Raw genomic sequence first — 144179 nt, 5'->3', positions numbered from 1 at the left:
GGCTCGCACTAGTGCAGAGTTATCTCAAAGAAAGGGGCCACGGTGTTTCTGTATCCCTATTATGTTGGTGCGGCTTCGGAACTTTTAAATATCTCGATATATCTCGAGAACTACGCTTCTGATCAAAAAATATCATAGAACATAAATTGTAGGAAACATAATTCTCTACAAAAAAGGTCTCTTAACATTTTGCCATAGCTCGCTTCGTGTCCGAGATATTTGCAGATATATCTCAAGGGAAGGGGCCTGACGGACATATTTCGAGATATTTCTTCTTCTTGTTGTTCTTCTTCTGCACAGCTAAGCTGGAAGTGGCATTTACAGCTCGGAATAGTGCAGAGTTATCTCAAAGAAAGGGGCCACGGTGTTTCTGTATCTCTATTATGTTGGTGCGGCTTCGGAACTTTTAAATATCTTGATATATCTCGAGAACTACGCATCTGATCAAAAAATATCATAGAACATAAAAAGTAGGAAACTTAATTCTCTACAAAAAAGGTCTCTTAACATTTTGCCATAGCTCGCTTCGTTTCCGAGATATTTGCAGATTTATCTCAAGGGAAGGGGCCTGACGGACATATTTCGAGATATTTCTTCTTCTTGTTGTTCTTCTTCTGCACAGCTGAGCTGGAAGTGGCATTTGCAGGTCGCAATAGTGCAGAGTTATCTCAAAGAAAGGGGCCACGGTGTTTCTGTATCTCTATTATGTTGGTGCGGCTTCGGAACTTTTAAATATCTTGATATATCTCGAGAACTACGCATCTGATCAAAAAATATCATACTACATAAAAAGTAGGAAACTTAATTCTCTACAAAAAAGGTCTCTTAACATTTCGCCATAGCTCGCTTCGTTTCCGAGATATTTGCAGATTTATCTCAAGGGAAGGGGCCTGTCGGACATATTTCGAGATATTTCTTCTTCTTGTTGTTCTTCTTCTGCACAGCTAAGCTGGAAGTGGCATTTGCGGCTCGCACTAGTGCAGAGTTATCTCAAAGAAAGGGGCCACGGTGTTTCTGTATCTCTATTATGTTGGTGCGGCTTCGGAACTTTTAAATATCTTGATATATCTCGTGAACTACGCATCTGATCAAAAAATATCATACTACATAAAAAGTAGGAAACTTAATTCTCTACAAAAAAGGTCTCTTAACATTTCGCCATAGCTCGCTTCGTTTCCGAGATATTTGCAGATTTATCTCAAGGGAAGGGGCCTGACGGACATATTTGGAGATATTTCTTCTTCTTGTTGTTCTTCTTCTGCACAGCTAAGCTGGAAGTGGCATTTGCAGCGCGCAATAGTGCAGAGTTATCTCAAAGAAAGGGGCCACGGTGTTTCTGTATCTCTATTATGTTGGTGCGGCTTCGGAACTTTTAAATATCTTGATATATCTCGAGAACTACGCATCTGATCAAAAAATATCATACTACATAAAAAGTAGGAAACTTAATTCTCTACAAGAAAGGTCTCTAAACATTTTGCCATAGCTCGCTTCGTTTCCGAGATATTTGCAGATTTATCTCAAGGGAAGGGGCCTGACGGACATATTTGGAGATATTTCTTCTTCTTGTTGTTCTTCTTCTGCACAGCTAAGCTGGAAGTGGCATTTGCAGCTCGCAATAGTGCAGAGTTATCTCAAAGAAAGGGGCCACGGTGTTTCTGTATCTCTATTATGTTGGTGCGGCTTCGGAACTTTTAAATATCTTGATATATCTCGAGAACTACGCGTCTGATCAAAAAATATCATAGAAGATAAAAAGTAGGAAACTTAATTCTCTACAAAAACAGTCTCTTAACATTTTGCCATAGCTCGCTTCGTTTCCGAGATATTTGCAGATATATCTCAAGGGAAGGGGCCTGACGGACATATTTCGAGATATTTCTTCTTCTTGTTGTTCTTCTTCTGCACAGCTAAGCTGGAAGTGGCATTTGCGGCTCGCACTAGTGCACAGTTATCTCAAAGAAAGGGGCCACGGTGTTTCTGTATCTCTATTATGTTGGTGCGGCTTCGGAACTTTTAAATATCTTGATATATCTCGAGAACTACGCATCTGATCAAAAAATATCATAGAACATAAAAAGTAGGAAACTTAATTCTCTACAAAAAAGGTCTCTTAACATTTTGCCATAGCTCGCTTCGTTTCCGAGATATTTGCAGATTTATCTCAAGGGAAGGGGCCTGACGGACATATTTCGAGATATTTCTTCTTCTTGTTGTTCTTCTTCTGCACAGCTGAGCTGGAAGTGGCATTTGCAGGTCGCAATAGTGCAGAGTTATCTCAAAGAAAGGGGCCACGGTGTTTCTGTATCTCTATTATGTTGGTGCGGCTTCGGAACTTTTAAATATCTTGATATATCTCGAGAACTACGCATCTGATCAAAAAATATCATACTACATAAAAAGTAGGAAACTTAATTCTCTACAAAAAAGGTCTCTTAACATTTCGCCATAGCTCGCTTCGTTTCCGAGATATTTGCAGATTTATCTCAAGGGAAGGGGCCTGTCGGACATATTTCGAGATATTTCTTCTTCTTGTTGTTCTTCTTCTGCACAGCTAAGCTGGAAGTGGCATTTGCGGCTCGCACTAGTGCAGAGTTATCTCAAAGAAAGGGGCCACGGTGTTTCTGTATCTCTATTATGTTGGTGCGGCTTCGGAACTTTTAAATATCTTGATATATCTCGTGAACTACGCATCTGATCAAAAAATATCATACTACATAAAAAGTAGGAAACTTAATTCTCTACAAAAAAGGTCTCTTAACATTTCGCCATAGCTCGCTTCGTTTCCGAGATATTTGCAGATTTATCTCAAGGGAAGGGGCCTGACGGACATATTTGGAGATATTTCTTCTTCTTGTTGTTCTTCTTCTGCACAGCTAAGCTGGAAGTGGCATTTGCAGCGCGCAATAGTGCAGAGTTATCTCAAAGAAAGGGGCCACGGTGTTTCTGTATCTCTATTATGTTGGTGCGGCTTCGGAACTTTTAAATATCTTGATATATCTCGAGAACTACGCATCTGATCAAAAAATATCATACTACATAAAAAGTAGGAAACTTAATTCTCTACAAGAAAGGTCTCTAAACATTTTGCCATAGCTCGCTTCGTTTCCGAGATATTTGCAGATTTATCTCAAGGGAAGGGGCCTGACGGACATATTTGGAGATATTTCTTCTTCTTGTTGTTCTTCTTCTGCACAGCTAAGCTGGAAGTGGCATTTGCAGCTCGCAATAGTGCAGAGTTATCTCAAAGAAAGGGGCCACGGTGTTTCTGTATCTCTATTATGTTGGTGCGGCTTCGGAACTTTTAAATATCTTGATATATCTCGAGAACTACGCGTCTGATCAAAAAATATCATAGAAGATAAAAAGTAGGAAACTTAATTCTCTACAAAAACAGTCTCTTAACATTTTGCCATAGCTCGCTTCGTTTCCGAGATATTTGCAGATATATCTCAAGGGAAGGGGCCTGACGGACATATTTCGAGATATTTCTTCTTCTTGTTGTTCTTCTTCTGCACAGCTAAGCTGGAAGTGGCATTTGCGGCTCGCACTAGTGCACAGTTATCTCAAAGAAAGGGGCCACGGTGTTTCTGTATCTCTATTATGTTGGTGCGTCTTCGGAACTTTTAAATATCTCGATATATCTCGAAAACTACGCTTCTGATCAAAAAATATCATAGAACATAAATTGTAGGAAACATAATTCTCTACAAAAAACGTCTCTTAACATTTTGCCATAGCTCGCTTCGTTTCCGAGATATTTGCAGATTCAGCTCAAAGGAACTGGCCTGACGGACATATTTCGAGATATTTCTTCTTCTTGTTGTTCTTCCTCTGCACAGCTAAGCTGGAAGTGGCATTTGCAGCTCGCAATAGTGCAGAGTTATCTCAAAGAAAGGGGCCACGGTGTTTCTGTATCTCTATTATGTTGGTGCGGCTTCGGAACTTTTAAATATCTCGATATATCTCGAGAACTACGCCTCTGATCGAAAAATATCATAGAACATAAAAAGTAGGAAACTGAATTCTCTACAAAAAAGGTCTCTTAACATTTTGCCATAGCTCGCTTCGTTTCCGAGATATTTGCAGATTTATCTCAAGGGAAGAGGCCTGACGGACATATTTCGAGATATTTCTTCTTCTTGTTGGTCTTCTTCTGCACAGCTAAGCTGGAAGTGGCATTTGCAGCGCGCAATAGTGCAGAGTTATCTCAAAGAAAGGGGCCACGGTGTTTCTGTATCTCTATTATGTTGGTGCGGCTTCGGAACTTTTAAATATCTTGATATATCTCGAGAACTACGCATCTGATCAGAAAATATCATACTACATAAAAAGTAGGAAACTTAATTCTCTACAAGAAACGTCTCTAAACATTTTGCCATAGCTCGCTTCGTTTCCGAGACATTTGCAGATTTATCTCAAGGGAAGGGGCCTGACGGACATATTTCGAGATATTTCTTCTTCTTGTTGTTCTTCTTCTGCACAGCTAAGCTGGAAGTGGCATTTGCAGCTCGCAATAGTGCAGAGTTATCTCAAAGAAAGGGGCCACGGTGTTTCTGTATCTCTATTATGTTGGTGCGGCTTCGGAACTTTTAAATATCTTGATATATCTCGAGAACTACGCATCTGATCAAAAAATATCATAGAACATGAAAAGTAGGAAACTTAATTCTCTACAAAAAAGGTCTCTCAACATTTTGCCATAGCTCTCTTCGTTTCCGAGATATTTGCAGATTTATCTCAAGGGAAGGGGCCTGACGGACATATTTCGAGATATTTCTTCTTCTTGTTGTTCTTCTTCTGCACAGCTAAGCTGGAAGTGGCATTTGCGGCTCGCACTAGTGCAGAGTTATCTCAAAGAAAGGGGCCACGGTGTTTCTGTATCCCTATTATGTTGGTGCGGCTTCGGAACTTTTAAATATCTCGATATATCTCGAGAACTACGCTTCTGATCAAAAAATATCATAGAACATAAATTGTAGGAAACATAATTCTCTACAAAAAAGGTCTCTTAACATTTTGCCATAGCTCGCTTCGTGTCCGAGATATTTGCAGATATATCTCAAGGGAAGGGGCCTGACGGACATATTTCGAGATATTTCTTCTTCTTGTTGTTCTTCTTCTGCACAGCTAAGCTGGAAGTGGCATTTACAGCTCGGAATAGTGCAGAGTTATCTCAGAGAAAGGGGCCACGGTGTTTCTGTATCTCTATTATGTTGGTGCGGCTTCGGAACTTTTAAATATCTTGATATATCTCGAGAACTACGCATCTGATCAAAAAATATCATAGAACGTAAAAAGTAGGAAACTTAATTCTCTACAAAAAAGGTCTCTTAACATTTTGCCATAGCTCGCTTCGTTTCCGAGATATTTGCAGATTTATCTCAAGGGAAGGGGCCTGACGGACATATTTCGAGATATTTCTTCTTCTTGTTGTTCTTCTTCTGCACAGCTGAGCTGGAAGTGGCATTTGCAGGTCGCAATAGTGCAGAGTTATCTCAAAGAAAGGGGCCACGGTGTTTCTGTATCTCTATTATGTTGGTGCGGCTTCGGAACTTTTAAATATCTTGATATATCTCGAGAACTACGCATCTGATCAAAGAATATCATACTACATAAAAAGTAGGAAACTTAATTCTCTACAAAAAAGGTCTCTTAACATTTCGCCATAGCTCGCTTCGTTTCCGAGATATTTGCAGATTTATCTCAAGGGAAGGGGCCTGACGGACATATTTGGAGATATTTCTTCTTCTTGTTGTTCTTCTTCTGCAGAGCTAAGCTGGAAGTGGCATTTGCAGCGCGCAATAGTGCAGAGTTATCTCAAAGAAAGGGGCCACGGTGTTTCTGTATCTCTATTATGTTGGTGCGGCTTCGGAACTTTTAAATATCTTGATATATCTCGAGAACTACGCATCTGATCAAAAAATATCATACTACATAAAAAGTAGGAAACTTAATTCTCTACAAGAAAGGTCTCTAAACATTTTGCCATAGCTCGCTTCGTTTCCGAGATATTTGCAGATTTATCTCAAGGGAAGGGGCCTGACGGACATATTTGGAGATATTTCTTCTTCTTGTTGTTCTTCTTCTGCACAGCTAAGCTGGAAGTGGCATTTGCAGCTCGCAATAGTGCAGAGTTATCTCAAAGAAAGGGGCCACGGTGTTTCTGTATCTCTATTATGTTGGTGCGGCTTCGGAACTTTTAAATATCTTGATATATCTCGAGAACTACGCGTCTGATCAAAAAATATCATAGAAGATAAAAAGTAGGAAACTTAATTCTCTACAAAAACAGTCTCTTAACATTTTGCCATAGCTCGCTTCGTTTCCGAGATATTTGCAGATATATCTCAAGGGAAGGGGCCTGACGGACATATTTCGAGATATTTCTTCTTCTTGTTGTTCTTCTTCTGCACAGCTAAGCTGGAAGTGGCATTTGCGGCTCGCACTAGTGCACAGTTATCTCAAAGAAAGGGGCCACGGTGTTTCTGTATCTCTATTATGTTGGTGCGTCTTCGGAACTTTTAAATATCTCGATATATCTCGAAAACTACGCTTCTGATCAAAAAATATCATAGAACATAAATTGTAGGAAACATAATTCTCTACAAAAAACGTCTCTTAACATTTTGCCATAGCTCGCTTCGTGTCCGAGATATTTGCAGATATATCTCAAGGGAAGGGGCCTGACGGACATATTTCGAGATATTTCTTCTTCTTGTTGTTCTTCTTCTGCACAGCTAAGCTGGAAGTGGCATTTACAGCTCGGAATAGTGCAGAGTTATCTCAAAGAAAGGGGCCACGGTGTTTCTGTATCTCTATTATGTTGGTGCGGCTTCGGAACTTTTAAATATCTTGATATATCTCGAGAACTACGCATCTGATCAAAAAATATCATACTACATAAAAAGTAGGAAACTTAATTCTCTACAAGAAAGGTCTCTAAACATTTTGCCATAGCTCGCTTCGTTTCCGAGATATTTGCAGATTTATCTCAAGGGAAGGGGCCTGACGGACATATTTGGAGATATTTCTTCTTCTTGTTGTTCTTCTTCTGCACAGCTAAGCTGGAAGTGGCATTTGCAGCTAGCAATAGTGCAGAGTTATCTCAAAGAAAGGGGCCACGGTGTTTCTGTATCTCTATTATGTTGGTGCGGCTTCGGAACTTTTAAATATCTTGATATATCTCGAGAACTACGCGTCTGATCAAAAAATATCATAGAAGATAAAAAGTAGGAAACTTAATTCTCTACAAAAACAGTCTCTTAACATTTTGCCATAGCTCGCTTCGTTTCCGAGATATTTGCAGATATATCTCAAGGGAAGGGGCCTGACGGACATATTTCGAGATATTTCTTCTTCTTGTTGCTCTTCTTCTGCACAGCTAAGCTGGAAGTGGCATTTGCGGCTCGCACTAGTGCACAGTTATCTCAAAGAAAGGGGCCACGGTGTTTCTGTATCTCTATTATGTTGGTGCGTCTTCGGAACTTTTAAATATCTCGATATATCTCGAAAACTACGCTTCTGATCAAAAAATATCATAGAACATAAATTGTAGGAAACGTAATTCTCTACAAAAAACGTCTCTTAACATTTTGCCATAGCTCGCTTCGTTTCCGAGATATTTGCAGATTCAGCTCAAAGGAACTGGCCTGACGGACATATTTCGAGATATTTCTTCTTCTTGTTGTTCTTCCTCTGCACAGCTAAGCTGGAAGTGGCATTTGCAGCTCGCAATAGTGCAGAGTTATCTCAAAGAAAGGGGCCACGGTGTTTCTGTATCTCTATTATGTTGGTGCGGCTTCGGAACTTTTAAATATCTCGATATATCTCGAGAACTACGCCTCTGATCGAAAAATATCATAGAACATAAAAAGTAGGAAACTGAATTCTCTACAAAAAAGGTCTCTTAACATTTTGCCATAGCTCGCATCGTTTCCGAGATATTTGCAGATTTATCTCAAGGGAAGAGGCCTGACGGACATATTTCGAGATATTTCTTCTTCTTGTTGGTCTTCTTCTGCACAGCTAAGCTGGAAGTGGCATTTGCAGCGCGCAATAGTGCAGAGTTATCTCAAAGAAAGGGGCCACGGTGTTTCTGTATCTCTATTATGTTGGTGCGGCTTCGGAACTTTTAAATATCTTGATATATCTCGAGAACTACGCATCTGATCAGAAAATATCATACTACATAAAAAGTAGGAAACTTAATTCTCTACAAGAAACGTCTCTAAACATTTTGCCATAGCTCGCTTCGTTTCCGAGATATTTGCAGATTTATCTCAAGGGAAGGGGCCTGACGGACATATTTCGAGATATTTCTTCTTCTTGTTGTTCTTCCTCTGCACAGCTAAGCTGGAAGTGGCATTTGCAGCTCGCAATAGTGCAGAGTTATCTCAAAGAAAGGGGCCACGGTGTTTCTGTATCTCTATTATGTTGGTGCGGCTTCGGAACTTTTAAATATCTCGATATATCTCGAGAACTACGCCTCTGATCGAAAAATATCATAGAACATAAAAAGTAGGAAACTGAATTCTCTACAAAAAAGGTCTCTTAACATTTTGCCATAGCTCGCTTCGTTTCCGAGATATTTGCAGATTTATCTCAAGGGAAGAGGCCTGACGGACATATTTCGAGATATTTCTTCTTCTTGTTGGTCTTCTTCTGCACAGCTAAGCTGGAAGTGGCATTTGCAGCGCGCAATAGTGCAGAGTTATCTCAAAGAAAGGGGCCACGGTGTTTCTGTATCTCTATTATGTTGGTGCGGCTTCGGAACTTTTAAATATCTTGATATATCTCGAGAACTACGCATCTGATCAGAAAATATCATACTACATAAAAAGTAGGAAACTTAATTCTCTACAAGAAACGTCTCTAAACATTTTGCCATAGCTCGCTTCGTTTCCGAGATATTTGCAGATTTATCTCAAGGGAAGGGGCCTGACGGACATATTTCGAGATATTTCTTCTTCTTGTTGTTCTTCTTCTGCACAGCTAAGCTGGAAGTGGCATTTGCGGCTCGCACTAGTGCAGAGTTATCTCAAAGAAAGGGGCCACGGTGTTTCTGTATCCCTATTATGTTGGTGCGGCTTCGGAACTTTTAAATATCTCGATATATCTCGAGAACTACGCTTCTGATCAAAAAATATCATAGAACATAAATTGTAGGAAACATAATTCTCTACAAAAAAGGTCTCTTAACATTTTGCCATAGCTCGCTTCGTGTCCGAGATATTTGCAGATATATCTCAAGGGAAGGGGCCTGACGGACATATTTCGAGATATTTCTTCTTCTTGTTGTTCTTCTTCTGCACAGCTAAGCTGGAAGTGGCATTTACAGCTCGGAATAGTGCAGAGTTATCTCAAAGAAAGGGGCCACGGTGTTTCTGTATCTCTATTATGTTGGTGCGGCTTCGGAACTTTTAAATATCTTGATATATCTCGAGAACTACGCATCTGATCAAAAAATATCATACTACATAAAAAGTAGGAAACTTAATTCTCTACAAGAAAGGTCTCTAAACATTTTGCCATAGCTCGCTTCGTTTCCGAGATATTTGCAGATTTATCTCAAGGGAAGGGGCCTGACGGACATATTTGGAGATATTTCTTCTTCTTGTTGTTCTTCTTCTGCACAGCTAAGCTGGAAGTGGCATTTGCAGCTAGCAATAGTGCAGAGTTATCTCAAAGAAAGGGGCCACGGTGTTTCTGTATCTCTATTATGTTGGTGCGGCTTCGGAACTTTTAAATATCTTGATATATCTCGAGAACTACGCGTCTGATCAAAAAATATCATAGAAGATAAAAAGTAGGAAACTTAATTCTCTGCAAAAACAGTCTCTTAACATTTTGCCATAGCTCGCTTCGTTTCCGAGATATTTGCAGATATATCTCAAGGGAAGGGGCCTGACGGACATATTTCGAGATATTTCTTCTTCTTGTTGTTCTTCTTCTGCACAGCTAAGCTGGAAGTGGCATTTGCGGCTCGCACTAGTGCACAGTTATCTCAAAGAAAGGGGCCACGGTGTTTCTGTATCTCTATTATGTTGGTGCGTCTTCGGAACTTTTAAATATCTCGATATATCTCGAAAACTACGCTTCTGATCAAAAAATATCATAGAACATAAATTGTAGGAAACATAATTCTCTACAAAAAACGTCTCTTAACATTTTGCCATAGCTCGCTTCGTTTCCGAGATATTTGCAGATTCAGCTCAAAGGAACTGGCCTGACGGACATATTTCGAGACATTTCTTCTTCTTGTTGTTCTTCCTCTGCACAGCTAAGCTGGAAGTGGCATTTGCAGCTCGCAATAGTGCAGAGTTATCTCAAAGAAAGGGGCCACGGTGTTTCTGTATCTCTATTATGTTGGTGCGGCTTCGGAACTTTTAAATATCTCGATATATCTCGAGAACTACGCCTCTGATCGAAAAATATCATAGAACATAAAAAGTAGGAAACTGAATTCTCTACAAAAAAGGTCTCTTAACATTTTGCCATAGCTCGCTTCGTTTCCGAGATATTTGCAGATTTATCTCAAGGGAAGAGGCCTGACGGACATATTTCGAGATATTTCTTCTTCTTGTTGGTCTTCTTCTGCACAGCTAAGCTGGAAGTGGCATTTGCAGCGCGCAATAGTGCAGAGTTATCTCAAAGAAAGGGGCCACGGTGTTTCTGTATCTCTATTATGTTGGTGCGGCTTCGGAACTTTTAAATATCTTGATATATCTCGAGAACTACGCATCTGATCAGAAAATATCATACTACATAAAAAGTAGGAAACTTAATTCTCTACAAGAAACGTCTCTAAACATTTTGCCATAGCTCGCTTCGTTTCCGAGATATTTGCAGATTTATCTCAAGGGAAGGGGCCTGACGGACATATTTCGAGATATTTCTTCTTCTTGTTGTTCTTCTTCTGCACAGCTAAGCTGGAAGTGGCATTTGCGGCTCGCACTAGTGCAGAGTTATCTCAAAGAAAGGGGCCACGGTGTTTCTGTATCCCTATTATGTTGGTGCGGCTTCGGAACTTTTAAATATCTCGATATATCTCGAGAACTACGCTTCTGATCAAAAAATATCATAGAACATAAATTGTAGGAAACATAATTCTCTACAAAAAAGGTCTCTTAACATTTTGCCATAGCTCGCTTCGTGTCCGAGATATTTGCAGATATATCTCAAGGGAAGGGGCCTGACGGACATATTTCGAGATATTTCTTCTTCTTGTTGTTCTTCTTCTGCACAGCTGAGCTGGAAGTGGCATTTGCAGGTCGCAATAGTGCAGAGTTATCTCAAAGAAAGGGGCCACGGTGTTTCTGTATCTCTATTATGTTGGTGCGGCTTCGGAACTTTTAAATATCTTGATATATCTCGAGAACTACGCATCTGATCAAAAAATATCATACTACATAAAAAGTAGGAAACTTAATTCTCTACAAAAAAGGTCTCTTAACATTTCGCCATAGCTCGCTTCGTTTCCGAGATATTTGCAGATTTATCTCAAGGGAAGGGGCCTGACGGACATATTTGGAGATATTTCTTCTTCTTGTTGTTCTTCTTCTGCACAGCTAAGCTGGAAGTGGCATTTGCAGCGCGCAATAGTGCAGAGTTATCTCAAAGAAAGGGGCCACGGTGTTTCTGTATCTCTATTATGTTGGTGCGGCTTCGGAACTTTTAAATATCTTGATATATCTCGAGAACTACGCATCTGATCAAAAAATATCATACTACATAAAAAGTAGGAAACTTAATTCTCTACAAGAAAGGTCTCTAAACATTTTGCCATAGCTCGCTTCGTTTCCGAGATATTTGCAGATTTATCTCAAGGGAAGGGGCCTGACGGACATATTTGGAGATATTTCTTCTTCTTGTTGTTCTTCTTCTGCACAGCTAAGCTGGAAGTGGCAGTTGCAGCTCGCAATAGTGCAGAGTTATCTCAAAGAAAGGGGCCACGGTGTTTCTGTATCTCTATTATGTTGGTGCGGCTTCGGAACTTTTAAATATCTTGATATATCTCGAGAACTACGCGTCTGATCAAAAAATATCATAGAAGATAAAAAGTAGGAAACTTAATTCTCTACAAAAACAGTCTCTTAACATTTTGCCATAGCTCGCTTCGTTTCCGAGATATTTGCAGATATATCTCAAGGGAAGGGGCCTGACGGACATATTTCGAGATATTTCTTCTTCTTGTTGTTCTTCTTCTGCACAGCTAAGCTGGAAGTGGCATTTGCGGCTCGCACTAGTGCACAGTTATCTCAACGAAAGGGGCCACGGTGTTTCTGTATCTCTATTATGTTGGTGTGTCTTCGGAACTTTTAAATATCTTGATATATCTCGAGAACTACGCATCTGATCAAAAAATATCATAGAACATGAAAAGTAGCAAACTTAATTCTCTACAAAAGAGGTCTCTTAACATTTTGCCATAGCTCGCTTCGTTTCCGAGATATTTGCAGATTTATCTTAAGGGAAGAGGCCTGACGGACATATTTCGAGATATTTCTTCTTCTTGTTGGTCTTCTTCTGCACAGCTAAGCTGGAAGTGGCATTTGCAGCGCGCAATAGTGCAGAGTTATCTCAAAGAAAGGGGCCACGGTGTTTCTGTATCTCTATTATGTTGGTGCGGCTTCGGAACTTTTAAATATCTCGATATATCTCGAGAACTACGCCTCTGATCGAAAAATATCATAGAACATAAAAAGTAGGAAACTGAATTCTCTACAAAAAAGGTCTCTTAACATTGTGCCATAGCTCGCTTCGTTTCCGAGATATTTGCAGATTTATCTCAAGGGAAGAGGCCTGACGGACATATTTCGAGATATTTCTTCTTCTTGTTGGTCTTCTTCTGCACAGCTAAGCTGGAAGTGGCATTTGCAGCGCGCAATAGTGCAGAGTTATCTCAAAGAAAGGGGCCACGGTGTTTCTGTATCTCTATTATGTTGGTGCGGCTTCGGAACTTTTAAATATCTTGATATATCTCGAGAACTACGCATCTGATCAAAAAATATCATAGAACATAAAAAGTAGGAAACTTAATTCTCTACAAAAAAGGTCTCTTAACATTTTGCCATAGCTCGCTTCGTTTCCGAGATATTTGCAGATTTATCTCAAGGGAAGGGGCCTGACGGACATATTTCGAGATATTTCTTCTTCTTGTTGTTCTTCTTCTGCACAGCTGAGCTGGAAGTGGCATTTGCAGGTCGCAATAGTGCAGAGTTATCTCAATGAAAGGGGCCACGGTGTTTCTGTATCTCTATTATGTTGGTGCGGCTTCGGAACTTTTAAATATCTTGATATATCTCGAGAACTACGCATCTGATCAAAAAATATCATAGAACATAAAAAGTAGGAAACTTAATTCTCTACAAAAAAGGTCTCTTAACATTTTGCCATAGCTCGCTTCGTTTCCGAGATATTTGCAGATTTATCTCAAGGGAAGGGGCCTAACGGACATATTTCGAGATATTTCTTCTTCTTGTTGTTCTTCTTCTGCACAGCTAAACTGGAAGTGGCATTTCCAGCTCGCAATAGTGCAGAGTTATCTCAAAGAGAGGGGCCACGGTGTTTCTGTATCTCTATTATGTTGGTGCGGCTTCGGAACTTTTAAATATCTTGATATATCTCGAGAACTACGCATCTGATCAAAAAATATCATAGAACATGAAAAGTAGGAAACTTAATTCTCTACAAAAAAGGTCTCTTAACATTTTGCCATAGCTCTCTTCGTTTCCGAGATATTTGCAGATTTATCTCAAGGGAAGGGGCCTGACGGACATATTTCGAGATATTTCTTCTTCTTGTTGTTCTTCTTCTGCACAGCTAAGCTGGAAGTGGCATTTGCGGCTCGCACTAGTGCAGAGTTATCTCAAAGAAAGGGGCCACGGTGTTTCTGTATCCCTATTATGTTGGTGCGGCTTCGGAACTTTTAAATATCTCGATATATCTCGAGAACTACGCTTCTGATCAAAAAATATCATAGAACATAAATTGTAGGAAACATAATTCTCTACAAAAAAGGTCTCTTAACATTTTGCCATAGCTCGCTTCGTGTCCGAGATATTTGCAGATATATCTCAAGGGAAGGGGCCTGACGGACATATTTCGAGATATTTCTTCTTCTTGTTGTTCTTCTTCTGCACAGCTAAGCTGGAAGTGGCATTTGCAGCGCGCAATAGTGCAGAGTTATCTCAAAGAAAGGGGCCACGGTGTTTCTGTATCTCTATTATGTTGGTGCGGCTTCGGAACTTTTAAATATCTTGATATATCTCGAGAACTACGCATCTGATCAGAAAATATCATACTACATAAAAAGTAGGAAACTTAATTCTCTACAAGAAAGGTCTCTAAACATTTTGCCATAGCTCGCTTCGTTTCCGAGATATTTGCAGATTTATCTCAAGGGAAGGGGCCTGACGGACATATTTCGAGATATTTCTTCTTCTTGTTGTTCTTCTTCTGCACAGCTGAGCTGGAAGTGGCATTTGCAGGTCGCAATAGTGCAGAGTTATCTCAAAGAAAGGGGCCACGGTGTTTCTGTATCTCTATTATGTTGGTGCGGCTTCGGAACTTTTAAATATCTTGATATATCTCGAGAACTACGCATCTGATCAAAAAATATCATAGAACATAAAAAGTAGGAAACTTAATTCTCTACAAAAAAGGTCTCTTAACATTTTGCCATAGCTCGCTTCGTTTCCGAGATATTTGCAGATTTATCTCAAGGGAAGGGGCCTAACGGACATATTTCGAGATATTTCTTCTTCTTGTTGTTCTTCTTCTGCACAGCTAAACTGGAAGTGGCATTTCCAGCTCGCAATAGTGCAGAGTTATCTCAAAGAGAGGGGCCACGGTGTTTCTATATCTCTATTATGTTGGTGCGGCTTCGGAACTTTTAAATATCTTGATATATCTCGAGAACTACGCATCTGATCAAAAAATATCATAGAACATGAAAAGTAGGAAACTTAATTCTCTACAAAAAAGGTCTCTTAACATTTTGCCATAGCTCTCTTCGTTTCCGAGATATTTGCAGATTTATCTCAAGGGAAGGGGCCTGACGGACATATTTCGAGATATTTCTTCTTCTTGTTGTTCTTCTTCTGCACAGCTAAGCTGGAAGTGGCATTTGCGGCTCGCACTAGTGCAGAGTTATCTCAAAGAAAGGGGCCACGGTGTTTCTGTATCCCTATTATGTTGGTGCGGCTTCGGAACTTTTAAATATCTCGATATATCTCGAGAACTACGCTTCTGATCAAAAAATATCATAGAACATAAATTGTAGGAAACATAATTCTCTACAAAAAAGGTCTCTTAACATTTTGCCATAGCTCGCTTCGTGTCCGAGATATTTGCAGATATATCTCAAGGGAAGGGGCCTGACGGACATATTTCGAGATATTTCTTCTTCTTGTTGTTCTTCTTCTGCACAGCTAAGCTGGAAGTGGCATTTACAGCTCGGAATAGTGCAGAGTTATCTCAAAGAAAGGGGCCACGGTGTTTCTGTATCTCTATTATGTTGGTGCGGCTTCGGAACTTTTAAATATCTCGATATATCTCGAGAACTACGCCTCTGATCGAAAAATATCATAGAACATAAAAAGTAGGAAACTGAATTATCTACAAGAAAGGTATCTAAACATTTTGCCATAGCTCGCTTCGTTTCCGAGATATTTGCAGATTTATCTCAAGGGAAGGGGCCTGACGGACATATTTCGAGATATTTCTTCTTCTTGTTGTTCTTCCTCTGCACAGCTAAGCTGGAAGTGGCATTTGCAGCTCGCAATAGTGCAGAGTTATCTCAAAGAAAGGGGCCACGGTGTTTCTGTATCTCTGTTATGTTGGTGCGGCTTCGGAACTTTTAAATATCTCGATATATCTCGAGAACTACGCATCTGATCAAAAAATATCATAGAACATAAAAAGTAGGAAACTTAATTCTCTACAAAAAAGGTCTCTTAACATTTTGCCATAGCTCGCTTCGTTTCCGAGATATTTGCAGATTTATCTCAAGGGAAGGGTCCTGATGGACATATTTCGAGATATTTCTTCTTCTTGTTGTTCTTCTTCTGCACAGCTAAACTGGAAGTGGCATTTCCAGCTCGCAATCGTGCAGAGTTATCTCAAAGAAAGGGGCCACGGTGTTTCTGTATCTCTATTATGTTGGTGCGGCTTCGGAACTTTTAAATATCTTGATATATCTCGAGAACTACGCCTCTGATCGAAAAATATCATAGAACATAAAAAGTAGGAAACTTAATTCTCTACAAAAAAGGTCTCTTAAGATTTTGCCATAGCTCGCTTCGTTTCCGGGATATTTGCAGATTTATCTCAAGGGAAGGGGCCTGACGGACATATTTCGAGATACTTCTTCTTCTTGTTGTTCTTCTTCTGCACAGCTAAGCTGGAAGTGGCATTTGCAGCGCGCAATAGTGCAGAGTTATCTCAAAGAAAGGGGCCACGGTGTTTCTGTATCTCTATTATGTTGGTGCGGCTTCGGAACTTTTAAATATCTCGATATATCTCGAGAACTACGCCTCTGATCGAAAAATATCATAGAACATAAAAAGTAGGAAACTGAATTATCTACAAAAAAGGTCTCTTAACATTTTGCCATAGCTCGCTTCGTTTCCGAGATATTTGCAGATTTATCTCAAGGGAAGAGGCCTGACGGACATATTTCGAGATATTTCTTCTTCTTGTTGGTCTTCTTCTGCACAGCTAAGCTGGAAGTGGCATTTGCAGCGCGCAATAGTGCAGAGTTATCTCAAAGAAAGGGGCCACGGTGTTTCTGTATCTCTATTATGTTGGTGCGGCTTCGGAACTTTTAAATATCTTGATATATCTCGAGAACTACGCATCTGATCAGAAAATATCATACTACATAAAAAGTAGGAAACTTAATTCTCTACAAGAAAGGTCTCTAAACATTTTGCCATAGCTCGCTTCGTTTCCGAGATGTTTGCAGATTTATCTCAAGGGAAGGGGCCTGACGGACATATTTCGAGATATTTCTTCTTCTTGTTGTTCTTCTTCTGCACAGCTAAGCTGGAAGTGGCATTTGCAGCTCGCAATAGTGCAGAGTTATCTCAAAGAAAGGGGCCACGGTGTTTCTGTATCTCTATTATGTTGGTGCGGCTTCGGAACTTTTAAATATCTTGATATATCTCGAGAACTACGCATCTGATCAAAAAATATCATAGAACATAAAAAGTAGGAAACTTAATTCTCTACAAAAAAGGTCTCTTAACATTTTGCCATAGCTCGCTTCGTTTCCGAGATATTTGCAGATTTATCTCAAGGGAAGGGGCCTGACGGACATATTTCGAGATATTTCTTCTTCTTGTTGTTCTTCTTCTGCACAGCTGAGCTGGAAGTGGCATTTGCAGGTCGCAATAGTGCAGAGTTATCTCAAAGAAAGGGGCCACGGTGTTTCTGTATCTCTATTATGTTGGTGCGGCTTCGGAACTTTTAAATATCTTGATATATCTCGAGAACTACGCATCTGATCAAAAAATATCATACTACATAAAAAGTAGGAAACTTAATTCTCTACAAAAAAGGTCTCTTAACATTTCGCCATAGCTCGCTTCGTTTCCGAGATATTTGCAGATTTATCTCAAGGGAAGGGGCCTGACGGACATATTTGGAGATATTTCTTCTTCTTGTTGTTCTTCTTCTGCACAGCTAAGCTGGAAGTGGCATTTGCAGCGCGCAATAGTGCAGAGTTATCTCAAAGAAAGGGGCCACGGTGTTTCTGTATCTCTATTATGTTGGTGCGGCTTCGGAACTTTTAAATATCTTGATATATCTCGAGAACTACGCATCTGATCAAAAAATATCATACTACATAAAAAGTAGGAAACTTAATTCTCTACAAGAAAGGTCTCTAAACATTTTGCCATAGCTCGCTTCGTTTCCGAGATATTTGCAGATTTATCTCAAGGGAAGGGGCCTGACGGACATATTTGGAGATATTTCTTCTTCTTGTTGTTCTTCTTCTGCACAGCTAAGCTGGAAGTGGCATTTGCAGCTCGCAATAGTGCAGAGTTATCTCAAAGAAAGGGGCCACGGTGTTTCTGTATCTCTATTATGTTGGTGCGGCTTCGGAACTTTTAAATATCTTGATATATCTCGAGAACTACGCGTCTGATCAAAAAATATCATAGAAGATAAAAAGTAGGAAACTTAATTCTCTACAAAAACAGTCTCTTAACATTTTGCCATAGCTCGCTTCGTTTCCGAGATATTTGCAGATTTATCTCAAGGGAAGGGGCCTGACGGACATATTTCGAGATATTTCTTCTTCTTGTTGTTCTTCTTCTGCACAGCTAAGCTGGAAGTGGCATTTGCAGCGCGCAATAGTGCAGAGTTATCTCAAAGAAAGGGGCCACGGTGTTTCTGTATCTCTATTATGTTGGTGCGGCTTCGGAACTTTTAAATATCTTGATATATCTCGAGAACTACGCATCTGATCAAAAAATATCATAGAAGATAAAAAGTAGGAAACTTAATTCTCTACAAGAAAGGTCTCTTAACATTTTGCCATAGCTCGCTTCGTTTCCGAGATATTTGCAGATATAACTCAAGGGAAGGGGCCTGACGGACATATTTCGAGATATTTCTTCTTCTTGTTGTTCTTCTTCTGCACAGCTAAGCTGGAAGTGGCATTTCCAGCGCGCAATAGTGCAGAGTTATCTCAAAGAAACGGGCCACGGTGTTTCTGTATCTCTATTATGTTGGTGCGGCTTCGGAACTTTTAAATATCTTGATATATCTCGAGAACTACGCATCTGATCAAAAAATATCATACTACATAAAAAGTAGGAAACTTAATTCTCTACAGGAAAGGTCTCTAAACATTTTGCCATAGCTCGCTTCGTTTCCGAGATATTTGCAGATATAACTCAAGGGAAGGGGCCTGACGGACATATTTCGAGATATTTCTTCTTCTTGTTGTTCTTCTTCTGCACAGCTAAGCTGGAAGTGGCATTTCCAGCGCGCAATAGTGCAGAGTTATCTCAAAGAAACGGGCCACGGTGTTTCTGTATCTCTATTATGTTGGTGCGGCTTCGGAACTTTTAAATATCTTGATATATCTCGAGAACTACGCATCTGATCAAAAAATATCATACTACATAAAAAGTAGGAAACTTAATTCTCTACAGGAAAGGTCTCTAAACATTTTGCCATAGCTCGCTTCGTTTCCGAGATATTTGCAGATTTATCTCAAGGGAAGGGGCCTGACGGACATATTTCGAGATATTTCTTCTTCTTGTTGTTCTTCTTCTGCACAGCTGAGCTGGAAGTGGCATTTGCAGGTCGCAATAGTGCAGAGTTATATCAAAGAAAGGGGCCATGGTGTTTCTGTATCTCTATTATGTTGGTGGGGCTTCGGAACTTTTAAATATCTCGATATATCTCGAAAACTACGCTTCTGATCAAAAAATATCATAGAACGTAAATTGTAGGAAACATTATTCTCTACAAAAAAGGTCTCTTAACATTTTGCCATAGCTCGCTTCGTTTCCGAGATATTTGCAGATTTATCTCAAGGGAAGGGGCCTGACGGACATATTTCGAGATATTTCTTCTTCTTGTTGTTCTTCTTCTGCACAGATAAGCTGGAAGTGGCATTTGCAGCGCGCAATAGTGCAGAGTTATCTCAAAGAAAGGGGCCACGGTGTTTCTGTATCTCTATTATGTTGGTGCGGCTTCGGAACTTTTAAATATCTGGATATATCTCGAGAACTACGCATCTGATCAAAAATATCATACAAGATAAAAAGTAGGAAACTTAATTCTCTACAAGAAAGGTCTGTAAACATTTTGCCATAGCTCGCTTCGTTTCCGAGATATTTGCAGATTTATCTCAAGGGAAGGGGCCTGACGGACATATTTCGAGATATTTCTTCTTCTTGTTGTTCTTCTTCTGCACAGCTAAGCTGGAAGTGGCATTTGCAGCTCGCAATAGTGCAGAGTTATCTCAAAGAGAGGGGCCACGGTGTTTCTGTATCTCTATTATGTTGGTGCGGCTTCGGAACTTTTAAATATCTTGATATATCTCGAGAACTACGCATCTGATCAAAAAATATCATAGAAGATAAAAAGTAGGAAACTTAATTCTCTACAAAAAAGGTCTCTTAACATTTCGCCATAGCTCGCTTCGTTTCCGAGATATTTGCAGATTTATCTCAAGGGAAGGGGCCTGACGGACATATTTCGAGATATTTCTTCTTCTTGTTGTTCTTCTTCTGCACAGCTAAGCTGGAAGTGGCATTTGCAGCGCGCAATAGTGCAGAGTTATCTCAAAGAAAGGGGCCACGGTGTTTCTGTATCTCTATTATGTTGGTGCGGCTTCGGAACTTTTAAATATCTTGATATATCTCGAGAACTACGCATCTGATCAAAAAATATCATACTACATAAAAAGTAGGAAACTTAATTCTCTACAAGAAAGGTCTCTAAAGATTTTGCCATAGCTCGCTTCGTTTCCGAGATATTTGCAGATTTATCTCAAGGGAAGGGGCCTGACGGACATATTTCGAGATATTTCTTCTTCTTGTTGTTCTTCTTCTGCACAGCTAAGCTGGAAGTGGAATTTGCAGCTCGCAATAGTGCAGAGTTATCTCAAAGAGAGGGGCCACGGTGTTTCTGTATCTCTATTATGTTGGTGCGGCTTCGGAACTTTTAAATATCTTGATATATCTCGAGAACTACGCATCTGATCAAAAAATATCATAGAAGATAAAAAGTAGGAAACTTAATTCTCTACAAAAAAGGTCTCTTAACATTTCGCCATAGCTCGCTTCGTTTCCGAGATATTTGCAGATTTATCTCAAGGGAAGGGGCCTGTCGGACATATTTCGAGATATTTCTTCTTCTTGTTGTTCTTCTTCTGCACAGCTAAGCTGGAAGTGGCATTTGCGGCTCGCACTAGTGCAGAGTTATCTCAAAGAAAGGGGCCACGGTGTTTCTGTATCTCTATTATGTTGGTGCGGCTTCGGAACTTTTAAATATCTCGATATATCTCGAAAACTACGCTTCTGATCAAAAAATTTCATAGAACATAAATTGTAGCAAACAGAATTCTCTACAAAAAAGGTCTCTTAACATTTTGCCATAGCTCGCTTCGTTTCCGAGATATTTGCAGATATATCTCAAGGGAAGGGGCCTGCCGGACATATTTCGAGATATTTCTTCTTCTTGTTGTTCTTCTTCTGCACAGCTAAACTGGAAGTGACATTTCCAGCTCGCAATCGTGCAGAGTTATCTCAAAGAAAGGGGCCACGGTGTTTCTGTATCTCTATTATGTTGGTGCGGCTTCGGAACTTTTAAATATCTTGATATATCTCGAGAACTACGCCTCTGATCGAAAAATATCATAGAACATAAGAAGTAGGAAACTTAATTCTCTACAAAAAAGGTCTCTTTACATTTTCCCATAGCTCGCTTCGTTTCCGAGATATTTGCAGATTTATCTCAAGCGAAGGGGCCTGACGGACATATTTCGAGATATTTCTTCTTCTTGTTGTTCTTCTTCTGCACAGCTAAGCTGGAAGTGGCATTTGCAGCGCGCAATAGTGCAGAGTTATCTCAAAGAAAGGGGCCACGGTGTTTCTGTATCTCTATTATATTGGTGCGGCTTCGGAACTTTTAAATATCTTGATATATCTCGAGAACTACGCATCTGATCAAAAAATATCATACTACATAAAAAGTAGGAAACTTAATTCTCTACAAGAAAGGTCTCTAAACATTTTGCCATAGCTCGCTTCGTTTCCGAGATATTTGCAGATTTATCTCAAGGGAAGGGGCCTGACGGACATATTTCGAGATATTTCTTCTTCTTGTTGTTCTTCTTCTGCACAGCTGAGCTGGAAGTGGCATTTGCAGGTCGCAATAGTGCAGAGTTATCTCAAAGAAAGGGGCCACGGTGTTTCTGTATCTCTATTATGTTGGTGCGGCTTCGGAACTTTTAAATATCTCGATATATCTCGAAAACTACGCTTCTGATCAAAAAATATCATAGAACGTAAATTGTAGGAAACATTATTCTCTACAAAAAAGGTCTCTTAACATTTTGCCATAGCTCGCTTCGTTTCCGAGATATTTGCAGATTTATCTCAAGGGAAGGGGCCTGACGGACATATTTCGAGATATTTCTTCTTCTTGTTGTTCTTCTTCTGCACAGCTAAGCTGGAAGTGGCATTTGTAGCGCGCAATAGTGCAGAGTTATCTCAAAGAAAGGGGCCACGGTGTTTCTGTATCTCTATTATGTTGGTGCGGCTTCGGAACTTTTAAATATCTTGATATATCTCGAGAACTACGCATCTGATCAAAAAATATCGTACTACATAAAAAGTAGGAAACTTAATTCTCTACAAGAAAGGTCTGTAAAGATTTTGCCATAGCTCGCTTCGTTTCCGAGATATTTGCAGATATATCTCAAGGGAAGGGGCCTGACGGACATATTTCGAGATATTTCTTCTTCTTGTTGTTCTTCTTCTGCACAGCTAAGCTGGAAGTGGAATTTGCAGCTCGCAATAGTGCAGAGTTATCTCAAAGAGAGGGGCCACGGTGTTTCTGTATCTCTATTATGTTGGTGCGGCTTCGGAACTTTTAAATATCTTGATATATCTCGAGAACTACGCATCTGATCAAAAAATATCATAGAAGATAAAAAGTAGGAAACTTAATTCTCTACAAAAAAGGTCTCTTAACATTTCACCATAGCTCGCTTCGTTTCCGAGATATTTGCAGATTTATCTCAAGGGAAGGGGCCTGTCGGACATATTTCGAGATATTTCTTCTTCTTGTTGTTCTTCCTCTGCACAGCTAAGCTGGAAGTGGCATTTGCAGCTCGCAATAGTGCAGAGTTATCTCAAAGAAAGGGGCCACGGTGTTTCTGTATCTCTGTTATGTTGGTGCGGCTTCGGAACTTTTAAATATCTCGATATATCTCGAGAACTACGCATCTGATCAAAAAATATCATAGAACATAAAAAGTAGGAAACTTAATTCTCTACAAAAAAGGTCTCTTAACATTTTGCCATAGCTCGCTTCGTTTCCGAGATATTTGCAGATTTATCTCAAGGGAAGGGTCCTGATGGACATATTTCGAGATATTTCTTCTTCTTGTTGTTCTTCTTCTGCACAGCTAAACTGGAAGTGGCATTTCCAGCTCGCAATCGTGCAGAGTTATCTCAAAGAAAGGGGCCACGGTGTTTCTGTATCTCTATTATGTTGGTGCGGCTTCGGAACTTTTAAATATCTTGATATATCTCGAGAACTACGCCTCTGATCGAAAAATATCATAGAACATAAAAAGTAGGAAACTTAATTCTCTACAAAAAAGGTCTCTTAAGATTTTGCCATAGCTCGCTTCGTTTCCGGGATATTTGCAGATTTATCTCAAGGGAAGGGGCCTGACGGACATATTTCGAGATACTTCTTCTTCTTGTTGTTCTTCTTCTGCACAGCTAAGCTGGAAGTGGCATTTGCAGCGCGCAATAGTGCAGAGTTATCTCAAAGAAAGGGGCCACGGTGTTTCTGTATCTCTATTATGTTGGTGCGGCTTCGGAACTTTTAAATATCTCGATATATCTCGAGAACTACGCCTCTGATCGAAAAATATCATAGAACATAAAAAGTAGGAAACTGAATTATCTACAAAAAAGGTCTCTTAACATTTTGCCATAGCTCGCTTCGTTTCCGAGATATTTGCAGATTTATCTCAAGGGAAGAGGCCTGACGGACATATTTCGAGATATTTCTTCTTCTTGTTGGTCTTCTTCTGCACAGCTAAGCTGGAAGTGGCATTTGCAGCGCGCAATAGTGCAGAGTTATCTCAAAGAAAGGGGCCACGGTGTTTCTGTATCTCTATTATGTTGGTGCGGCTTCGGAACTTTTAAATATCTTGATATATCTCGAGAACTACGCATCTGATCAGAAAATATCATACTACATAAAAAGTAGGAAACTTAATTCTCTACAAGAAAGGTCTCTAAACATTTTGCCATAGCTCGCTTCGTTTCCGAGATGTTTGCAGATTTATCTCAAGGGAAGGGGCCTGACGGACATATTTCGAGATATTTCTTCTTCTTGTTGTTCTTCTTCTGCACAGCTAAGCTGGAAGTGGCATTTGCAGCTCGCAATAGTGCAGAGTTACCTCAAAGAAAGGGGCCACGGTGTTTCTGTATCTCTATTATGTTGGTGCGGCTTCGGAACTTTTAAATATCTTGATATATCTCGAGAACTACGCATCTGATCAAAAAATATCATAGAACATAAAAAGTAGGAAACTTAATTCTCTACAAAAAAGGTCTCTTAACATTTTGCCATAGCTCGCTTCGTTTCCGAGATATTTGCAGATTTATCTCAAGGGAAGGGGCCTGACGGACATATTTCGAGATATTTCTTCTTCTTGTTGTTCTTCTTCTGCACAGCTGAGCTGGAAGTGGCATTTGCAGGTCGCAATAGTGCAGAGTTATCTCAAAGAAAGGGGCCACGGTGTTTCTGTATCTCTATTATGTTGGTGCGGCTTCGGAACTTTTAAATATCTTGATATATCTCGAGAACTACGCATCTGATCAAAAAATATCATACTACATAAAAAGTAGGAAACTTAATTCTCTACAAAAAAGGTCTCTTAACATTTCGCCATAGCTCGCTTCGTTTCCGAGATATTTGCAGATTTATCTCAAGGGAAGGGGCCTGACGGACATATTTGGAGATATTTCTTCTTCTTGTTGTTCTTCTTCTGCACAGCTAAGCTGGAAGTGGCATTTGCAGCGCGCAATAGTGCAGAGTTATCTCAAAGAAAGGGGCCACGGTGTTTCTGTATCTCTATTATGTTGGTGCGGCTTCGGAACTTTTAAATATCTTGATATATCTCGAGAACTACGCATCTGATCAAAAAATATCATACTACATAAAAAGTAGGAAACTTAATTCTCTACAAGAAAGGTCTCTAAACATTTTGCCATAGCTCGCTTCGTTTCCGAGATATTTGCAGATTTATCTCAAGGGAAGGGGCCTGACGGACATATTTGGAGATATTTCTTCTTCTTGTTGTTCTTCTTCTGCACAGCTAAGCTGGAAGTGGCATTTGCAGCTCGCAATAGTGCAGAGTTATCTCAAAGAAAGGGGCCACGGTGTTTCTGTATCTCTATTATGTTGGTGCGGCTTCGGAACTTTTAAATATCTTGATATATCTCGAGAACTACGCGTCTGATCAAAAAATATCATAGAAGATAAAAAGTAGGAAACTTAATTCTCTACAAAAACAGTCTCTTAACATTTTGCCATAGCTCGCTTCGTTTCCGAGATATTTGCAGATTTATCTCAAGGGAAGGGGCCTGACGGACATATTTCGAGATATTTCTTCTTCTTGTTGTTCTTCTTCTGCACAGCTAAGCTGGAAGTGGCATTTGCAGCGCGCAATAGTGCAGAGTTATCTCAAAGAAAGGGGCCACGGTGTTTCTGTATCTCTATTATGTTGGTGCGGCTTCGGAACTTTTAAATATCTTGATATATCTCGAGAACTACGCATCTGATCAAAAAATATCATAGAAGATAAAAAGTAGGAAACTTAATTCTCTACAAGAAAGGTCTCTTAACATTTTGCCATAGCTCGCTTCGTTTCCGAGATATTTGCAGATATAACTCAAGGGAAGGGGCCTGACGGACATATTTCGAGATATTTCTTCTTCTTGTTGTTCTTCTTCTGCACAGCTAAGCTGGAAGTGGCATTTCCAGCGCGCAATAGTGCAGAGTTATCTCAAAGAAACGGGCCACGGTGTTTCTGTATCTCTATTATGTTGGTGCGGCTTCGGAACTTTTAAATATCTTGATATATCTCGAGAACTACGCATCTGATCAAAAAATATCATACTACATAAAAAGTAGGAAACTTAATTCTCTACAGGAAAGGTCTCTAAACATTTTGCCATAGCTCGCTTCGTTTCCGAGATATTTGCAGATATAACTCAAGGGAAGGGGCCTGACGGACATATTTCGAGATATTTCTTCTTCTTGTTGTTCTTCTTCTGCACAGCTAAGCTGGAAGTGGCATTTCCAGCGCGCAATAGTGCAGAGTTATCTCAAAGAAACGGGCCACGGTGTTTCTGTATCTCTATTATGTTGGTGCGGCTTCGGAACTTTTAAATATCTTGATATATCTCGAGAACTACGCATCTGATCAAAAAATATCATACTACATAAAAAGTAGGAAACTTAATTCTCTACAGGAAAGGTCTCTAAACATTTTGCCATAGCTCGCTTCGTTTCCGAGATATTTGCAGATTTATCTCAAGGGAAGGGGCCTGACGGACATATTTCGAGATATTTCTTCTTCTTGTTGTTCTTCTTCTGCACAGCTGAGCTGGAAGTGGCATTTGCAGGTCGCAATAGTGCAGAGTTATATCAAAGAAAGGGGCCATGGTGTTTCTGTATCTCTATTATGTTGGTGGGGCTTCGGAACTTTTAAATATCTCGATATATCTCGAAAACTACGCTTCTGATCAAAAAATATCATAGAACGTAAATTGTAGGAAACATTATTCTCTACAAAAAAGGTCTCTTAACATTTTGCCATAGCTCGCTTCGTTTCCGAGATATTTGCAGATTTATCTCAAGGGAAGGGGCCTGACGGACATATTTCGAGATATTTCTTCTTCTTGTTGTTCTTCTTCTGCACAGATAAGCTGGAAGTGGCATTTGCAGCGCGCAATAGTGCAGAGTTATCTCAAAGAAAGGGGCCACGGTGTTTCTGTATCTCTATTATGTTGGTGCGGCTTCGGAACTTTTAAATATCTGGATATATCTCGAGAACTACGCATCTGATCAAAAATATCATAGAAGATAAAAAGTAGGAAACTTAATTCTCTACAAGAAAGGTCTGTAAACATTTTGCCATAGCTCGCTTCGTTTCCGAGATATTTGCAGATTTATCTCAAGGGAAGGGGCCTGACGGACATATTTCGAGATATTTCTTCTTCTTGTTGTTCTTCTTCTGCACAGCTAAGCTGGAAGTGGCATTTGCAGCTCGCAATAGTGCAGAGTTATCTCAAAGAGAGGGGCCACGGTGTTTCTGTATCTCTATTATGTTGGTGCGGCTTCGGAACTTTTAAATATCTTGATATATCTCGAGAACTACGCATCTGATCAAAAAATATCATAGAAGATAAAAAGTAGGAAACTTAATTCTCTACAAAAAAGGTCTCTTAACATTTCGCCATAGCTCGCTTCGTTTCCGAGATATTTGCAGATTTATCTCAAGGGAAGGGGCCTGACGGACATATTTCGAGATATTTCTTCTTCTTGTTGTTCTTCTTCTGCACAGCTAAGCTGGAAGTGGCATTTGCAGCGCGCAATAGTGCAGAGTTATCTCAAAGAAAGGGGCCACGGTGTTTCTGTATCTCTATTATGTTGGTGCGGCTTCGGAACTTTTAAATATCTTGATATATCTCGAGAACTACGCATCTGATCAAAAAATATCATACTACATAAAAAGTAGGAAACTTAATTCTCTACAAGAAAGGTCTCTAAAGATTTTGCCATAGCTCGCTTCGTTTCCGAGATATTTGCAGATTTATCTCAAGGGAAGGGGCCTGACGGACATATTTCGAGATATTTCTTCTTCTTGTTGTTCTTCTTCTGCACAGCTAAGCTGGAAGTGGAATTTGCAGCTCGCAATAGTGCAGAGTTATCTCAAAGAGAGGGGCCACGGTGTTTCTGTATCTCTATTATGTTGGTGCGGCTTCGGAACTTTTAAATATCTTGATATATCTCGAGAACTACGCATCTGATCAAAAAATATCATAGAAGATAAAAAGTAGGAAACTTAATTCTCTACAAAAAAGGTCTCTTAACATTTCGCCATAGCTCGCTTCGTTTCCGAGATATTTGCAGATTTATCTCAAGGGAAGGGGCCTGTCGGACATATTTCGAGATATTTCTTCTTCTTGTTGTTCTTCTTCTGCACAGCTAAGCTGGAAGTGGCATTTGCGGCTCGCACTAGTGCAGAGTTATCTCAAAGAAAGGGGCCACGGTGTTTCTGTATCTCTATTATGTTGGTGCGGCTTCGGAACTTTTAAATATCTCGATATATCTCGAAAACTACGCTTCTGATCAAAAAATTTCATAGAACATAAATTGTAGCAAACAGAATTCTCTACAAAAAAGGTCTCTTAACATTTTGCCATAGCTCGCTTCGTTTCCGAGATATTTGCAGATATATCTCAAGGGAAGGGGCCTGCCGGACATATTTCGAGATATTTCTTCTTCTTGTTGTTCTTCTTCTGCACAGCTAAACTGGAAGTGACATTTCCAGCTCGCAATCGTGCAGAGTTATCTCAAAGAAAGGGGCCACGGTGTTTCTGTATCTCTATTATGTTGGTGCGGCTTCGGAACTTTTAAATATCTTGATATATCTCGAGAACTACGCCTCTGATCGAAAAATATCATAGAACATAAGAAGTAGGAAACTTAATTCTCTACAAAAAAGGTCTCTTTACATTTTCCCATAGCTCGCTTCGTTTCCGAGATATTTGCAGATTTATCTCAAGCGAAGGGGCCTGACGGACATATTTCGAGATATTTCTTCTTCTTGTTGTTCTTCTTCTGCACAGCTAAGCTGGAAGTGGCATTTGCAGCGCGCAATAGTGCAGAGTTATCTCAAAGAAAGGGGCCACGGTGTTTCTGTATCTCTATTATATTGGTGCGGCTTCGGAACTTTTAAATATCTTGATATATCTCGAGAACTACGCATCTGATCAAAAAATATCATACTACATAAAAAGTAGGAAACTTAATTCTCTACAAGAAAGGTCTCTAAACATTTTGCCATAGCTCGCTTCGTTTCCGAGATATTTGCAGATTTATCTCAAGGGAAGGGGCCTGACGGACATATTTCGAGATATTTCTTCTTCTTGTTGTTCTTCTTCTGCACAGCTGAGCTGGAAGTGGCATTTGCAGGTCGCAATAGTGCAGAGTTATCTCAAAGAAAGGGGCCACGGTGTTTCTGTATCTCTATTATGTTGGTGCGGCTTCGGAACTTTTAAATATCTCGATATATCTCGAAAACTACGCTTCTGATCAAAAAATATCATAGAACGTAAATTGTAGGAAACATTATTCTCTACAAAAAAGGTCTCTTAACATTTTGCCATAGCTCGCTTCGTTTCCGAGATATTTGCAGATTTATCTCAAGGGAAGGGGCCTGACGGACATATTTCGAGATATTTCTTCTTCTTGTTGTTCTTCTTCTGCACAGCTAAGCTGGAAGTGGCATTTGTAGCGCGCAATAGTGCAGAGTTATCTCAAAGAAAGGGGCCACGGTGCTTCTGTATCTCTATTATGTTGGTGCGGCTTCGGAACTTTTAAATATCTTGATATATCTCGAGAACTACGCATCTGATCAAAAAATATCGTACTACATAAAAAGTAGGAAACTTAATTCTCTACAAGAAAGGTCTGTAAAGATTTTGCCATAGCTCGCTTCGTTTCCGAGATATTTGCAGATATATCTCAAGGGAAGGGGCCTGACGGACATATTTCGAGATATTTCTTCTTCTTGTTGTTCTTCTTCTGCACAGCTAAGCTGGAAGTGGAATTTGCAGCTCGCAATAGTGCAGAGTTATCTCAAAGAGAGGGGCCACGGTGTTTCTGTATCTCTATTATGTTGGTGCGGCTTCGGAACTTTTAAATATCTTGATATATCTCGAGAACTACGCATCTGATCAAAAAATATCATAGAAGATAAAAAGTAGGAAACTTAATTCTCTACAAAAAAGGTCTCTTAACATTTCACCATAGCTCGCTTCGTTTCCGAGATATTTGCAGATTTATCTCAAGGGAAGGGGCCTGTCGGACATATTTCGAGATATTTCTTCTTCTTGTTGTACTTCTTCTGCACAGCTAAGCTGGAAGTGGCATTTGCGGCTCGCACTAGTGCAGAGTTATCTCAAAGAAAGGGGCCACGGTGTTTCTGTATCTCTATTATGTTGGTGCGGCTTCGGAGCTTTTAAATATCTCGATATATCTCGAAAACTACGCTTCTGATCAAAAAATATCATAGAACATAAATTGTAGGAAACATAATTCTCTACAAAAAAGGTCTCTTAACATTTTGCCATAGCTCGCTTCGTTTCCGAGAGATTTGCAGATATATCTCAAGGGAAGGGGCCTGACGGACATATTTCGAGATATTTCTTCTTCTTGTTGTCCTTCTTCTGCACAGCTAAGCTGGAAGTGGCATTTGCGGCTCGCACTAGTGCAGAGTTATCTCAAAGAAAGGGGCCACGGTGTTTCTGTATCTCTATTATATTGGTGCGGCTTCGGAACTTTTAAATATCTTGATATATCTCGAGAACTACGCATCTGATCAAAAAATATCATACTACATAAAAAGTAGGAAACTTAATTCTCTACAAGAAAGGTCTCTAAACATTTTGCCATAGCTCGCTTCGTTTCCGAGATATTTGCAGATTTATCTCAAGGGAAGGGGCCTGACGGACATATTTCGAGATATTTCTTCTTCTTGTTGTTCTTCTTCTGCACAGCTAAGCTGGAAGTGGCATTTGCAGCTCGCAATAGTGCAGAGTTATCTCAAAGAAAGGGGCCACGGTGTTTCTGTATCTCTATTATGTTGGTGCGGCTTCGGAACTTTTAAATATCTTGATATATCTCGAGAACTACGCCTCTGATCGAAAAATATCATAGAACATAAAAAGTAGGAAACTTAATTCTCTACAAAAAAGGTCTCTTAAGATTTTGCCATAGCTCGCTTCGTTTCCGGGATATTTGCAGATTTATCTCAAGGGAAGGGGCCTGACGGACATATTTCGAGATATTTCTTCTTCTTGTTGTTCTTCTTCTGCACAGCTAAGCTGGAAGTGGCATTTGCAGCGCGCAATACTGCAGAGTTATCTCAAAGAAAGGGGCCACGGTGTTTCTGTATCTCTATTATGTTGGTGCGGCTTCGGAACTTTTAAATATCTTGATATATCTCGAGAACTACGCATCTGATCAAAAAATATCATACTACATAAAAAGTAGGAAACTTAATTCTCTACAAGAAAGGTCTCTAAACATTTTGCCATAGCTCGCTTCGTTTCCGAGATATTTGCAGATTTATCTCAAGGGAAGAGGCCTGACGGACATATTTCGAGATATTTCTTCTTCTTGTTGGTCTTCTTCTGCACAGCTAAGCTGGAAGTGGCATTTGCAGCGCGCAATAGTGCAGAGTTATCTCAAAGAAAGGGGCCACGGTGTTTCTGTATCTCTATTATGTTGGTGCGGCTTCGGAACTTTTAAATATCTTGATATATCTCGAGAACTACGCATCTGATCAGAAAATATCATACTAGATAAAAAGTAGGAAACTTAATTCTCTACAAGAAAGGTCTCTAAACATTTTGCCATAGCTCGCTTCGTTTCCGAGATATTTGCAGATTTATCTCAAGGGAAGGGGCCTGACGGACATATTTCGAGATATTTCTTCTTCTTGTTGTTCTTCTTCTGCACAGCTAAGCTGGAAGTGGCATTTGCAGCTCGCAATAGTGCAGAGTTATCTCAAAGAAAGGGGCCACGGTGTTTCTGTATCTATTATGTTGGTGCGGCTTCGGAACTTTTAAATATCTTGATATATCTCGAGAACTACGCCTCTGATCGAAAAATATCATAGAACATAAAAAGTAGGAAACTTAATTCTCTACAAAAAAGGTCTCTTAAGATTTTGCCATAGCTCGCTTCGTTTCCGGGATATTTGCAGATTTATCTCAAGGGAAGGGGCCTGACGGACATATTTCGAGATACTTCTTCTTCTTGTTGTTCTTCTTCTGCACAGCTAAGCTGGAAGTGGCATTTGCAGCGCGCAATAGTGCAGAGTTATCTCAAAGAAAGGGGCCACGGTGTTTCTGTATCTCTATTATGTTGGTGCGGCTTCGGAACTTTTAAATATCTTGATATATCTCGAGAACTACGCATCTGATCAGAAAATATCATACTAGATAAAAAGTAGGAAACTTAATTCTCTACAAGAAAGGTCTCTAAACATTTTGCCATAGCTCGCTTCGTTTCCGAGATATTTGCAGATTTATCTCAAGGGAAGGGGCCTGACGGACATATTTCGAGATATTTCTTCTTCTTGTTGTTCTTCTTCTGCACAGCTAAGCTGGAAGTGGCATTTGCAGCTCGCAATAGTGCAGAGTTATCTCAAAGAAAGGGGCCAGGGTGTTTCTGTATCTCTATTATGTTGGTGCGGCTTCGGAACTTTTAAATATCTTGATATATCTCGAGAACTACGCATCTGATCAAAAAATATCATAGAACATAAAAAGTAGGAAACTTAATTCTCTACAAAAAAGGTCTCTTAACATTTTGCCATAGCTCGCTTCGTTTCCGAGATATTTGCAGATTTATCTCAAGGGAAGGGGCCTGACGGACATATTTCGAGATATTTCTTCTTCTTGTTGTTCTTCTTCTGCACAGCTGAGCTGGAAGTGGCATTTGCAGGTCGCAATAGTGCAGAGTTATCTCAAAGAAAGGGGCCACGGTGTTTCTGTATCTCTATTATGTTGGTGCGGCTTCGGAACTTTTAAATATCTTGATATATCTCGAGAACTACGCATCTGATCAAAAAATATCATACTACATAAAAAGTAGGAAACTTAATTCTCTACAAAAAAGGTCTCTTAACATTTCGCCATAGCTCGCTTCGTTTCCGAGATATTTGGAGATTTATCTCAAGGGAAGGGGCCTGACGGACATATTTGGAGATATTTCTTCTTCTTGTTGTTCTTCTTCTGCACAGCTAAGCTGGAAGTGGCATTTGCAGCGCGCAATAGTGCAGAGTTATCTCAAAGAAAGGGGCCACGGTGTTTCTGTATCTCTATTATGTTGGTGCGGCTTCGGAACTTTTAAATATCTTGATATATCTCGAGAACTACGCATCTGATCAAAAAATATCATACTACATAAAAAGTAGGAAACTTAATTCTCTACAAGAAAGGTCTCTAAACATTTTGCCATAGCTCGCTTCGTTTCCGAGATATTTGCAGATTTATCTCAAGGGAAGGGGCCTGACGGACATATTTGGAGATATTTCTTCATCTTGTTGTTCTTCTTCTGCACAGCTAAGCTGGAAGTGGCATTTGCAGCTCGCAATAGTGCAGAGTTATCTCAAAGAAAGGGGCCACGGTGTTTCTGTATCTCTATTATGTTGGTGCGGCTTCGGAACTTTTAAATATCTTGATATATCTCGAGAACTACGCGTCTGATCAAAAAATATCATAGAAGATAAAAAGTAGGAAACTTAATTCTCTACAAAAACAGTCTCTTAACATTTTGCCATAGCTCGCTTCGTTTCCGAGATATTTGCAGATATATCTCAAGGGAAGGGGCCTGACGGACATATTTCGAGATATTTCTTCTTCTTGTTGTTCTTCTTCTGCACAGCTAAGCTGGAAGTGGCATTTGCGGCTCGCACTAGTGCACAGTTATGTCAAAGAAAGGGGCCACGGTGTTTCTGTATCTCTATTATGTTGGTGCGTCTTCGGAACTTTTAAATATCTCGATATATCTCGAAAACTACGCTTCTGATCAAAAAATATCATAGAACATAAATTATAGGAAACATAATTCTCTACAAAAAACGTCTCTTAACATTTTGCCATAGCTCGCTTCGTTTCCGAGATATTTGCAGATTCAGCTCAAAGGAACTGGCCTGACGGACATATTTCGAGATATTTCTTCTTCTTGTTGTTCTTCCTCTGCACAGCTAAGCTGGAAGTGGCATTTGCAGCTCGCAATAGTGCAGAGTTATCTCAAAGAAAGGGGCCACGGTGTTTCTGTATCTCTATTATGTTGGTGCGGCTTCGGAACTTTTAAATATCTCGATATATCTCGAGAACTACGCCTCTGATGGAAAAATATCATAGAACATAAAAAGTAGGAAACTGAATTCTCTACAAAAAAGGTCTCTTAACATTTTGCCATAGCTCGCTTCGTTTCCGAGATATTTGCAGATTTATCTCAAGGGAAGAGGCCTGACGGACATATTTCGAGATATTTCTTCTTCTTGTTGGTCTTCTTCTGCACAGCTAAGCTGGAAGTGGCATTTGCAGCGCGCAATAGTGCAGAGTTATCTCAAAGAAAGGGGCCACGGTGTTTCTGTATCTCTATTATGTTGGTGCGGCTTCGGAACTTTTAAATATCTTGATATATCTCGAGAACTACGCATCTGATCAGAAAATATCATACTACATAAAAAGTAGGAAACTTAATTCTCTACAAGAAAGGTCTCTAAACATTTTGCCATAGCTCGCTTCGTTTCCGAGATATTTGCAGATTCATCTCAAGGGAAGGGGCCTGACGGACATATTTCGAGATATTTCTTCTTCTTGTTGTTCTTCTTCTGCACAGCTAAGCTGGAAGTGGCATTTGCAGCTCGCAATAGTGCAGAGTTATCTCAAAGAAAGGGGCCACGGTGTTTCTGTATCTCTATTATGTTGGTGCGGCTTCGGAACTTTTATGTATCTTGATATATCTCGAGAACTACGCATCTGATCAAAAAATATCATACTACATAAAAAGTAGGAAACTTAATTCTCTACAAGAAAGGTCTCTAAACATTTTGCCATAGCTCGCTTCGTTTCCGAGATATTTGCAGATTTATCTCAAGGGAAGGGGCCTGACGGACATATTTCGAGATATTTCTTCTTCTTGTTGTTCTTCTTCTGCACAGCTGAGCTGGAAGTGGCATTTGCAGGTCGCAATAGTGCAGAGTTATCTCAAAGAAAGGGGCCACGGTGTTTCTGTATCTCTATTATGTTGGTGCGGCTTCGGAACTTTTAAATATCTCGATATATCTCGAAAACTACGCTTCTGATCAAAAAATATCATAGAACGTAAATTGTAGGAAACATTATTCTCTACAAAAAAGGTCTCTTAACATTTTGCCATAGCTCGCTTCGTTTCCGAGATATTTGCAGATTTATCTCAAGGGAAGGGGCCTGACGGACATATTTCGAGATATTTCTTCTTCTTGTTGTTCTTCTTCTGCACAGCTAAGCTGGAAGTGGCATTTGCAGCGCGCAATAGTGCAGAGTTATCTCAAAGAAAGGGGCCACGGTGTTTCTGTATCTCTATTATGTTGGTGCGGCTTCGGAACTTTTAAATATCTTGATATATCTCGAGAACTACGCATCTGATCAAAAAATATCATACTACATAAAAAGTAGGAAACTTAATTCTCTACAAGAAAGGTCTCTAAAGATTTTGCCATAGCTCGCTTCGTTTCCGAGATATTTGCAGATTTATCTCAAGGGAAGGGGCCTGACGGACATATTTCGAGATATTTCTTCTTCTTGTTGTTCTTCTTCTGCACAGCTAAGCTGGAAGTGGCATTTGCAGCTCGCAATAGTGCAGAGTTATCTCAAAGAGAGGGGCCACGGTGTTTCTGTATCTCTATTATGTTGGTGCGGCTTCGGAACTTTTAAATATCTTGATATATCTCGAGAACTACGCATCTGATCAAAAAATATCATAGAAGATAAAAAGTAGGAAACTTAATTCTCTACAAGAAAGGTCTCTAAAGATTTTGCCATAGCTCGCTTCGTTTCCGAGATATTTGCAGATTTATCTCAAGGGAAGGGGCCTGACGGACATATTTCGAGATATTTCTTCTTCTTGTTGTTCTTCTTCTGCACAGCTAAGCTGGAAGTGGAATTTGCAGCTCGCAATAGTGCAGAGTTATCTCAAAGAGAGGGGCCACGGTGTTTCTGTATCTCTATTATGTTGGTGCGGCTTCGAAACTTTTAAATATCTTGATATATCTCGAGAACTACGCATCTGATCAAAAAATATCATAGAAGATAAAAAGTAGGAAACTTAATTCTCTACAAAAAAGGTCTCTTAACATTTCGCCATAGCTCGCTTCGTTTCCGAGATATTTGCAGATTTATCTCAAGGGAAGGGGCCTGTCGGACATATTTCGAGATATTTCTTCTTCTTGTTGTTCTTCTTCTGCACAGCTAAGCTGGAAGTGGCATTTGCGGCTCGCACTAGTGCAGAGTTATCTCAAAGAAAGGGACCACGGTGTTTCTGTATCTCTATTATGTAGGTGCGGCTTCGGAACTTTTAAATATCTCGATATATCTCGAAAACTACGCTTCTGATCAAAAAATATCATAGAACATAAATTGTAGGAAACATAATTCTCTACAAAAAAGGTCTCTTAACATTTTGCCATAGCTCGCTTCGTTTCCGAGAGATTTGCAGATATATCTCAAGGGAAGGGGCCTGACGGACATATTTCGAGATATTTCTTCTTCTTGTTGTCCTTCTTCTGCACAGCTAAGCTGGAAGTGGAATTTGCAGCTCGCAATAGTGCAGAGTTATCTCAAAGAGAGGGGCCACGGTGTTTCTGTATCTCTATTATGTTGGTGCGGCTTCGGAACTTTTAAATATCTTGATATATCTCGAGAACTACGCATCTGATCAAAAAATATCATAGAAGATAAAAAGTAGGAAACTTAATTCTCTACAAAAAAGGTCTCTTAACATTTCGCCATAGCTCGCTTCGTTTCCGAGATATTTGCAGATTTATCTCAAGGGAAGGGGCCTGTCGGACATATTTCGAGATATTTCTTCTTCTTGTTGTTCTTCTTCTGCACAGCTAAGCTGGAAGTGGCATTTGCGGCTCGCACTAGTGCAGAGTTATCTCAAAGAAAGGGGCCACGGTGTTTCTGTATCTCTATTATGTTGGTGCGGCTTCGGAACTTTTAAATATCTCGATATATCTCGAAAACTACGCTTCTGATCAAAAAATATCATAGATCATAAATTGTAGGAAACATAATTCTCTACAAAAAAGGTCTCTTAACATTTTGCCATAGCTCGCTTCGTTTCCGAGATATTTGCAGATATATCTCAAGGGAAGGGGCCTGACGGACATATTTCGAGATATTTCTTCTTCTTGTTGTTCTTCTTCTGCACAGCTAAGCTGGAAGTGGCATTTGCGGCTCGCACTAGTGCAGAGTTATCTCAAAGAAAGGGACCACGGTGTTTCTGTATCTCTATTATGTAGGTGCGGCTTCGGAACTTTTAAATATCTCGATATATCTCGAAAACTACGCTTCTGATCAAAAAATATCATAGAACATAAATTGTAGGAAACATAATTCTCTACAAAAAAGGTCTCTTAACATTTTGCCATAGCTCGCTTCGTTTCCGAGAGATTTGCAGATATATCTCAAGGGAAGGGGCCTGACGGACATATTTCGAGATATTTCTTCTTCTTGTTGTTCTTCCTCTGCACAGCTAAGCTGGAAGTGGCATTTGCAGCTCGCAATAGTGCAGAGTTATCTCAAAGAAAGGGGCCACGGTGTTTCTGTATCTCTATTATGTTGGTGCGGCTTCGGAACTTTTAAATATCTTGATATATCTCGAGAACTACGCATCTGATCAAAAAATATCATAGAACATAAAAAGTAGGAAACTTAATTCTCTACAAAAAAGGTCTCTTAACATTTTGCCATAGCTCGCTTCGTTTCCGAGATATTTGCAGATTTATCTCAAGGGAAGGGGCCTGACGGACATATTTCGAGATATTTCTTCTTCTTGTTGTTCTTCCTCTGCACAGCTAAGCTGGAAGTGGCATTTGCGGCTCGCACTAGTGCAGAGTTATCTCAAAGAAAGGGGCCACGGTGTTTCTGTATCTCTATTATGTTGGTGCGGCTTCGGAACTTTTAAATATCTCGATATATCTCGAAAACTACGCTTCTGATCAAAAAATATCATAGAACATAAATTGTAGGAAACATAATTCTCTACAAAAAAGGTCTCTTAACATTTTGCCATAGCTCGCTTCGTTTCCGAGATATTTGCAGATATATCTCAAGGGAAGGGGCCTGACGGACATATTTCGAGATATTTCTTCTTCTTGTTGTTCTTCTTCTGCACAGCTAAGCTGGAAGTGGCATTTGCGGCTCGCACTAGTGCAGAGTTATCTCAAAGAAAGGGGCCACGGTGTTTCTGTATCCCTATTATGTTGGTGCGGCTTCGGAACTTTTAAATATCTCGATATATCTCGAAAACTACGCTTCTGATCAAAAAATATCATAGAACATAAATTGTAGGAAACATAATTCTCTACAAAAAAGGTCTCTTAACATTTTGCCATAGCTCGCTTCGTTTCCGAGATATTTGCAGATTTATCTCAAGGGAAGGGGCCTGACGGAAATATTTCGAGATATTTCTTCTTCTTGTTGTTCTTCTTCTGCACAGCTAAGCTGGAAGTGGCATTTGCGGCTCGCACTAGTGCAGAGTTATCTCAAAGAAAGGGGCCACGGTGTTTCTGTATCTCTATTATGTTGGTGCGGCTTCGGAACTTTTAAATATCTCGATATATCTCGAAAACTACGCTTCTGATCAAAAAATATCATAGAACATAAATTGTAGGAAACATAATTCTCTACAAAAAAGGTCTCTTAACATTTTGCCATAGCTCGCTTCGTTTCCGAGATATTTGCAGATATATCTCAAGGGAAGGGGCCTGACGGACATATTTCGAGATATTTCTTCTTCTTGTTGTTCTTCTTCTGCACAGCTAAGCTGGAAGTGGCATTTGCGGCTCGCACTAGTGCAGAGTTATCTCAAAGAAAGGGGCCACGGTGTTTCTGTATCCCTATTATGTTGGTGCGGCTTCGGAACTTTTAAATATCTCGATATATCTCGAAAACTACGCTTCTGATCAAAAAATATCATAGAACATAAATTGTAGGAAACATAATTCTCTATAAAAAACGTCTCTTAACATTTTGCCATAGCTCGCTTCGTTTCCGAGATATTTGCAGATTCAGCTCAAAGGAACTGGCCTGACGGACATATTTCGAGATATTTCTTCTTCTTGTTGTTCTTCCTCTGCACAGCTAAGCTGGAAGTGGCATTTGCAGCTCGCAATAGTGCAGAGTTATCTCAAAGAAAGGGGCCACGGTGTTTCTGTATCTCTATTATGTTGGTGCGGCTTCGGAACTTTTAAATATCTTGATATATCTCGAAAACTACGCTTCTGATCAAAAAATATCATAGAACATAAATTGTAGGAAACATAATTCTCTACAAAAAAGGTCTCTTAACATTTTGCCATAGCTCGCTTCGTTTCCGAGATATTTGCAGATATATCTCAAGGGAAGGGGCCTGACGGACATATTTCGAGATATTTCTTCTTCTTGTTGTTCTTCTTCTGCACAGCTAAGCTGGAAGTGGCATTTGCGGCTCGCACTAGTGCAGAGTTATCTCAAAGAAAGGGGCCACGGTGTTTCTGTATCTCTATTATGTTGGTGCGGCTTCGGAACTTTTAAATATCTCGATATATCTCGAAAACTACGCTTCTGATCAAAAAATATCATAGAACCTAAATTGTAGGAAACATAATTCTCTACAAAAAAGGTCTCTTAACATTTTGCCATAGCTCGCTTCGTTTCCGAGATATTTGCAGATATATCTCAAGGGAAGGGGCCTGACGGACATATTTCGAGATATTTCTTCTTCTTGTTGTTCTTCTTCTGCACAGCTAAGCCGGAAGTGGCATTTGCGGCTCGCACTAGTGCAGAGTTATCTCAAAGAAAGGGGCCACGGTGTTTCTGTATCTCTATTATGTTGGTGCGGCTTCGGAACTTTTAAATATCTCGATACATCTCGAAAACTACGCTTCTGATCAAAAAATATCATAGAACCTAAATTGTAGGAAACATAATTCTCTACAAAAAAGGTCTCTTAACATTTTGCCATAGCTCGCTTCGTTTCCGAGATATTTGCAGATATATCTCAAGGGAAGGGGCCTGACGGACATATTTCGAGATATTTCTTCTTCTTGTTGTTCTTCTTCTGCACAGCTAAGCTGGTAGTGGCATTTGCGGCTCGCACTAGTGCAGAGTTATCTCAAAGAAAGGGGCCACGGTGTTTCTGTATCTCTATTATGTTGGTGCGGCTTCGGAACTTTTAAATATCTCGATACATCTCGAAAACTACGCTTCTGATCAAAAAATATCATAGAACCTAAATTGTAGGAAACATAATTCTCTACAAAAAAGGTCTCTTAACATTTTGCCATAGCTCGCTTCGTTTCCGAGATATTTGCAGATTTATCTCAAGGGAAGGGGCCTGACGGACATATTTCGAGATATTTCTTCTTCTTGTTGTTCTTCTTCTGCACAGCTAAGCCGGAAGTGGCATTTACAGCTTGCAATAGTGCAGAGTTATCTCAAAGAAAGGGGCCACGGTGTTTCTGTATCCCTATTATGTTGGTGCGGCTTCGGAACTTTTAAATATCTCGATATATCTCGAGAACTACGCATCTGATCAAAAAATATCATAGAACATAAAAAGTAGGAAACTTAATTCTCTACAAAAAAGGTCTCTTAACATTTTGCCATAGCTCGCTTCGTTTCCGAGATATTTGCAGATTTATCTCAAGGGAAGGGGCCTGACGGACATATTTCGAGATATTTCTTCTTCTTGTTGTTCTTCTTCTGCACAGCTAAGCTGGAAGTGGCATTTGCGGCTCGCACTAGTGCAGAGTTATCTCAAAGAAAGGGGCCACGGTGTTTCTGTATCTCTATTATGTTGGTGCGGCTTCGGAACTTTTAAATATCTCGATACATCTCGAAAACTACGCTTCTGATCAAAAAATATCATAGAACCTAAATTGTAGGAAACATAATTCTCTACAAAAAAGGTCTCTTAACATTTTGCCATAGCTCGCTTCGTTTCCGAGATATTTGCAGATATATCTCAAGGGAAGGGGCCTGACGGACATATTTCGAGATATTTCTTCTTCTTGTTGTTCTTCCTCTGCACAGCTAAGCTGGAAGTGGCATTTGCATCTCGCAATAGTGCAGAGTTATCTCAAAGAAAGGGGCAACGGTGTTTCTGTATCTCTATTATGTTGGTGCGGGTTCGGAACTTTTAAATATCTTGATATATCTCGAGAACTACGCATCTGATCAAAAAATATCATAGAACATAAAAAGTAGGAAACTTAATTCTCTACAAAAAAGGTCTCTTAACATTTTGCCATAGCTCGCTTCGTTTCCGAGATATTTGCAGATTTATCTCAAGGGAAGGGGCCTGACGAACATATTTCGAGATATTTCTTCTTCTTGTTGTTCTTCTTCTGCACAGCTAAGCTGGAAGTGGCATTTGCGGCTCGCACTAGTGCAGAGTTATCTCAAAGAAAGGGGCCACTGTGTTTCTGTATCTCTATTATGTTGGTGCGGCTTCGGAACTTTTAAATATCTCGATACATCTCGAAAACTACGCTTCTGATCAAAAAATATCATAGAACCTAAATTGTAGGAAACATAATTCTCTACAAGAAAGGTCTCTTAACATTTTGCCATAGCTCGCTTCGTTTCCGAGATATTTGCAGATATATCTCAAGGGAAGGGGCCTGACGGACATATTTCGAGATATTTCTTCTTCTTGTTATTCTTCTTCTGCACAGCTAAGCTGGAAGTGGCATTTGCAGCTCGCAATAGTGCAGAGTTATCTCAAAGAAAGGGGCTACGGTGTTTCTGTATCTCTATTATGTTGGTGCGGGTTCGGAACTTTTAAATATCTTGATATATCTCGAGAACTACGCATCTGATCAAAAAATATCATAGAACATAAAAAGTAGGAAACTTAATTCTCTACAAAAAAGGTCTCTTAACATTTTGCCATAGCTCGCTTCGTTTCCGAGATATTTGCAGATTTATCTCAAGGGAAGGGGCCTGACGAACATATTTCGAGATATTTCTTCTTCTTGTTGTTCTTCTTCTGCACAGCTAAGCTGGAAGTGGCATTTACAGCTCGCAATAGTGCAGAGTTATCTCAAAGAAAGGGGCCACGGTGTTTCTGTATCTCTATTATGTTGGTGCGGCTTCGGAACTTTTAAATATCTTGATATATCTCGAGAACTACGCATCTGATCAAAAAATATCATAGAACATGAAAAGTAGGAAACTTAATTCTCTACAAAAAATGTCTCTTAACATTTTGCCATAGCTCGCTTCGTTTCCGAGATATTTGCAGATTTATCTGAAGGGAAGGAGCCTAACGGACATATTTCGAGATATTTCTTCTTCTTGTTGTTCTTCTTCTGCACAGCTAAACTGGAAGTGGCATTTCCAGCTCGCAATAGTGCAGAGTTATCTCAAAGAAAGGGGCCACGGTGTTTCTGTATCTCTATTATGTTGGTGCGGCTTCGGAACTTTTAAATATCTTGATATATCTCGAGAACTACGCATCTGATCAAAAAATATCATAGAACATAAAAAGTAGGAAACTTAATTCTCTACAAAAAAGGTCTCTTAACATTTTGCCATAGCTCGCTTCGTTTCCGAGATATTTGCAGATTTATCTCAAGGGAAGGGGCCTGACGGACATATTTCGAGATATTTCTTCTTCTTGTTGTTCTTCCTCTGCCCAGCTGAGCTGGAAGTGGCATTTGCAGGTCGCAATAGTGCAGAGTTATCTCAAAGAAAGGGGCCACGGTGTTTCTGTATCTCTATTATGTTGGTGCGGCTTCGGAACTTTTAAATATCTCGATATATCTCGAAAACTACGCTTCTGATCAAAAAATATCATAGAACATAAATTGTAGGAAACATAATTCTCTACAAAAAAGGTCTCTTAACATTTTGCCATAGCTCGCTTCGTTTCCGAGATATTTGCAGATATATCTCAAGGGAAGGGGCCTGACGGACATATTTCGAGATATTTCTTCTTCTTGTTGTTCTTCTTCTGCACAGCTAAGCTGGAAGTGGCATTTGCGGCTCGCACTAGTGCAGAGTTATCTCAAAGAAAGGGGCCACGGTGTTTCTGTATCTCTATTATGTTGGTGCGGCTTCGGAACTTTTAAATATCTCGATATATCTCGAAAACTACGCTTCTGATCAAAAAATATCATAGAACCTAAATTGTAGGAAACATAATTCTCTACAAAAAAGGTCTCTTAACATTTTGCCATAGCTCGCTTCGTTTCCGAGATATTTGCAGATATATCTCAAGGGAAGGGGCCTGACGGACATATTTCGAGATATTTCTTCTTCTTGTTGTTCTTCTTCTGCACAGCTAAGCTGGAAGTGGCATTTGCGGCTCGCACTAGTGCAGAGTTATCTCAAAGAAAGGGGCCACGGTGTTTCTGTATCTCTATTATGTTGGTGCGGCTTCGGAACTTTTAAATATCTCGATACATCTCGAAAACTACGCTTCTGATCAAAAAATATCATAGAACCTATATTGTAGGAAACATAATTCTCTACAAAAAAGGTCTCTTAACATTTTGCCATAGCTCGCTTCGTTTCCGAGATATTTGCAGATATATCTCAAGGGAAGGGGCCTGACGGACATATTTCGAGATATTTCTTCTTCTTGTTGTTCTTCTTCTGCACAGCTAAGCTGGTAGTGGCATTTGCGGCTCGCACTAGTGCAGAGTTATCTCAAAGAAAGGGGCCACGGTGTTTCTGTATCTCTATTATGTTGGTGCGGCTTCGGAACTTTTAAATATCTCGATACATCTCGAAAACTACGCTTCTGATCAAAAAATATCATAGAACCTAAATTGTAGGAAACATAATTCTCTACAAAAAAGGTCTCTTAACATTTTGCCATAGCTCGCTTCGTTTCCGAGATATTTGCAGATTTATCTCAAGGGAAGGGGCCTGACGGACATATTTCGAGATATTTCTTCTTCTTGTTGTTCTTCTTCTGCACAGCTAAGCCGGAAGTGGCATTTACAGCTTGCAATAGTGCAGAGTTATCTCAAAGAAAGGGGCCACGGTGTTTCTGTATCCCTATTATGTTGGTGCGGCTTCGGAACTTTTAAATATCTCGATATATCTCGAGAACTACGCATCTGATCAAAAAATATCATAGAACATAAAAAGTAGGAAACTTAATTCTCTACAAAAAAGGTCTCTCAACATTTTGCCATAGCTCGCTTCGTTTCCGAGATATTTGCAGATTTATCTCAAGGGAAGGGGCCTGACGGACATATTTCGAGATATTTCTTCTTCTTGTTGTTCTTCTTCTGCACAGCTAAGCTGGAAGTGGCATTTGCGGCTCGCACTAGTGCAGAGTTATCTCAAAGAAAGGGGCCACGGTGTTTCTGTATCTCTATTATGTTGGTGCGGCTTCGGAACTTTTAAATATCTCGATACATCTCGAAAACTACGCTTCTGATCAAAAAATATCATAGAACCTAAATTGTAGGAAACATAATTCTCTACAAAAAAGGTCTCTTAACATTTTGCCATAGCTCGCTTCGTTTCCGAGATATTTGCAGATATATCTCAAGGGAAGGGGCCTGACGGACATATTTCGAGATATTTCTTCTTCTTGTTGTTCTTCCTCTGCACAGGTAAGCTGGAAGTGGCATTTGCATCTCGCAATAGTGCAGAGTTATCTCAAAGAAAGGGGCAACGGTGTTTCTGTATCTCTATTATGTTGGTGCGGGTTCGGAACTTTTAAATATCTTGATATATCTCGAGAACTACGCATCTGATCAAAAAATATCATAGAACATAAAAAGTAGGAAACTTAATTCTCTACAAAAAAGGTCTCTTAACATTTTGCCATAGCTCGCTTCGTTTCCGAGATATTTGCAGATTTATCTCAAGGGAAGGGGCCTGACGAACATATTTCGAGATATTTCTTCTTCTTGTTGTTCTTCTTCTGCACAGCTAAGCTGGAAGTGGCATTTGCGGCTCGCACTAGTGCAGAGTTATCTCAAAGAAAGGGGCCACTGTGTTTCTGTATCTCTATTATGTTGGTGCGGCTTCGGAACTTTTAAATATCTCGATACATCTCGAAAACTACGCTTCTGATCAAAAAATATCATAGAACCTAAATTGTAGGAAACATAATTCTCTACAAGAAAGGTCTCTTAACATTTTGCCATAGCTCGCTTCGTTTCCGAGATATTTGCAGATATATCTCAAGGGAAGGGGCCTGACGGACATATTTCGAGATATTTCTTCTTCTTGTTATTCTTCTTCTGCACAGCTAAGCTGGAAGTGGCATTTGCAGCTCGCAATAGTGCAGAGTTATCTCAAAGAAAGGGGCTACGGTGTTTCTGTATCTCTATTATGTTGGTGCGGGTTCGGAACTTTTAAATATCTTGATATATCTCGAGAACTACGCATCTGATCAAAAAATATCATAGAACATAAAAAGTAGGAAACTTAATTCTCTACAAAAAAGGTCTCTTAACATTTTGCCATAGCTCGCTTCGTTTCCGAGATATTTGCAGATTTATCTCAAGGGAAGGGGCCTGACGAACATATTTCGAGATATTTCTTCTTCTTGTTGTTCTTCTTCTGCACAGCTAAGCTGGAAGTGGCATTTGCGGCTCGCACTAGTGCAGAGTTATCTCAAAGAAAGGGGCCACGGTGTTTCTGTATCTCTATTATGTTGGTGCGGCTTCGGAACTTTTAAATATCTTGATATATCTCGAGAACTACGCATCTGATCAAAAAATATCATAGAACATGAAAAGTAGGAAACTTAATTCTCTACAAAAAATGTCTCTTAACATTTTGCCATAGCTCGCTTCGTTTCCGAGATATTTGCAGATTTATCTGAAGGGAAGGAGCCTAACGGACATATTTCGAGATATTTCTTCTTCTTGTTGTTCTTCTTCTGCACAGCTAAACTGGAAGTGGCATTTCCAGCTCGCAATAGTGCAGAGTTATCTCAAAGAAAGGGGCCACGGTGTTTCTGTATCTCTATTATGTTGGTGCGGCTTCGGAACTTTTAAATATCTTGATATATCTCGAGAACTACGCATCTGATCAAAAAATATCATAGAACATAAAAAGTAGGAAACTTAATTCTCTACAAAAAAGGTCTCTTAACATTTTGCCATAGCTCGCTTCGTTTCCGAGATATTTGCAGATTTATCTCAAGGGAAGGGGCCTGACGGACATATTTCGAGATATTTCTTCTTCTTGTTGTTCTTCCTCTGCCCAGCTGAGCTGGAAGTGGCATTTGCAGGTCGCAATAGTGCAGAGTTATCTCAAAGAAAGGGGCCACGGTGTTTCTGTATCTCTATTATGTTGGTGCGGCTTCGGAACTTTTAAATATCTCGATATATCTCGAAAACTACGCTTCTGATCAAAAAATATCATAGAACATAAATTGTAGGAAACATAATTCTCTACAAAAAAGGTCTCTTAACATTTTGCCATAGCTCGCTTCGTTTCCGAGATATTTGCAGATATATCTCAAGGGAAGGGGCCTGACGGACATATTTCGAGATATTTCTTCTTCTTGTTGTTCTTCTTCTGCACAGCTAAACTGGAAGTGGCATTTCCAGCTCGCAATAGTGCAGAGTTATCTCAAAGAAAGGGGCCACGGTGTTTCTGTATCTCTATTATGTTGGTGCGGCTTCGGAACTTTTAAATATCTCGATATATCTCGAAAACTACGCTTCTGATCAAAAAATATCATAGAACATAAATTGTAGGAAACATAATTCTCTACAAAAAAGGTCTCTTAAGATTTTGCCATAGCTCGCTTCGTTTCCGAGATATTTGCAGATTTATCTCAAGGGAAGGGGCCTGACGGACATATTTCGAGATATTTCTTCTTCTTGTTGTTCTTCTTCTGCACAGCTAAGCTGGAAGTGGCATTTGCGGCTCGCACTAGTGCAGAGTTATCTCAAAGAAAGGGGCCACGGTGTTTCTGTATCTCTATTATGTTGGTGCGGCTTCGGAACTTTTAAATATCTCGATATATCTCGAAAACTACGCTTCTGATCAAAAAATATCATAGAACATAAATTGTAGGAAACATAATTCTCTACAAAAAACGTATCTTAACATTTTGCCATAGCTCGCTTCGTTTCCGAGATATTTGCAGATTCAGCTCAAAGGAACGGGCCTGACGGACATATTTCGAGATACTTCTTCTTCTTGTTGTTCTTCCTCTGCACAGCTAAGCTGGAAGTGGCATTTGCAGCTCGCAATAGTGCAGAGTTATCTCAAAGAAAGGGGCCACGGTGTTTCTGTATCTCTATTATGTTGGTGCGGCTTCGGAACTTTTAAATATCTTGATATATCTCGAGAACTACGCATCTGATCAAAAAATATCATAGAACATAAAAAGTAGGAAACTTAATTCTCTACAAAAAAGGTCTCTTAACATTTTGCCATAGCTCGCTTCGTTTCCGAGATATTTGCAGATTTATCTCAAGGGAAGGGGCCTGACGGACATATTTCGAGATATTTCTTCTTCTTGTTGTTCTTCTTCTGCACAGCTGAGCTGGAAGTGGCATTTGCAGGTCGCAATAGTGCAGAGTTATCTCAATGAAAGGGGCCACGGTGTTTCTGTATCTCTATTATGTTGGTGCGGCTTCGGAACTTTTAAATATCTCGATATATCTCGAAAACTACGCTTCGGATCAAAAAATATCATAGAACGTAAATTGTAGGAAACATTATTCTCTACAAAAAAGGTCTCTTAACATTTTGCCATAGCTCGCTTCGTTTCCGAGATATTTGCAGATTTATCTCAAGGGAAGGGGCCTGACGGACATATTTCGAGATATTTCTTCTTCTTGTTGTTCTTCTTCAGCACAGCTAAGCTGGAAGTGGCATTTACAGCTCGCAATAGTGCAGAGTTATCTCAAAGAAAGGGGCCACGGTGTTTCTGTATCTCTATTATGTTGGTGCGGCTTCGGGACTTTTAAATATCTCGATATATCTCGAAAACTACGCTTCTGATCAAAAAATATCATAGAACATAAATTGTAGGAAACATAATTCTCTACAAAAAAGGTCTCTTAACATTTTGCCATAGCTCGCTTCGTTTCCGAGATATTTGCAGATATATCTCAAGGGAAGGGGCCTGACGGACATATTTCGAGATATTTCTTCTTCTTGTTGTTCTTCTTCTGCACAGCTAAGCTGGAAGTGGCATTTACAGCTCGCAATAGTGCAGAGTTATCTCAAAGAAAGGGGCCACGGTGTTTCTGTATCTCTATTATGTTGGTGCGGCTTCGGAACTTTTAAATATCTTGATATATCTCGAGAACTACGCATCTGATCAAAAAATATCATAGAACATGAAAAGTAGGAAACTTAATTCTCTACAAAAAAGGTCTCTTAACATTTTGCCATAGCTCGCTTCGTTTCCGAGATATTTGCAGATTTATCTCAAGGGAAGGGGCCTGACGGACATATTTCGAGATATTTCTTCTTCTTGTTGTTCTTCTTCTGCACAGCTGAGCTGGAAGTGGCATTTGCAGGTCGCAATAGTGCAGAGTTATCTCAAAGAAAGGGGCCACGGTGTTTCTGTATCTCTATTATGTTGGTGCGGCTTCGGAACTTTTAAATATCTCGATATATCTCGAAAACTACGCTTCTGATCAAAAAATATCATAGAACATAAATTGTAGGAAACATAATTCTCTACAAAAAAGGTCTCTTAACATTTTGCCATAGCTCGCTTCGTTTCCGAGATATTTGCAGATATATCTCAAGGGAAGGGGCCTGACGGACATATTTCGAGATATTTCTTCTTCTTGTTGTTCTTCTTCTGCACAGCTAAACTGGAAGTGGCATTTCCAGCTCGCAATAGTGCAGAGTTATCTCAAAGAAAGGGGCCACGGTGTTTCTGTATCTCTATTATGTTGGTGCGGCTTCGGAACTTTTAAATATCTCGATATATCTCGAAAACTACGCTTCTGATTAAAAAATATCATAGAACATAAAAAGTAGGAAACTTAATTCTCTACAAAAAAGGTATCTTAACATTTTGCCATAGCTCGCTTCGTTTCCGAGATATTTGCAGATTTATCTCAAGGGAAGGGGCCTGACGGACATATTTCGAGATATTTCTTCTTCTTGTTGTTCTTCTTCTGCACAGCTAAGCTGGAAGTGGCATTTACAGCTCGCAATAGTGCAGAGTTATCTCAAAGAAAGGGGCCACGGTGTTTCTGTATCTCTATTATGTTGGTGCGGCTTCGGAACTTTTAAATATCTCGATATATCTCGAAAACTACGCTTCTGATCAAAAAATATCATAGAACATAAAAAGTAGGAAACTTAATTCTCTACAAAAAAGGTATCTTAACATTTTGCCATAGCTCGCTTCGTTTCCGAGATATTTGCAGATTTATCTCAAGGGAAGGGGCCTGACGGACATATTTCGAGATATTTCTTCTTCTTGTTGTTCTTCTTCTGCACAGCTAAGCTGGAAGTGGCATTTACAGCTCGCAATAGTGCAGAGTTATCTCAAAGAAAGGGGCCACGGTGTTTCTGTATCTCTATTATGTTGGTGCGGCTTCGGAACTTTTAAATATCTTGATATATCTCGAGAACTACGCATCTGATCAAAAAATATCATAGAACATAAAAAGTAGGAAACTTAATTCTCTACAAAAAAGGTCTCTCAACATTTTGCCATAGCTCGCTTCGTTTCCGAGATATTTGCAGATTTATCTCAAGGGAAGTGGCCTGACGGACATATTTCGAGATATTTCTTCTTCTTGTTGTTCTTGTTCTGCACAGCTAAGCTGGAAGTGGCATTTGCAGCTCGCAATAGTGCAGAGTTATCCCAAAGAAAGGGGCCACGGTGTTTCTGTATCTCTATTATGTTGGTGCGGCTTCGGAACTTTTAAATATCTTGATATATCTCGAGAACTACGCATCTGATCAAAAAATATCATAGAAGATAAAAAGTAGGAAACTTAATTCTCTACAAAAAAGGTCTCTTAACATTTTGCCATAGCTCGCTTCGTTTCCGAGATATTTGCAGATTTATCTCAAGGGAAGGGGCCTAACGGACATATTTCGAGATATTTCTTCTTCTTGTTGTTCTTCTTCTGCACAGCTAAACTGGAAGTGGCATTTCCAGCTCGCAATAGTGCAGAGTTATCTCAAAGAAAGGGGCCACGGTGTTTCTGTATCTCTATTATGTTGGTGCGGCTTCGGAACTTTTAAATATCTTGATATATCTCGAGAACTACGCATCTGATCAAAAAATATCATAGAACATAAAAAGTAGGAAACTTAATTCTCTACAAAAAAGGTCTCTCAACATTTTGCCATAGCTCGCTTCGTTTCCGAGATATTTGCAGATTTATCTCAAGGGAAGTGGCCTGACGGACATATTTCGAGATATTTCTTCTTCTTGTTGTTCTTGTTCTGCACAGCTAAGCTGGAAGTGGCATTTGCAGCTCGCAATAGTGCAGAGTTATCCCAAAGAAAGGGGCCACGGTGTTTCTGTATCTCTATTATGTTGGTGCGGCTTCGGAACTTTTAAATATCTTGATATATCTCGAGAACTACGCATCTGATCAAAAAATATCATAGAAGATAAAAAGTAGGAAACTTAATTCTCTACAAAAAAGGTCTCTTAACATTTTGCCATAGCTCGCTTCGTTTCCGAGATATTTGCAGATTTATCTCAAGGGAAGGGGCCTAACGGACATATTTCGAGATATTTCTTCTTCTTGTTGTTCTTCTTCTGCACAGCTAAACTGGAAGTGGCATTTCCAGCTCGCAATAGTGCAGAGTTATCTCAAAGAAAGGGGCCACGGTGTTTCTGTATCTCTATTATGTTGGTGCGGCTTCGGAACTTTTAAATATCTTGATATATCTCGAGAACTACGCATCTGATCAAAAAATATCATAGAACATAAAAAGTAGGAAACTTAATTCTCTACAAAAAAGGTCTCTTAACATTTTGCCATAGCTCGCTTCGTTTCCGAGATATTTGCAGATTCATCTCAAGGGAAGGGGTCTGACGGACATATTTCGAGATATTTCTTCTTCTTGTTGTTCTTCTTCTGCACAGCTAAGCTCGAAGCGGCATTTGCAGCTCGCAATAGTGCAGAGTTATCTCAAAGAAAGAGGCCTCGGTGTTTCTGTACCTCTATTATGTGGGTGCAGCTTCGGAACTTTTAAATATCTTGATATATCTCGAGAACTACGCATCTGATCAAAAAATATCATCGAACATAAAAAGTAGGAAACTTAATTCTCTACAAAAAAGGTCTCTTAACATTTTGCCATAGCTCGCTTCGTTTCCGAGATATTTGCAGATTTATCTCAAGGGAAGTGGCCTGACGGACATATTTCGAGATATTTCTTCTTCTTGTTGTTCTTCTTCTGCACAGCTAAGCTGGAAGTGGCATTTCCAGCTCGCAATAGTGCAGAGTTATCTCAATGAAAGGGGCCACGGTGTTTCTGTATCTCTATTATGTTGGTGCGGCTTCGGAACTTTTAAATATCTTGATATATCTCGAGAACTACGCATCTGATCAAAAAATATCATAGAACATAAAAAGTAGGAAACTTAATTCTCTACAAAAAAGGTCTCTCAACATTTTGCCATAGCTCGCTTCGTTTCCGAGATATTTGCATATTTATCTCAAGGGAAGGGGCCTGACGGACATATTTCGAGATATTTCTTCTTCTTGTTGTTCTTCTTCTGCACAGCTAAGCTGGAAGTGGCATTTGCGGCTCTCACTAGTGCAGAGTTATCTCAAAGAAAGGGGCCACGGTGTTTCTGTATCTCTATTATGTTGGTGCGGCTTCGGAACTTTTAAATATCTCGATATATCTCGAAAACTACGCTTCTGATCAAAAAATATCATTGAACATAAATTGTAGGAAACATAATTCTCTACAAAAAAGGTCTCTTAACATTTTGCCATAGCTCGCTTCGTTTCCGAGATACTTGCAGATATATCTCAAGGGAAGGGGCCTGACGGACATATTTCGAGATATTTCTTCTTCTTGTTGTTCTTCTTCTGCACAGCTAAGCTGGAAGTGGCATTTACAGCTCGCAATAGTGCAGAGTTATCTCAAAGAAAGGGGCCACGGTGTTTCTGTATCTCTATTATGTTGGTGCGGCTTCGGAACTTTTAAATATCTTGATATATCTCGAGAACTACGCATCTGATCAAAAAATATCATAGAACATAAAAAGTAGGAAACTTAATTCTCTACAAAAAAGGTCTCTTAACATTTTGCCATAGCTCGCTTCGTTTCCGAGATATTTGCAGATTTATCTCAAGGGAAGGGGCCTGACGGACATATTTCGAGATATTTCTTCTTCTTGTTGTTCTTCTTCTGCACAGCTGAGCTGGAAGTGGCATTTGCAGGTCGCAATAGTGCAGAGTTATCTCAAAGAAAGGGGCCACGGTGTTTCTGTATCTCTATTATGTTGGTGCGGCTTCGGAACTTTTAAATATCTCGATATATCTCGAAAACTACGCTTCTGATCAAAAAATATCATAGAAGGTAAATTGTAGGAAACATTATTCTCTACAAAAAAGGTCTCTTAACATTTTGCCATAGCTCGCTTCGTTTCCGAGATATTTGCAGATTCATCTCAAGGGAAGGGGTCTGACGGACATATTTCGAGATATTTCTTCTTCTTGTTGTTCTTCTTCTGCACAGCTAAGCTCGAAGCGGCATTTGCAGCTCGCAATAGTGCAGAGTTATCTCAAAGAAAGAGGCCACGGTGTTTCTGTACCTCTATTATGTTGGTGCAGCTTCGGAACTTTTAAATATCTCGATATATCTCGAAAACTACGCTTCTGATCAAAAAATATCATTGAACATAAATTGTAGGAAACATAATTCTCTACAAAAAAGGTCTCTTAACATTTTGCCATAGCTCGTTTCGTTTTCGAGATATCTGCAGATATATCTCAAGGGAAGGGGCCTGACGGACATATTTCGAGATATTTCTTCTTCTTGTTGTTCTTCTTCTGCACAGCTAAGCCGGAAGTGGCATTTACAGCTTGCAATAGTGCAGAGTTATCTCAAAGAAAGGGGCCACGGTGTTTCTGTATCTCTATTATGTTGGTGTGGCTTCGGAACTTTTAAATATCTTGATATATCTCGAGAACTACGCATCTGATCAAAAAATATCATAGAACATAAATTGTAGGAAACATAATTCTCTACAAAAAAGGTCTCTTAACATTTTGCCATAGCTCGCTTCGTTTCCGAGATATTTGCAGATTTATCTCAAGGGAAGGGGCCTGACGGACATATTTCGAGATATTTCTTCTTCTTGTTGTTCTTCTTCTGCACAGCTAAGCTGGAAGTGGCATTTGCAGCTCGCCGTAGTGCAGAGTTATCTCAAAGAAAGGGGCCACGGTGTTTCTGTATCTCTATTATGTTGGTGCGGCTTCGGAACTTTTAAATATCTCGATATATCTCGAAAACTACGCTTCTGATCAAAAAATATCATAGAACATAAAAAGTAGGAAACTTAATTCTCTACAAAAAAGGTCTCTTAACATTTTGCCATAGCTCGTTACGTTTTCGAGATATCTGCAGATTTATCTCAAGGGAAGGGGCCTGACGGACATATTTCGAGATATTTCTTCTTCTTGTTGTTCTTCTTCTGCACAGCTAAGCCGGAAGTGGCATTTACAGCTCGCAATAGTGCAGAGTTATCTCAAAGAAAGGGGCCACGGTGTTTCTGTATCTCTATTATGTTGGTGTGGCTTCGGAACTTTTAAATATCTTGATATATCTCGAGAACTACGCATCTGATCAAAAAATATCATAGAACATAAATTGTAGGAAACATAATTCTCTACAAAAAAGGTCTCTTAACATTTTGCCATAGCTCGCTTCGTTTCCGAGATATTTGCAGATTTATCTCAAGGGAAGGGGCCTGACGGACATATTTCGAGATATTTCTTCTTCTTGTTGTTCTTCTTCTGCACAGCTAAGCTGGAAGTGGCATTTGCGGCTCGCACTAGTGCAGAGTTATCTCAAAGAAAGGGGCCACGGTGTTTCTGTATCCCTATTATGTTGGTGCGGCTTCGGAACTTTTAAATATCTCGATATATCTCGAAAACTACGCTTCTGATCAAAAAATATCATAGAACATAAATTGTAGGAAACATAATTCTCTACAAAAAACGTCTCTTAACATTTTGCCATAGATCGGTTCGTTTCCGAGATATTTGCAGATTCAGCTCAAAGGAACTGGCCTGACGGACATATTTCGAGATATTTCTTCTTCTTGTTGTTCTTCCTCTGCACAGCTAAGCTGGAAGTGGCATTTGCAGCTCGCAATAGTGCAGAGTTATCTCAAAGAAAGGGGCCACGGTGTTTCTGTATCTCTATTATGTTGGTGCGGCTTCGGAACTTTTAAATATCTTGATATATCTCGAGAACTACGCACCTGATCAAAAAATATCATAGAACATAAAAAGTAGGAAACTTAATTCTCTACAAAAAACGTCTCTTAACATTTTGCCATAGATCGCTTCGTTTCCGAGATATTTGCAGATTCAGCTCAAAGGAACTGGCCTGACGGACATATTTCGAGATATTTCTTCTTCTTGTTGTTCTTCCTCTGCACAGCTAAGCTGGAAGTGGCATTTGCAGCTCGCAATAGTGCAGAGTTATCTCAAAGAAAGGGGCCACGGTGTTTCTGTATCTCTATTATGTTGGTGCGGCTTCGGAACTTTTAAATATCTTGATATATCTCGAGAACTACGCATCTGATCAAAAAATATCATAGAACATAAAAAGTAGGAAACTTAATTCTCTACAAAAAAGGTCTCTTAACATTTTGCCATAGCTCGCTTCGTTTCCGAGACATTTGCAGATTTATCTCAAGGGAAGGGGCCTGACGGACATATTTCGAGATATTTCTTCTTCTTGTTGTTCTTCCTCTGCACAGCTAAGCTGGAAGTGGCATTTGCGGCTCTCACTAGTGCAGAGTTATCTCAAAGAAAGGGGCCACGGTGTTTCTGTATCTCTATTATGTTGGTGCGGCTTCGGAACTTTTAAATATCTTGATATATCTCGAGAACTACGCATCTGATCAAAAAATATCATAGAACATAAAAAGTAGGAAACTTAATTCTCTACAAAAAACGTCTCTTAACATTTTGCCATAGATCGCTTCGTTTCCGAGATATTTGCAGATTCAGCTCAAAGGAACTGGCCTGACGGACATATTTCGAGATATTTCTTCTTCTTGTTGTTCTTCCTCTGCACAGCTAAGCTGGAAGTGGCATTTGCAGCTCGCAATAGTGCAGAGTTATCTCAAAGAAAGGGGCCACGGTGTTTCTGTATCTCTATTATGTTGGTGCGGCTTCGGAACTTTTAAATATCTTGATATATCTCGAGAACTACGCATCTGATCAAAAAATATCATAGAACATAAAAAGTAGGAAACTTAATTCTCTACAAAAAAGGTCTCTTAACATTTTGCCATAGCTCGCTTCGTTTCCGAGACATTTGCAGATTTATCTCAAGGGAAGGGGCCTGACGGACATATTTCGAGATATTTCTTCTTCTTGTTGTTCTTCCTCTGCACAGCTAAGCTGGAAGTGGCATTTGCGGCTCTCACTAGTGCAGAGTTATCTCAAAGAAAGGGGCCACGGTGTTTCTGTATCTCTATTATGTTGGTGCGGCTTCGGAACTTTTAAATATCTTGATATATCTCGAGAACTACGCATCTGATCAAAAAATATCATAGAACATAAAAAGTAGGAAACTTAATTCTCTACAAAAAAGGTCTCTTAACATTTTGCCATAGCTCGCTTCGTTTCCGAGATATTTGCAGATTTATCTCAAGGGAAGGGGCCTGACGGACATATTTCGAGATATTTCTTCTTCTTGTTGTTCTTCTTCTGCACAGCTGAGCTGGAAGTGGCATTTGCAGGTCGCAATAGTGCAGAGTTATCTCAAAGAAAGGGGCCACGGTGTTTCTGTATCTCTATTATGTCGGTGCGGCTTCGGAACTTTTAAATATCTCGATATATCTCGAAAACTACGCTTCTGATCAAAAAATATCATAGAACGTAAATTGTAGGAAACATTATTCTCTACAAAAAAGGTCTCTTAACATTTTGCCATAGCTCGCTTCGTTTCCGAGATATTTGCAGATTCATCTCAAGGGAAGGGGTCTGACGGACATATTTCGAGATATTTCTTCTTCTTGTTGTTCTTCTTCTGCACAGCTAAGCTCGAAGCGGCATTTGCAGCTCGCAATAGTGCAGAGTTATCTCAAAGAAAGAGGCCACGGTGTTTCTGTACCTCTATTATGTTGGTGCAGCTTCGGAACTTTTAAATATCTTGATATATCTCGAGAACTACGCATCTGATCAAAAAATATCATCGAACATAAAAAGTAGGAAACTTAATTCTCTACAAAAAAGGTCTCTTAACATTTTGCCATAGCTCGCTTCGTTTCCGAGATATTTGCAGATTTATCTCAAGGGAAGTGGCCTGACGGACATATTTCGAGATATTTCTTCTTCTTGTTGTTCTTCTTCTGCACAGCTAAGCTGGAAGTGGCATTTCCAGCTCGCAATAGTGCAGAGTTATCTCAATGAAAGGGGCCACGGTGTTTCTGTATCTCTATTATGTTGGTGCGGCTTCGGAACTTTTAAATATCTTGATATATCTCGAGAACTACGCATCTGATCAAAAAATATCATAGAACATAAAAAGTAGGAAACTTAATTCTCTACAAAAAAGGTCTCTCAACATTTTGCCATAGCTCGCTTCGTTTCCGAGATATTTGCATATTTATCTCAAGGGAAGGGGCCTGACGGACATATTTCGAGATATTTCTTCTTCTTGTTGTTCTTCTTCTGCACAGCTAAGCTGGAAGTGGCATTTGCGGCTCTCACTAGTGCAGAGTTATCTCAAAGAAAGGGGCCACGGTGTTTCTGTATCTCTATTATGTTGGTGCGGCTTCGGAACTTTTAAATATCTCGATATATCTCGAAAACTACGCTTCTGATCAAAAAATATCATTGAACATAAATTGTAGGAAACATAATTCTCTACAAAAAAGGTCTCTTAACATTTTGCCATAGCTCGCTTCGTTTCCGAGATACTTGCAGATATATCTCAAGGGAAGGGGCCTGACGGACATATTTCGAGATATTTCTTCTTCTTGTTGTTCTTCTTCTGCACAGCTAAGCTGGAAGTGGCATTTACAGCTCGCAATAGTGCAGAGTTATCTCAAAGAAAGGGGCCACGGTGTTTCTGTATCTCTATTATGTTGGTGCGGCTTCGGAACTTTTAAATATCTTGATATATCTCGAGAACTACGCATCTGATCAAAAAATATCATAGAACATAAAAAGTAGGAAACTTAATTCTCTACAAAAAAGGTCTCTTAACATTTTGCCATAGCTCGCTTTGTTTCCGAGATATTTGCAGATTTATCTCAAGGGAAGGGGCCTGACGGACATATTTCGAGATATTTCTTCTTCTTGTTGTTCTTCTTCTGCACAGCTAAGCTGGAAGTGGCATTTGCAGCTCGCACTAGTGCAGAGTTATCTCAAAGAAAGGGGCCACGGTGTTTCTGTATCTCTATTATGTTGGTGTGGCTTCGGAACTTTTAAATATCTTGATATATCTCGAGAACTACGCATCTGATCAAAAAATATCATACAACATAAATTGTAGGAAACATAATTCTCTACAAAAAAGGTCTCTTAACATTTTGCCATAGCTCGCTTCGTTTCCGAGATATTTGCAGATTTATCTCAAGGGAAGGGGCCTGACGGACATATTTCGAGATATTTCTTCTTCTTGTTGTTCTTCCTCTGCACAGCTAAGCTGGAAGTGGCATTTGCAGCTCGCAATAGTGCAGAGTTATCTCAAAGAAAGGGGCCACGGTGTTTCTGTATCTCTATTATGTTGGTGCGGCTTCGGAACTTTTAAATATCTTGATATATCTCGAGAACTACGCATCTGATCAAAAAATATCATAGAACATAAAAAGTAGGAAACTTAATTCTCTACAAAAAAGGTCTCTTAACATTTTGCCATAGCTCGCTTCGTTTCCGAGACATTTGCAGATTTATCTCAAGGGAAGGGGCCTGACGGACATATTTCGAGATATTTCTTCTTCTTGTTGTTCTTCCTCTGCACAGCTAAGCTGGAAGTGGCATTTGCGGCTCTCACTAGTGCAGAGTTATCTCAAAGAAAGGGGCCACGGTGTTTCTGTATCTCTATTATGTTGGTGCGGCTTCGGAACTTTTAAATATCTTGATATATCTCGAGAACTACGCATCTGATCAAAAAATATCATAGAACATAAAAAGTAGGAAACTTAATTCTCTACAAAAAAGGTCTCTTAACATTTTGCCATAGCTCGCTTCGTTTCCGAGATATTTGCAGATTTATCTCAAGGGAAGGGGCCTGACGGACATATTTCGAGATATTTCTTCTTCTTGTTGTTCTTCTTCTGCACAGCTGAGCTGGAAGTGGCATTTGCAGGTCGCAATAGTGCAGAGTTATCTCAAAGAAAGGGGCCACGGTGTTTCTGTATCTCTATTATGGCGGTGGGGTTTCGGAACTTTTAAATATCTCGATATATCTCGAAAACTACGCTTCTGATCAAAAAATATCATAGAACATAAAAAGTAGCAAACTTAATTCTCTACAAAAAAGGTCTCTCAACATTTTGCCATAGCTCGCTTCGTTTCCGAGATATTTGCATATTTATCTCAAGGGAAGGGGCCTGACGGACATATTTCGAGATATTTCTTCTTCTTGTTGTTCTTCTTCTGCACAGCTAAGCTGGAAGTGGCATTTGCGGCTCTCACTAGTGCAGAGTTATCTCAAAGAAAGGGGCCACGGTGTTTCTGTATCTCTATTATGTTGGTGCGGCTTCGGAACTTTTAAATATCTTGATATATCTCGAGAACTACGCATCTGATCAAAAAATATCATAGAACATAAAAAGTAGGAAACTTAATTCTCTACAAAAAAGGTCTCTTAACATTTTGCCATAGCTCGCTTTGTTTCCGAGATATTTGCAGATTTATCTCAAGGGAAGGGGCCTGACGGACATATTTCGAGATATTTCTTCTTCTTGTTGTTCTTCTTCTGCACAGCTAAGCTGGAAGTGGCATTTGCAGCTCGCACTAGTGCAGAGTTATCTCAAAGAAAGGGGCCACGGTGTTTCTGTATCTCTATTATGTTGGTGTGGCTTCGGAACTTTTAAATATCTTGATATATCTCGAGAACTACGCATCTGATCAAAAAATATCATAGAACATAAATTGTAGGAAACATAATTCTCTACAAAAAAGGTCTCTTAACATTTTGCCATAGCTCGCTTCGTTTCCGAGATATTTGCAGATTTATCTCAAGGGAAGGGGCCTGACGGACATATTTCGAGATATTTCTTCTTCTTGTTGTTCTTCCTCTGCACAGCTAAGCTGGAAGTGGCATTTGCAGCTCGCAATAGTGCAGAGTTATCTCAAAGAAAGGGGCCACGGTGTTTCTGTATCTCTATTATGTTGGTGCGGCTTCGGAACTTTTAAATATCTTGATATATCTCGAGAACTACGCATCTGATCAAAAAATATCATAGAACATAAAAAGTAGGAAACTTAATTCTCTACAAAAAAGGTCTCTTAACATTTTGCCATAGCTCGCTTCGTTTCCGAGACATTTGCAGATTTATCTCAAGGGAAGGGGCCTGACGGACATATTTCGAGATATTTCTTCTTCTTGTTGTTCTTCCTCTGCACAGCTAAGCTGGAAGTGGCATTTGCGGCTCTCACTAGTGCAGAGTTATCTCAAAGAAAGGGGCCACGGTGTTTCTGTATCTCTATTATGTTGGTGCGGCTTCGGAACTTTTAAATATCTTGATATATCTCGAGAACTACGCATCTGATCAAAAAATATCATAGAACATAAAAAGTAGGAAACTTAATTCTCTACAAAAAAGGTCTCTTAACATTTTGCCATAGCTCGCTTCGTTTCCGAGATATTTGCAGATTTATCTCAAGGGAAGGGGCCTGACGGACATATTTCGAGATATTTCTTCTTCTTGTTGTTCTTCTTCTGCACAGCTGAGCTGGAAGTGGCATTTGCAGGTCGCAATAGTGCAGAGTTATCTCAAAGAAAGGGGCCACGGTGTTTCTGTATCTCTATTATGTTGGTGCGGCTTCGGAACTTTTAAATATCTTGATATATCTCGAGAACTACGCATCTGATCAAAAAATATCATAGAACATAAAAAGTAGGAAACTTAATTCTCTACAAAAAAGGTCTCTTAACATTTTGCCATAGCTCGCTTCGTTTCCGAGACATTTGCAGATTTATCTCAAGGGAACGGGCCTGACGGACATATTTCGAGATATTTCTTCTTCTTGTTGTTCTTCCTCTGCACAGCTAAGCTGGAAGTGGCATTTGCGGCTCTCACTAGTGCAGAGTTATCTCAAAGAAAGGGGCCACGGTGTTTCTGTATCTCTATTATGTTGGTGCGGCTTCGGAACTTTTAAATATCTTGATATATCTCGAGAACTACGCATCTGATCAAAAAATATCATAGAACATAAAAAGTAGGAAACTTAATTCTCTACAAAAAAGGTCTCTTAACATTTTGCCATAGCTCGCTTCGTTTCCGAGATATTTGCAGATTTATCTCAAGGGAAGGGGCCTGACGGACATATTTCGAGATATTTCTTCTTCTTGTTGTTCTTCTTCTGCACAGCTGAGCTGGAAGTGGCATTTGCAGGTCGCAATAGTGCAGAGTTATCTCAAAGAAAGGGGCCACGGTGTTTCTGTATCTCTATTATGTCGGTGCGGCTTCGGAACTTTTAAATATCTCGATATATCTCGAAAACTACGCTTCTGATCAAAAAATATCATAGAACGTAAATTGTAGGAAACATTATTCTCTACAAAAAAGGTCTCTTAACATTTTGCCATAGCTCGCTTCGTTTCCGAGATATTTGCAGATTCATCTCAAGGGAAGGGGTCTGACGGACATATTTCGAGATATTTCTTCTTCTTGTTGTTCTTCTTCTGCACAGCTAAGCTCGAAGCGGCATTTGCAGCTCGCAATAGTGCAGAGTTATCTCAAAGAAAGAGGCCACGGTGTTTCTGTACCTCTATTATGTTGGTGCAGCTTCGGAACTTTTAAATATCTTGATATATCTCGAGAACTACGCATCTGATCAAAAAATATCATCGAACATAAAAAGTAGGAAACTTAATTCTCTACAAAAAAGGTCTCTTAACATTTTGCCATAGCTCGCTTCGTTTCCGAGATATTTGCAGATTTATCTCAAGGGAAGTGGCCTGACGGACATATTTCGAGATATTTCTTCTTCTTGTTGTTCTTCTTCTGCACAGCTAAGCTGGAAGTGGCATTTCCAGCTCGCAATAGTGCAGAGTTATCTCAATGAAAGGGGCCACGGTGTTTCTGTATCTCTATTATGTTGGTGCAGCTTCGGAACTTTTAAATATCTTGATATATCTCGAGAACTACGCATCTGATCAAAAAATATCATAGAACATAAAAAGTAGGAAACTTAATTCTCTACAAAAAAGGTCTCTCAACATTTTGCCATAGCTCGCTTCGTTTCCGAGATATTTGCATATTTATCTCAAGGGAAGGGGCCTGACGGACATATTTCGAGATATTTCTTCTTCTTGTTGTTCTTCTTCTGCACAGCTAAGCTGGAAGTGGCATTTGCGGCTCTCACTAGTGCAGAGTTATCTCAAAGAAAGGGGCCACGGTGTTTCTGTATCTCTATTATGTTGGTGCGGCTTCGGAACTTTTAAATATCTCGATATATCTCGAAAACTACGCTTCTGATCAAAAAATATCATTGAACATAAATTGTAGGAAACATAATTCTCTACAAAAAAGGTCTCTTAACATTTTGCCATAGCTCGCTTCGTTTCCGAGATACTTGCAGATATATCTCAAGGGAAGGGGCCTGACGGACATATTTCGAGATATTTCTTCTTCTTGTTGTTCTTCTTCTGCACAGCTAAGCTGGAAGTGGCATTTACAGCTCGCAATAGTGCAGAGTTATCTCAAAGAAAGGGGCCACGGTGTTTCTGTATCTCTATTATGTTGGTGCGGCTTCGGAACTTTTAAATATCTTGATATATCTCGAGAACTACGCATCTGATAAAAAAATATCATAGAACATAAAAAGTAGGAAACTTAATTCTCTACAAAAAAGGTCTCTTAACATTTTGCCATAGCTCGCTTTGTTTCCGAGATATTTGCAGATTTATCTCAAGGGAAGGGGCCTGACGGACATATTTCGAGATATTTCTTCTTCTTGTTGTTCTTCTTCTGCACAGCTAAGCTGGAAGTGGCATTTGCAGCTCGCACTAGTGCAGAGTTATCTCAAAGAAAGGGGCCACGGTGTTTCTGTATCTCTATTATGTTGGTGTGGCTTCGGAACTTTTAAATATCTCGATATATCTCGAAAACTACGCTTCTGATCAAAAAATATCATAGAACATAAAAAGTAGGAAACTTAATTCTCTACAAAAAAGGTCTCTTAACATTTTGCCATAGCTCGTTTCGTTTTCGAGATATCTGCAGATTTATCTCAAGGGAAGGGGCCTGACGGACATATTTCGAGATATTTCTTCTTCTTGTTGTTCTTCTTCTGCACAGCTAAGCCGGAAGTGGCATTTACAGCTCGCAATAGTGCAGAGTTATCTCAAAGAAAGGGGCCACGGTGTTTCTGTATCTCTATTATGTTGGTGTGGCTTCGGAACTTTTAAATATCTTGATATATCTCGAGAACTACGCATCTGATCAAAAAATATCATAGAACATAAATTGTAGGAAACATAATTCTCTACAAAAAAGGTCTCTTAACATTTTGCCATAGCTCGCTTCGTTTCCGAGATATTTGCAGATTTATCTCAAGGGAAGGGGCCTGACGGACATATTTCGAGATATTTCTTCTTCTTGTTGTTCTTCTTCTGCACAGCTAAGCTGGAAGTGGCATTTGCGGCTCGCACTAGTGCAGAGTTATCTCAAAGAAAGGGGCCACGGTGTTTCTGTATCCCTATTATGTTGGTGCGGCTTCGGAACTTTTAAATATCTCGATATATCTCGAAAACTACGCTTCTGATCAAAAAATATCATAGAACATAAATTGTAGGAAACATAATTCTCTACAAAAAAGGTCTCTTAACATTTTGCCATAGCTCGCTTCGTTTCCGAGATATTTGCAGATTCATCTCAAGGGAAGGGGTCTGACGGACATATTTCGAGATATTTCTTCTTCTTGTTGTTCTTCTTCTGCACAGCTAAGCTCGAAGCGGCATTTGCAGCTCGCAATAGTGCAGAGTTATCTCAAAGAAAGAGGCCACGGTGTTTCTGTACCTCTATTATGTTGGTGCAGCTTCGGAACTTTTAAATATCTTGATATATCTCGAGAACTACGCATCTGATCAAAAAATATCATCGAACATAAAAAGTAGGAAACTTAATTCTCTACAAAAAAGGTCTCTTAACATTTTGCCATAGCTCGCTTCGTTTCCGAGATATTTGCAGATTTATCTCAAGGGAAGTGGCCTGACGGACATATTTCGAGATATTTCTTCTTCTTGTTGTTCTTCTTCTGCACAGCTAAGCTGGAAGTGGCATTTCCAGCTCGCAATAGTGCAGAGTTATCTCAATGAAAGGGGCCACGGTGTTTCTGTATCTCTATTATGTTGGTGCGGCTTCGGAACTTTTAAATATCTTGATATATCTCGAGAACTACGCATCTGATCAAAAAATATCATAGAACATAAAAAGTAGGAAACTTAATTCTCTACAAAAAAGGTCTCTCAACATTTTGCCATAGCTCGCTTCGTTTCCGAGATATTTGCATATTTATCTCAAGGGAAGGGGCCTGACGGACATATTTCGAGATATTTCTTCTTCTTGTTGTTCTTCTTCTGCACAGCTAAGCTGGAAGTGGCATTTGCGGCTCTCACTAGTGCAGAGTTATCTCAAAGAAAGGGGCCACGGTGTTTCTGTATCTCTATTATGTTGGTGCGGCTTCGGAACTTTTAAATATCTCGATATATCTCGAAAACTACGCTTCTGATCAAAAAATATCATTGAACATAAATTGTAGGAAACATAATTCTCTACAAAAAAGGTCTCTTAACATTTTGCCATAGCTCGCTTCGTTTCCGAGATACTTGCAGATATATCTCAAGGGAAGGGGCCTGACGGACATATTTCGTGATATTTCTTCTTCTTGTTGTTCTTCTTCTGCACAGCTAAGCTGGAAGTGGCATTTACAGCTCGCAATAGTGCAGAGTTATCTCAAAGAAAGGGGCCACGGTGTTTCTGTATCTCTATTATGTTGGTGCGGCTTCGGAACTTTTAAATATCTTGATATATCTCGAGAACTACGCATCTGATCAAAAAATATCATAGAACATAAAAAGTAGGAAACTTAATTCTCTACAAAAAAGGTCTCTTAACATTTTGCCATAGCTCGCTTCGTTTCCGAGATATTTGCAGATTTATCTCAAGGGAAGGGGCCTGACGGACATATTTCGAGATATTTCTTCTTCTTGTTGTTCTTCTTCTGCACAGCTGAGCTGGAAGTGGCATTTGCAGGTCGCAATAGTGCAGAGTTATCTCAAAGAAAGGGGCCACGGTGTTTCTGTATCTCTATTATGTTGGTGCGGCTTCGGAACTTTTAAATATCTCGATATATCTCGAAAACTACGCTTCTGATCAAAAAATATCATAGAAGGTAAATTGTAGGAAACATTATTCTCTACAAAAAAGGTCTCTTAAGATTTTGCCATAGCTCGCTTCGTTTCCGAGATATTTGCAGATTCATCTCAAGGGAAGGGGTCTGACGGACATATTTCGAGATATTTCTTCTTCTTGTTGTTCTTCTTCTGCACAGCTAAGCTCGAAGCGGCATTTGCAGCTCGCAATAGTGCAGAGTTATCTCAAAGAAAGAGGCCACGGTGTTTCTGTACCTCTATTATGTTGGTGCAGCTTCGGAACTTTTAAATATCTTGATATATCTCGAGAACTACGCATCTGATCAAAAAATATCATCGAACATAAAAAGTAGGAAACTTAATTCTCTACAAAAAAGGTCTCTTAACATTTTGCCATAGCTCGCTTCGTTTCCGAGATATTTGCAGATTTATCTCAAGGGAAGTGGCCTGACGGACATATTTCGAGATATTTCTTCTTCTTGTTGTTCTTCTTCTGCACAGCTAAGCTGGAAGTGGCATTTCCAGCTCGCAATAGTGCAGAGTTATCTCAATGAAAGGGGCCACGGTGTTTCTGTATCTCTATTATGTTGGTGCGGCTTCGGAACTTTTAAATATCTTGATATATCTCGAGAACTACGCATCTGATCAAAAAATATCATAGAACATAAAAAGTAGGAAACTTAATTCTCTACAAAAAAGGTCTCTCAACATTTTGCCATAGCTCGCTTCGTTTCCGAGATACTTGCAGATATATCTCAAGGGAAGGGGCCTGACGGACATATTTCGAGATATTTCTTCTTCTTGTTGTTCTTCTTCTGCACAGCTAAGCTGGAAGTGGCATTTACAGCTCGCAATAGTGCAGAGTTATCTCAAAGAAAGGGGCCACGGTGTTTCTGTATCTCTATTATGTTGGTGCGGCTTCGGAACTTTTAAATATCTTGATATATCTCGAGAACTACGCATCTGATCAAAAAATATCATAGACCATAAAAAGTAGGAAACTTAATTCTCTACAAAAAAGGTCTCTTAACATTTTGCCATAGCTCGCTTTGTTTCCGAGATATTTGCAGATTTATCTCAAGGGAAGGGGCCTGACGGACATATTTCGAGATATTTCTTCTTCTTGTTGTTCTTCTTCTGCACAGCTAAGCTGGAAGTGGCATTTGCAGCTCGCACTAGTGCAGAGTTATCTCAAAGAAAGGGGCCACGGTGTTTCTGTATCTCTATTATGTTGGTGCGGCTTCGGAACTTTTAAATATCTCGATATATCTCGAAAACTACGCTTCTGATCAAAAAATATCATAGAACGTAAAAAGTAGGAAACTTAATTCTCTACAAAAAAGGTCTCTTAACATTTTGCCATAGCTCGTTTCGTTTTCGAGATATCTGCAGATTTATCTCAAGGGAAGGGGCCTGACGGACATATTTCGAGATATTTCTTCTTCTTGTTGTTCTTCTTCTGCACAGCTAAGCCGGAAGTGGCATTTACAGCTCGCAATAGTGCAGAGTTATCTCAAAGAAAGGGGCCACGGTGTTTCTGTATCTCTATTATGTTGGTGTGGCTTCGGAACTTTTAAATATCTTGATATATCTCGAGAACTACGCATCTGATCAAAAAATATCATAGAACATAAATTGTAGGAAACATAATTCTCTACAAAAAAGGTCTCTTAACATTTTGCCATAGCTCGCTTCGTTTCCGAGATATTTGCAGATTTATCTCAAGGGAAGGGGCCTGACGGACATATTTCGAGATGTTTCTTCTTCTTGTTGTTCTTCTTCTGCACAGCTAAGCTGGAAGTGGCATTTGCGGCTCGCACTAGTGCAGAGTTATCTCAAAGAAAGGGGCCACGGTGTTTCTGTATCCCTATTATGTTGGTGCGGCTTCGGAACTTTTAAATATCTCGATATATCTCGAAAACTACGCTTCTGATCAAAAAATATCATAGAAGGTAAATTGTAGGAAACATTATTCTCTACAAAAAAGGTCTCTTAACATTTTGCCATAGCTCGCTTCGTTTCCGAGATATTTGCAGATTCATCTCAAGGGAAGGGGTCTGACGGACATATTTCGAGATATTTCTTCTTCTTGTTGTTCTTCTTCTGCACAGCTAAGCTCGAAGCGGCATTTGCAGCTCGCAATAGTGCAGAGTTATCTCAAAGAAAGGGGCCACGGTGTTTCTGTATCTCTATTATGTTGGTGCGGCTTCGGAACTTTTAAATATCTTGATATATCTCGAGAACTACGCATCTGATCAAAAAATATCATAGAACATAAAAAGTAGGAAACTTAATTCTCTACAAAAAAGGTCTCTTAACATTTTGCCATAGCTCGCTTCGTTTCCGAGACATTTGCAGATTTATCTCAAGGGAAGGGGCCTGACGGACATATTTCGAGATATTTCTTCTTCTTGTTGTTCTTCTTCTGCACAGCTAAGCTGGAAGTGGCATTTGCGGCTCTCACTAGTGCAGAGTTATCTCAAAGAAAGGGGCCACGGTGTTTCTGTATCTCTATTATGTTGGTGCGGCTTCGGAACTTTTAAATATCTCGATATATCTCGAAAACTACGCTTCTGATCAAAAAATATCATTGAACATAAATTGTAGGAAACATAATTCTCTACAAAAAAGGTCTCTTAACATTTTGCCATAGCTCGCTTCGTTTCCGAGATATTTGCAGATATATCTCAAGGGAAGGGGCCTGACGGACATATTTCGAGATATTTCTTCTTCTTGTTGTTCTTCTTCTGCACAGCTAAGCTGGAAGTGGCATTTACAGCTCGCAATAGTGCAGACTTATCTCAAAGAAAGGGGCCACGGTGTTTCTGTATCTCTATTATGTTGGCGCGGCTTCGGAACTTTTAAATATCTTGATATATCTCGAGAACTACGCATCTGATCAAAAAATATCATAGAACATAAAAAGTAGGAAACTTAATTCTCTACAAAAAAGGTCTCTTAACATTTTGCCATAGCTCGCTTCGTTTCCGAGATATTTGCAGATTTATCTCAAGGGAAGGGGCCTGACGGACATATTTCGAGATATTTCTTCTTCTTGTTGTTCTTCTTCTGCACAGCTAAGCTGGAAGTGGCATTTGCGGCTCTCACTAGTGCAGAGTTATCTCAAAGAAAGGGGCCACGGTGTTTCTGTATCTCTATTATGTTGGTGCGGCTTCGGAACTTTTAAATATCTCGATATATCTCGAAAACTACGCTTCTGATCAAAAAATATCATTGAACATAAATTGTAGGAAACATAATTCTCTACAAAAAAGGTCTCTTAACATTTTGCCATAGCTCGCTTCGTTTCCGAGATATTTGCAGATATATCTCAAGGGAAGGGGCCTGACGGACATATTTCGAGATATTTCTTCTTCTTGTTGTTCTTCTTCTGCACAGCTAAGCTGGAAGTGGCATTTACAGCTCGCAATAGTGCAGAGTTATCTCAAAGAAAGGGGCCACGGTGTTTCTGTATCTCTATTATGTTGGTGCGGCTTCGGAACTTTTAAATATCTTGATATATCTCGAGAACTACGCATCTGATCAAAAAATATCATAGAACATAAAAAGTAGGAAACTTAATTCTCTACAAAAAAGGTCTCTTAACATTTTGCCATAGCTCGCTTCGTTTCCGAGATATTTGCAGATTTATCTCAAGGGAAGGGGCCTGACGGACATATTTCGAGATATTTCTTCTTCTTGTTGTTCTTCTTCTGCAGAGCTAAGCTGGAAGTGGCATTTGCAGCTCGCACTAGTGCAGAGTTATCTCAAAGAAAGGGGCCACGGTGTTTCTGTATCTTTATTATGTTGGTGCGGCTTCGGAACTTTTAAATATCTTGATATATCTCGAGAACTACGCATCTGATCAAAAAATATCATAGAACATAAAAAGTGGGAAACTTAATTCTCTACAAAAAAGGTCTCTTAACATTTTGCCATAGCTCGCTTCGTTTCCGAGACATTTGCAGATTTATCTCAAGGGAAGGGGCCTGACGGACATATTTCGAGATATTTCTTCTTCTTGTTGTTCTTCTTCTGCACAGCTAAGCTGGAAGTTGCATTTGCGGCTCGCACTAGTGCACAGTTATCTCAAAGAAAGGGGCCACGGTGTTTCTGTATCTCTATTATGTTGGTGCGTCTTCGGAACTTTTAAATATCTCGATATATCTCGAAAACTACGCTTCTGATCAAAAAATATCATAGAACATAAATTGTAGGAAACATAATTCTCTACAAAAAACGTCTCTTAACATTTTGCCATAGCTCGCTTCGTTTCCGAGATATTTGCAGATTCAGCTCAAAGGAACTGGCCTGACGGACATATTTCGAGATATTTCTTCTTCTTGTTGTTCTTCCTCTGCACAGCTAAGCTGGAAGTGGCATTTGCAGCTCGCAATAGTGCAGAGTTATCTCAAAGAAAGGGGCCACGGTGTTTCTGTATCTCTATTATGTTGGTGCGGCTTCGGAACTTTTAAATATCTTGATATATCTCGAGAACTACGCATCTGATCAAAAAATATCATAGAACATAAAAAGTAGGAAACTTAATTCTCTACAAAAAAGGTCTCTTAACATTTTGCCATAGCTCGCTTCGTTTCCGAGACATTTGCAGATTTATCTCAAGGGAAGGGGCCTGACGGACATATTTCGAGATATTTCTTCTTCTTGTTGTTCTTCTTCTGCACAGCTAAGCTGGAAGTGGCATTTGCGGCTCTCACTAGTGCAGAGTTATCTCAAAGAAAGGGGCCACGGTGTTTCTGTATCTCTATTATGTTGGTGCGGCTTCGGAACTTTTAAATATCTCGATATATCTCGAAAACTGCGCTTCTGATCAAAAAATATCATTGAACATAAATTGTAGGAAACATAATTCTCTACAAAAAAGGTCTCTTAACATTTTGCCATAGCTCGCTTCGTTTCCGAGATATTTGCAGATATATCTCAAGGGAAGGGGCCTGACGGACATATTTCGAGATATTTCTTCTTCTTGTTGTTCTTCTTCTGCACAGCTAAGCTGGAAGTGGCATTTGCAGCTCGCACTAGTGCAGAGTTATCTCAAAGAAAGGGGCCACGGTGTTTCTGTATCTCTATTATGTTGGTGCGGCTTCGGAACTTTTAAATATCTCGATATATCTCGAAAACTACGCTTCTGATCAAAAAATATCATAGAACATAAAAAGTAGGAAACTTAATTCTCTACAAAAAGGGTCTCTTAACATTTTGCCATAGCTCGTTTCGTTTTCGAGATATCTGCAGATTTATCTCAAGGGAAGGGGCCTGACGGACATATTTCGAGATATTTCTTCTTCTTGTTGTTCTTCTTCTGCACAGCTAAGCCGGAAGTGGCATTTACAGCTCGCAATAGTGCAGAGTTATCTCAAAGAAAAGGGCCACGGTGTTTCTGTATCTCTATTATGTTGGTGTGGCTTCGGAACTTTTAAATATCTTCATATATCTCGAGAACTACGCATCTGATCAAAAAATATCATAGAACATAAATTGTAGGAAACATAATTCTCTACAAAAAAGGTCTCTTAACATTTTGCCATAGCTCGCTTCGTTTCCGAGATATTTGCAGATTTATCTCAAGGGAAGGGGCCTGACGGACATATTTCGAGATATTTCTTCTTCTTGTTGTTCTTCTTCTGCACAGCTAAGCTGGAAGTGGCATTTCCAGCTCGCAATAGTGCAGAGTTATCTCAATGAAAGGGGCCACGGTGTTTCTGTATCTCTATTATGTTGGTGTGGCTTCGGAACTTTTAAATATCTTGATATATCTCGAGAACTACGCATCTGATCAAAAAATATCATAGAACATAAATTGTAGGAAACATAATTCTCTACAAAAACGGTCTCTTAACATTTTGCCATAGCTCGCTTCGTTTCCGAGATATTTGCAGATTTATCTCAAGGGAAGGGGCCTGACGGACATATTTCGAGATATTTCTTCTTCTTGTTGTTCTTCTTCTGCACAGCTAAGCTGGAAGTGGCATTTGCGGCTCGCACTAGTGCAGAGTTATCTCAAAGAAAGGGGCCACGGTGTTTCTGTATCCCTATTATGTTGGTGCGGCTTCGGAACTTTTAAATATCTCGATATATCTCGAAAACTACGCTTCTGATCAAAAAATATCATAGAACATAAATTGTAGGAAACATAATTCTCTACAAAAAACGTCTCTTAACATTTTGCCATAGATCGCTTCGTTTCCGAGATATTTGCAGATTCAGCTCAAAGGAACTGGCCTGACGGACATATTTCGAGATATTTCTTCTTCTTGTTGTTCTTCCTCTGCACAGCTAAGCTGGAAGTGGCATTTGCAGCTCGCAATAGTGCAGAGTTATCTCAAAGAAAGGGGCCACGGTGTTTCTGTATCTCTATTATGTTGGTGCGGCTTCGGAACTTTTAAATATCTTGATATATCTCGAGAACTACGCATCTGATCAAAAAATATCATAGAACATAAAAAGTAGGAAACTTAATTCTCTACAAAAAAGGTCTCTTAACATTTTGCCATAGCTCGCTTCGTTTCCGAGACATTTGCAGATTTATCTCAAGGGAAGGGGCCTGACGGACATATTTCGAGATATTTCTTCTTCTTGTTGTTCTTCTTCTGCACAGCTAAGCTGGAAGTGGCATTTGCGGCTCTCACTAGTGCAGAGTTATCTCAAAGAAAGGGGCCACGGTGTTTCTGTATCTCTATTATGTTGGTGCGGCTTCGGAACTTTTAAATATCTCGATATATCTCGAAAACTACGCTTCTGATCAAAAAATATCATTGAACATAAATTGTAGGAAACATAATTCTCTACAAAAAAGGTCTCTTAACATTTTGCCATAGCTCGCTTCGTTTCCGAGATATTTGCAGATATATCTCAAGGGAAGGGGCCTGACGGACATATTTCGAGATATTTCTTCTTCTTGTTGTTCTTCTTCTGCACAGCTAAGCTGGAAGTGGCATTTGCAGCTCGCACTAGTGCAGAGTTATCTCAAAGAAAGGGGCCACGGTGTTTCTGTATCTCTATTATGTTGGTGCGGCTTCGGAACTTTTAAATATCTCGATATATCTCGAAAACTACGCTTCTGATCAAAAAATATCATAGAACATAAAAAGTAGGAAACTTAATTCTCTACAAAAAGGGTCTCTTAACATTTTGCCATAGCTCGTTTCGTTTTCGAGATATCTGCAGATTTATCTCAAGGGAAGGGGCCTGACGGACATATTTCGAGATATTTCTTCTTCTTGTTGTTCTTCTTCTGCACAGCTAAGCCGGAAGTGGCATTTACAGCTCGCAATAGTGCAGAGTTATCTCAAAGAAAAGGGCCACGGTGTTTCTGTATCTCTATTATGTTGGTGTGGCTTCGGAACTTTTAAATATCTTCATATATCTCGAGAACTACGCATCTGATCAAAAAATATCATAGAACATAAATTGTAGGAAACATAATTCTCTACAAAAAAGGTCTCTTAACATTTTGCCATAGCTCGCTTCGTTTCCGAGATATTTGCAGATTTATCTCAAGGGAAGGGGCCTGACGGACATATTTCGAGATATTTCTTCTTCTTGTTGTTCTTCTTCTGCACAGCTAAGCTGGAAGTGGCATTTCCAGCTCGCAATAGTGCAGAGTTATCTCAATGAAAGGGGCCACGGTGTTTCTGTATCTCTATTATGTTGGTGTGGCTTCGGAACTTTTAAATATCTTGATATATCTCGAGAACTACGCATCTGATCAAAAAATATCATAGAACATAAATTGTAGGAAACATAATTCTCTACAAAAAAGGTCTCTTAACATTTTGCCATAGCTCGCTTCGTTTCCGAGATATTTGCAGATTTATCTCAAGGGAAGGGGCCTGACGGACATATTTCGAGATATTTCTTCTTCTTGTTGTTCTTCTTCTGCACAGCTAAGCTGGAAGTGGCATTTGCGGCTCGCACTAGTGCAGAGTTATCTCAAAGAAAGGGGCCACGGTGTTTCTGTATCCCTATTATGTTGGTGCGGCTTCGGAACTTTTAAATATCTCGATATATCTCGAAAACTACGCTTCTGATCAAAAAATATCATAGAACATAAATTGTAGGAAACATAATTCTCTACAAAAAACGTCTCTTAACATTTTGCCATAGATCGCTTCGTTTCCGAGATATTTGCAGATTCAGCTCAAAGGAACTGGCCTGACGGACATATTTCGAGATATTTCTTCTTCTTGTTGTTCTTCCTCTGCACAGCTAAGCTGGAAGTGGCATTTGCAGCTCGCAATAGTGCAGAGTTATCTCAAAGAAAGGGGCCACGGTGTTTCTGTATCTCTATTATGTTGGTGCGGCTTCGGAACTTTTAAATATCTTGATATATCTCGAGAACTACGCATCTGATCAAAAAATATCATAGAACATAAAAAGTAGGAAACTTAATTCTCTACAAAAAAGGTCTCTTAACATTTTGCCATAGCTCGCTTCGTTTCCGAGACATTTGCAGATTTATCTCAAGGGAAGGGGCCTGACGGACATACTTCGAGATATTTCTTCTTCTTGTTGTTCTTCTTCTGCACAGCTAAGCTGGAAGTGGCATTTGCGGCTCTCACTAGTGCAGAGTTATCTCAAAGAAAGGGGCCACGGTGTTTCTGTATCTCTATTATGTTGGTGCGGCTTCGGAACTTTTAAATATCTCGATATATCTCGAAAACTACGCTTCTGATCAAAAAATATCATTGAACATAAATTGTAGGAAACATAATTCTCTACAAAAAAGGTCTCCTAACATTTTGCCATAGCTCGCTTCGTTTCCGAGATATTTGCAGATATATCTCAAGGGAAGGGGCCTGACGGACATATTTCGAGATATTTCTTCTTCTTGTTGTTCTTCTTCTGCACAGCTAAGCTGGAAGTGGCATTTACAGCTCGCAATAGTGCAGACTTATCTCAAAGAAAGGGGCCACGGTGTTTCTGTATCTCTATTATGTTGGCGCGGCTTCGGAACTTTTAAATATCTTGATATATCTCGAGAACTACGCATCTGATCAAAAAATATCATAGAACATAAAAAGTAGGAAACTTAATTCTCTACAAAAAAGGTCTCTTAACATTTTGCCATAGCTCGCTTCGTTTCCGAGATATTTGCAGATTTATCTCAAGGGAAGGGGCCTGACGGACATATTTCGAGATATTTCTTCTTCTTGTTGTTCTTCTTCTGCACAGCTAAGCTGGAAGTGGCATTTGCGGCTCTCACTAGTGCAGAGTTATCTCAAAGAAAGGGGCCACGGTGTTTCTGTATCTCTATTATGTTGGTGCGGCTTCGGAACTTTTAAATATCTCGATATATCTCGAAAACTACGCTTCTGATCAAAAAATATCATTGAACATAAATTGTAGGAAACATAATTCTCTACAAAAAAGGTCTCTTAACATTTTGCCATAGCTCGCTTCGTTTCCGAGATATTTGCAGATATATCTCAAGGGAAGGGGCCTGACGGACATATTTCGAGATATTTCTTCTTCTTGTTGTTCTTCTTCTGCACAGCTAAGCTGGAAGTGGCATTTACAGCTCGCAATAGTGCAGAGTTATCTCAAAGAAAGGGGCCACGGTGTTTCTGTATCTCTATTATGTTGGTGCGGCTTCGGAACTTTTAAATATCTTGATATATCTCGAGAACTACGCATCTGATCAAAAAATATCATAGAACATAAAAAGTAGGAAACTTAATTCTCTACAAAAAAGGTCTCTTAACATTTTGCCATAGCTCGCTTCGTTTCCGAGATATTTGCAGATTTATCTCAAGGGAAGGGGCCTGACGGACATATTTCGAGATATTTCTTCTTCTTGTTGTTCTTCTTCTGCAGAGCTAAGCTGGAAGTGGCATTTGCAGCTCGCACTAGTGCAGAGTTATCTCAAAGAAAGGGGCCACGGTGTTTCTGTATCTTTATTATGTTGGTGCGGCTTCGGAACTTTTAAATATCTCGATATATCTCGAAAACTACGCTTCTGATCAAAAAATATCATAGAACATAAAAAGTAGGAAACTTAATTCTCTACAAAAAAGGTCTCTTAACATTTTGCCATAGCTCGTTTCGTTTTCGAGATATCTGCAGATTTATCTCAAGGGAAGGGGCCTGACGGACATATTTCGAGATATTTCTTCCTCTTGTTGTTCTTCTTCTGCACAGCTAAGCTGGAAGTGGCATTTACAGCTCGCAATAGTGCAGAGTTATCTCAAAGAAAGGGGCCACGGTGTTTCTGTATCTCTATTATGTTGGTGTGGCTTCGGAACTTTTAAATATCTTGATATATCTCGAGAACTACGCATCTGATCAAAAAATATCATAGAACATAAATTGTAGGAAACATAATTCTCTACAAAAAAGGTCTCTTAACATTTTGCCATAGCTCGCTTCGTTTCCGAGATATTTGCAGATTTATCTCAAGGGAAGGGGCCTGACGGACATATTTCGAGATATTTCTTCTTCTTGTTGTTCTTCTTCTGCACAGCTAAGCTGGAAGTGGCATTTGCGGCTCGCACTAGTGCAGAGTTATCTCAAAGAAAGGGGCCACGGTGTTTCTGTATCCCTATTATGTTGGTGCGGCTTCGGAACTTTTAAATATCTCGATATATCTCGAAAACTACGCTTCTGATCAAAAAATATCATAGAACATAAATTGTAGGAAACATAATTCTCTACAAAAAACGTCTCTTAACATTTTGCCATAGATCGCTTCGTTTCCGAGATATTTGCAGATTCAGCTCAAAGGAACTGGCCTGACGGACATATTTCGAGATATTTCTTCTTCTTGTTGTTCTTCCTCTGCACAGCTAAGTTGGAAGTGGCATTTGCAGCTCGCAATAGTGCAGAGTTATCTCAAAGAAAGGGGCCACGGTGTTTCTGTATCTCTATTATGTTGGTGCGGCTTCGGAACTTTTAAATATCTTGATATATCTCGAGAACTACGCATCTGATCAAAAAATATCATAGAACATAAAAAGTAGGAAACTTAATTCTCTACAAAAAAGGTCTCTTAACATTTTGCCATAGCTCGCTTCGTTTCCGAGACATTTGCAGATTTATCTCAAGGGAAGGGGCCTGACGGACATATTTCGAGATATTTCTTCTTCTTGTTGTTCTTCTTCTGCACAGCTAAGCTGGAAGTTGCATTTGCGGCTCGCACTAGTGCACAGTTATCTCAAAGAAAGGGGCCACGGTGTTTCTGTATCTCTATTATGTTGGTGCGTCTTCGGAACTTTTAAATATCTCGATATATCTCGAAAACTACGCTTCTGATCAAAAAATATCATAGAACATAAATTGTAGGAAACACAATTCTCTACAAAAAACGTCTCTTAACATTTTGCCATAGCTCGCTTCGTTTCCGAGATATTTGCAGATTCAGCTCAAAGGAACTGGCCTGACGGACATATTTCGAGATATTTCTTCTTCTTGTTGTTCTTCCTCTGCACAGCTAAGCTGGAAGTGGCATTTGCAGCTCGCAATAGTGCAGAGTTATCTCAAAGAAAGGGGCCACGGTGTTTCTGTATCTCTATTATGTTGGTGCGGCTTCGGAACTTTTAAATATCTTGATATATCTCGAGAACTACGCATCTGATCAAAAAATATCATAGAACATAAAAAGTAGGAAACTTAATTGTCTACAAAAAAGGTCTCTTAACATTTTGCCATAGCTCGCTTCGTTTCCGAGACATTTGCAGATTTATCTCAAGGGAAGGGGCCTGACGGACATATTTCGAGATATTTCTTCTTCTTGTTGTTCTTCTTCTGCACAGCTAAGCTGGAAGTGGCATTTGCGGCTCTCACTAGTGCAGAGTTATCTCAAAGAAAGGGGCCACGGTGTTTCTGTATCTCTATTAAAGTTGGTGCGGCTTCGGAACTTTTAAATATCTCGATATATCTCGAAAACTACGCTTCTGATCAAAAAATATCATTGAACATAAATTGTAGGAAACATAATTCTCTACAAAAAAGGTCTCTTAACATTTTGCCATAGCTCGCTTCGTTTCCGAGATATTTGCAGATATATCTCAAGGGAAGGGGCCTGACGGACATATTTCGAGATATTTCTTCTTCTTGTTGTTCTTCTTCTGCACAGCTAAGCTGGAAGTGGCATTTGCAGCTCGCACTAGTGCAGAGTTATCTCAAAGAAAGGGGCCACGGTGTTTCTGTATCTCTATTATGTTGGTGCGGCTTCGGAACTTTTAAATATCTCGATATATCTCGAAAACTACGCTTCTGATCAAAAAATATCATAGAACATAAAAAGTAGGAAACTTAATTCTCTACAAAAAGGGTCTCTTAACATTTTGCCATAGCTCGTTTCGTTTTCGAGATATCTGCAGATTTATCTCAAGGGAAGGGGCCTGACGGACATATTTCGAGATATTTCTTCTTCTTGTTGTTCTTCTTCTGCACAGCTAAGCCGGAAGTGGCATTTACAGCTCGCAATAGTGCAGAGTTATCTCAAAGAAAAGGGCCACGGTGTTTCTGTATCTCTATTATGTTGGTGTGGCTTCGGAACTTTTAAATATCTTCATATATCTCGAGAACTACGCATCTGATCAAAAAATATCATAGAACATAAATTGTAGGAAACATAATTCTCTACAAAAAAGGTCTCTTAACATTTTGCCATAGCTCGCTTCGTTTCCGAGATATTTGCAGATTTATCTCAAGGGAAGGGGCCTGACGGACATATTTCGAGATATTTCTTCTTCTTGTTGTTCTTCTTCTGCACAGCTAAGCTGGAAGTGGCATTTCCAGCTCGCAATAGTGCAGAGTTATCTCAATGAAAGGGGCCACGGTGTTTCTGTATCTCTATTATGTTGGTGTGGCTTCGGAACTTTTAAATATCTTGATATATCTCGAGAACTACGCATCTGATCAAAAAATATCATAGAACATAAATTGTAGGAAACATAATTCTCTACAAAAAAGGTCTCTTAACATTTTGCCATAGCTCGCTTCGTTTCCGAGATATTTGCAGATTTATCTCAAGGGAAGGGGCCTGACGGACATATTTCGAGATATTTCTTCTTCTTGTTGTTCTTCTTCTGCACAGCTAAGCTGGAAGTGGCATTTGCGGCTCGCACTAGTGCAGAGTTATCTCAAAGAAAGGGGCCACGGTGTTTCTGTATCCCTATTATGTTGGTGCGGCTTCGGAACTTTTAAATATCTCGATATATCTCGAAAACTACGCTTCTGATCAAAAAATATCATAGAACATAAAAAGTAGGAAACTTAATTCTCTACAAAAAGGGTCTCTTAACATTTTGCCATAGCTCGTTTCGTTTTCGAGATATCTGCAGATTTATCTCAAGGGAAGGGGCCTGACGGACATATTTCGAGATATTTCTTCTTCTTGTTGTTCTTCTTCTGCACAGCTAAGCCGGAAGTGGCATTTACAGCTCGCAATAGTGCAGAGTTATCTCAAAGAAAAGGGCCACGGTGTTTCTGTATCTCTATTATGTTGGTGTGGCTTCGGAACTTTTAAATATCTTCATATATCTCGAGAACTACGCATCTGATCAAAAAATATCATAGAACATAAATTGTAGGAAACATAATTCTCTACAAAAAAGGTCTCTTAACATTTTGCCATAGCTCGCTTCGTTTCCGAGATATTTGCAGATTTATCTCAAGGGAAGGGGCCTGACGGACATATTTCGAGATATTTCTTCTTCTTGTTGTTCTTCTTCTGCACAGCTAAGCTGGAAGTGGCATTTCCAGCTCGCAATAGTGCAGAGTTATCTCAATGAAAGGGGCCACGGTGTTTCTGTATCTCTATTATGTTGGTGTGGCTTCGGAACTTTTAAATATCTTGATATATCTCGAGAACTACGCATCTGATCAAAAAATATCATAGAACATAAATTGTAGGAAACATAATTCTCTACAAAAAAGGTCTCTTAACATTTTGCCATAGCTCGCTTCGTTTCCGAGATATTTGCAGATTTATCTCAAGGGAAGGGGCCTGACGGACATATTTCGAGATATTTCTTCTTCTTGTTGTTCTTCTTCTGCACAGCTAAGCTGGAAGTGGCATTTGCGGCTCGCACTAGTGCAGAGTTATCTCAAAGAAAGGGGCCACGGTGTTTCTGTATCCCTATTATGTTGGTGCGGCTTCGGAACTTTTAAATATCTCGATATATCTCGAAAACTACGCTTCTGATCAAAAAATATCATAGAACATAAATTGTAGGAAACATAATTCTCTACAAAAAACGTCTCTTAACATTTTGCCATAGATCGCTTCGTTTCCGAGATATTTGCAGATTCAGCTCAAAGGAACTGGCCTGACGGACATATTTCGAGATATTTCTTCTTCTTGTTGTTCTTCCTCTGCACAGCTAAGCTGGAAGTGGCATTTGCAGCTCGCAATAGTGCAGAGTTATCTCAAAGAAAGGGGCCACGGTGTTTCTGTATCTCTATTATGTTGGTGCGGCTTCGGAACTTTTAAATATCTTGATATATCTCGAGAACTACGCATCTGATCAAAAAATATCATAGAACATAAAAAGTAGGAAACTTAATTCTCTACAAAAAAGGTCTCTTAACATTTTGCCATAGCTCGCTTCGTTTCCGAGACATTTGCAGATTTATCTCAAGGGAAGGGGCCTGACGGACATACTTCGAGATATTTCTTCTTCTTGTTGTTCTTCTTCTGCACAGCTAAGCTGGAAGTGGCATTTGCGGCTCTCACTAGTGCAGAGTTATCTCAAAGAAAGGGGCCACGGTGTTTCTGTATCTCTATTATGTTGGTGCGGCTTCGGAACTTTTAAATATCTCGATATATCTCGAAAACTACGCTTCTGATCAAAAAATATCATTGAACATAAATTGTAGGAAACATAATTCTCTACAAAAAAGGTCTCCTAACATTTTGCCATAGCTCGCTTCGTTTCCGAGATATTTGCAGATATATCTCAAGGGAAGGGGCCTGACGGACATATTTCGAGATATTTCTTCTTCTTGTTGTTCTTCTTCTGCACAGCTAAGCTGGAAGTGGCATTTACAGCTCGCAATAGTGCAGACTTATCTCAAAGAAAGGGGCCACGGTGTTTCTGTATCTCTATTATGTTGGCGCGGCTTCGGAACTTTTAAATATCTTGATATATCTCGAGAACTACGCATCTGATCAAAAAATATCATAGAACATAAAAAGTAGGAAACTTAATTCTCTACAAAAAAGGTCTCTTAACATTTTGCCATAGCTCGCTTCGTTTCCGAGATATTTGCAGATTTATCTCAAGGGAAGGGGCCTGACGGACATATTTCGAGATATTTCTTCTTCTTGTTGTTCTTCTTCTGCACAGCTAAGCTGGAAGTGGCATTTGCGGCTCTCACTAGTGCAGAGTTATCTCAAAGAAAGGGGCCACGGTGTTTCTGTATCTCTATTATGTTGGTGCGGCTTCGGAACTTTTAAATATCTCGATATATCTCGAAAACTACGCTTCTGATCAAAAAATATCATTGAACATAAATTGTAGGAAACATAATTCTCTACAAAAAAGGTCTCTTAACATTTTGCCATAGCTCGCTTCGTTTCCGAGATATTTGCAGATATATCTCAAGGGAAGGGGCCTGACGGACATATTTCGAGATATTTCTTCTTCTTGTTGTTCTTCTTCTGCACAGCTAAGCTGGAAGTGGCATTTACAGCTCGCAATAGTGCAGAGTTATCTCAAAGAAAGGGGCCACGGTGTTTCTGTATCTCTATTATGTTGGTGCGGCTTCGGAACTTTTAAATATCTTGATATATCTCGAGAACTACGCATCTGATCAAAAAATATCATAGAACATAAAAAGTAGGAAACTTAATTCTCTACAAAAAAGGTCTCTTAACATTTTGCCATAGCTCGCTTCGTTTCCGAGATATTTGCAGATTTATCTCAAGGGAAGGGGCCTGACGGACATATTTCGAGATATTTCTTCTTCTTGTTGTTCTTCTTCTGCAGAGCTAAGCTGGAAGTGGCATTTGCAGCTCGCACTAGTGCAGAGTTATCTCAAAGAAAGGGGCCACGGTGTTTCTGTATCTTTATTATGTTGGTGTGGCTTCGGAACTTTTAAATATCTCGATATATCTCGAAAACTACGCTTCTGATCAAAAAATATCATAGAACATAAAAAGTAGGAAACTTAATTCTCTACAAAAAAGGTCTCTTAACATTTTGCCATAGCTCGTTTCGTTTTCGAGATATCTGCAGATTTATCTCAAGGGAAGGGGCCTGACGGACATATTTCGAGATATTTCTTCTTCTTGTTGTTCTTCTTCTGCACAGCTAAGCTGGAAGTGGCATTTGCGGCTCGCACTAGTGCAGAGTTATCTCAAAGAAAGGGGCCACGGTGTTTCTGTATCCCTATTATGTTGGTGCGGCTTCGGAACTTTTAAATATCTCGATATATCTCGAAAACTACGCTTCTGATCAAAAAATATCATAGAACATAAATTGTAGGAAACATAATTCTCTACAAAAAACGTCTCTTAACATTTTGCCATAGATCGCTTCGTTTCCGAGATATTTGCAGATTCAGCTCAAAGGAACTGGCCTGACGGACATATTTCGAGATATTTCTTCTTCTTGTTGTTCTTCCTCTGCACAGCCAAGTTGGAAGTGGCATTTGCAGCTCGCAATAGTGCAGAGTTATCTCAAAGAAAGGGGCCACGGTGTTTCTGTATCTCTATTATGTTGGTGCGGCTTCGGAACTTTTAAATATCTTGATATATCTCGAGAACTACGCATCTGATCAAAAAATATCATAGAACATAAAAAGTAGGAAACTTAATTCTCTACAAAAAAGGTCTCTTAACATTTTGCCATAGCTCGCTTCGTTTCCGAGACATTTGCAGATTTATCTCAAGGGAAGGGGCCTGACGGACATATTTCGAGATATTTCTTCTTCTTGTTGTTCTTCTTCTGCACAGCTAAGCTGGAAGTTGCATTTGCGGCTCGCACTAGTGCACAGTTATCTCAAAGAAAGGGGCCACGGTGTTTCTGTATCTCTATTATGTTGGTGCGTCTTCGGAACTTTTAAATATCTCGATATATCTCGAAAACTACGCTTCTGATCAAAAAATATCATAGAACATAAATTGTAGGAAACATAATTCTCTACAAAAAACGTCTCTTAACATTTTGCCATAGCTCGCTTCGTTTCCGAGATATTTGCAGATTCAGCTCAAAGGAACTGGCCTGACGGACATATTTCGAGATATTTCTTCTTCTTGTTGTTCTTCCTCTGCACAGCTAAGCTGGAAGTGGCATTTGCAGCTCGCAATAGTGCAGAGTTATCTCAAAGAAAGGGGCCACGGTGTTTCTGTATCTCTATTATGTTGGTGCGGCTTCGGAACTTTTAAATATCTTGATATATCTCGAGAACTACGCATCTGATCAAAAAATATCATAGAACATAAAAAGTAGGAAACTTAATTGTCTACAAAAAAGGTCTCTTAACATTTTGCCATAGCTCGCTTCGTTTCCGAGACATTTGCAGATTTATCTCAAGGGAAGGGGCCTGACGGACATATTTCGAGATATTTCTTCTTCTTGTTGTTCTTCTTCTGCACAGCTAAGCTGGAAGTGGCATTTGCGGCTCTCACTAGTGCAGAGTTATCTCAAAGAAAGGGGCCACGGTGTTTCTGTATCTCTATTATGTTGGTGCGGCTTCGGAACTTTTAAATATCTCGATATATCTCGAAAACTACGCTTCTGATCAAAAAATATCATTGAACATAAATTGTAGGAAACATAATTCTCTACAAAAAAGGTCTCTTAACATTTTGCCATAGCTCGCTTCGTTTCCGAGATATTTGCAGATATATCTCAAGGGAAGGGGCCTGACGGACATATTTCGAGATATTTCTTCTTCTTGTTGTTCTTCTTCTGCACAGCTAAGCTGGAAGTGGCATTTGCAGCTCGCACTAGTGCAGAGTTATCTCAAAGAAAGGGGCCACGGTGTTTCTGTATCTCTATTATGTTGGTGCGGCTTCGGAACTTTTAAATATCTCGATATATCTCGAAAACTACGCTTCTGATCAAAAAATATCATAGAACATAAAAAGTAGGAAACTTAATTCTCTACAAAAAGGGTCTCTTAACATTTTGCCATAGCTCGTTTCGTTTTCGAGATATCTGCAGATTTATCTCAAGGGAAGGGGCCTGACGGACATATTTCGAGATATTTCTTCTTCTTGTTGTTCTTCTTCTGCACAGCTAAGCCGGAAGTGGCATTTACAGCTCGCAATAGTGCAGAGTTATCTCAAAGAAAAGGGCCACGGTGTTTCTGTATCTCTATTATGTTGGTGTGGCTTCGGAACTTTTAAATATCTTGATATATCTCGAGAACTACGCATCTGATCAAAAAATATCATAGAACATAAAAAGTAGGAAACTTAATTCTCTACAAAAAAGGTCTCTTAACATTTTGCCATAGCTCGCTTCGTTTCCGAGATATTTGCAGATTTATCTCAAGGGAAGGGGCCTGACGGACATATTTCGAGATATTTCTTCTTCTTGTTGTTCTTCTTCTGCACAGCTAAGCTGGAAGTGGCATTTGCGGCTCTCACTAGTGCAGAGTTATCTCAAAGAAAGGGGCCACGGTGTTTCTGTATCTCTATTATGTTGGTGCGGCTTCGGAACTTTTAAATATCTCGATATATCTCGAAAACTACGCTTCTGATCAAAAAATATCATTGAACATAAATTGTAGGAAACATAATTCTCTACAAAAAAGGTCTCTTAACATTTTGCCATAGCTCGCTTCGTTTCCGAGATATTTGCAGATATATCTCAAGGGAAGGGGCCTGACGGACATATTTCGAGATATTTCTTCTTCTTGTTGTTCTTCTTCTGCACAGCTAAGCTGGAAGTGGCATTTACAGCTCGCAATAGTGCAGAGTTATCTCAAAGAAAGGGGCCACGGTGTTTCTGTATCTCTATTATGTTGGTGCGGCTTCGGAACTTTTAAATATCTTGATATATCTCGAGAACTACGCATCTGATCAAAAAATATCATAGAACATAAAAAGTAGGAAACTTAATTCTCTACAAAAAAGGTCTCTTAACATTTTGCCATAGCTCGCTTCGTTTCCGAGATATTTGCAGATTTATCTCAAGGGAAGGGGCCTGACGGACATATTTCGAGATATTTCTTCTTCTTGTTGTTCTTCTTCTGCAGAGCTAAGCTGGAAGTGGCATTTGCAGCTCGCACTAGTGCAGAGTTATCTCAAAGAAAGGGGCCACGGTGTTTCTGTATCTCTATTATGTTGGTGCGGCTTCGGAACTTTTAAATATCTCGATATATCTCGAAAACTACGCTTCTGATCAAAAAATATCATAGAACATAAAAAGTAGGAAACTTAATTCTCTACAAAAAAGGTCTCTTAACATTTTGCCATAGCTCGTTTCGTTTTCGAGATATCTGCAGATTTATCTCAAGGGAAGGGGCCTGACGGACATATTTCGAGATATTTCTTCTTCTTGTTGTTCTTCTTCTGCACAGCTAAGCTGGAAGTGGCATTTACAGCTCGCAATAGTGCAGAGTTATCTCAAAGAAAGGGGCCACGGTGTTTCTGTATCTCTATTATGTTGGTGTGGCTTCGGAACTTTTAAATATCTTGATATATCTCGAGAACTACGCATCTGATCAAAAAATATCATAGAACATAAATTGTAGGAAACATAATTCTCTACAAAAAAGGTCTCTTAACATTTTGCCATAGCTCGCTTCGTTTCCGAGATATTTGCAGATTTATCTCAAGGGAAGGGGCCTGACGGACATATTTCGAGATATTTCTTCTTCTTGTTGTTCTTCTTCTGCACAGCTAAGCTGGAAGTGGCATTTGCGGCTCGCACTAGTGCAGAGTTATCTCAAAGAAAGGGGCCACGGTGTTTCTGTATCCCTATTATGTTGGTGCGGCTTCGGAACTTTTAAATATCTCGATATATCTCGAAAACGACGCTTCTGATCAAAAAATATCATAGAACATAAATTGTAGGAAACATAATTCTCTACAAAAAACGTCTCTTAACATTTTGCCATAGATCGCTTCGTTTCCGAGATATTTGCAGATTCAGCTCAAAGGAACTGGCCTGACGGACATATTTCGAGATATTTCTTCTTCTTGTTGTTCTTCCTCTGCACAGCTAAGCTGGAAGTGGCATTTGCAGCTCGCAATAGTGCAGAGTTATCTCAAAGAAAGGGGCCACGGTGTTTCTGTATCTCTATTATGTTGGTGCGGCTTCGGAACTTTTAAATATCTTGATATATCTCGAGAACTACGCATCTGATCAAAAAATATCATAGAACATAAAAAGTAGGAAACTTAATTCTCTACAAAAAAGGTCTCTTAACATTTTGCCATAGCTCGCTTCGTTTCCGAGACATTTGCAGATTTATCTCAAGGGAAGGGGCCTGACGGACATATTTCGAGATATTTCTTCTTCTTGTTGTTCTTCTTCTGCACAGCTAAGCTGGAAGTTGCATTTGCGGCTCGCACTAGTGCACAGTTATCTCAAAGACAGGGGCCACGGTGTTTCTGTATCTCTATTATGTTGGTGCGTCTTCGGAACTTTTAAATATCTCGATATATCTCGAAAACTACGCTTCTGATCAAAAAATATCATAGAATATAAATTGTAGGAAACATAATTCTCTACAAAAAACGTCTCTTAACATTTTGCCATAGCTCGCTTCGTTTCCGAGATATTTGCAGATTCAGCTCAAGGAACTGGCCTGACGGACATATTTCGAGATATTTCTTCTTCTTGTTGTTCTTCCTCTGCACAGCTAAGCTGGAAGTGGCATTTGCAGCTCGCAATAGTGCAGAGTTATCTCAAAGAAAGGGGCCACGGTGTTTCTGTATCTCTATTATGTTGGTGCGGCTTCGGAACTTTTAAATATCTTGATATATCTCGAGAACTACGCATCTGATCAAAAAATATCATAGAACATAAAAAGTAGGAAACTTAATTCTCTACAAAAAAGGTCTCTTAACATTTTGCCATAGCTCGCTTCGTTTCCGAGATATTTGCAGATTTATCTCAAGGGAAGGGGCCTGACGGACATATTTCGAGATATTTCTTCTTCTTGTTGTTCTTCTTCTGCACAGCTAAGCTGGAAGTGGCATTTACAGCTCGCAATAGTGCAGAGTTATCTCAAAGAAAGGGGCCACGGTGTTTCTGTATCTCTATTATGTTGGTGCGGCTTCGGAACTTTTAAATATCTTGATATATCTCGAGAACTACGCATCTGATCAAAAAATATCATAGAACATAAAAAGTAGGAAACTTAATTCTCTACAAAAAAGGTCTCTTAACATTTTGCCATAGCTCGCTTCGTTTCCGAGATATTTGCAGATTTATCTCAAGGGAAGGGGCCTGACGGACATATTTCGAGATATTTCTTCTTCTTGTTGTTCTTCTTCTGCAGAGCTAAGCTGGAAGTGGCATTTGCAGCTCGCACTAGTGCAGAGTTATCTCAAAGAAAGGGGCCACGGTGTTTCTGTATCTCTATTATGTTGGTGCGGCTTCGGAACTTTTAAATATCTCGATATATCTCGAAAACTACGCTTCTGATCAAAAAATATCATAGAACATAAAAAGTAGGAAACTTAATTCTCTACAAAAAAGGTCTCTTAACATTTTGCCATAGCTCGTTTCGTTTTCGAGATATCTGCAGATTTATCTCAAGGGAAGGGGCCTGATGGACATATTTCGAGATATTTCTTCTTCTTGTTGTTCTTCTTCTGCACAGCTAAGCTGGAAGTGGCATTTACAGCTCGCAATAGTGCAGAGTTATCTCAAAGAAAGGGGCCACGGTGTTTCTGTATCTCTATTATGTTGGTGTGGCTTCGGAACTTTTAAATATCTTGATATATCTCGAGAACTACGCATCTGATCAAAAAATATCATAGAACATAAAAAGTAGGAAACTTAATTCTCTACAAAAAAGGTCTCTTAACATTTTGCCATAGCTCGCTTCGTTTCCGAGATATTTGCAGATTTATCTCAAGGGAAGGGGCCTGACGGACATATTTCGAGATATTTCTTCTTCTTGTTGTTCTTCTTCTGCAGAGCTAAGCTGGAAGTGGCATTTGCAGCTCGCACTAGTGCAGAGTTATCTCAAAGAAAGGGGCCACGGTGTTTCTGTATCTTTATTATGTTGGTGCGGCTTCGGAACTTTTAAATATCTCGATATATCTCGAAAACTACGCTTCTGATCAAAAAATATCATAGAACATAAAAAGTAGGAAACTTAATTCTCTACAAAAAAGGTCTCTTAACATTTTGCCATAGCTCGTTTCGTTTTCGAGATATCTGCAGATTTATCTCAAGGGAAGGGGCCTGACGGACATATTTCGAGATATTTCTTCTTCTTGTTGTTCTTCTTCTGCACAGCTAAGCTGGAAGTGGCATTTACAGCTCGCAATAGTGCAGAGTTATCTCAAAGAAAGGGGCCACGGTGTTTCTGTATCTCTATTATGTTGGTGTGGCTTCGGAACTTTTAAATATCTTGATATATCTCGAGAACTACGCATCTGATCAAAAAATATCATAGAACATAAATTGTAGGAAACATAATTCTCTACAAAAAAGGTCTCTTAACATTTTGCCATAGCTCGCTTCGTTTCCGAGATATTTGCAGATTTATCTCAAGGGAAGGGGCCTGACGGACATATTTCGAGATATTTCTTCTTCTTGTTGTTCTTCTTCTGCACAGCTAAGCTGGAAGTGGCATTTGCGGCTCGCACTAGTGCAGAGTTATCTCAAAGAAAGGGGCCACGGTGTTTCTGTATCCCTATTATGTTGGTGCGGCTTCGGAACTTTTAAATATCTCGATATATCTCGAAAACTACGCTTCTGATCAAAAAATATCATAGAACATAAATTGTAGGAAACATAATTCTCTACAAAAAACGTCTCTTAACATTTTGCCATAGATCGCTTCGTTTCCGAGATATTTGCAGATTCAGCTCAAAGGAACTGGCCTGACGGACATATTTCGAGATATTTCTTCTTCTTGTTGTTCTTCCTCTGCACAGCCAAGTTGGAAGTGGCATTTGCAGCTCGCAATAGTGCAGAGTTATCTCAAAGAAAGGGGCCACGGTGTTTCTGTATCTCTATTATGTTGGTGCGGCTTCGGAACTTTTAAATATCTTGATATATCTCGAGAACTACGCATCTGATCAAAAAATATCATAGAACATAAAAAGTAGGAAACTTAATTCTCTACAAAAAAGGTCTCTTAACATTTTGCCATAGCTCGCTTCGTTTCCGAGACATTTGCAGATTTATCTCAAGGGAAGGGGCCTGACGGACATATTTCGAGATATTTCTTCTTCTTGTTGTTCTTCTTCTGCACAGCTAAGCTGGAAGTTGCATTTGCGGCTCGCACTAGTGCACAGTTATCTCAAAGAAAGGGGCCACGGTGTTTCTGTATCTCTATTATGTTGGTGCGTCTTCGGAACTTTTAAATATCTCGATATATCTCGAAAACTACGCTTCTGATCAAAAAATATCATAGAACATAAATTGTAGGAAACATAATTCTCTACAAAAAACGTCTCTTAACATTTTGCCATAGCTCGCTTCGTTTCCGAGATATTTGCAGATTCAGCTCAAAGGAACTGGCCTGACGGACATATTTCGAGATATTTCTTCTTCTTGTTGTTCTTCCTCTGCACAGCTAAGCTGGAAGTGGCATTTGCAGCTCGCAATAGTGCAGAGTTATCTCAAAGAAAGGGGCCACGGTGTTTCTGTATCTCTATTATGTTGGTGCGGCTTCGGAACTTTTAAATATCTTGATATATCTCGAGAACTACGCATCTGATCAAAAAATATCATAGAACATAAAAAGTAGGAAACTTAATTGTCTACAAAAAAGGTCTCTTAACATTTTGCCATAGCTCGCTTCGTTTCCGAGACATTTGCAGATATATCTCAAGGGAAGGGGCCTGACGGACATATTTCGAGATATTTCTTCTTCTTGTTGTTCTTCTTCTGCACAGCTAAGCTGGAAGTGGCATTTGCGGCTCTCACTAGTGCAGAGTTATCTCAAAGAAAGGGGCCACGGTGTTTCTGTATCTCTATTATGTTGGTGCGGCTTCGGAACTTTTAAATATCTCGATATATCTCGAAAACTACGCTTCTGATCAAAAAATATCATTGAACATAAATTGTAGGAAACATAATTCTCTACAAAAAAGGTCTCTTAACATTTTGCCATAGCTCGCTTCGTTTCCGAGATATTTGCAGATATATCTCAAGGGAAGGGGCCTGACGGACATATTTCGAGATATTTCTTCTTCTTGTTGTTCTTCTTCTGCACAGCTAAGCTGGAAGTGGCATTTGCAGCTCGCACTAGTGCAGAGTTATCTCAAAGAAAGGGGCCACGGTGTTTCTGTATCTCTATTATGTTGGTGCGGCTTCGGAACTTTTAAATATCTCGATATATCTCGAAAACTACGCTTCTGATCAAAAAATATCATAGAACATAAAAAGTAGGAAACTTAATTCTCTACAAAAAGGGTCTCTTAACATTTTGCCATAGCTCGTTTCGTTTTCGAGATATCTGCAGATTTATCTCAAGGGAAGGGGCCTGACGGACATATTTCGAGATATTTCTTCTTCTTGTTGTTCTTCTTCTGCACAGCTAAGCCGGAAGTGGCATTTACAGCTCGCAATAGTGCAGAGTTATCTCAAAGAAAAGGGCCACGGTGTTTCTGTATCTCTATTATGTTGGTGTGGCTTCGGAACTTTTAAATATCTTGATATATCTCGAGAACTACGCATCTGATCAAAAAATATCATAGAACATAAAAAGTAGGAAACTTAATTCTCTACAAAAAAGGTCTCTTAACATTTTGCCATAGCTCGCTTCGTTTCCGAGATATTTGCAGATTTATCTCAAGGGAAGGGGCCTGACGGACATATTTCGAGATATTTCTTCTTCTTGTTGTTCTTCTTCTGCACAGCTAAGCTGGAAGTGGCATTTGCGGCTCTCACTAGTGCAGAGTTATCTCAAAGAAAGGGGCCACGGTGTTTCTGTATCTCTATTATGTTGGTGCGGCTTCGGAACTTTTAAATATCTCGATATATCTCGAAAACTACGCTTCTGATCAAAAAATATCATTGAACATAAATTGTAGGAAACATAATTCTCTACAAAAAAGGTCTCTTAACATTTTGCCATAGCTCGCTTCGTTTCCGAGATATTTGCAGATATATCTCAAGGGAAGGGGCCTGACGGACATATTTCGAGATATTTCTTCTTCTTGTTGTTCTTCTTCTGCACAGCTAAGCTGGAAGTGGCATTTACAGCTCGCAATAGTGCAGAGTTATCTCAAAGAAAGGGGCCACGGTGTTTCTGTATCTCTATTATGTTGGTGCGGCTTCGGAACTTTTAAATATCTTGATATATCTCGAGAACTACGCATCTGATCAAAAAATATCATAGAACATAAAAAGTAGGAAACTTAATTCTCTACAAAAAAGGTCTCTTAACATTTTGCCATAGCTCGCTTCGTTTCCGAGATATTTGCAGATTTATCTCAAGGGAAGGGGCCTGACGGACATATTTCGAGATATTTCTTCTTCTTGTTGTTCTTCTTCTGCAGAGCTAAGCTGGAAGTGGCATTTGCAGCTCGCACTAGTGCAGAGTTATCTCAAAGAAAGGGGCCACGGTGTTTCTGTATCTCTATTATGTTGGTGCGGCTTCGGAACTTTTAAATATCTCGATATATCTCGAAAACTACGCTTCTGATCAAAAAATATCATAGAACATAAAAAGTAGGAAACTTAATTCTCTACAAAAAAGGTCTCTTAACATTTTGCCATAGCTCGTTTCGTTTTCGAGATATCTGCAGATTTATCTCAAGGGAAGGGGCCTGACGGACATATTTCGAGATATTTCTTCTTCTTGTTGTTCTTCTTCTGCACAGCTAAGCTGGAAGTGGCATTTACAGCTCGCAATAGTGCAGAGTTATCTCAAAGAAAGGGGCCACGGTGTTTCTGTATCTCTATTATGTTGGTGTGGCTTCGGAACTTTTAAATATCTTGATATATCTCGAGAACTACGCATCTGATCAAAAAATATCATAGAACATAAATTGTAGGAAACATAATTCTCTACAAAAAAGGTCTCTTAACATTTTGCCATAGCTCGCTTCGTTTCCGAGATATTTGCAGATTTATCTCAAGGGAAGGGGCCTGACGGACATATTTCGAGATATTTCTTCTTCTTGTTGTTCTTCTTCTGCACAGCTAAGCTGGAAGTGGCATTTGCGGCTCGCACTAGTGCAGAGTTATCTCAAAGAAAGGGGCCACGGTGTTTCTGTATCCCTATTATGTTGGTGCGGCTTCGGAACTTTTAAATATCTCGATATATCTCGAAAACTACGCTTCTGATCAAAAAATATCATAGAACATAAATTGTAGGAAACATAATTCTCTACAAAAAACGTCTCTTAACATTTTGCCATAGATCGCTTCGTTTCCGAGATATTTGCAGATTCAGCTCAAAGGAACTGGCCTGACGGACATATTTCGAGATATTTCTTCTTCTTGTTGTTCTTCCTCTGCACAGCTAAGCTGGAAGTGGCATTTGCAGCTCGCAATAGTGCAGAGTTATCTCAAAGAAAGGGGCCACGGTGTTTCTGTATCTCTATTATGTTGGTGCGGCTTCGGAACTTTTAAATATCTTGATATATCTCGAGAACTACGCATCTGATCAAAAAATATCATAGAACATAAAAAGTAGGAAACTTAATTCTCTACAAAAAAGGTCTCTTAACATTTTGCCATAGCTCGCTTCGTTTCCGAGACATTTGCAGATTTATCTCAAGGGAAGGGGCCTGACGGACATATTTCGAGATATTTCTTCTTCTTGTTGTTCTTCTTCTGCACAGCTAAGCTGGAAGTTGCATTTGCGGCTCGCACTAGTGCACAGTTATCTCAAAGACAGGGGCCACGGTGTTTCTGTATCTCTATTATGTTGGTGCGTCTTCGGAACTTTTAAATATCTCGATATATCTCGAAAACTACGCTTCTGATCAAAAAATATCATAGAATATAAATTGTAGGAAACATAATTCTCTACAAAAAACGTCTCTTAACATTTTGCCATAGCTCGCTTCGTTTCCGAGATATTTGCAGATTCAGCTCAAGGAACTGGCCTGACGGACATATTTCGAGATATTTCTTCTTCTTGTTGTTCTTCCTCTGCACAGCTAAGCTGGAAGTGGCATTTGCAGCTCGCAATAGTGCAGAGTTATCTCAAAGAAAGGGGCCACGGTGTTTCTGTATCTCTATTATGTTGGTGCGGCTTCGGAACTTTTAAATATCTTGATATATCTCGAGAACTACGCATCTGATCAAAAAATATCATAGAACATAAAAAGTAGGAAACTTAATTCTCTACAAAAAAGGTCTCTTAACATTTTGCCATAGCTCGCTTCGTTTCCGAGATATTTGCAGATTTATCTCAAGGGAAGGGGCCTGACGGACATATTTCGAGATATTTCTTCTTCTTGTTGTTCTTCTTCTGCACAGCTAAGCTGGAAGTGGCATTTACAGCTCGCAATAGTGCAGAGTTATCTCAAAGAAAGGGGCCACGGTGTTTCTGTATCTCTATTATGTTGGTGCGGCTTCGGAACTTTTAAATATCTTGATATATCTCGAGAACTACGCATCTGATCAAAAAATATCATAGAACATAAAAAGTAGGAAACTTAATTCTCTACAAAAAAGGTCTCTTAACATTTTGCCATAGCTCGCTTCGTTTCCGAGATATTTGCAGATTTATCTCAAGGGAAGGGGCCTGACGGACATATTTCGAGATATTTCTTCTTCTTGTTGTTCTTCTTCTGCAGAGCTAAGCTGGAAGTGGCATTTGCAGCTCGCACTAGTGCAGAGTTATCTCAAAGAAAGGGGCCACGGTGTTTCTGTATCTCTATTATGTTGGTGCGGCTTCGGAACTTTTAAATATCTCGATATATCTCGAAAACTACGCTTCTGATCAAAAAATATCATAGAACATAAAAAGTAGGAAACTTAATTCTCTACAAAAAAGGTCTCTTAACATTTTGCCATAGCTCGTTTCGTTTTCGAGATATCTGCAGATTTATCTCAAGGGAAGGGGCCTGATGGACATATTTCGAGATATTTCTTCTTCTTGTTGTTCTTCTTCTGCACAGCTAAGCTGGAAGTGGCATTTACAGCTCGCAATAGTGCAGAGTTATCTCAAAGAAAGGGGCCACGGTGTTTCTGTATCTCTATTATGTTGGTGTGGCTTCGGAACTTTTAAATATCTTGATATATCTCGAGAACTACGCATCTGATCAAAAAATATCATAGAACATAAATTGTAGGAAACATAATTCTCTACAAAAAAGGTCTCTTAACATTTTGCCATAGCTCGCTTCGTTTCCGAGATATTTGCAGATTTATCTCAAGGGAAGGGGCCTGACGGACATATTTCGAGATATTTCTTCTTCTTGTTGTTCTTCTTCTGCACAGCTAAGCTGGAAGTGGCATTTGCGGCTCGCACTAGTGCAGAGTTATCTCAAAGAAAGGGGCCACGGTGTTTCTGTATCCCTATTATGTTGGTGCGGCTTCGGAACTTTTAAATATCTCGATATATCTCGAAAACTACGCTTCTGATCAAAAAATATCATAGAACATAAATTGTAGGAAACATAATTCTCTACAAAAAACGTCTCTTAACATTTTGCCATAGATCGCTTCGTTTCCGAGATATTTGCAGATTCAGCTCAAAGGAACTGGCCTGACGGACATATTTCGAGATATTTCTTCTTCTTGTTGTTCTTCCTCTGCACAGCTAAGCTGGAAGTGGCATTTGCAGCTCGCAATAGTGCAGAGTTATCTCAAAGAAAGGGGCCACGGTGTTTCTGTATCTCTATTATGTTGGTGCGGCTTCGGAACTTTTAAATATCTTGATATATCTCGAGAACTACGCATCTGATCAAAAAATATCATAGAACATAAAAAGTAGGAAACTTAATTCTCTACAAAAAAGGTCTCTTAACATTTTGCCATAGCTCGCTTCGTTTCCGAGACATTTGCAGATTTATCTCAAGGGAAGGGGCCTGACGGACATATTTCGAGATATTTCTTCTTCTTGTTGTTCTTCTTCTGCACAGCTAAGCTGGAAGTTGCATTTGCGGCTCGCACTAGTGCACAGTTATCTCAAAGACAGGGGCCACGGTGTTTCTGTATCTCTATTATGTTGGTGCGTCTTCGGAACTTTTAAATATCTCGATATATCTCGAAAACTACGCTTCTGATCAAAAAATATCATAGAATATAAATTGTAGGAAACATAATTCTCTACAAAAAACGTCTCTTAACATTTTGCCATAGCTCGCTTCGTTTCCGAGATATTTGCAGATTCAGCTCAAGGAACTGGCCTGACGGACATATTTCGAGATATTTCTTCTTCTTGTTGTTCTTCCTCTGCACAGCTAAGCTGGAAGTGGCATTTGCAGCTCGCAATAGTGCAGAGTTATCTCAAAGAAAGGGGCCACGGTGTTTCTGTATCTCTATTATGTTGGTGCGGCTTCGGAACTTTTAAATATCTTGATATATCTCGAGAACTACGCATCTGATCAAAAAATATCATAGAACATAAAAAGTAGGAAACTTAATTCTCTACAAAAAAGGTCTCTTAACATTTTGCCATAGCTCGCTTCGTTTCCGAGATATTTGCAGATTTATCTCAAGGGAAGGGGCCTGACGGACATATTTCGAGATATTTCTTCTTCTTGTTGTTCTTCTTCTGCACAGCTAAGCTGGAAGTGGCATTTGCAGCTCGCACTAGTGCAGAGTTATCTCAAAGAAAGGGGCCACGGTGTTTCTGTATCTCTATTATGTTGGTGCGGCTTCGGAACTTTTAAATATCTCGATATATCTCGAAAACTACGCTTCTGATCAAAAAATATCATAGAACATAAAAAGTAGGAAACTTAATTCTCTACAAAAAAGGTCTCTTAACATTTTGCCATAGCTCGTTTCGTTTTCGAGATATCTGCAGATTTATCTCAAGGGAAGGGGCCTGACGGACATATTTCGAGATATTTCTTCTTCTTGTTGTTCTTCTTCTGCACAGCTAAGCTGGAAGTGGCATTTACAGCTCGCAATAGTGCAGAGTTATCTCAAAGAAAGGGGCCACGGTGTTTCTGTATCTCTATTATGTTGGTGTGGCTTCGGAACTTTTAAATATCTTGATATATCTCGAGAACTACGCATCTGATCAAAAAATATCATAGAACATAAATTGTAGGAAACATAATTCTCTACAAAAAAGGTCTCTTAACATTTTGCCATAGCTCGCTTCGTTTCCGAGATATTTGCAGATTTATCTCAAGGGAAGGGGCCTGACGGACATATTTCGAGATATTTCTTCTTCTTGTTGTTCTTCTTCTGCACAGCTAAGCTGGAAGTGGCATTTGCGGCTCGCACTAGTGCAGAGTTATCTCAAAGAAAGGGGCCACGGTGTTTCTGTATCCCTATTATGTTGGTGCGGCTTCGGAACTTTTAAATATCTCGATATATCTCGAAAACTACGCTTCTGATCAAAAAATATCATAGAACATAAATTGTAGGAAACATAATTCTCTACAAAAAACGTCTCTTAACATTTTGCCATAGATCGCTTCGTTTCCGAGATATTTGCAGATTCAGCTCAAAGGAACTGGCCTGACGGACATATTTCGAGATATTTCTTCTTCTTGTTGTTCTTCCTCTGCACAGCTAAGCTGGAAGTGGCATTTGCAGCTCGCAATAGTGCAGAGTTATCTCAAAGAAAGGGGCCACGGTGTTTCTGTATCTCTATTATGTTGGTGCGGCTTCGGAACTTTTAAATATCTTGATATATCTCGAGAACTACGCATCTGATCAAAAAATATCATAGAACATAAAAAGTAGGAAACTTAATTCTCTACAAAAAAGGTCTCTTAACATTTTGCCATAGCTCGCTTCGTTTCCGAGACATTTGCAGATTTATCTCAAGGGAAGGGGCCTGACGGACATATTTCGAGATATTTCTTCTTCTTGTTGTTCTTCTTCTGCACAGCTAAGCTGGAAGTTGCATTTGCGGCTCGCACTAGTGCACAGTTATCTCAAAGAAAGGGGCCACGGTGTTTCTGTATCTCTATTATGTTGGTGCGTCTTCGGAACTTTTAAATATCTCGATATATCTCGAAAACTACGCTTCTGATCAAAAAATATGATAGAACGTAAATTGTAGGAAACATAATTCTCTACAAAAAACGTCTCTTAACATTTTGCCATAGCTCGCTTCGTTTCCGAGATATTTGCAGATTCAGCTCAAAGGAACTGGCCTGACGGACATATTTCGAGATATTTCTTCTTCTTGTTGTTCTTCCTCTGCACAGCTAAGCTGGAAGTGGCATTTGCAGCTCGCAATAGTGCAGAGTTATCTCAAAGAAAGGGGCCACGGTGTTTCTGTATCTCTATTATGTTGGTGCGGCTTCGGAACTTTTAAATATCTTGATATATCTCGAGAACTACGCATCTGATCAAAAAATATCATAGAACATAAAAAGTAGGAAACTTAATTCTCTACAAAAAAGGTCTCTTAACATTTTGCCATAGCTCGCTTCGTTTCCGAGACATTTGCAGATTTATCTCAAGGGAAGGGGCCTGACGGACATATTTCGAGATATTTCTTCTTCTTGTTGTTCTTCTTCTGCACAGCTAAGCTGGAAGTGGCATTTGCGGCTCTCACTAGTGCAGAGTTATCTCAAAGAAAGGGGCCACGGTGTTTCTGTATCTCTATTATGTTGGTGCGGCTTCGGAACTTTTAAATATCTCGATATATCTCGAAAACTACGCTTCTGATCAAAAAATATCATTGAACATAAATTGTAGGAAACATAATTCTCTACAAAAAAGGTCTCTTAACATTTTACCATAGCTCGCTTCGTTTCCGAGATATTTGCAGATATATCTCAAGGGAAGGGGCCTGACGGACATATTTCGAGATATTTCTTCTTCTTGTTGTTCTTCTTCTGCACAGCTAAGCTGGAAGTGGCATTTACAGCTCGCAATAGTGCAGAGTTATCTCAAAGAAAGGGGCCACGGTGTTTCTGTATCTCTATTATGTTGGTGCGGCTTCGGAACTTTTAAATATCTTGATATATCTCGAGAACTACGCATCTGATCAAAAAATATCATACAACATAAAAAGTAGGAAACTTAATTCTCTACAAAAAAGGTCTCTTAACATTTTGCCATAGCTCGCTTCGTTTCCGAGATATTTGCAGATTTATCTCAAGGGAAGGGGCCTGACGGACATATTTCGAGATATTTCTTCTTCTTGTTGTTCTTGTTCTGCACAGCTAAGCTGGAAGTGGCATTTGCAGCTCGCACTAGTGCAGAGTTATCTCAACGAAAGGGGCCACGGTGTTTCTGTATCTCTATTATGTTGGTGCGGCTTCGGAACTTTTAAATATCTCGATATATCTCGAAAACTACGCTTCTGATCAAAAAATATCATAGAACGTAAATTGTAGGAAACATAATTCTCTACAAAAAACGTCTCTTAACATTTTGCCATAGCTCGCTTCGTTTCCGAGATATTTGCAGATTCAGCTCAAAGGAACTGGCCTGACGGACATATTTCGAGATATTTCTTCTTCTTGTTGTTCTTCCTCTGCACAGCTAAGCTGGAAGTGGCATTTGCAGCTCGCAATAGTGCAGAGTTATCTCAAAGAAAGGGGCCACGGTGTTTCTGTATCTCTATTATGTTGGTGCGGCTTCGGAACTTTTAAATATCTTGATATATCTCGAGAACTACGCATCTGATCAAAAAATATCATAGAACATAAAAAGTAGGAAACTTAATTCTCTACAAAAAAGGTCTCTTAACATTTTGCCATAGCTCGCTTCGTTTCCGAGACATTTGCAGATTTATCTCAAGGGAAGGGGCCTGACGGACATATTTCGAGATATTTCTTCTTCTTGTTGTTCTTCTTCTGCACAGCTAAGCTGGAAGTGGCATTTGCGGCTCTCACTAGTGCAGAGTTATCTCAAAGAAAGGGGCCACGGTGTTTCTGTATCTCTATTATGTTGGTGCGGCTTCGGAACTTTTAAATATCTCGATATATCTCGAAAACTACGCTTCTGATCAAAAAATATCATTGAACATAAATTGTAGGAAACATAATTCTCTACAAAAAAGGTCTCTTAACATTTTACCATAGCTCGCTTCGTTTCCGAGATATTTGCAGATATATCTCAAGGGAAGGGGCCTGACGGACATATTTCGAGATATTTCTTCTTCTTGTTGTTCTTCTTCTGCACAGCTAAGCTGGAAGTGGCATTTACAGCTCGCAATAGTGCAGAGTTATCTCAAAGAAAGGGGCCACGGTGTTTCTGTATCTCTATTATGTTGGTGCGGCTTCGGAACTTTTAAATATCTTGATATATCTCGAGAACTACGCATCTGATCAAAAAATATCATACAACATAAAAAGTAGGAAACTTAATTCTCTACAAAAAAGGTCTCTTAACATTTTGCCATAGCTCGCTTCGTTTCCGAGATATTTGCAGATTTATCTCAAGGGAAGGGGCCTGACGGACATATTTCGAGATATTTCTTCTTCTTGTTGTTCTTGTTCTGCACAGCTAAGCTGGAAGTGGCATTTGCAGCCCGCACTAGTGCAGAGTTATCTCAACGAAAGGGGCCACGGTGTTTCTGTATCTCTATTATGTTGGTGCGGCTTCGGAACTTTTAAATATCTCGATATATCTCGAAAACTACGCTTCTGATCAAAAAATATCATAGAACATAAAAAGTAGGAAATTTAATTCTCTACAAAAAAGGTCTCTTAACATTTTGCCATAGCTCGTTTCGTTTTCGAGATATCTGCAGATTTATCTCAAGGGAAGGGGCCTGACGGACATATTTCGAGATATTTCTTCTTCTTGTTGTTCTTCTTCTGCACAGCTAAGCTCGAAGTGGCATTTGCAGCTCGCAATAGTGCAGAGTTATCTCAAAGAAAGGGGCCACGGTGTTTCTGTATCTCTATTATGTTGGTGCGTCTTCGGAACTTTTAAATATCTCGATATATCTCGAAAACTACGCTTCTGATCAAAAAATATCATAGAACATAAATTGTAGGAAACATAATTCTCTACAAAAAACGTCTCTTAACATTTTGCCATAGCTCGCTTCGTTTCCGAGATATTTGCAGATTCAGCTCAAAGGAACTGGCCTGACGGACATATTTCGAGATATTTCTTCTTCTTGTTGTTCTTCCTCTGCACAGCTAAGCTGGAAGTGGCATTTGCAGCTCGCAATAGTGCAGAGTTATCTCAAAGAAAGAGGCCACGGTGTTTCTGTACCTCTATTATGTTGGTGCGGCTTCGGAACTTTTAAATATCTTGATATATCTCGAGAACTACGCATCTGATCAAAAAATATCATAGAAGATAAAAAGTAGGAAACTTAATTCTCTACAAAAAAGGTCTCTTAACATTTTGCCATAGCTCGCTTCGTTTCCGAGATATTTGCAGATTTATCTCAAGGGAAGGGGCCTAACGGACATATTTCGAGATATTTCTTCTTCTTGCTGTTCTTCTTCTGCACAGCTAAACTGGAAGTGGCATTTCCAGCTCGCAATAGTGCAGAGTTATCTCAAAGAAAGGGGCCACGGTGTTTCTGTATCTCTATTATGTTGGTGCGGCTTCGGAACTTTTAAATATCTTGATATATCTCGAGAACTACGCATCTGATCAAAAAATATCATAGAACATAAAAAGTAGGAAACTTGATTCTCTACAAAAAAGGTCTCTTAACATTTTGCCATAGCTCGCTTCGTTTCCGAGATATTTGCAGATTTATCTCAAGGGAAGGGGCCTGACGGACATATTTCGAGATATTTCTTCGTCTTGTTGTTCTTCTTCTGCACAGCTGAGCTGGAAGTGGCATTTGCAGGTCGCAATAGTGCAGAGTTATCTCAAAGAAAGGGGCCACGGTGTTTCTGTATCTCTATTATGTTGGTGCGGCTTCGGAACTTTTAAATATCTCGATATATCTCGAAAACTACGCTTCTGATCAAAAAATATCATAGAACGTAAATTGTAGGAAACATTATTCTCTACAAAAAAGGTCTCTTAACATTTTGCCATAGCTCGCTTCGTTTCCGAGATATTTGCAGATTCATCTCAAGGGAAGCGGTCTGACGGACATATTTCGAGATATTTCTTCTTCTTGTTGTTCTTCTTCTGCACAGCTAAGCTCGAAGCGGCATTTGCAGCTCGCAATAGTGCAGAGTTATCTCAAAGAAAGAGGCCACGGTGTTTCTGTACCTCTATTATGTTGGTGCAGCTTCGGAACTTTTAAATATCTTGATATATCTCGAGAACTACGCATCTGATCAAAAAATATCATCGAACATAAAAAGTAGGAAACTTAATTCTCTACAAAAAAGGTCTCTTAACATTTTGCCATAGCTCGCTTCGTTTCCGAGATATTTGCAGATTTATCTCAAGGGAAGTGGCCTGACGGACATATTTCGAGATATTTCTTCTTCTTGTTGTTCTTCTTCTGCACAGCTAAGCTGGAAGTGGCATTTCCAGCTCGCAATAGTGCAGAGTTATCTCAATGAAAGGGGCCACGGTGTTTCTGTATCTCTATTATATTGGTGCGGCTTCGGAACTTTTAAATATCTTGATATATCTCGAGAACTACGCATCTGATCAAAAAATATCATAGAACATAAAAAGTAGGAAACTTAATTCTCTACAAAAAAGGTCTCTTCACATTTTGCCATAGCTCGCTTCGTTTCCGAGATATTTGCATATTTATCTCAAGGGAAGGGGCCTGACGGACATATTTCGAGATATTTCTTCTTCTTGTTGTTCTTCTTCTGCACAGCTAAGCTGGAAGTGGCATTTGCGGCTCTCACTAGTGCAGAGTTATCTCAAAGAAAGGGGCCACGGTGTTTCTGTATCTCTATTATGTTGGTGCGGCTTCGGAACTTTTAAATATCTCGATATATCTCGAAAACTACGCTTCTGATCAAAAAATATCATAGAACATAAATTGTAGGAAACAGAATTCTCTACAAAAAACGTCTCTTAACATTTTGCCATAGATCGCTTCGTTTCCGAGATATTTGCAGATTCAGCTCAAAGGAACTGGCCTGACGGACATATTTCGAGATATTTCTTCTTCTTGTTGTTCTTCTTCTGCACAGCTAAGCTCGAAGCGGCATTTGCAGCTTGCAATAGTGCAGAGTTATCTCAAAGAAAGAGGCCACGGTGTTTCTGTACCTCTATTATGTTGGTGCAGCTTCGGAACTTTTAAATATCTTGATATATCTCGAGAACTACGCATCTGATCAAAAAATATCATAGAACATAAATTGTAGGAAACATAATTCTCTACAAAAAAGGTCTCTTAACATTTTGCCATAGCTCGCTTGGTTTCCGAGATATTTGCAGATTTATCTCAAGGGAAGGGGCCTGACGGACATATTTCGAGATATTTCTTCTTCTTGTTGTTCTTCTTCTGCACAGCTAAGCTGGAAGTGGCATTTGCGGCTCTCACTAGTGCAGAGTTATCTCAAAGAAAGGGGCCACGGTGTTTCTGTATCTCTATTATGTTGGTGCGGCTTCGGAACTTTTAAATATCTCGATATATCTCGAAAACTACGCTTCTGATCAAAAAATATCATAGAACATAAATTGTAGGAAACATAATTCTCTACAAAAAACGTCTCTTAACATTTTGCCATAGATCGCTTCGTTTCCGAGATATTTGCAGATTTATCTGAAGGGAAGGGGCCTAACGGACATATTTCGAGATATTTCTTCTTCTTGTTGTTCTTCTTCTGCACAGCTAAACTGGAAGTGGCATTTCCAGCTCGCAATAGTGCAGAGTTATCTCAAAGAAAGGGGCCACGGTGTTTCTGTATCTCTATTATGTTGGTGCGGCTTCGGAACTTTTAAATATCTCGATATATCTCGAAAACTACGCTTCTGATCAAAAAATATCATAGAACATAAATTGTAGGAAACATAATTCTCTACAAAAAAGGTCTCTTAACATTTTGCCATAGCTCGCTTCGTTTCCGAGATATTTGCAGATTTATCTCAAGGGAAGGGGCCTGACGGACATATTTCGAGATATTTCTTCTTCTTCTTGTTCTTCTTCTGCACAGCTAAGCTGGAAGTGGCATTTGCGGCTCGCACTAGTGCAGAGTTATCTCAAAGAAAGGGGCCACGGTGTTTCTGTATCCCTATTATGTTGGTGCGGCTTCGGAACTTTTAAATATCTCGATATATCTCGAAAACTACGCTTCTGATCAAAAAATATCATAGAACATAAATTGTAGGAAACATAATTCTCTACAAAAAACGTCTCTTAACATTTTGCCATAGATCGCTTCGTTTCCGAGATATTTGCAGATTCAGCTCAAAGGAACTGGCCTGACGGACATATTTCGAGATATTTCTTCTTCTTGTTGTTCTTCCTCTGCACAGCTAAGCTGGAAGTGGCATTTGCAGCTCGCAATAGTGCAGAGTTATCTCAAAGAAAGGGGCCACGGTGTTTCTGTATCTCTATTATGTTGGTGCGGCTTCGGAACTTTTAAATATCTTGATATATCTCGAGAACTACGCATCTGATCAAAAAATATCATAGAACATAAAAAGTAGGACACTTAATTCTCTACAAAAAAGGTCTCTTAACATTTTGCCATAGCTCGCTTCGTTTCCGAGATATTTGCAGATTTATCTCAAGGGAAGGGGCCTGACGGACATATTTCGAGATATTTCTTCTTCTTGTTGTTCTTCTTCTGCACAGCTGAGCTGGAAGTGGCATTTGCAGGTCGCAATAGTGCAGAGTTATCTCAAAGAAAGGGGCCACGGTGTTTCTGTATCTCTATTATGTTGGTGCGGCTTCGGAACTTTTAAATATCTCGATATATCTCGAAAACTACGCTTCTGATCAAAAAATATCATAGAACGTAAATTGTAGGAAACATTATTCTCTACAAAAAAGGTCTCTTAACATCTTGCCATAGCTCGCTTCGTTTCCGAGATATTTGCAGATTCATCTCAAGGGAAGGGGTCTGACGGACATATTTCGAGATATTTCTTCTTCTTGTTGTTCTTCTTCTGCACAGCTAAGCTCGAAGCGGCATTTGCAGCTCGCAATAGTGCAGAGTTATCTCAAAGAAAGAGGCCACGGTGTTTCTGTACCTCTATTATGTTGGTGCAGCTTCGGAACTTTTAAATATCTTGATATATCTCGAGAACTACGCATCTGATCAAAAAATATCATCGAACATAAAAAGTAGGAAACTTAATTCTCTACAAAAAAGGTCTCTCAACATTTTGCCATAGCTCGCTTCGTTTCTGAGATATTTGCAGATTTATCTCAAGGGAAGTGGCCTGACGGACATATTTCGAGATATTTCTTCTTCTTGTTGTTCTTGTTCTGCACAGCTAAGCTGGAAGTGGCATTTGCAGCTCGCAATAGTGCAGAGTTATCCCAAAGAAAGGGGCCACGGTGTATCTGTATCTCTATTATGTTGGTGCGGCTTCGGAACTTTTAAATATCTTGATATATCTCGAGAACTACGCATCTGATCAAAAAATATCATAGAAGATAAAAAGTAGGAAACTTAATTCTCTACAAAAAAGGTCTCTTAACATTTTGCCATAGCTCGCTTCGTTTCCGAGATATTTGCAGATTTATCTCAAGGGAAGGGGCCTAACGGACATATTTCGAGATATTTCTTCTTCTTGTTGTTCTTCTTCTGCACAGCTAAACTGGAAGTGGCATTTGCAGGTCGCAATAGTGCAGAGTTATCTCAAAGAAAGGGGCCACGGTGTTTCTGTATCTCTATTATGTTGGTGCGGCTTCGGAACTTTTAAATATCTCGATATATCTCGAAAACTACGCTTCTGATCAAAAAATATCATAGAACGTAAATTGTAGGAAACATTATTCTCTACAAAAAAGGTCTCTTAACATTTTGCCATAGCTCGCTTCGTTTCCGAGATATTTGCAGATTCATCTCAAGGGAAGCGGTCTGACGGACATATTTCGAGATATTTCTTCTTCTTGTTGTTCTTCTTCTGCACAGCTAAGCTCGAAGCGGCATTTGCAGCTCGCAATAGTGCAGAGTTATCTCAAAGAAAGGGGCCACGGTGTTTCTGTATCTCTATTATGTTGGTGCGGCTTCGGAACTTTTAAATATCTCGATATATCTCGAAAACTACGCTTCTGATCAAAAAATATCATAGAACATAAATTGTAGGAAACATAATTCTCTACAAAAAACGTCTCTTAACATTTTGCCATAGATCGCTTCGTTTCCGAGATATTTGCAGATTCAGCTCAAAGGAACTGGCCTGACGGACATATTTCGAGATATTTCTTCTTCTTGTTGTTCTTCTTCTGCACAGCTAAGCTCCAAGCGGCATTTGCAGCTCGCAATAGTGCAGAGTTATCTCAAAGAAAGAGGCCACGGTGTTTCTGTACCTCTATTATGTTGGTGCAGCTTCGGAACTTTTAAATATCTTGATATATCTCGAGAACTATGCATCTGATCAAAAAATATCATAGAACATAAATTGTAGGAAACATAATTCTCTACAAAAAAGGTCTCTTAACATTTTGCCATAGCTCGCTTCGTTTCCGAGATATTTGCAGATTTATCTCAAGGGAAGGGGCCTGACGGACATATTTCGAGATATTTCTTCTTCTTGTTGTTCTTCTTCTGCACAGCTAAGCTGGAAGTGGCATTTACAGCTCGCAATAGTGCAGAGTTATCTCAAAGAAAGGGGCCACGGTGTTTCTGTATCTCTATTATGTTGGTGCGGCTTCGGAACTTTTAAATATCTTGATATATCTCGAGAACTACGCATCTGATCAAAAAATATCATAGAACATAAAAAGTAGGAAACTTAATTCTCTACAAAAAAGGTCTCTTAACATTTTGCCATAGCTCGCTTCGTTTCCGAGATATTTGCAGATTTATCTCAAGGGAAGGGGCCTGACGGACATATTTCGAGATATTTCTTCTTCTTGTTGTTCTTCTTCTGCACAGCTAAGCTGGAAGTGGCATTTGCAGCTCGCACTAGTGCAGAGTTATCTCAAAGAAAGGGGCCACGGTGTTTCTGTATCTCTATTATGTTGGTGCGGCTTCGGAACTTTTAAATATCTTGATATATCTCGAGAACTACGCATCTGATCAAAAAATATCATACTACATAAAAAGTAGGAAACTTAATTCTCTACAAGAAAGGTCTCTAAACATTTTGCCATAGCTCGCTTCGTTTCCGAGATATTTGCAGATTTATCTCAAGGGAAGGGGCCTGACGGACATATTTCGAGATATTTCTTCTTCTTGTTGTTCTTCTTCTGCACAGTTAAGCTGGAAGTGGCATTTGCAGCTCGCAATAGTGCAGAGTTATCTCAAAGACAGGGGCCACGGTGTTTCTGTATCTCTATTATGTTGGTGCGGCTTCGGAACTTTTAAATATCTTGATATATCTCGAGAACTACGCATCTGATAAAAAAATATCATAGAAGATAAAAAGTAGGAAACTTAATTCTCTACAAAAAAGGTCTCTTAACATTTCGCCATAGCTCGCTTCGTTTCCGAGATATTTGCAGATTTATCTCAAGGGAAGGGGCCTGACGGACATATTTCGAGATATTTCTTCTTCTTGTTGTTCTTCTTCTGCACAGCTAAGCTGGAAGTGGCATTTGCGGCTCTCACTAGTGCAGAGTTATCTCAAAGAAAGGGGCCACGGTGTTTCTGTATCTCTATTATGTTGGTGCGGCTTCGGAACTTTTAAATATCTTGATATATCTCGAGAACTACGCATCTGATCAAAAAATATCATAGAACATAAAAAGTAGGAAACTTAATTCTCTACAAAAAAGGTCTCTTAACATTTTGCCATAGCTCGCTTCGTTTCCGAGATATTTGCAGATTTATCTCAAGGGAAGGGGCCTGACGGACATATTTCGAGATATTTCTTCTTCTTGTTGTTCTTCTTCTGCACAGCTAAGCTGGAAGTGGCATTTGCAGCTCGCACTAGTGCAGAGTTATCTCAAAGAAAGGGGCCACGGTGTTTCTGTATCTCTATTATGTTGGTGCGGCTTCGGAACTTTTAAATATCTTGATATATCTCGAGAACTACGCATCTGATCAAAAAATATCATACTACATAAAAAGTAGGAAACTTAATTCTCTACAAGAAAGGTCTCTAAACATTTTGCCATAGCTCGCTTCGTTTCCGAGATATTTGCAGATTTATCTCAAGGGAAGGGGCCTGACGGACATATTTCGAGATATTTCTTCTTCTTGTTGTTCTTCTTCTGCACAGTTAAGCTGGAAGTGGCATTTGCAGCTCGCAATAGTGCAGAGTTATCTCAAAGACAGGGGCCACGGTGTTTCTGTATCTCTATTATGTTGGTGCGGCTTCGGAACTTTTAAATATCTTGATATATCTCGAGAACTACGCATCTGATCAAAAAATACCATAGAACATGAAAAGTAGGAAACTTAATTCTCTACAAAAAAGGTCTCTTAACATTTTGCCATAGCTCTCTTTGTTTCCGAGATATTTGCAGATTTATCTCAAGGGAAGGGGCCTGACGGACATATTTCGAGATATTTCTTCTTCTTGTTGTTCTTCTTCTGCACAGCTAAGCTGGAAGTGGCATTTACAGCTCGCAATAGTGCAGAGTTATCTCAAAGAAAGGGGCCACGGTGTTTCTGTATCTCTATTATGTTGGTGCGGCTTCGGAACTTTTAAATATCTTGATATATCTCGAGAACTACGCATCTGATCAAAAAATATCATAGAACATAAAAAGTAGGAAACTTAATTCTCTACAAAAAAGGTCTCTTAACATTTTGCCATAGCTCGCTTCGTTTCCGAGATATTTGCAGATTTATCTCAAGGGAAGGGGCCTGACGGACATATTTCGAGATATTTCTTCTTCTTGTTGTTCTTCTTCTGCACAGCTAAGCTGGAAGTGGCATTTGCAGCTCGCACTAGTGCAGAGTTATCTCAAAGAAAGGGGCCACGGTGTTTCTGTATCTCTATTATGTTGGTGCGGCTTCGGAACTTTTAAATATCTTGATATATCTCGAGAACTACGCATCTGATCAAAAAATACCATAGAACATGAAAAGTAGGAAACTTAATTCTCTACAAAAAAGGTCTCTTAACATTTTGCCATAGCTCTCTTTGTTTCCGAGATATTTGCAGATTTATCTCAAGGGAAGGGGCCTGACGGACATATTTCGAGATATTTCTTCTTCTTGTTGTTCTTCTTCTGCACAGCTAAGCTGGAAGTGGCATTTGCAGCTCGCAATAGTGCAGAGTTATCTCAAAGAAAGGGGCCACGGTGTTTCTGTATCTCTATTATGTTGGTGCGGCTTCGGAACTTTTAAATATCTTGATATATCTCGAGAACTACGCGTCTGATCAAAAAATATCATAGAACATGAAAAGTAGGAAACATAATTCTCTACAAAAACGGTCTCTTAACATTTTGCCATAGCTCGCTTCGTTTCCGAGATATTTGCAGATTTATCTCAAGGGAAGGGGCCTGACGGACATATTTCGAGATATTTCTTCTTCTTGTTGTCCTTCTTCTGCACAGCTAAGCTGGAAGTGGCATTTGCGGCTCGCACTAGTGCAGAGTTATCTCAAAGAAAGGGGCCACGGTGTTTCTGTATCCCTATTATGTTGGTGCGGCTTCGGAACTTTTAAATATCTCGATATATCTCGAAAACTACGCTTCTGATCAAAAAATATCATAGAACATAAATTGTAGGAAACATAATTCTCTACAAAAAACGTCTCTTAACATTTTGCCATAGATCGCTTCGTTTCCGAGATATTTGCAGATTCAGCTCAAAGGAACTGGCCTGACGGACATATTTCGAGATATTTCTTCTTCTTGTTGTTCTTCTTCTGCACAGCTAAGCTCGAAGCGGCATTTGCAGCTCGCAATAGTGCAGAGTTATCTCAAAGAAAGAGGCCACGGTGTTTCTGTACCTCTATTATGTTGGTGCAGCTTCGGAACTTTTAAATATCTTGATATATCTCGAGAACTACGCATCTGATCAAAAAATATCATCGAACATAAAAAGTAGGAAACTTAATTCTCTACAAAAAAGGTCTCTCAACATTTTGCCATAGCTCGCTTCGTTTCCGAGATATTTGCAGATTTATCTCAAGGGAAGTGGCCTGACGGACATATTTCGAGATATTTCTTCATCTTGTTGTTCTTCTTCTGCACAGCTAAGCTGGAAGTGACATTTCCAGCTCGCAATAGTGCAGAGTTATCTCAATGAAAGGGGCCACGGTGTTTCTGTATCTCTATTATGTTGGTGCGGCTTCGGAACTTTGAAATATCTTGATATATCTCGAGAACTACGCATCTGATCAAAAAATATCATAGAACATAAAAAGTAGGAAACTTAATTCTCTACAAAAAAGGTCTCTTCACATTTTGCCATAGCTCGCTTCGTTTCCGAGATATTTGCAGATTTATCTCAAGGGAAGGGGCCTGACGGACATATTTCGAGATATTTCTTCTTCTTGTTGTTCTTCTTCTGCACAGCTAAGCTGGAAGTGGCATTTGCGGCTCTCACTAGTGCAGAGTTATCTCAAAGAAAGGGGCCACGGTGTTTCTGTATCTCTATTATGTTGGTGCGGCTTCGGAACTTTTAAATATCTCGATATATCTCGAAAACTACGCTTCTGATCAAAAAATATCATTGAACATAAATTGTAGGAAACATAATTCTCTACAAAAAAGGTCTCTTAACATTTTGCCATAGCTCGCTTCGTTTCCGAGATATTTGCAGATATATCTCAAGGGAAGGGGCCTGACGGACATATTTCGAGATATTTCTTCTTCTTGTTGTTCTTCTTCTGCACAGCTAAGCTGGAAGTGGCATTTACAGCTCGCAATAGTGCAGAGTTATCTCAAAGAAAGGGGCCACGGTGTTTCTGTATCTCTATTATGTTGGTGCGGCTTCGGAACTTTTAAATATCTTGATATATCTCGAGAACTACGCATCTGATCAAAAAATATCATAGAACATAAAAAGTAGGAAACTTAATTCTCTACAAAAAAGGTCTCTTAACATTTTGCCATAGCTCGCTTCGTTTCCGAGATATTTGCAGATTTATCTCAAGGGAAGGGGCCTGACGGACATATTTCGAGATATTTCTTCTTCTTGTTGTTCTTCTTCTGCACAGCTAAGCTGGAAGTGGCATTTGCAGCTCGCACTAGTGCAGAGTTATCTCAAAGAAAGGGGCCACGGTGTTTCTGTATCTCTATTATGTTGGTGCGGCTTCGGAACTTTTAAATATCTTGATATATCTCGAGAACTACGCATCTGATCAAAAAATATCATACTACATAAAAAGTAGGAAACTTAATTCTCTACAAGAAAGGTCTCTAAACATTTTGCCATAGCTCGCTTCGTTTCCGAGATATTTGCAGATTTATCTCAAGGGAAGGGGCCTGACGGACATATTTCGAGATATTTCTTCTTCTTGTTGTTCTTCTTCTGCACAGTTAAGCTGGAAGTGGCATTTGCAGCTCGCAATAGTGCAGAGTTATCTCAAAGACAGGGGCCACGGTGTTTCTGTATCTCTATTATGTTGGTGCGGCTTCGGAACTTTTAAATATCTTGATATATCTCGAGAACTACGCATCTGATAAAAAAATATCATAGAAGATAAAAAGTAGGAAACTTAATTCTCTACAAAAAAGGTCTCTTAACATTTCGCCATAGCTCGCTTCGTTTCCGAGATATTTGCAGATTTATCTCAAGGGAAGGGGCCTGACGGACATATTTCGAGATATTTCTTCTTCTTGTTGTTCTTCTTCTGCACAGCTAAGCTGGAAGTGGCATTTGCGGCTCTCACTAGTGCAGAGTTATCTCAAAGAAAGGGGCCACGGTGTTTCTGTATCTCTATTATGTTGGTGCGGCTTCGGAACTTTTAAATATCTTGATATATCTCGAGAACTACGCATCTGATCAAAAAATATCATAGAACATAAAAAGTAGGAAACTTAATTCTCTACAAAAAAGGTCTCTTAACATTTTGCCATAGCTCGCTTCGTTTCCGAGATATTTGCAGATTTATCTCAAGGGAAGGGGCCTGACGGACATATTTCGAGATATTTCTTCTTCTTGTTGTTCTTCTTCTGCACAGCTAAGCTGGAAGTGGCATTTGCAGCTCGCACTAGTGCAGAGTTATCTCAAAGAAAGGGGCCACGGTGTTTCTGTATCTCTATTATGTTGGTGCGGCTTCGGAACTTTTAAATATCTTGATATATCTCGAGAACTACGCATCTGATCAAAAAATATCATACTACATAAAAAGTAGGAAACTTAATTCTCTACAAGAAAGGTCTCTAAACATTTTGCCATAGCTCGCTTCGTTTCCGAGATATTTGCAGATTCAGCTCAAAGGAACTGGCCTGACGGACATATTTCGAGATATTTCTTCTTCTTGTTGTTCTTCTTCTGCACAGCTAAGCTCCAAGCGGCATTTGCAGCTCGCAATAGTGCAGAGTTATCTCAAAGAAAGAGGCCACGGTGTTTCTGTACCTCTATTATGTTGGTGCAGCTTCGGAACTTTTAAATATCTTGATATATCTCGAGAACTATGCATCTGATCAAAAAATATCATAGAACATAAATTGTAGGAAACATAATTCTCTACAAAAAAGGTCTCTTAACATTTTGCCATAGCTCGCTTCGTTTCCGAGATATTTGCAGATTTATCTCAAGGGAAGGGGCCTGACGGACATATTTCGAGATATTTCTTCTTCTTGTTGTTCTTCTTCTGCACAGCTAAGCTGGAAGTGGCATTTGCGGCTCTCACTAGTGCAGAGTTATCTCAAAGAAAGGGGCCACGGTGTTTCTGTATCTCTATTATGTTGGTGCGGCTTCGGAACTTTTAAATATCTCGATATATCTCGAAAACTACGCTTCTGATCAAAAAATATCATTGAACATAAATTGTAGGAAACATAATTCTCTACAAAAAAGGTCTCTTAACATTTTGCCATAGCTCGCTTCGTTTCCGAGATATTTGCAGATATATCTCAAGGGAAGGGGCCTGACGGACATATTTCGAGATATTTCTTCTTCTTGTTGTTCTTCTTCTGCACAGCTAAGCTGGAAGTGGCATTTACAGCTCGCAATAGTGCAGAGTTATCTCAAAGAAAGGGGCCACGGTGTTTCTGTATCTCTATTATGTTGGTGCGGCTTCGGAACTTTTAAATATCTTGATATATCTCGAGAACTACGCATCTGATCAAAAAATATCATAGAACATAAAAAGTAGGAAACTTAATTCTCTACAAAAAAGGTCTCTTAACATTTTGCCATAGCTCGCTTCGTTTCCGAGATATTTGCAGATTTATCTCAAGGGAAGGGGCCTGACGGACATATTTCGAGATATTTCTTCTTCTTGTTGTTCTTCTTCTGCACAGCTAAGCTGGAAGTGGCATTTGCAGCTCGCACTAGTGCAGAGTTATCTCAAAGAAAGGGGCCACGGTGTTTCTGTATCTCTATTATGTTGGTGCGGCTTCGGAACTTTTAAATATCTTGATATATCTCGAGAACTACGCATCTGATCAAAAAATATCATACTACATAAAAAGTAGGAAACTTAATTCTCTACAAGAAAGGTCTCTAAACATTTTGCCATAGCTCGCTTCGTTTCCGAGATATTTGCAGATTTATCTCAAGGGAAGGGGCCTGACGGACATATTTCGAGATATTTCTTCTTCTTGTTGTTCTTCTTCTGCACAGTTAAGCTGGAAGTGGCATTTGCAGCTCGCAATAGTGCAGAGTTATCTCAAAGACAGGGGCCACGGTGTTTCTGTATCTCTATTATGTTGGTGCGGCTTCGGAACTTTTAAATATCTTGATATATCTCGAGAACTACGCATCTGATAAAAAAATATCATAGAAGATAAAAAGTAGGAAACTTAATTCTCTACAAAAAAGGTCTCTTAACATTTCGCCATAGCTCGCTTCGTTTCCGAGATATTTGCAGATTTATCTCAAGGGAAGGGGCCTGACGGACATATTTCGAGATATTTCTTCTTCTTGTTGTTCTTCTTCTGCACAGCTAAGCTGGAAGTGGCATTTGCGGCTCTCACTAGTGCAGAGTTATCTCAAAGAAAGGGGCCACGGTGTTTCTGTATCTCTATTATGTTGGTGCGGCTTCGGAACTTTTAAATACCTTGATATATCTCGAGAACTACGCATCTGATCAAAAAATATCATAGAACATAAAAAGTAGGAAACTTAATTCTCTACAAAAAAGGTCTCTTAACATTTTGCCATAGCTCGCTTCGTTTCCGAGATATTTGCAGATTTATCTCAAGGGAAGGGGCCTGACGGACATATTTCGAGATATTTCTTCTTCTTGTTGTTCTTCTTCTGCACAGCTAAGCTGGAAGTGGCATTTGCAGCTCGCACTAGTGCAGAGTTATCTCAAAGAAAGGGGCCACGGTGTTTCTGTATCTCTATTATGTTGGTGCGGCTTCGGAACTTTTAAATATCTTGATATATCTCGAGAACTACGCATCTGATCAAAAAATATCATACTACATAAAAAGTAGGAAACTTAATTCTCTACAAGAAAGGTCTCTAAACATTTTGCCATAGCTCGCTTCGTTTCCGAGATATTTGCAGATTTATCTCAAGGGAAGGGGCCTGACGGACATATTTCGAGATATTTCTTCTTCTTGTTGTTCTTCTTCTGCACAGTTAAGCTGGAAGTGGCATTTGCAGCTCGCAATAGTGCAGAGTTATCTCAAAGACAGGGGCCACGGTGTTTCTGTATCTCTATTATGTTGGTGCGGCTTCGGAACTTTTAAATATCTTGATATATCTCGAGAACTACGCATCTGATAAAAAAATATCATAGAAGATAAAAAGTAGGAAACTTAATTCTCTACAAAAAAGGTCTCTTAACATTTCGCCATAGCTCGCTTCGTTTCCGAGATATTTGCAGATATATCTCAAGGGAAGGGGCCTGACGGACATATTTCGAGATATTTCTTCTTCTTGTTGTTCGTCTTCTGCACAGCTAAGCTGGAAGTGGCATTTGCGGCTCGCACTAGTGCACAGTTATCTCAAAGAAAGGGGCCACGGTGTTTCTGTATCTCTATTATGTTGGTGCGTCTTCGGAACTATTAAATATCTCGATATATCTCGAAAACTACGCTTCTGATCAAAAAATATCATAGAACATAAATTGTAGGAAACATAATTCTCTACAAAAAACGTCTCTTAACATTTTGCCATAGCTCGCTTCGTTTCCGAGATATTTGCAGATTCAGCTCAAAGGAACTGGCCTGACGGACATATTTCGAGATATTTCTTCTTCTTGTTGTTCTTCTTCTGCACAGCTAAGCTGGAAGTGGCATTTACAGCTCGCAATAGTGCAGAGTTATCTCAAAGAAAGGGGCCACGGTGTTTCTGTATCTCTATTATGTTGGTGCGGCTTCGGAACTTTTAAATATCTTGATATATCTCGAGAACTACGCATCTGATCAAAAAATACCATAGAACATGAAAAGTAGGAAACTTAATTCTCTACAAAAAAGGTCTCTTAACATTTTGCCATAGCTCTCTTTGTTTCCGAGATATTTGCAGATTTATCTCAAGGGAAGGGGCCTGACGGACATATTTCGAGATATTTCTTCTTCTTGTTGTTCTTCTTCTGCACAGCTAAGCTGGAAGTGGCATTTACAGCTCGCAATAGTGCAGAGTTATCTCAAAGAAAGGGGCCACGGTGTTTCTGTATCTCTATTATGTTGGTGCGGCTTCGGAACTTTTAAATATCTTGATATATCTCGAGAACTACGCATCTGATCAAAAAATATCATAGAACATAAAAAGTAGGAAACTTAATTCTCTACAAAAAAGGTCTCTTAACATTTTGCCATAGCTCGCTTCGTTTCCGAGATATTTGCAGATTTATCTCAAGGGAAGGGGCCTGACGGACATATTTCGAGATATTTCTTCTTCTTGTTGTTCTTCTTCTGCACAGCTAAGCTGGAAGTGGCATTTGCAGCTCGCACTAGTGCAGAGTTATCTCAAAGAAAGGGGCCACGGTGTTTCTGTATCTCTATTATGTTGGTGCGGCTTCGGAACTTTTAAATATCTTGATATATCTCGAGAACTACGCATCTGATCAAAAAATACCATAGAACATGAAAAGTAGGAAACTTAATTCTCTACAAAAAAGGTCTCTTAACATTTTGCCATAGCTCTCTTTGTTTCCGAGATATTTGCAGATTTATCTCAAGGGAAGGGGCCTGACGGACATATTTCGAGATATTTCTTCTTCTTGTTGTTCTTCTTCTGCACAGCTAAGCTGGAAGTGGCATTTGCAGCTCGCAATAGTGCAGAGTTATCTCAAAGAAAGGGGCCACGGTGTTTCTGTATCTCTATTATGTTGGTGCGGCTTCGGAACTTTTAAATATCTTGATATATCTCGAGAACTACGCGTCTGATCAAAAAATATCATAGAACATGAAAAGTAGGAAACATAATTCTCTACAAAAACGGTCTCTTAACATTTTGCCATAGCTCGCTTCGTTTCCGAGATATTTGCAGATTTATCTCAAGGGAAGGGGCCTGACGGACATATTTCGAGATATTTCTTCTTCTTGTTGTCCTTCTTCTGCACAGCTAAGCTGGAAGTGGCATTTGCGGCTCGCACTAGTGCAGAGTTATCTCAAAGAAAGGGGCCACGGTGTTTCTGTATCCCTATTATGTTGGTGCGGCTTCGGAACTTTTAAATATCTCGATATATCTCGAAAACTACGCTTCTGATCAAAAAATATCATAGAACATAAATTGTAGGAAACATAATTCTCTACAAAAAACGTCTCTTAACATTTTGCCATAGATCGCTTCGTTTCCGAGATATTTGCAGATTCAGCTCAAAGGAACTGGCCTGACGGACATATTTCGAGATATTTCTTCTTCTTGTTGTTCTTCTTCTGCACAGCTAAGCTCGAAGCGGCATTTGCAGCTCGCAATAGTGCAGAGTTATCTCAAAGAAAGAGGCCACGGTGTTTCTGTACCTCTATTATGTTGGTGCAGCTTCGGAACTTTTAAATATCTTGATATATCTCGAGAACTACGCATCTGATCAAAAAATATCATCGAACATAAAAAGTAGGAAACTTAATTCTCTACAAAAAAGGTCTCTTAACATTTTGCCATAGCTCGCTTCGTTTCCGAGATATTTGCAGATATATCTCAAGGGAAGGGGCCTGACGGACATATTTCGAGATATTTCTTCTTCTTGTTGTTCTTCTTCTGCACAGCTAAGCTGGAAGTGGCATTTACAGCTCGCAATAGTGCAGAGTTATCTCAAAGAAAGGGGCCACGGTGTTTCTGTATCTCTATTATGTTGGTGCGGCTTCGGAACTTTTAAATATCTTGATATATCTCGAGAACTACGCATCTGATCAAAAAATATCATAGAACATAAAAAGTAGGAAACTTAATTCTCTACAAAAAAGGTCTCTTAACATTTTGCCATAGCTCGCTTCGTTTCCGAGATATTTGCAGATTTATCTCAAGGGAAGGGGCCTGACGGACATATTTCGAGATATTTCTTCTTCTTGTTGTTCTTCTTCTGCACAGTTAAGCTGGAAGTGGCATTTGCAGCTCGCAATAGTGCAGAGTTATCTCAAAGACAGGGGCCACGGTGTTTCTGTATCTCTATTATGTTGGTGCGGCTTCGGAACTTTTAAATATCTTGATATATCTCGAGAACTACGCATCTGATAAAAAAATATCATAGAAGATAAAAAGTAGGAAACTTAATTCTCTACAAAAAAGGTCTCTTAACATTTCGCCATAGCTCGCTTCGTTTCCGAGATATTTGCAGATTTATCTCAAGGGAAGGGGCCTGACGGACATATTTCGAGATATTTCTTCTTCTTGTTGTTCTTCTTCTGCACAGCTAAGCTGGAAGTGGCATTTGCGGCTCTCACTAGTGCAGAGTTATCTCAAAGAAAGGGGCCACGGTGTTTCTGTATCTCTATTATGTTGGTGCGGCTTCGGAACTTTTAAATATCTTGATATATCTCGAGAACTACGCATCTGATCAAAAAATATCATAGAACATAAAAAGTAGGAAACTTAATTCTCTACAAAAAAGGTCTCTTAACATTTTGCCATAGCTCGCTTCGTTTCCGAGATATTTGCAGATTTATCTCAAGGGAAGGGGCCTGACGGACATATTTCGAGATATTTCTTCTTCTTGTTGTTCTTCTTCTGCACAGCTAAGCTGGAAGTGGCATTTGCAGCTCGCACTAGTGCAGAGTTATCTCAAAGAAAGGGGCCACGGTGTTTCTGTATCTCTATTATGTTGGTGCGGCTTCGGAACTTTTAAATATCTTGATATATCTCGAGAACTACGCATCTGATCAAAAAATATCATACTACATAAAAAGTAGGAAACTTAATTCTCTACAAGAAAGGTCTCTAAACATTTTGCCATAGCTCGCTTCGTTTCCGAGATATTTGCAGATTTATCTCAAGGGAAGGGGCCTGACGGACATATTTCGAGATATTTCTTCTTCTTGTTGTTCTTCTTCTGCACAGTTAAGCTGGAAGTGGCATTTGCAGCTCGCAATAGTGCAGAGTTATCTCAAAGACAGGGGCCACGGTGTTTCTGTATCTCTATTATGTTGGTGCGGCTTCGGAACTTTTAAATATCTTGATATATCTCGAGAACTACGCATCTGATAAAAAAATATCATAGAAGATAAAAAGTAGGAAACTTAATTCTCTACAAAAAAGGTCTCTTAACATTTCGCCATAGCTCGCTTCGTTTCCGAGATATTTGCAGATATATCTCAAGGGAAGGGGCCTGACGGACATATTTCGAGATATTTCTTCTTCTTGTTGTTCGTCTTCTGCACAGCTAAGCTGGAAGTGGCATTTGCGGCTCGCACTAGTGCACTGTTATCTCAAAGAAAGGGGCCACGGTGTTTCTGTATCTCTATTATGTTGGTGCGTCTTCGGAACTATTAAATATCTCGATATATCTCGAAAACTACGCTTCTGATCAAAAAATATCATAGAACATAAATTGTAGGAAACATAATTCTCTACAAAAAACGTCTCTTAACATTTTGCCATAGCTCGCTTCGTTTCCGAGATATTTGCAGATTCAGCTCAAAGGAACTGGCCTGACGGACATATTTCGAGATATTTCTTCTTCTTGTTGTTCTTCTTCTGCACAGCTAAGCTGGAAGTGGCATTTACAGCTCGCAATAGTGCAGAGTTATCTCAAAGAAAGGGGCCACGGTGTTTCTGTATCTCTATTATGTTGGTGCGGCTTCGGAACTTTTAAATATCTTGATATATCTCGAGAACTACGCATCTGATCAAAAAATACCATAGAACATGAAAAGTAGGAAACTTAATTCTCTACAAAAAAGGTCTCTTAACATTTTGCCATAGCTCTCTTTGTTTCCGAGATATTTGCAGATTTATCTCAAGGGAAGGGGCCTGACGGACATATTTCGAGATATTTCTTCTTCTTGTTGTTCTTCTTCTGCACAGCTAAGCTGGAAGTGGCATTTACAGCTCGCAATAGTGCAGAGTTATCTCAAAGAAAGGGGCCACGGTGTTTCTGTATCTCTATTATGTTGGTGCGGCTTCGGAACTTTTAAATATCTTGATATATCTCGAGAACTACGCATCTGATCAAAAAATATCATAGAACATAAAAAGTAGGAAACTTAATTCTCTACAAAAAAGGTCTCTTAACATTTTGCCATAGCTCGCTTCGTTTCCGAGATATTTGCAGATTTATCTCAAGGGAAGGGGCCTGACGGACATATTTCGAGATATTTCTTCTTCTTGTTGTTCTTCTTCTGCACAGCTAAGCTGGAAGTGGCATTTGCAGCTCGCACTAGTGCAGAGTTATCTCAAAGAAAGGGGCCACGGTGTTTCTGTATCTCTATTATGTTGGTGCGGCTTCGGAACTTTTAAATATCTTGATATATCTCGAGAACTACGCATCTGATCAAAAAATACCATAGAACATGAAAAGTAGGAAACTTAATTCTCTACAAAAAAGGTCTCTTAACATTTTGCCATAGCTCTCTTTGTTTCCGAGATATTTGCAGATTTATCTCAAGGGAAGGGGCCTGACGGACATATTTCGAGATATTTCTTCTTCTTGTTGTTCTTCTTCTGCACAGCTAAGCTCGAAGCGGCATTTGCAGCTCGCAATAGTGCAGAGTTATCTCAAAGAAAGAGGCCACGGTGTTTCTGTACCTCTATTATGTTGGTGCAGCTTCGGAACTTTTAAATATCTTGATATATCTCGAGAACTACGCATCTGATCAAAAAATATCATCGAACATAAAAAGTAGGAAACTTAATTCTCTACAAAAAAGGTCTCTCAACATTTTGCCATAGCTCGCTTCGTTTCCGAGATATTTGCAGATTTATCTCAAGGGAAGTGGCCTGACGGACATATTTCGAGATATTTCTTCATCTTGTTGTTCTTCTTCTGCACAGCTAAGCTGGAAGTGACATTTCCAGCTCGCAATAGTGCAGAGTTATCTCAATGAAAGGGGCCACGGTGTTTCTGTATCTCTATTATGTTGGTGCGGCTTCGGAACTTTTAAATATCTTGATATATCTCGAGAACTACGCATCTGATCAAAAAATATCATAGAACATAAAAAGTAGGAAACTTAATTCTCTACAAAAAAGGTCTCTTCACATTTTGCCATAGCTCGCTTCGTTTCCGAGATATTTGCATATTTATCTCAAGGGAAGGGGCCTGACGGACATATTTCGAGATATTTCTTCTTCTTGTTGTTCTTCTTCTGCACAGCTAAGCTGGAAGTGGCATTTGCGGCTCTCACTAGTGCAGAGTTATCTCAAAGAAAGGGGCCACGGTGTTTCTGTATCTCTATTATGTTGGTGCGGCTTCGGAACTTTTAAATATCTCGATATATCTCGAAAACTACGCTTCTGATCAAAAAATATCATTGAACATAAATTGTAGGAAACATAATTCTCTACAAAAAAGGTCTCTTAACATTTTGCCATAGCTCGCTTCGTTTCCGAGATATTTGCAGATATATCTCAAGGGAAGGGGCCTGACGGACATATTTCGAGATATTTCTTCTTCTTGTTGTTCTTCTTCTGCACAGCTAAGCTGGAAGTGGCATTTACAGCTCGCAATAGTGCAGAGTTATCTCAAAGAAAGGGGCCACGGTGTTTCTGTATCTCTATTATGTTGGTGCGTCTTCGGAACTTTTAAATATCTCGATATATCTCGAAAACTACGCTTCTGATCAAAAAATATCATAGAACATAAATTGTAGGAAACATAATTCTCTACAAAAAACGTCTCTTAACATTTTGCCATAGCTCGCTTCGTTTCCGAGATATTTGCAGATTCAGCTCAAAGGAACTGGCCTGACGGACATATTTCGAGATATTTCTTCTTCTTGTTGTTCTTCCTCTGCACAGCTAAGCTGGAAGTGGCATTTGCAGCTCGCAATAGTGCAGAGTTATCTCAAAGAAAGGGGCCACGGTGTTTGTGTATCTCTATTATGTTCGTGCGGCTTCGGAACTTTTAAATATCTTGATATATCTCGAGAACTACGCATCTGATCAAAAAATATCATAGAACATAAAAAGTAGGAAACTTAATTCTCTACAAAAAAGGTCTCTTAAGATTTTGCCATAGCTTGCTTCGTTTCCGAGATATTTGCATGTTTATCTCAAGGGAAGGGGCCTGACGGACATATTTCGACATATTTCTTCTTCTTGTTGTTCTTCTTCTGCACAGCTAAGCTGGAAGTGGCATTTGCGGCTCGCACTAGTGCAGAGTTATCTCAAAGAAAGGGGCTACGGTGTTTCTGTAACTCTATTATGTTGGTGCGGCTTCGGAACTTTTAAATATCTTGATATATCTCGAGAACTACGCATCTGATCAAAAAATATCATAGAACATAAAAAGTAGGAAACTTAATTCTCTACAAAAAAGGTCTCTTAACATTTTGCCATAGCTCGCTTCGTTTCCGAGATATTTGCAGATTCATCTCAAGGGCAGGGGTCTGACGGACATATTTCGAGATATTTCTTCTTCTTGTTGTTCTTCTTCTGCACAGCTAAGCTCGAAGTGGCATTTGCAGCTCGCAATAGTGCAGAGTTATCTCAAAGAAAGAGGCCACGGTGTTTCTGTACCTCTATTATGTTGGTGCGGCTTCGGAACTTTTAAATATCTTGATATATCTCGAGAACTACGCATCTGATCAAAAAATATCATAGAACATAAAAAGTAGGAAACTTAATTCTCTACAAAAAAGGTCTCTTAACATTTTGCCATAGCTCGCTTCGTTTCCGAGATATTTGCAGATTCATCTCAAGGGAAGGGGTCTGACGGACATATTTCGAGATATTTCTTCTTCTTGTTGTTCTTCTTCTGCACAGCTAAGCTCGAAGTGGCATTTGCAGCTCGCAATAGTGCAGAGTTATCTCAAAGAAAGAGGCCACGGTGTTTCTGTACCTCTATTATGTTGGTGCAGCTTCGGAACTTTTAAATATCTTGATATATCTCGAGAACTACGCATCTGATCAAAAAATATTATCGAACATAAAAAGTAGGAAACTTAATTCTCTACAAAAAAGGTCTCTTAACGTTTTGCAATAGCTCGCTTCGTTTCCGAGATATTTGCAGATATATCTCAAGGGAAGGGGCCTGACGGACATATTTCGAGATATTTCTTCTTCTTGTTGTTCGTCTTCTGCACAGCTAAGCTGGAAGTGGCATTTGCGGCTCGCACTAGTGCACAGTTATCTCAAAGAAAGGGGCCACGGTGTTTCTGTATCTCTATTATGTTGGTGCGTCTTCGGAACTATTAAATATCTCGATATATCTCGAAAACTACGCTTCTGATCAAAAAATATCATAGAACATAAATTGTAGGAAACATAATTCTCTACAAAATACGTCTCTTAACATTTTGCCATAGCTCGCTTCGTTTCCGAGATATTTGCAGATTCAGCTCAAAGGAACTGGCCTGACGGACATATTTCGAGATATTTCTTCTTCTTGTTGTTCTTCTTCTGCACAGCTAAGCTGGAAGTGGCATTTACAGCTCGCAATAGTGCAGAGTTATCTCAAAGAAAGGGGCCACGGTGTTTCTGTATCTCTATTATGTTGGTGCGGCTTCGGAACTTTTAAATATCTTGATATATCTCGAGAACTACGCATCTGATCAAAAAATACCATAGAACATGAAAAGTAGGAAACTTAATTCTCTACAAAAAAGGTCTCTTAACATTTTGCCATAGCTCTCTTTGTTTCCGAGATATTTGCAGATTTATCTCAAGGGAAGGGGCCTGACGGACATATTTCGAGATATTTCTTCTTCTTGTTGTTCTTCTTCTGCACAGCTAAGCTGGAAGTGGCATTTGCAGCTCGCAATAGTGCAGAGTTATCTCAAAGAAAGGGGCCACGGTGTTTCTGTATCTCTATTATGTTGGTGCGGCTTCGGAACTTTTAAATATCTTGATATATCTCGAGAACTACGCGTCTGATCAAAAAATATCATAGAACATGAAAAGTAGGAAACATAATTCTCTACAAAAACGGCCGCTTAACATTTTGCCATAGCTCGCTTCGTTTCCGAGATATTTGCAGATATATCTCAAGGGAAGGGGCCTGACGGACATATTTCGAGATATTTCTTCTTCTTGTTGTTCTTCTTCTGCACAGCTAAGCTGGAAGTGGCATTTGCGGCTCGCACTGGTGCACAGTTATCTCAAAGAAAGGGGCCACGGTGTTTCTGTATCTCTATTATGTTGGTGCGTCTTCGGAACTTTTAAATATCTCGATATATCTCGAAAACTACGCTTCTGATCAAAAAATATCATAGAACATAAATTGTAGGAAACATAATTCTCTACAAAAAACGTCTCTTAACATTTTGCCATAGCTCGCTTCGTTTCCGAGATATTTGCAGATTCAGCTCAAAGGAACTGGCCTGACGGACATATTTCGAGATATTTCTTCTTCTTGTTGTTCTTCCTCTGCACAGCTAAGCTGGAAGTGGCATTTGCAGCTCGCAATAGTGCAGAGTTATCTCAAAGAAAGAGGCCACGGTGTTTCTGTACCTCTATTATGTTGGTGCGGCTTCGGAACTTTTAAATATCTTGATATATCTCGAGAACTACGCATCTGATCAAAAAATATCATAGAACATAAAAAGTAGGAAACTTAATTCTCTACAAAAAAGGTCTCTTAAGATTTTGCCATAGCTTGCTTCGTTTCCGAGATATTTGCATATTTATCTCAAGGGAAGGGGCCTGACGGACATATTTCGACATATTTCTTCTTCTTGTTGTTCTTCTTCTGCACAGCTAAGCTGGAAGTGGCATTTGCGGCTCGCACTAGTGCAGAGTTATCTCAAAGAAAGGGGCTACGGTGTTTCTGTAACTCTATTATGTTGGTGCGGCTTCGGAACTTTTAAATATCTTGATATATCTCGAGAACTACGCATCTGATCAAAAAATATCATAGAACATAAAAAGTAGGAAACTTAATTCTCTACAAAAAAGGTCTCTTAACATTTTGCCATAGCTCGCTTCGTTTCCGAGATATTTGCAGATTCATCTCAAGGGCAGGGGTCTGACGGACATATTTCGAGATATTTCTTCTTCTTGTTGTTCTTCTTCTGCACAGCTAAGCTCGAAGTGGCATTTGCAGCTCGCAATAGTGCAGAGTTATCTCAAAGAAAGAGGCCACGGTGTTTCTGTACCTCTATTATGTTGGTGCGGCTTCGGAACTTTTAAATATCTTGATATATCTCGAGAACTACGCATCTGATCAAAAAATATCATAGAACATAAAAAGTAGGAAACTTAATTCTCTACAAAAAAGGTCTCTTAACATTTTGCCATAGCTCGCTTCGTTTCCGAGATATTTGCAGATTCATCTCAAGGGAAGGGGTCTGACGGACATATTTCGAGATATTTCTTCTTCTTGTTGTTCTTCTTCTGCACAGCTAAGCTCGAAGTGGCATTTGCAGCTCGCAATAGTGCAGAGTTATCTCAAAGAAAGAGGCCACGGTGTTTCTGTACCTCTATTATGTTGGTGCAGCTTCGGAACTTTTAAATATCTTGATATATCTCGAGAACTACGCATCTGATCAAAAAATATTATCGAACATAAAAAGTAGGAAACTTAATTCTCTACAAAAAAGGTCTCTTAACGTTTTGCAATAGCTCGCTTCGTTTCCGAGATATTTGCAGATATATCTCAAGGGAAGGGGCCTGACGGACATATTTCGAGATATTTCTTCTTCTTGTTGTTCGTCTTCTGCACAGCTAAGCTGGAAGTGGCATTTGCGGCTCGCACTAGTGCACAGTTATCTCAAAGAAAGGGGCCACGGTGTTTCTGTATCTCTATTATGTTTGTGCGTCTTCGGAACTATTAAATATCTCGATATATCTCGAAAACTACGCTTCTGATCAAAAAATATCATAGAACATAAATTGTAGGAAACATAATTCTCTACAAAATACGTCTCTTAACATTTTGCCATAGCTCGCTTCGTTTCCGAGATATTTGCAGATTCAGCTCAAAGGAACTGGCCTGACGGACATATTTCGAGATATTTCTTCTTCTTGTTGTTCTTCTTCTGCACAGCTAAGCTGGAAGTGGCATTTACAGCTCGCAATAGTGCAGAGTTATCTCAAAGAAAGGGGCCACGGTGTTTCTGTATCTCTATTATGTTGGTGCGGCTTCGGAACTTTTAAATATCTTGATATATCTCGAGAACTACGCATCTGATCAAAAAATACCATAGAACATGAAAAGTAGGAAACTTAATTCTCTACAAAAAAGGTCTCTTAACATTTTGCCATAGCTCTCTTTGTTTCCGAGATATTTGCAGATTTATCTCAAGGGAAGGGGCCTGACGGACATATTTCGAGATATTTCTTCTTCTTGTTGTTCTTCTTCTGCACAGCTAAGCTGGAAGTGGCATTTGCAGCTCGCAATAGTGCAGAGTTATCTCAAAGAAAGGGGCCACGGTGTTTCTGTATCTCTATTATGTTGGTGCGGCTTCGGAACTTTTAAATATCTTGATATATCTCGAGAACTACGCGTCTGATCAAAAAATATCATAGAACATGAAAAGTAGGAAACATAATTCTCTACAAAAACGGTCTCTTAACATTTTGCCATAGCTCGCTTCGTTTCCGAGATATTTGCAGATATATCTCAAGGGAAGGGGCCTGACGGACATATTTCGAGATATTTCTTCTTCTTGTTGTTCTTCTTCTGCACAGCTAAGCTGGAAGTGGCATTTGCGGCTCGCACTGGTGCACAGTTATCTCGAAGAAAGGGGCCACGGTGTTTCTGTATCTCTATTATGTTGGTGCGTCTTCGGAACTTTTAAATATCTCGATATATCTCGAAAACTACGCTTCTGATCAAAAAATATCATAGAACATAAATTGTAGGAAACATAATTCTCTACAAAAAACGTCTCTTAACATTTTGCCATAGCTCGCTTCGTTTCCGAGATATTTGCAGATTCAGCTCAAAGGAACTGGCCTGACGGACATATTTCGAGATATTTCTTCTTCTTGTTGTTCTTCCTCTGCACAGCTAAGCTGGAAGTGGCATTTGCAGCTCGCAATAGTGCAGAGTTATCTCAAAGAAAGAGGCCACGGTGTTTCTGTACCTCTATTATGTTGGTGCGGCTTCGGAACTTTTAAATATCTTGATATATCTCGAGAACTACGCATCTGATCAAAAAATATCATAGAACATAAAAAGTAGGAAACTTAATTCTCTACAAAAAAGGTCTCTTAACATTTTTCCATAGCTTGCTTCGTTTCCGAGATATTTGCATATTTATCTCAAGGGAAGGGGCCTGACGGACATATTTCGAGATATTTCTTCTTCTTGTTGTTCTTCTTCTGCACAGCTAAGCTGGAAGTGGCATTTGCGGCTCGCACTAGTGCAGAGTTATGTCAAAGAAAGGGGCTACGGTGTTTCTGTATCTCTATTATGTTGGTGCGGCTTCGGAACTTTTAAATATCTTGATATATCTCGAGAACTACGCATCTGATCAAAAAATATCATAGAACATAAAAAGTAGGAAACTTAATTCTCTACAAAAAAGGTCTCTTAACATTTTGCCATAGCTCGCTTCGTTTCCGAGATATTTGCAGATTCATCTCAAGGGCAGGGGTCTGACGGACATATTTCGAGATATTTCTTCTTCTTGTTGTTCTTCTTCTGCACAGCTAAGCTCGAAGTGGCATTTGCAGCTCGCAATAGTGCAGAGTTATCTCAAAGAAAGAGGCCACGGTGTTTCTGTACCTCTATTATGTTGGTGCGGCTTCGGAACTTTTAAATATCTTGATATATCTCGAGAACTACGCATCTGATCAAAAAATATCATAGAACATAAAAAGTAGGAAACTTAATTCTCTACAAAAAAGGTCTCTAAACATTTTGCCATAGCTCGCTTCGTTTCCGAGATATTTGCAGATTCATCTCAAGGGAAGGGGTCTGACGGACATATTTCGAGATATTTCTTCTTCTTGTTGTTCTTCTTCTGCACAGCTAAGCTCGAAGTGGCATTTGCAGCTCGCAATAGTGCAGAGTTATCTCAAAGAAAGAGGCCACGGTGTTTCTGTACCTCTATTATGTTGGTGCAGCTTCGGAACTTTTAAATATCTTGATATATCTCGAGAACTACGCATCTGATCAAAAAATATTATCGAACATAAAAAGTAGGAAACTTAATTCTCTACAAAAAAGGTCTCTTAACGTTTTGCAATAGCTCGCTTCGTTTCCGAGATATTTGCAGATATATCTCAAGGGAAGGGGCCTGACGGACATATTTCGAGATATTTCTTCTTCTTGTTGTTCGTCTTCTGCACAGCTAAGCTGGAAGTGGCATTTGCGGCTCGCACTAGTGCACAGTTATCTCAAAGAAAGGGGCCACGGTGTTTCTGTATCTCTATTATGTTGGTGCGTCTTCGGAACTATTAAATATCTCGATATATCTCGAAAACTACGCTTCTGATCAAAAAATATCATAGAACATAAATTGTAGGAAACATAATTCTCTACAAAATACGTCTCTTAACATTTTGCCATAGCTCGCTTCGTTTCCGAGATATTTGCAGATTCAGCTCAAAGGAACTGGCCTGACGGACATATTTCGAGATATTTCTTCTTCTTGTTGTTCTTCTTCTGCACAGCTAAGCTGGAAGTGGCATTTACAGCTCGCAATAGTGCAGAGTTATCTCAAAGAAAGGGGCCACGGTGTTTCTGTATCTCTATTATGTTGGTGCGGCTTCGGAACTTTTAAATATCTTGATATATCTCGAGAACTACGCATCTGATCAAAAAATACCATAGAACATGAAAAGTAGGAAACTTAATTCTCTACAAAAAAGGTCTCTTAACATTTTGCCATAGCTCTCTTTGTTTCCGAGATATTTGCAGATTTATCTCAAGGGAAGGGGCCTGACGGACATATTTCGAGATATTTCTTCTTCTTGTTGTTCTTCTTCTGCACAGCTAAGCTGGAAGTGGCATTTGCAGCTCGCAATAGTGCAGAGTTATCTCAAAGAAAGGGGCCACGGTGTTTCTGTATCTCTATTATGTTGGTGCGGCTTCGGAACTTTTAAATATCTCGATATATCTCGAAAACTACGCTTCTGATCAAAAAATATCATAGAACATAAATTGTAGGAAACATAATTCTCTACAAAAAACGTCTCTTAACATTTTGCCATAGCTCGCTTCGTTTCCGAGATATTTGCAGATTCAGCTCAAAGGAACTGGCCTGACGGACATATTTCGAGATATTTCTTCTTCTTGTTGTTCTTCCTCTGCACAGCTAAGCTGGAAGTGGCATTTGCAGCTCGCAATAGTGCAGAGTTATCTCAAAGAAAGAGGCCACGGTGTTTCTGTACCTCTATTATGTTGGTGCGGCTTCGGAACTTTTAAATATCTTGATATATCTCGAGAACTACGCATCTGATCAAAAAATATTATCGAACATAAAAAGTAGGAAACTTAATTCTCTACAAAAAAGGTCTCTTAACATTTTGCCATAGCTCGCTTCGTTTCCGAGATATTTGCAGATTCATCTCAAGGGAAGGGGTCTGACGGACATATTTCGAGATATTTCTTCTTCTTGTTGTCCTTCTTCTGCACAGCTAAGCTGGAAGTGGCATTTGCGGCTCGCACTAGTGCAGAGTTATCTCAAAGAAAGGGGCCACGGTGTTTCTGTATCTCTATTATGTTGGTGCGTCTTCGGAACTTTTAAATATCTCGATATATCTCGAAAACTACGCTTCTGATCAAAAAATATCATACAACATAAATTGTAGGAAACATAATTCTCTACAAAAATGGTCTCTTAACATTTTGCCATAGCTCGCTTCGTTTCCGAGATATTTGCAGATATATCTCAAGGGAAGGGGCCTGACGGACATATTTCGAGATATTTCTTCTTCTTGTTGTTCTTCTTCTGCACAGCTAAGCTGGAAGTGGCATTTGCGGCTCGCACTGGTGCACAGTTATCTCAAAGAAAGGGGCCACGGTGTTTCTGTATCTCTATTATGTTGGTGCGTCTTCGGAACTTTTAAATATCTCGATATATCTCGAAAACTACGCTTCTGATCAAAAAATATCATAGAACATAAATTGTAGGAAACATAATTCTCTACAAAAAACGTCTCTTAACATTTTGCCATAGCTCGCTTCGTTTCCGAGATATTTGCAGATTCAGCTCAAAGGAACTGGCCTGACGGACATATTTCGAGATATTTCTTCTTCTTGTTGTTCTTCCTCTGCACAGCTAAGCTGGAAGTGGCATTTGCAGCTCGCAATAGTGCAGAGTTATCTCAAAGAAAGAGGCCACGGTGTTTCTGTACCTCTATTATGTTGGTGCGGCTTCGGAACTTTTAAATATCTTGATATATCTCGAGAACTACGCATCTGATCAAAAAATATTATCGAACATAAAAAGTAGGAAACTTAATTCTCTACAAAAAAGGTCTCTTAACATTTTGCCATAGCTCGCTTCGTTTCCGAGATATTTGCAGATTCATCTCAAGGGAAGGGGTCTGACGGACATATTTCGAGATATTTCTTCTTCTTGTTGTCCTTCTTCTGCACAGCTAAGCTGGAAGTGGCATTTGCGGCTCGCACTAGTGCAGAGTTATCTCAAAGAAAGGGGCCACGGTGTTTCTGTATCTCTATTATGTTGGTGCGGCTTCGGAACTTTTAAATATCTTGATATATCTCGAGAACTACGCGTCTGATCAAAAAATATCATAGAACATAAAAAGTAGGAAACATAATTCTCTACAAAAATGGTCTCTTAACATTTTGCCATAGCTCGCTTCGTTTCCGAGATATTTGCAGATATATCTCAAGGGAAGGGGCCTGACGGACATATTTCGAGATATTTCTTCTTCTTGTTGTTCTTCTTCTGCACAGCTGAGCTGGAAGTGGCATTTGCAGGTCGCAATAGTGCAGAGTTATCTCAAAGAAAGGGGCCACGGTGTTTCTGTATCTCTATTATGTTGGTGCGGCTTCGGAACTTTTAAATATCTCGATATATCTCGAAAACTACGCTTCTGATCAAAAAATATCATAGAACGTAAATTGTAGGAAATATTATTCTCTACAAAAAAGGTCTCTTAACGTTTTGCCATAGCTCGCTTCGTTTCCGAGATATTTGCAGATTCATCTCAAGGGAAGGGGTCTGACGGACATATTTCGAGATATTTCTTCTTCTTGTTGTTCTTCTTCTGCACAGCTGAGCTGGAAGTGGCATTTGCAGGTCGCAATAGTGCAGAGTTATCTCAAAGAAAGGGGCTACGGTGTTTCTGTATCTCTATTATGTTGGTGCGGCTTCGGAACTTTTAAATATCTCGATATATCTCGAAAACTACGCTTCTGATCAAAAAATATCATACAACATAAATTGTAGGAAACATAATTCTCTACAAAAAAGGTCTCTTAACGTTTTGCCATAGCTCGCTTCGTTTCCGAGATATTTGCAGATATATCTCAAGGGAAGGGGCCTGACGGACATATTTCGAGATATTTCTTCTTCTTGTTGTTCTTCTTCTGCACAGCTAAGCTGGAAGTGGCATTTACAGCTCGCAACAGTGCAGAGTTATCTCAAAGAAAGGGGCCACGGTGTTTCTGTATCTCTATTATGTTGGTGCGGCTTCGGAACTTTTAAATATCTTGATATATCTCGAGAACTACGCATCTGATCAAAAAATATCATAGAAGATAAAAAGTAGGAAACTTAATTCTCTACAAAAAAGGTCTCTTAACATTTTGCCATAGCTCGCTTCGTTTCCGAGATATTTGCAGATTTATCTCAAGGGAAGGGGCCTGACGGACATATTTCGAGATATTTCTTCTTCTTGTTGTTCTTCTTGTGCACAGCTAAGCTGGAAGTGGCATTTGCGGCTCGCACTAGTGCAGAGTTATCTCAAAGAAAGGGGCCACGGTGTTTCTGTATCCCTATTATGTTGGTGCGGCTTCGGAACTTTTAAATATCTCGATATATCTCGAATACTACGCTTCTGATCAAAAAATATCATAGAACATAAATTGTAGGAAACTTAATTCTCTACAAAAAAGGTCTCTTAACATTTTGCCATAGCTCGCTTCGTTTCCGAGATATTTGCAGATATATCTCAAGGGAAGGGGCCTGACGGACATATTTCGAGATATTTCTTCTTCTTGTTGTTCTTCTTCTGCACAGCTAAACTGGAAGTGGCATTTCCAGCTCGCAATCGTGCAGAGTTATCTCAAAGAAAGGGGCCACGGTGTTTCTGTATCTCTATTATGTTGGTGCGGCTTCGGAACTTTTAAATATCTCGATATATCTCGAAAACTACGCATCTGATCAAAAAATATCATAGAACATAAAAAGTAGGAAACTTAATTCTCTACAAAAAAGGTCTCTTAACATTTTGCCATAGCTCGCTTAGTTTCCGAGATATTTGCAGATTTATCTCAAGGGAAGGGGCCTGACGGACATATTTCGAGATATTTCTTCTTCTTGTTGTTCTTCTTCTGCACAGCTAAGCTGGAAGTGGCATTTGCGGCTCGCACTAGTGCAGAGTTATCTCAAAGAAAGGGGCCACGGTGTTTCTGTATCTCTATTATGTTGGTGCGGCTTCGGAACTTTTAAATATCTTGATATATCTCGAGAACTACGCATCTGATCAAAAAATATCATACTACATAAAAAGTAGGAAACTTAATTCTCTACAAAAAAGGTCTCTTTACATTTTCCCATAGCTCGCTTCGTTTCCGAGATATTTCCAGATTTATCTCAAGGGAAGGGGCCTGACGGACATATTTCGAGATATATCTTCTTCTTGTTGTTCTTCTTCTGCACAGCTAAGCTGGAAGTGGCATTTGCAGCGCGCAATAGTGCAGAGTTATCTCAAAGAAAGGGGCCACGGTGTTTCTGTATCTCTATTATATTGGTGCGGCTTCGGAACTTTTAAATATCTTGATATATCTCGAGAACTACGCATCTGATCAAAAAATATCATACTACATAAAAAGTAGGAAACTTAATTCTCTACAAGAAAGGTCTCTAAACATTTTGCCATAGCTCGCATCGTTTCCGAGATATTTGCAGATTTATCTCAAGGGAAGGGGCCTGACGGACATATTTCGAGATATTTCTTCTTCTTGTTGTTCTTCTTCTGCACATCTGAGCTGGAAGTGGCATTTGCAGGTCGCAATAGTGCAGAGTTATCTCAAAGAAAGGGGCCACGGTGTTTCTGTATCTCTATTATGTTGGTGCGGCTTCGGAACTTTTAAATATCTCGATATATCTCGAAAACTACGCTTCTGATCAAAAAATATCATACAACATAAATTGTAGGAAACATAATTCTCTACAAAAAAGGTCTCTTAACGTTTTGCCATAGCTCGCTTCGTTTCCGAGATATTTGCAGATATATCTCAAGGGAAGGGGCCTGACGGACATATTTCGAGATATTTCTTCTTCTTGTTGTTCTTCTTCTGCACAGCTAAGCTGGAAGTGGCATTTACAGCTCGCAACAGTGCAGAGTTATCTCAAAGAAAGGGGCCACGGTGTTTCTGTATCTCTATTATGTTGGTGCGGCTTCGGAACTTTTAAATATCTTGATATATCTCGAGAACTACGCATCTGATCAAAAAATATCATAGAACATAAAAAGTAGGAAACTTAATTCTCTACAAAAAAGGTCTCCTAACATTTTGCCATAGCTCGCTTCGTCTCCGAGATATTTGCAGATTTATCTCAAGGGAAGGGGCCTAACGGACATATTTCGAGATATTTCTTCTTCTTGTTGTTCTTCTTCTGCACAGCTAAACTGGAAGTGGCATTTCCAGCTCGCAATAGTGCAGAGTTATCTCAAAGAGAGGGGCCACGGTGTTTCTGTATCTCTATTATGTTGGTGCGGCTTCGGAACTTTTAAATATCTTGATATATCTCGAGAACTACGCATCTGATCAAAAAATATCATAGAAGATAAAAAGTAGGAAACTTAATTCTCTACAAAAAAGGTCTCTTAACATTTTGCCATAGCTCGCTTCGTTTCCGAGATATTTGCAGATTTATCTCAAGGGAAGGGGCCTGACGGACATATTTCGAGATATTTCTTCTTCTTGTTGTTCTTCTTCTGCACAGCTAAGCTGGAAGTGGCATTTGCGGCTCGCACTAGTGCAGAGTTATCTCAAAGAAAGGGGCCACGGTGTTTCTGTATCCCTATTATGTTGGTGCGGCTTCGGAACTTTTAAATATCTCGATATATCTCGAAAACTACGCTTCGGATCAAAAAATATCATAGAACATAAATTGTAGGAAACATAATTCTCTACAAAAAACGTCTCTTAACATTTTGCCATAGCTCGCTTCGTTTCCGAGATATTTGCAGATTCAGCTCAAAGGAACTGGCCTGACGGACATATTTCGAGATATTTATCTTCTTGTTGTTCTTCCTCTGCACAGCTAAGCTGGAAGTGGCATTTGCAGCTCGCAATAGTGCAGAGTTATCTCAAAGAAAGGGGCCACGGTGTTTCTGTATCTCTATTATGTTGGTGCGGCTTCGGAACTTTTAAATATCTTGATATATCTCGAGAACTACGCATCTGATCAAAAAATATCATAGAACATAAAAAGTAGGAAACTTAATTCTCTACAAAAAAGGTCTCTTAACATTTTGCCATAGCTCGCTTCGTTTCCGAGATATTTGCAGATATATCTCAAGGGAAGGGGCCTGACGGACATATTTCGAGATATTTCTTCTTCTTGTTGTTCTTCTTCTGCACAGCTAAACTGGAAGTGGCATTTCCAGCTCGCAATCGTGCAGAGTTATCTCAAAGAAAGGGGCCACGGTGTTTCTGTATCTCTATTATATTGGTGCGGCTTCGGAACTTTTAAATATCTTGATATATCTCGAGAACTACGCATCTGATCAAAAAATATCATACTACATAAAAAGTAGGAAACTTAATTCTCTACAAGAAAGGTCTCTAAACATTTTGCCATAGCTCGCTTCGTTTCCGAGATATTTGCAGATTTATCTCAAGGGAAGGGGCCTGACGGACATATTTCGAGATATTTCTTCTTCTTGTTGTTCTTCTTCTGCACAGCTGAGCTGGAAGTGGCATTTGCAGGTCGCAATAGTGCAGAGTTATCTCAAAGAAAGGGGCCACGGTGTTTCTGTATCTCTATTATGTTGGTGCGGCTTCGGAACTTTTAAATATCTCGATATATCTCGAAAACTACGCTTCTGATCAAAAAATATCATACAACATAAATTGTAGGAAACATAATTCTCTACAAAAAAGGTCTCTTAACGTTTTGCCATAGCTCGCTTCGTTTCCGAGATATTTGCAGATATATCTCAAGGGAAGGGGCCTGACGGACATATTTCGAGATATTTCTTCTTCTTGTTGTTCTTCTTCTGCACAGCTAAGCTGGAAGTGGCATTTACAGCTCGCAACAGTGCAGAGTTATCTCAAAGAAAGGGGCCACGGTGTTTCTGTATCTCTATTATGTTGGTGCGGCTTCGGAACTTTTAAATATCTTGATATATCTCGAGAACTACGCATCTGATCAAAAAATATCATAGAACATAAAAAGTAGGAAACTTAATTCTCTACAAAAAAGGTCTCCTAACATTTTGCCATAGCTCGCTTCGTTTCCGAGATATTTGCAGATTTATCTCAAGGGAAGGGGCCTAACGGACATATTTCGAGATATTTCTTCTTCTTGTTGTTCTTCTTCTGCACAGCTAAACTGGAAGTGGCATTTCCAGCTCGCAATAGTGCAGAGTTATCTCAAAGAGAGGGGCCACGGTGTTTCTGTATCTCTATTATGTTGGTGCGGCTTCGGAACTTTTAAATATCTTGATATATCTCGAGAACTACGCATCTGATCAAAAAATATCATAGAAGATAAAAAGTAGGAAACTTAATTCTCTACAAAAAAGGTCTCTTAACATTTTGCCATAGCTCGCTTCGTTTCCGAGATATTTGCAGATTTATCTCAAGGGAAGGGGCCTGACGGACATATTTCGAGATATTTCTTCTTCTTGTTGTTCTTCTTCTGCACAGCTAAGCTGGAAGTGGCATTTGCGGCTCGCACTAGTGCAGAGTTATCTCAAAGAAAGGGGCCACGGTGTTTCTGTATCCCTATTATGTTGGTGCGGCTTCGGAACTTTTAAATATCTCGATATATCTCGAAAACTACGCTTCGGATCAAAAAATATCATAGAACATAAATTGTAGGAAACATAATTCTCTACAAAAAACGTCTCTTAACATTTTGCCATAGCTCGCTTCGTTTCCGAGATATTTGCAGATTCAGCTCAAAGGAACTGGCCTGACGGACATATTTCGAGATATTTATCTTCTTGTTGTTCTTCCTCTGCACAGCTAAGCTGGAAGTGGCATTTGCAGCTCGCAATAGTGCAGAGTTATCTCAAAGAAAGGGGCCACGGTGTTTCTGTATCTCTATTATGTTGGTGCGGCTTCGGAACTTTTAAATATCTTGATATATCTCGAGAACTACGCATCTGATCAAAAAATATCATAGAACATAAAAAGTAGGAAACTTAATTCTCTACAAAAAAGGTCTCTTAACATTTTGCCATAGCTCGCTTCGTTTCCGAGATATTTGCAGATTTATCTCAAGGGAAGGGGCCTGACGGACATATTTCGAGATATTTCTTCTTCTTGTTGTTCTTCTTGTGCACAGCTAAGCTGGAAGTGGCATTTGCGGCTCGCACTAGTGCAGAGTTATCTCAAAGAAAGGGGCCACGGTGTTTCTGTATCCCTATTATGTTGGTGCGGCTTCGGAACTTTTAAATATCTCGATATATCTCGAGAACTACGCATCTGATCAAAAAATATCATACTACATAAAAAGTAGGAAACTTAATTCTCTACAAAAAAGGTCTCTTTACATTTTCCCATAGCTCGCTTCGTTTCCGAGATATTTGCAGATTTATCTCAAGGGAAGGGGCCTGACGGACATATTTCGAGATATTTCTTCTTCTTGTTGTTCTTCTTCTGCACAGCTAAGCTGGAAGTGGCATTTGCAGCGCGCAATAGTGCAGAGTTATCTCAAAGAAAGGGGCCACGGTGTTTCTGAATCTCTATTATATTGGTGCGGCTTCGGAACTTTTAAATATCTTGATATATCTCGAGAACTACGCATCTGATCAAAAAATATCATACTACATAAAAAGTAGGAAACTTAATTCTCTACAAGAAAGGTCTCTTAACATTTTGCCATAGCTCGCTTCGTTTCCGAGATATTTGCAGATATATCTCAAGGGAAGGGGCCTGACGGACATATTTCGAGATATTTCTTCTTCTTGTTGTTCTTCTTCTGCACAGCTAAGCTGGAAGTGGCATTTGCGGCTCGCACTAGTGCAGAGTTATCTCAAAGAAAGGGGCCACGGTGTTTCTGTATCTCTATTATGTTGGTGCGGCTTCGGAACTTTTAAATATCTCGATATATCTCGAAAACTACGCTTCTGATCAAAAAATATCATAGAACATAAATTGTAGGAAACATAATTCTCTACAAAAAAGGTCTCTTAACATTTTGCCATAGCTCGCTTCGTTTCCGAGATATTTGCAGATATATCTCAAGGGAAGGGGCCTGACGGACATATTTCGAGATATTTCTTCTTCTTGTTGTTCTTCTTCTGCACAGCTAAGCTGGAAGTGGCATTTGCGGCTCGCACTAGTGCAGAGTTATCTCAAAAAAAGGGGCCACGGTGTTTCTGTATCCCTATTATGTTGGTGCGGCTTGGGAACTTTTAAATATCTCGATATATCTCGAAAACTACGCTTCTGATCAAAAAATATCATAGAACATAAATTGTAGGAAACTTAATTCTCGACAAAAAAGGTCTCTTAACATTTTGCCATAGCTCTCTTCGTTTCCGAGATATTTGCAGATTTATCTCAAGGGAAGGGGCCTGACGGACATATTTCGAGATATTTCTTCTTCTTGTTGTTCTTCTTCTGCACAGCTAAGCTGGAAGTGGCATTTGCGGCTCGCACTAGTGCAGAGTTATCTCAAAGAAAGGGGTCACGGTGTTTCTGTATCTCTATTATGTTGGTGCGGCTTCGGAACTTTTAAATATCTCGATATATCTCGAAAACTACGCTTCTGATCAAAAAATATCATAGAACATAAATTGTAGGAAACATAATTCTCTACAAAAAAGGTCTCTTAACATTTTGCCATAGCTCGCTTCGTTTCCGAGATATTTGCAGATATATCTCAAGGGAAGGGGCCTGACGGACATATTTCGAGATATTTCTTCTTCTTGTTGTTCTTCTTCTGCACAGCTAAGCTGGAAGTGGCATTTGCGGCTCGCACTAGTGCAGAGTTATATCAAAGAAAGGGGCCACGGTGTTTCTGTATCCCTATTATGTTGGTGCGGCTTCGGAACTTTTAAATATCTCGATATATCTCGAAAACTACGCTTCTGATCAAAAAATATCATAGAACATAAATTGTAGGAAACTTAATTCTCTACAAAAAAGGTCTCTTAACATTTTGCCATAGCTCTCTTCGTTTCCGAGATATTTGCAGATTTATCTCAAGGGAAGGGGCCTGACGGACATATTTCGAGATATTTCTTCTTCTTGTTGTTCTTCTTCTGCACAGCTAAGCTGGAAGTGGCATTTGCAGCTCGCCATAGTGCAGAGTTATCTCAAAGAAAGGGGCCACGGTGTTTCTGTATCTCTATTATGTTGGTGCGGCTTCGGAACTTTTAAATATCTTGATATATCTCGAGAACTACGCATCTGATCAAAAAATATCATAGAACATAAAAAGTAGGAAACTTAATTATCTACAAAAAAGGTCTCTTAACATTTTGCCATAGCTCGCTTCGTTTCCGAGATATTTGCAGATTTATCTCAAGGGAAGGGGCCTGACGGACATATTTCGAGATATTTCTTCTTCTTGTTGTTCTTCTTCTGCACAGCTAAGCTGGAAGTGGCATTTGCGGCTCGCACTAGTGCAGAGTTATCTCAAAGAAAGGGGCCACGGTGTTTCTGTATCCCTATTATGTTGGTGCGGCTTCGGAACTTTTAAATATCTCGATATATCTCGAAAACTACGCTTCTGATCAAAAAATATCATAGAACATAAATTGTAGGAAACATAATTCTCTATAAACAACGTCTCTTAACATTTTGCCATAGCTCGCTTCGTTTCCGAGATATTTGCAGATTCAGCTCAAAGGAACTGGCCTGACGGACATATTTCGAGATATTTCTTCTTCTTGTTGTTCTTCTTCTGCACAGCTAAGCTGGAAGTGGCATTTGCGGCTCGCACTAGTGCAGAGTTATCTCAAAAAAAGGGGCCACGGTGATTCTGTATCCCTATTATGTTGGTGCGGCTTCGGAACTTTTAAATATCTCGATATATCTCGAAAACTACGCATCTGATCAAAAAATATCATAGAACATAAAAAGTAGGAAACTTAATTCTCTACAAAAAAGGTCTCCTAACATTTTGCCATAGCTCGCTTCGTTTCCGAGATATTTGCAGATTTATCTCAAGGGAAGGGGCCTAACGGACATATTTCGAGATATTTCTTCTTCTTGTTGTTCTTCTTCTGCACAGCTAAACTGGAAGTGGCATTTCCAGCTCGCAGTAGTGCAGAGTTATCTCAAAGAGAGGGGCCACGGTGTTTCTGTATCTCTATTATGTTGGTGCGGCTTCGGAACTTTTAAATATCTTGATATATCTCGAGAACTACGCATCTGATCAAAAAATATCATAGAACATAAAAAGTAGGAAACTTAATTCTCTACAAAAAAGGTCTCTTAACATTTTGCCATAGCTCGCTTCGTTTCCGAGATATTTGCAGATTTATCTCAAGGGAAGGGGCCTGACGGACATATTTCGAGATATTTCTTCTTCTTGTTGTTCTTCTTCTGCACAGCTAAGCTGGAAGTGGCATTTGCGGCTCGCACTAGTGCAGAGTTATCTCAAAGAAAGGGGCCACGGTGTTTCTGTATCCCTATTATGTTGGTGCGGCTTCGGAACTTTTAAATATCTCGATATATCTCGAAAACTACGCTTCTGATCAAAAAATATCATAGAACATAAATTGTAGGAAACAGAATTCTCTACAAAAAAGGTCTCTTATCATTTTGCCATAGCTCGCTTCGTTTCCGAGATATTTGCAGATATATCTCAAGGGAAGGGGCCTGACGGACATATTTCGAGATATTTCTTCTTCTTGTTGTTCTTCTTCTGCACGGCTAAGCTGGAAGTGGCATTTGCGGCTCGCTCTAGTGCAGAGTTATCTCAAAGAAAGGGGCCACGGTGTTTCTGTATCTCTATTATGTTGGTGCGGCTTCGGAACTTTTAAATATCTCGATACATCTCGAAAACTACGCTTCCGATCAAAAAATATCATAGAACCTAAATTGTAGGAAACATAATTCTCTACAAAAAAGGTCTCTTAACATTTTGCCATAGCTCGCTTCGTTTCCGAGATATTTGCAGATATATCTCAAGGGAAGGGGCCTGACGGACATATTTCGAGATATTTCTTCTTCTTGTTATTCTTCTTCTGCACAGCTAAGCTGGAAGTGGCATTTACAGCTCGCAATAGTGCAGAGTTATCTCAAAGAAAGGGGCCACGGTGTTTCTGTATCTCTATTATGTTGGTGCGGCTTCGGAACTTTTAAATATCTCGATACATCTCGAAAACTACGCTTCTGATCAAAAAATATCATAGAACCTAAATTGTAGGAAACATAATTCTCTACAAAAAAGGTCTCTTAACATTTTGCCATAGCTCGCGTCGTTTCCGAGATATTTGCAGATATATCTCAAGGGAAGGGGCCTGACGGACATATTTCGAGATATTTCTTCTTCTTGTTATTCTTCTTCTGCACAGCTAAGCTGGAAGTGGCATTTACAGCTCGCAATAGTGCAGAGTTATCTCAAAGAAAGGGGCCACGGTGTTTCTGTATCTCTATTATGTTGGTGCGGCTTCGGAACTTTTAAATATCTTGATATATCTCGAGAACTACGCATCTGATCAAAAAATATCATAGAACATAAAAAGTAGGAAACTTAATTCTCTACAAAAAAGGTCTCTTAACATTTTGCCATAGCTCGCTTCGTTTCCGAGATATTTGCAGATTTATCTCAAGGGAAGGGGCCTGACGGACATATTTCGAGATATTTCTTCTTCTTGTTGTTCTTCTTCTGCACAGCTAAGCTGGAAGTGGCATTTGCAGCGCGCAATAGTGTAGAGTTATCTCAAAGAAAGGGGCCACGGTGTTTCTGTATCTCTATTATATTGGTGCGGCTTCGGAACTTTTAAATATCTTGATATATCTCGAGAACTACGCATCTGATCAAAAAATATCATACTACATAAAAAGTAGGAAACTTAATTCTCTACAAAAAAGGTCTCTTAACATTTTGCCATAGCTCGCTTCGTTGCCGAGATATTTGCAGATTTATCTCAAGGGAAGGGGCCTGACGGACATATTTCGAGATATTTCTTCATCTTGTTGTTCTTCTTCTGCACAGCTAAGCTGGAAGTGGCATTTGCGGCTCGCACTAGTGCAGAGTTATCTCAAAGAAAGGGGCCACGGTGTTTCTGTATCCCTATTATGTTGGTGCGGCTTCGGAACTTTTAAATATCTCGATATATCTCGAAAACTACGCTTCTGATCAAAAAATATCATAGAACATAAATTGTAGGAAACATAATTCTCTATAAACAACGTCTCTTAACATTTTGCCATAGCTCGCTTCGTTTCCGAGATATTTGCAGATTCAGCTCAAAGGAACTGGCCTGACGGACATATTTCGAGATATTTCTTCTTCTTGTTGTTCTTCTTCTGCACAGCTAAGCTGGAAGTGGCATTTGCGGCTCGCACTAGTGCAGAGTTATCTCAAAAAAAGGGGCCACGGTGATTCTGTATCCCTATTATGTTGGTGCGGCTTCGGAACTTTTAAATATCTCGATATATCTCGAAAACTACGCATCTGATCAAAAAATATCATAGAACGTAAAAAGTAGGAAACTTAATTCTCTACAAAAAAGGTCTCCTAACATTTTGCCATAGCTCGCTTCGTTTCCGAGATATTTGCAGATTTATCTCAAGGGAAGGGGCCTAACGGACATATTTCGAGATATTTCTTCTTCTTGTTGTTCTTCTTCTGCACAGCTAAACTGGAAGTGGCATTTCCAGCGCGCAGTAGTGCAGAGTTATCTCAAAGAGAGGGGCCACGGTGTTTCTGTATCTCTATTATGTTGGTGCGGCTTCGGAACTTTTAAATATCTTGATATATCTCGAGAACTACGCATCTGATCAAAAAATATCATAGAACATAAAAAGTAGGAAACTTAATTCTCTACAAAAAAGGTCTCTTAACATTTTGCCATAGCTCGCTTCGTTTCCGAGATATTTGCAGATTTATCTCAAGGGAAGGGGCCTGACGGACATATTTCGAGATATTTCTTCTTCTTGTTGTTCTTCTTCTGCACAGCTAAGCTGGAAGTGGCATTTACAGCTCGCAATAGTGCAGAGTTATCTCAAAGAAAGGGGCCACGGTGTTTCTGTATCTCTATTATGTTGGTGCGGCTTCGGAACTTTTAAATATCTCGATACATCTCGAAAACTACGCTTCTGATCAAAAAATATCATAGAACCTAAATTGTAGGAAACATAATTCTCTACAAAAAAGGTCTCTTAACATTTTGCCATAGCTCGCGTCGTTTCCGAGATATTTGCAGATATATCTCAAGGGAAGGGGCCTGACGGACATATTTCGAGATATTTCTTCTTCTTGTTATTCTTCTTCTGCACAGCTAAGCTGGAAGTGGCATTTACAGCTCGCAATAGTGCAGAGTTATCTCAAAGAAAGGGGCCACGGTGTTTCTGTATCTCTCTTATGTTGGTGCGGCTTCGGAACTTTTAAATATCTTGATATATCTCGAGAACTACGCATCTGATCAAAAAATATCATAGAACATAAAAAGTAGGAAACTTAATTCTCTACAAAAAAGGTCTCTTAACATTTTGCCATAGCTCGCTTCGTTTCCGAGATATTTGCAGATTTATCTCAAGGGAAGGGGCCTGACGGACATATTTCGAGATATTTCTTCTTCTTGTTGTTCTTCTTCTGCACAGCTAAGCTGGAAGTGGCATTTGCAGCGCGCAATAGTGCAGAGTTATCTCAAAGAAAGGGGCCACGGTGTTTCTGTATCTCTATTATATTGGTGCGGCTTCGGAACTTTTAAATATCTTGATATATCTCGAGAACTACGCATCTGATCAAAAAATATCATACTACATAAAAAGTAGGAAACTTAATTCTCTACAAGAAAGGTCTCTAAACATTTTGCCATAGCTCGCTTCGTTTCCGAGATATTTGCAGATTTATCTCAAGGGAAGGGTCCTGACGGACATATTTCGAGATATTTCTTCTTCTTGTTGTTCTTCTTCTGCACAGCTGAGCTGGAAGTGGCATTTGCAGGTCGCAATAGTGCAGAGTTATCTCAAAGAAAGGGGCCACGGTGTTTCTGTATCTCTATTATGTTGGTGCGGCTTCGGAACTTTTAAATATCTCGATATATCTCGAAAACTACGCTTCTGATCAAAAAATATCATACAACATAAATTGTAGGAAACATAATTCTCTACAAAAAAGGTCTCTTAACGTTTTGCCATAGCTCGCTTCGTTTCCGAGATATTTGCAGTTATATCTCAAGGGAAGGGGCCTGACGGACATATTTCGAGATATTTCTTCTTCTTGTTGTTCTTCTTCTGCACAGCTAAACTGGAAGTGGCATTTCCAGCTCGCAGTAGTGCAGAGTTATCTCAAAGAGAGGGGCCACGGTGTTTCTGTATCTCTATTATGTTGGTGCGGCTTCGGAACTTTTAAATATCTTGATATATCTCGAGAACTACGCATCTGATCAAAAAATATCATAGAAGATAAAAAGTAGGAAACTTAATTCTCTACAAAGAAGGTCTCTTAACATTTTGCCATAGCTCGCTTCGTTTCCGAGATATTTGCAGATTTATCTCAAGGGAAGGGGCCTAACGGACATATTTCGAGATATTTCTTCTTCTTGTTGTTCTTCTTCTGCACAGCTAAACTGGAAGTGGCATTTCCAGCTCGCAGTAGTGCAGAGTTATCTCAAAGAGAGGGGCCACGGTGTTTCTGTATCTCTATTATGTTGGTGCGGCTTCGGAACTTTTAAATATCTTGATATATCTCGAAAACTACGCTTCTGATCAAAAAATATCATAGAACATAAATTGTAGGAAACTTAATTCTCTACAAAAAAGGTCTCTTAACATTTTGCCATAGCTCTCTTCGTTTCCGAGATATTTGCAGATTTATCTCAAGGGAAGGGGCCTGACGGACATATTTCGAGATATTTCTTCTTCTTGTTGTTCTTCTTCTGCACAGCTAAGCTGGAAGTGGCATTTGCAGCTCGCAATAGTGCAGAGTTATCTCAATGAAAGGGGCCACGGTGTTTCTGTATCTCTATTATGTTGGTGCGGCTTCGGAACTTTTAAATATCTTGATATATCTCGAGAACTACGCATCTGATCAAAAAATATCATAGAACATAAAAAGTAGGAAACTTAATTCTCTACAAAAAAGGTCTCTTAACATTTTGCCATAGCTCGCTTCGTTTCCGAGATATTTGCAGATTTATCTCAAGGGAAGGGGCCTGACGGACATATTTCGAGATATTTCTTCTTCTTGTTGTTCTTCTTCTGCACAGCTGAGCTGGAAGTGGCATTTGCAGGTCGCAATAGTGCAGAGTTATCTCAAAGAAAGGGGCCACGGTGTTTCTGTATCTCTATTATGTTGGTGCGGCTTCGGAACTTTTAAATATCTCGATATATCTCGAAAACTACGCTTCTGATCAAAAAATATCATACAACGTAAATTGTAGGAAATATTATTCTCTACAAAAAAGGTCTCTTAACGTTTTGCCATAGCTCGCTTCGTTTCCGAGATATTTGCAGATTCATCTCAAGGGAAGGGGTCTGACGGACATATTTCGAGATATTTCTTCTTCTTGTTGTCCTTCTTCTGCACAGCTACGCTCGAAGTGGCATTTGCAGCTCGCAATAGTGCAGAGTTATCTCAAAGAAAGAGGCCACGGTGTTTCTGTACCTCTATTATGTTGGTGCAGCTTCGGAACTTTTAAATATCTTGATATATCTCGAGAACTACGCATCTGATCAAAAAATATCATACTACATAAAAAGTAGGAAACTTAATTCTCTACAAAAAAGGTCTCTTTACATTTTCCCATAGCTCGCCTCGTTTCCGAGATATTTGCAGATTTATCTCAAGGGAAGGGGCCTGACGGACATATTTCGAGATATTTCTTCTTCTTGTTGTTCTTCTTCTGCACAGCTAAGCTGGAAGTGGCATTTGCGGCTCGCACTAGTGCAGAGTTATCTCAAAGAAAGGGGCCACGGTGTTTCTGTATCTCTATTATGTTGGTGCGGCTTCGGAACTTTTAAATATCTCGATATATCTCGAAAACTACGCTTCTGATCAAAAAATATCATACAACATAAATTGTGGAAAACATAATTCTCTACACAAAAGGTCTCTTAACATTTTGCCATAGCTCGCTTCGTTTCCGAGATATTTGCAGATTTATCTCAAGGGAAGGGGCCTGACGGACATATTTCGAGATATTTCTTCTTCTTGTTGTTCTTCTTCTGCACAGCTAAGCTGGAAGTGGCATTTGCGGCTCGCACTAGTGCAGAGTTATCTCAAAGAAAGGGGCCACGGTGTTTCTGTATCTCTATTATGTTGGTGCGGCTTCGGAACTTTTAAATATCTCGATATATCTCGAAAACTACGCTTCTGATCAAAAAATATCATAGAACATAAATTGTAGGAAACATAATTCTCTACAAAAAAGGTCTCTTAACATTTTGCCATAGCTCGCTTCGTTTCCGAGATATTTGCAGATATATCTCAAGGGAAGGGGCCTGACGGACATATTTCGAGATATTTCTTCTTCTTGTTGTTCTTCTTCTGCACAGCTAAGCTGGAAGTGGCATTTGCGGCTCGCACTAGTGCAGAGTTATCTCAAAGAAAGGGGCCACGGTGTTTCTGTATCTCTATTATGTTGGTGCGGCTTCGGAACTTTTAAATATCTCGATATATCTCGAAAACTACGCTTCTGATCAAAAAATATCATAGAACATAAATTGTAGGAAACATAATTCTCTACAAAAAACGTCTCTTAACATTTTGCCATAGCTCGCTTCGTTTCCGAGATATTTGCAGATTCAGCTCAAAGGAACTGGCCTGACGGACATATTTCGAGATATTTCTTCTTCTTGTTGTTCTTCCTCTGCACAGCTAAGCTGGAAGTGGCATTTGCAGCTCGCAATAGTGCAGAGTTATCTCAAAGAAAGGGGCCACGGTGTTTCTGTATCTCTATTATGTTGGTGCGGCTTCGGAACTTTTAAATATCTTGATATATCTCGAGAACTACGCATCTGATCAAAAAATATCATAGAACATAAAAAGTAGGAAACTTAATTCTCTACAAAAAAGGTCTCTTATCATTTTGCCATAGCTCTCTTCGTTTCCGAGATATTTGCAGATTTATCTCAAGGGAAGGGGCCTGACGGACATATTTCGAGATATTTCTTCTTCTTGTTGTTCTTCTTCTGCACAGCTAAGCTGGAAGTGGCATTTGCAGCTCGCAATAGTGCAGAGTTATCTCAAAGAAAGGGGCCACGGTGTTTCTGTATCTCTATTATGTTGGTGCGGCTTCGGAACTTTTAAATATCTTGATATATCTCGAGAACTACGCATCTGATCAAAAAATATCATAGAACATAAAACGTAGGAAACTTAATTCTCTACAAAAAAGGTCTCTTAACATTTTGCCATAGCTCGCTTCGTTTCCGAGATATTTGCAGATTTATCTCAAGGGAAGGGGCCTAACGG

Source organism: Osmia lignaria, unplaced genomic scaffold (genome assembly GCF_051020975.1).
Source record: "Osmia lignaria lignaria isolate PbOS001 unplaced genomic scaffold, iyOsmLign1 scaffold0002, whole genome shotgun sequence".
NCBI lineage: Eukaryota > Metazoa > Arthropoda > Insecta > Hymenoptera > Megachilidae > Osmia > Osmia lignaria.
This window is presented reverse-complemented; position numbering follows the sequence as displayed.